Source organism: Metopolophium dirhodum, chromosome 7, assembly GCF_019925205.1.
Source record: "Metopolophium dirhodum isolate CAU chromosome 7, ASM1992520v1, whole genome shotgun sequence".
Taxonomy (NCBI): domain Eukaryota; kingdom Metazoa; phylum Arthropoda; class Insecta; order Hemiptera; family Aphididae; genus Metopolophium; species Metopolophium dirhodum.
Window position 1 is genome coordinate 24157387 of NC_083566.1, and position 144179 is coordinate 24301565.

At 29.3% G+C, this 144179-nt stretch overlaps 9 protein-coding genes, 2 long non-coding RNA genes and 2 pseudogenes across 13 annotated transcripts; 3 read left to right on the forward strand and 10 right to left on the reverse strand.

Moving 5' to 3' along the window:
• Positions 1 to 746: 746 nt before the first annotated feature.
• On the reverse strand, positions 747 to 869 carry LOC132949821 (5S ribosomal RNA; annotated as a pseudogene).
• Positions 870 to 3644: 2775 nt separating this feature from the next.
• LOC132948874 (uncharacterized) lies at positions 3645 to 11167 on the reverse strand. The gene is made up of 5 exons (XM_061019552.1): positions 10878 to 11167; positions 6697 to 7306; positions 6203 to 6271; positions 5958 to 6050; positions 3645 to 4025 (listed from the first exon to the last, which is right to left on the reverse strand). Exons 1-5 carry the CDS (start codon positions 11156 to 11158, stop codon positions 3900 to 3902), a joined length of 1179 nt encoding a protein of 392 aa, XP_060875535.1. The 5' UTR covers positions 11159 to 11167; the 3' UTR covers positions 3645 to 3899.
• A 4621-nt stretch (positions 11168 to 15788) lies between these two features.
• Positions 15789 to 17405, forward strand: LOC132949342 (uncharacterized). The gene is made up of 3 exons (XR_009665089.1): positions 15789 to 16854; positions 16929 to 17000; positions 17181 to 17405. It is a non-coding gene; the product is annotated as an uncharacterized LOC132949342 (long non-coding RNA).
• Positions 17406 to 18004: 599 nt separating this feature from the next.
• On the reverse strand, positions 18005 to 20797 carry LOC132949341 (uncharacterized). The gene is made up of 4 exons (XM_061020192.1): positions 20167 to 20797; positions 19812 to 19880; positions 19581 to 19673; positions 18005 to 18281 (listed from the first exon to the last, which is right to left on the reverse strand). Exons 1-4 carry the CDS (start codon positions 20413 to 20415, stop codon positions 18162 to 18164), a joined length of 531 nt encoding a protein of 176 aa, XP_060876175.1. The 5' UTR covers positions 20416 to 20797; the 3' UTR covers positions 18005 to 18161.
• Positions 20798 to 27952: 7155 nt separating this feature from the next.
• Positions 27953 to 31414, reverse strand: LOC132948711 (uncharacterized). Its single transcript, XR_009665039.1, has 2 exons — positions 31228 to 31414; positions 27953 to 28517 (listed from the first exon to the last, which is right to left on the reverse strand). It is a non-coding gene; the product is annotated as an uncharacterized LOC132948711 (long non-coding RNA).
• Positions 31415 to 33359: 1945 nt separating this feature from the next.
• Positions 33360 to 44817, reverse strand: LOC132948582 (carboxypeptidase B-like). The gene is made up of 8 exons (XM_061019110.1): positions 44096 to 44817; positions 39248 to 39504; positions 39047 to 39155; positions 38474 to 38635; positions 37589 to 37793; positions 37343 to 37529; positions 36822 to 37005; positions 33360 to 34848 (listed from the first exon to the last, which is right to left on the reverse strand). The coding sequence occupies exons 1-8, from the start codon at positions 44337 to 44339 to the stop codon at positions 34643 to 34645; spliced, it is 1554 nt and encodes a 517-aa protein (XP_060875093.1). The 5' UTR covers positions 44340 to 44817; the 3' UTR covers positions 33360 to 34642.
• An 11906-nt stretch (positions 44818 to 56723) lies between these two features.
• Positions 56724 to 80674, reverse strand: LOC132949203 (MOXD1 homolog 1-like). Its single transcript, XM_061019967.1, has 10 exons — positions 80314 to 80674; positions 71051 to 71206; positions 62023 to 62199; positions 61842 to 61928; positions 61213 to 61498; positions 60312 to 60592; positions 59655 to 59780; positions 59206 to 59390; positions 58547 to 58874; positions 56724 to 57055 (listed from the first exon to the last, which is right to left on the reverse strand). The coding sequence occupies exons 1-10, from the start codon at positions 80641 to 80643 to the stop codon at positions 56876 to 56878; spliced, it is 2136 nt and encodes a 711-aa protein (XP_060875950.1). The 5' UTR covers positions 80644 to 80674; the 3' UTR covers positions 56724 to 56875.
• LOC132949204 (uncharacterized) lies at positions 64974 to 67570 on the forward strand. Its single transcript, XM_061019968.1, has 2 exons — positions 64974 to 65310; positions 67076 to 67570. Exons 1-2 carry the CDS (start codon positions 65054 to 65056, stop codon positions 67515 to 67517), a joined length of 699 nt encoding a protein of 232 aa, XP_060875951.1. The 5' UTR covers positions 64974 to 65053; the 3' UTR covers positions 67518 to 67570.
• Positions 80675 to 84949: 4275 nt separating the features above from the next.
• On the reverse strand, positions 84950 to 99300 carry LOC132948784 (neuropeptide CCHamide-1 receptor-like). Its single transcript, XM_061019430.1, has 5 exons — positions 99167 to 99300; positions 97996 to 98047; positions 89440 to 89754; positions 87870 to 88325; positions 84950 to 87589 (listed from the first exon to the last, which is right to left on the reverse strand). The coding sequence occupies exons 3-5, from the start codon at positions 89719 to 89721 to the stop codon at positions 87092 to 87094; spliced, it is 1236 nt and encodes a 411-aa protein (XP_060875413.1). The 5' UTR covers positions 89722 to 89754; positions 97996 to 98047; positions 99167 to 99300; the 3' UTR covers positions 84950 to 87091.
• Positions 99301 to 105624: 6324 nt separating this feature from the next.
• LOC132949614 (tigger transposable element-derived protein 6-like) lies at positions 105625 to 107072 on the reverse strand (annotated as a pseudogene).
• Positions 107073 to 108174: 1102 nt separating this feature from the next.
• Positions 108175 to 117954, reverse strand: LOC132949390 (uncharacterized). 2 transcript variants are annotated; one of them, XM_061020255.1, is made up of 17 exons: positions 117744 to 117954; positions 117497 to 117644; positions 117010 to 117355; positions 116018 to 116231; positions 115646 to 115932; positions 115431 to 115575; positions 114565 to 114692; positions 114341 to 114487; positions 114117 to 114241; positions 113795 to 114040; positions 113626 to 113734; positions 113319 to 113545; positions 111695 to 111857; positions 110855 to 111121; positions 110462 to 110800; positions 109543 to 109648; positions 108175 to 109475 (listed from the first exon to the last, which is right to left on the reverse strand). In XM_061020255.1, the coding sequence occupies exons 2-17, from the start codon at positions 117586 to 117588 to the stop codon at positions 109276 to 109278; spliced, it is 3141 nt and encodes a 1046-aa protein (XP_060876238.1). In that variant the 5' UTR covers positions 117589 to 117644; positions 117744 to 117954; the 3' UTR covers positions 108175 to 109275. The 2 variants fall into 2 exon arrangements, with proteins under 2 accessions (XP_060876238.1, XP_060876237.1); XM_061020254.1 differs by lacking the exon at positions 117744 to 117954 and having other exon boundaries at positions 117497 to 117709.
• An 8539-nt stretch (positions 117955 to 126493) lies between these two features.
• LOC132949260 (transient receptor potential cation channel protein painless) lies at positions 126494 to 132343 on the reverse strand. Of its 2 annotated transcripts, none has more exons than XM_061020051.1 (4): positions 132211 to 132343; positions 130384 to 130476; positions 129741 to 130305; positions 126494 to 129685 (listed from the first exon to the last, which is right to left on the reverse strand). In XM_061020051.1, the coding sequence occupies exons 3-4, from the start codon at positions 130292 to 130294 to the stop codon at positions 127405 to 127407; spliced, it is 2835 nt and encodes a 944-aa protein (XP_060876034.1). In that variant the 5' UTR covers positions 130295 to 130305; positions 130384 to 130476; positions 132211 to 132343; the 3' UTR covers positions 126494 to 127404. The 2 variants fall into 2 exon arrangements, with proteins under 2 accessions (XP_060876034.1, XP_060876035.1); XM_061020052.1 differs by lacking the exon at positions 132211 to 132343 and adding an exon at positions 132028 to 132171.
• Positions 132344 to 138488: 6145 nt separating this feature from the next.
• Positions 138489 to 140732, forward strand: LOC132948519 (uncharacterized). The gene is made up of 8 exons (XM_061019023.1): positions 138489 to 138581; positions 138669 to 138771; positions 138842 to 138974; positions 139039 to 139188; positions 139284 to 139509; positions 139942 to 140218; positions 140287 to 140423; positions 140541 to 140732. Exons 1-8 carry the CDS (start codon positions 138489 to 138491, stop codon positions 140730 to 140732), a joined length of 1311 nt encoding a protein of 436 aa, XP_060875006.1.
• Positions 140733 to 144179: the final 3447 nt, after the last annotated feature.

A 144179-nucleotide genomic window follows, 5' to 3' on the forward strand; every position in this document is an offset into this window, starting at 1 on the left:
AGTCCAATCAGTCTAAAATTAATTTTTATGCCTATTAAAAATTATCAGTGTTTAAACTTATTTAAATATTGGTGTTAAATTAAAATAATAATATTCAAAAGTAAACGTTTAATTTAACTTGTGGTTAAATTATTTTTGTCTATATATTTAAAATAGATATTATTTTAGATTCTGAGCGAAGCGATGAATGTATTGATTTTACAATGATGTGTGTTTTTTTTTTTTTAATTTTTTTTTGTGCCTGTCATCGATTCGAGTTATCGAGATTTCACTGCATATGCAAAGAGCAAAGGAAAACGACGACTAAATTGAGTATTGACACATAAAATCGAATGGCATTTATTTTGACATACAAAACGTTTATAGCGATAACAACAAAATAATATAATGACTTGTAAAGGTGCGTAGGTATACAATTAATACATAATACATTAATCAATAATAACAGGCATATTATATTCTATATGATTATGTTTCAGTACAGAATAAGACAAGTAGGTATATTAATTGGCTAGAATGCTTTGGCGAACTAAACAAAATTAAATTAAGAAAGTTATGAATTGTTAATGATTGTAAACGCGATGGAAATTATTTATATTGACAAAACAAGGGTGTAGGGACTAAGGGAATTTGGAGTGAATGGCACGTAAGTTTAAATCATTTGTATGAACTGAAATCGACAAATTTTACTTAAATTTTTTTCTTTTAATAAATAAAGAAGTAACGTTTATAAAAAAAGCAAAAAATACCAACGGCACGTAGTGTTCCCACCCAAGCGGTCACCCATCCAAGTACTAACTACGCCCGACGTTGCTAAACTTCAGTGATCGGACGTGAACTGGTGTATTCAACGTGGTATGGTCGTTGGCGAATTCAAGTGGAAAAATTATAATATTTAAATAAACTATCTAACAAAATGTTATTCATGTTTTTATATTATATTACAATAATATAAGTTAATTATAAGTAAATAATGGATTATTAGGTTTAAAATAGGATTCTAATATGTTCTAAAAAATCCAAAAATATTCTCTTAATAATTCTTAAACTATAGTAATATATAATATATTGCTTTACTGCTCTAGTTATATGCTTTTTTTCTTCAAATAGTATAAATATAATATATTATAATATCAATAACTGAATTACCAGTTATAACAGTGCCGCAACAACCGCAGGGGCAGCCGGGGCAATGCCCCTGTAGAGGGCTGCTAATCGTTGGCTCAAGGGGCCCCGACGGCGCACAGCATCTACTTTAAATTTTTAAATAATTGCATTGTAATCTAATGTTTAAATCAAATAAAATATATTAAATAAAAATATCTATTTTTATAATTTATCATGCTATCTAATTTGTTGTCGAAGAACAAGGGCCCCCTATTTATCCATAATAATACCTATATTTATCTTTAAAATTATATTTTTATAGTGTTTTATTGTTTTATTGTTATTGAGTTACTTTTATGTGTGGAAAGCTTTAATTAATATTTATAATAAAAAAAAGAACACTAAAAGTGTAGTTATATTTTAATAACAATACACTGGTCAGTGGGCCTTCACATAAAATTTTTTAGGTTTTTAAAAAAAAAATCACCATCATTATTTATTTTTGTATAGGTAACCTATAAACAAATATTGTATACATATACCTCAGGGTCCAATACATTGACTTTGTCCGGGACCCCAAGAATCCTAATTGTTTTACTGGCCGTAGACAGGGCCGTATATACTTAACCAAAACTCGTTTGTCAGAATTTAAATAAGAAGGGAGGTCAATTAAAAAAAAATAAAATTTGGAAGTGACTCTGCTAAACAGTAGGGTACAAGTGGGTGACTGTTGTGGATAGTGTTACATTTGAATTCAATGATATAATATCATTGTATACGAAAAACAATTCCAAGTGGAGACGATTTGACAGCCTAGGATATTGTATACTATACTTATATTGATATTATTAAATATTATTAATACCGTAGCCGGTTAAGTTGAGTTATTATTATTTGTTTATTATCATATTTGTATAATAATACATTTTAGACGTTTCAATTACCCACGAATAATATTTTTAAAATAGGTATATAAATTACAAGTTACAACGAATTATGAACGATATTTCAAAAATTAATTGCCGAAAATCATTAGTTTTTAACTGAAAACGACAGAGAAGTCTGAATTTAGCGGTCAGTCTTATTTTTAAGTTATATTATAGCTAATTCAACTTTTTGGTATTTTCATATAATATATCCGGTGTAGTCACTCGCAAACTGCGCTTGCTCGAACAATTAAAATCAAAAACATCCCTCGACTTGTTATGTAAATCCACCATGGGTGGGTGTCAGAATTATTTTTGCATCATCAATTTTAAAACGTTGATTTACCTAGATTAAAAAAAAAATTAATTTGTTATACTTAAGCTCGGTAAACTTTAAGCGTTGTACGGGTGCGTAAAACACCGAAAATCGTGAACTTCGTAAGGCTGTACCATAAATACCAATGGCTTCCCGGTAGTAGAGTTTTGGACAAGTACCTACATAGGTAACTTATAATAATTCATATTGTAAATTAATTAGGTACCAAAAAAATATAACTTCTCAAACACTGTGTCTATTGACACTGCCGGGAGAATGTATTAGAATGTCTATAAACTTACGGACCAGTTCAGGCGCGGACTGGTAAAATAGGGCACGGGATGCTACACAATTTAAAGGGCAAATAACATAAATTGTTGGGGCGAATTTAATACAATATGTAGATTATTTATAAAATATTAATATATTTTATTTTGTTTTGAAAAAATATTGAATATACGTTAAACACGTAAATAAGTACCAAGTTACAAAAAACTTTGAATCAAAGTTGTACAATATTATAGATTACTAGTAATAGTAAGTTGGTAACAATCTGTTGTTCATTAGGTGTCTAGAGTCTTTAAATATATAATAAATAATATTAGGCAAATATATTTTAGGGCAAGGGATGCTGTAGCATCCCAGCATCCCAGCCAGTCCGCGCCTGGATATGGTAGATCGAGGACCCCGACGTGGTGCGTACGTAAGTGTATAACTTAACTCTAAACTTCTAAACTATCAACAAATGTAAAAAATTGGTCCATCGAAACCGTGGTTCAAATTCTGTACTAAAATACACTGGCTTATAATTATTATTATTAAAACCAATAGCAACTGTTTATAAACAAAAATAGTAAATCCATACTAATATTATGAAGCTGAAGAGTTTGTTGGTTCATTGATGCTCCACCTCTATTGGTTGTAGCGTGAAGTTATATATCTTATACTTATAGCCTTCATCGAAAAATGAACTATCCAACCATATGGTTATGTGCATATGGCATCATTGGCGTGCGCACGTAGTGGGGGCCGGATGGTCCGTACCCCCCCCCCCCCCCCCTATGCGGCCACTGGCTTTTTCTTTAAAAAATGCATAGATTTCTATACTATACTAGATAGCGAACATTTTTACATTTTACATGAAAAAAGTGAAGCCAGTTTTAATCTCATAGTAAAGATAGCTAGGTATCTGTGAATAAATGTAATAAAGTTTTTAAAATTTAAAAATGTTTTAAAATAAAGTATATTAACAATAGTCAAAATAATCAAAGTTTTTTAATTAACTGGTTAGATAACAGCCACATATAACTTAGTACTATAATATATTTATAAAATTAATTTAGGAACTTGATGACCTAAAAATCTTGAAATTATAAAAATAATCAAATAATCAAATATGAATTATAATTGTATTATATTATTATCAAAAGTTATGTTAAAAATTAAATGTGCACAATAAATTAATAAGTCAAAACTCAAACTGACAAATTAAAATTACTATCGATAGGTAATAATCAACGATTCCCTCTTATTTGTAATGTATAAGATACTTAATACTTATTAGTTTGCATATTATTATAAACGTTGAGTATCCATGCGTTCTTCAAGTACAACATCCACGGGTGATCTTTCATTTGCAGCATGGTCGAGATCGCAGTAATCAATAATACTAAAATCTGTAATAATATATTAATATAATGTAATCAAGTGAGGTTTTAATTTTTTTATGATTACCTATACACTTTTCCTGACTCAACACCAAACTTAGTCATAGCTGAATATCGTGCTCTATGAATTAGTGCTAGTAAAATTGAAGATAAAGGTTTTTTCAACATAATGGGACAAAATATTACAATATTTTTTATCTTTTTAGGTACAAATAAGGATAACTTGGTTGGGTAATAATATTATGTAGTAAATACTGATTTAGTACCTTAAATTTTAAAAATATTTATTATCTTTTCTGGTGAATATAGGTAGTTGGTTTATAAGGGAAGTTTATATCAAAATCCCCAGTAGTTTTTAAAAGTGACCGAGAAAAAAAATCAAGGAAAAACGGGAATATACACGCAAAACTGTTTTTGACAAAATCGACCTTGGATTATGGTGTATAACTTACCGTAGATACATGACATTATCATTGAATATTTATAATTGCAATTTCAAAGCACCATAAGATTTTCAACATAATGCGACTCTTTTTGACCTATTTATAGGCGTAAGAACATTTTGAATTTTTTAAGTTTTTTTTATTATTGTCTATTTTATGCTAGGTCAAAGTACTTGAAAATGTAACACAATGTTCCTCGTAAGGTTTTCGTTAGTGGCAATAAAAAAGTTGAGCGTAAATCTACAATAATATTCTATGAGCGTCTGAAGTGAATATGTTGACAAAACTCATTAACATACCAAAAATTAGAAAATTATTTTGAGTTCGAAATTTATAATTATTTTTTATTTATATCTAGGCTTTAAAAATTTAATACAAGATTCCCCTTAAGGCGCCCGGTGCCGATGCCATTTAGTCCTCAAAAATACACTCTGCGGGAATAACTTAAGTTTTCCTACATTTAACAAAACAGAAGACTACAGGAAATTCAAATTGAATTTTTATGAGCGTTTGAAGTTTTTTACAATATTAGATATTCACTTGATTTCTCATACAAAGATTTTCTTATTTTGTTGTTATTCAAAAACTAATAACAGTAGATAATTGGAATTTACACTAATTTTTTTTTTCTATTAATATAATTGATACAATATTTTCATTCGTTTAGAGCTTATTACGGCAATTTTTAAATTTTTTCAGTTTTTTTTTCTATAAATAATGTTATTTGTTGTGTTTAATGCGTGACAATTTAATACAAGGTGCCTGATATATTTTTACGATAGCAGTTGTAAAACATTAAAAGCAAATATGCACAGTTTTTTAAGCAAGCATTTAAAGTTCAAATTCTGAAAAAAGGTATAAGATTTAAAATTAAAAAATGCTTTTGTAGTTGAAAACGTGTAAAATGTTCAACTTTTATAGCTCAGGATTGACAATTTAAAACAAAGATTCTCATGAATAGTTCTTAGTGTACCGTAAAATCTAAATATAATATATAAACACAGATATTTTTTACAAACTTTCTAAATTCAAACTTGGACGAAATTATTTATTAAAACTTAGAATAACAACTTTAGTTAATTTTGTTGTAAGTAAAAAATATTATTCGTCAATAAAAGAAACCTAACTATAAAACTATTGTATTTTATACACACAAATGATAATTTTTTGGCAAAAATAAATTTATCTTACTGTAATAGATATTAATGCCTATAATGGCTAATAATAAAATTAATTACTTTAATCACAATAATAACATAAATTATACCTACTTAGTACTTAGTTATGTAATATTATGGATGGCAGACGGTATTAGCTAAGAATTGTTTTTTATTTACAATGATTTTATATTATTGAATTCAAATTTAACACCGTCCATAACAGTGTAGCCTACTGTAACCTACTGTACGGTAGAGCGACACCAACTTACCCGCTCTTTTTAATTGTATAATATAGGTACAAATTATTAATAATCATTTATCATAATATAGGTACTTACTGACATCGTTAATTTTACATCAAAATTGAAGAATCCAAAGGCTGTTATTTCATTTGGTTCATACATTGATATCTGATTCATGAATATTTTAATCTATTATTAATGAACGATGATTGATCCAAAAAGGTTCGTAGTATGTAATCATAAAACAAACAGTCACAAAAATTAGACAACACATATAACTATAAACTATAATTGAAATAAAAATTAGATTAAATATAATTTAGATTTATTTTAGTATTCACTTGTAACTTGGTATGGATAGTCATTTCAGAAATTCGGATCAATCGCAAACATGAAATAATTTTTTTTTTCTGAAAATATATATTGTAACGCTAAATATAAATAAACCTATAATATAATGAATAATATTCTTAAAATCTTATTTTTATTGAAATTACACATAATATTATAATAATAAAAAAATGTATATCTATTATTATTATTATTTTTACTAGGCATTTAGCTATTTAGGTAAGCTAATACCTAGTACATAAATTCATATTATTAATTATAGTCTTAAAAATTAATTGATAAATTATAACTCAAGTGTAATTAACATCAAATTTAACAGATATTAATACCTACAAATAAAATTATAAATCAGTGCAAAAATAAGTCTAGTTCCTTGTGAATATAATTCGTATAATATTAAACATTAAAATAAACGTAGTAAATTTTAAGAAAACTGCGTATATTATGTACTAATCGTTTAGTTATTAAAAAAAATATTTCAAACCTTTTCAATGACCCACGCGGTGATGTAGATGATTGAAATCATGTTAAAAATGTGTTGTAGATAGAAGATGTATGGAAAAATATTATTCCTAAGTGAATCCTTATATATGGTAAATAAAAAAGTTTCTATTAAAGCATGGGCGAATGTAAATGTAAAATATACCAATAAGACTGGCCCGTAACCCAAACTAAACAATCTAAGTAACTCAGAAAGTTCAGCATGTAACAATCGTATACGTTCTACTAATACAGTTATCTCTGAATTTGTCCATCCACCTGGCAAAGCGAGTAATCCAAAAGGTAAACATTTCCATAACCTATTCAATTCACAAAACCGGTACCCCAAGTTACTGAGATAATAAAGCGACGTAATCATTACTATAAAGATAATAATATCTGGTGAATGGAACACGACCGTTGAATAATCAGATAAGTCTTTAATTCTTCTACCAAATTGTAAAATAAGAAAATATTGACAACAAAGAAAATACAAAAAAAAACTAGCAAAAATAACATTCCAAAATGTTTTACTTTTTGAATATAATTTAACAGGGATCGATGAATTAAATAATAATAGTTTGTTGTCGAATTTGATGATGCCATTAATAAACCTGAAATAAAATATAATACAATAATTAATCTATAATAATATGTATAATACATTTGAATGTTTACGGCTGATGAGTGATAAGTATTTAACTGTGTACTTAGATAAATAACATACCATGCTAATATTATAATTTATAACCATGAAATGTTTGAATTTAATTCTAAATTTTCAGTTATATTATTCAATTAACCGTGCCTATATTGATTATAAGAATACGTGATAGTGAACCAACAGGGTGGCCATCATGTACAATAGAAAATATCGCTTTTTAGTCGACGTCGGCACCGAACATGCCGCCTGCCTTGAAACATTGTTTCAACAAAACATAAGAAAACATAATATATATAAAAAAATAAGAAAACATGATATACCTAATAATGATTTTACAAATAAAAATAGAAAAGGAACCTAATAATTGACTTTTTTATTCGGTTGACATATCCTCTAAAGGTAATGGACACAACTTTCGTACAGCTCGAGAAACCATGCCGCCCGCCGTTTGGACTTCCGCGACTCGGATCACACCATCCTTCCCACGCGTTACATTGGAAATAATGCGTCCCATGCGCCATCGTAAAGACGGGAGATTGTCGTAAAACTGCAGAACCAACCGTCACTTTCGGACCTTTTTAACTCGCCCACTTGGATCTTTCTTGTAGTTGCGATAAGTATTCTCTACTCCATCGTTTCCACAAGTTTTAAGAGTATTGAGATACCCGGCGCCACCTGTTCAGACGGTTGATTGGCAACGATGTCTCGTCGGTTTTGAGTATGGCTGTCAGAGAGTATCCTATAAGGAAGTGACTGAGAGTAAGAGGGATTAGATCCTTTGGATCCGACGAAATAGGCGTCAAAGGACGACTATTTAAACAAGTCTCGCGGCACGTGTAAGTATAGTTAATAACTCCTCATAAAATGGGCATCACCTAGGACGCGACGCAATAAGTACTTCATTGATTTTATTCCGGCTTCCCACAAACCACCGAAATGTGGGGAACGCGGAGGAATAAATTTCCACTCAACACATAGGTCTGATAGCATTTCAACAGTCCTTTTGATGTTCGTCGCTTTGTAATAATATATATAATTCTTTCAACTGTCGATTTGCGCCAACAAAAGCATTATCAGAATAGATTTCTTGACTTTTCCCACGTCGATCAAAAAATCGATTTAACGCACGGAGGAAAGCGTCGGTACTTAAATCGCTCACTAGTTCTAAATGCACGGCGCGTGTCGAAAAACAAATAAATAAACAAAAGTAAGCCTTAGTTTTCGGGGAATTTTTTCCTAGTCCGGATTTTAATAAAAAGGACCGGCGTAATCGACACCACACTTGACAAAGGGACGACCTGGTTCAACTCTTTCCTTCGGCAGGTCACCCATTATGCGTTGTACAACGACTGGACGTTGTTTAAAACAGACTACGCATTTACGCACAACGTTTCGCGTAATATTTCTTCCGTTTATCGGCCAATAATCTTCCCGTATAGATGCTAAGACAGCTTGAGGGCCACTATGCATTCGATTTTCGTGTTCTTCGCGTATTAAGTTTAGAGTAAAAATACTTTTAGCTGGTAGCACTGCAGGGTGGCTCCGAAAAGTGCTTATGGATGCAGCATATTTGAGTCTTCCACCCACACGAATTATGCCCACCTCGTCCAGATATGGCATTAATCTATAGAGCAGACTTTTCTTTGATACTTGGCTACCGGCTTTCAGCTGTTGTACTTCTCGAGGAAAATAATAACCTTGCACTATTTTATAATTTTTATTTTCGCCTGATTTATTTTGCGCGGTAATAGAAAACCATTTTTTCTCTGATTAGGACTTAAACAATTACTTTTAAAATGTAAACAATACGCAATAATTCGAGACATTTTTTTTATAGACGACTACTTATGAACAATCGATTCATTTTCGGATGTAATTAAACCACTTACACTCACAACCTTTCGTTCCGGTATGTCTACCAAATCCTTTGATAACTCTTCCGGTTTAATAATCGGCCCGTATTCTTCATCTTTGAGTGAATGATTCGGTGGCACAACATCCACGCGATATGATGTCCGCGGGGTTTTCACTGCCCTTCACGTGAAACCATTCACTCACTAATGTTTTTTCTTGAATTTCGCCAACCTGATACGATAAAAAGGATTTCCAGTTTTTTGAAGTAAACTTTATCCAACATATGGTGACCTTGGAATCGGTCCAATACTGATGTTTTGATAAATTTAGTTGCATTTTTGATATTAATTTATATGCTACTCGTGTCAACAACTGTGCGGCGCATAGCTCTAAACGCGGTAAAGACACCGTCTTCATCGGGGCAACCTTTGACTTCGCACATATCAAATTTGAGAAATTATTTCCGGCACGGTCTGAGAATCTTAAATATAGACGACAACCTTTTCGCTAGCATCCGTGAAACCACGGATTTGTATATCACATATTTCTTCTTTTATTGTAATTGACGTGGTATTTAAGAGCTTTGTTTTATATTCACACCACTCATGTTGTATTTCATCTGGAACAGGTTCACACCATTTTACCTGTGCTTGCCATAGAACTTGCAACATTAATTTCGCTCGAATTACGATCGGTCCTACTAGACCAAGCGGGTCGAAATTTCGTGCAATATCGCGTTATATATCGCGTTTAGTCGTAGGTGTCGACACTTTGTCTTCGACTGGGTGAATTTTAAAATGAAAATTATCTGTACCTGCATTCCAGTACATACCTAGTATTTTCGTAAAGGATTCGTTTATTTTGTGTAAATTTTCATTTTTTGTTTCACTGTGAGTAAAAACGCTTAGAATGCTCGAATCATTAGAAGACCATTTTCCTAGTTCCATTTTCGCAGTAGCCATTATTGTAATCAGATGGTCACGCAATGTAATTGCATCTGCCTTGGTCGCAGCACCACTAAGAAAATCGTCCATATAGAAATCGCGTTAAACTGACGTGGCGATTTTTGTATTATGTTTATATTCCTCTTCAGCTAGTTTCTGTAGACATGCAGTTGCTAAATACAATGCTTGTACTGTATCGTACGTAATCGTATTTAAATTAAATATTTTTATTGGAGAGTTACTATCTTCCAGTCATAAAATAATTTCCATTATAGGTAGAAGTTAAATTTTAATTTGTGGTATATATCCGTAACATATAATATAAAGAAAATAATGATTTTCACAGGTAGGTAATTTATTTTATCTTCAAAAATGTTTATTATGCCAGACTTCTGTATAGTAGAATAAAAATACGAAAAGGAATAAGAAAGTAAGAAGTTAAAAGTTTAGAACAGTGGGGGATAGCACAGAATAAATTTAGAATTAAGAATTTATTCTGTGCGGATAGGGACATTTTCTATTACCGGGAACCGAATAAAAGGGCCCCGAAAATTAAATATTCGCTTCACTCGCAGTATATTTATAAAATAGGTGATAATTTTTACTCTCATATTATTTAATTTAAATATAAAACTACATATGAATATAAAATTATATGTAGCCATAACTTATAAGTACTTATTATTATTTATCATATTTTCTATATCATTTAACTATTCATACTTTATTATCCATTTCTCCGAAATTCTTGCCGTTATGACGATGGCCCAATATTTGATGATATTGAAATCAACGAGTATGTAAAAACATCCCATATTGAAAATTATATGATAAGAAAAAATTAAGTATACAAACATTCGTATACATTCCAGAAAAATATAATATGTTGATTTCGTGTTCCGGTACAATAATCCAGATTCCATGGTACAACAATAATTCATAAGTCCAAATATTTTAGAAGCAGTTATGAAAAGATTTAACGTTTCCATAAAAACACTCGTCATTTTCTGAATTGTACATACAAATAAGCGTCTGCAAGAAACTTCTTGTTTAATTGAAAACGAATACTTTTTATTATTATTTTATTAAAATTATAGGATATTCGAAACGTCGATTTGGCGAAAAAAGTACGACTTTTTGTACCATCGCGCAACAATTGGAGCGAGTCGTGACTTGAGTAAAATATGACAGTTGAGTTTATTATTCATGTATAATTAAATATGAATAATACAAATATGTAGAATATGTAGAATCAAATATCCATACTCAAAATTAAATATTAATACTTTATTAGATTAGATAAATATAGTTGATAATAATTGGGATATTAAAATGTTATTATTATTTATTACATTGATAAATTACCTATATGAAGTTGAATGTAAAGTTGAATATTAAGTGTTTGCGACGATGCTACCTAGCTATAGTCATATCCAGTAGAATATTATATTATATGTATATATTTAAACTTAATAAAATAAATCATGTTAGGTTCTATCTATGGATAAGTTTTCCCAGGTCATTGGCTTGGACAATTTAAGTCGAAAACATCCCTCGGTTTGTTATGTAAAACTGCATTGGGTAGTCTCGAGATAACGACAAACTTCGGAACAAGTCTACCTTACTTAACGTCCCGCGGGAGTAAAAAAATAGAAAAAGTCAACCTGATTAGTGATTTGAGCAGTAAGCACTGTTATATCAAAAACTATGACTTTGTCAAAAACCGATTTTTGCTATTGAAATTCCTATTTTTCCTTAATTTTAATTTTATATTTCCAAGCACAGACAGAAAAAAAAATAAAAATAAAAAACACACACCATTGTAAAATCAATACATTTATCGCTCCGTATGTTTATTGTTTTATTTAGCTCAATTTATTATTGACAATAATATGCTCACTTACTATCTTATGATTAGTATATTATTGTTGTTGTTAAAAAGGTTGATTATAGTTGTTAAGGATTTGAATTATATTTAAATATTATATTTTAAAAAGAAAATTTACTTTTATATGCAATGGACAAAATATAATCATAAATCATGATTATACGTTTATCATTATATTATACTAGCTGAATTAGGAAAAAGCTTGCCAGGAAATTAATTGTGATTGTTCAACTCGCTGTGGAAGAAATGTATTTTTAAGTGTATATCACGACTATAGATAGTATGGTTGCCCATTGACCCATGATTCCCATACTTGAAAAATATCTACCGAAATGAATCTCTATAATCAGTATTAAAGTTCAATTAAACAGCTGGAGACTTAAGCACTAGCGCTTATATGTCATAGTGGCTATCACGGAACTACAATTTACATTTGTAAGGTAATTGCATTTATAGTCACTACAACAAATAAGTGCTAGTGCGTAAGTCTCCGGCTATTTAATACTGATAATGGAGATTCATTTCGGTAGACGCTTTTCTAGATTCGTTGGGCAACCATACTAGCTATGTTTAATCGTGGTGTATAATGTATATTATGATATTATATTTGAATTTATAGCCATCCCGACCGGCGTTGCCTGTGATACTCATTTGTGATTTTGCAAGCAGTTTATTATCAGGTAGATAATCTACTTGTGGTAGAATGCTGACCCCGCTAGATGCGTATGTAAGTGTCTAATAATAAATTTGACTCTATAATCCTGATACAATCCGGTAGTTTTTTAGTCCGGAAAAAAATTATCAATTAATACAAAATCATTTTTTTTACTCTATTTGTATATCTATTATTTTTTAACGATGTTAATAATATTATTGTAGTAAAATTTTTTTAAACACTGATTTGAAACCGGTTAATATACAGCAAAATTACCACCATATACACGTGTATAAACAAAAAAAAAAGACTCCATGACAACACGGCACGCGACTTCTGTCTTTTTGTCCTTATGCTCAGCTCCTTAGATAAATATTCAATAGCCTATATTATAGGGCCTATACAGGATGGCTACTAATTTTAGTTTTGGAGCTGCAAATTTATGAAGCTATTTTGAAGGCAGCTACATTTTTGAGAGATTTTTATAAAATGGATTATAAAATAAAAACACAGATTCCATGGTACAACAATAGTACATTAGCCCAACTATTTTAGAAGCAGTTATAAAAAGATTTAGCGTTTCAATAAAAACACTAGTCATTTTCTGAATTGTACATACAAATAAGCACCTGAAATTAACTTCTTGTTTTATTAAAGCAAATATTTATTTATTATTATTTTATTGAAATTATCGGAGGGTCAGAACGTCGATTTGGCAAATAATTAGAGCGAAACACATTTTGAGTGAAATATGACAGTTGAGTTTATTATTCATGAAATAATTAAATATCAATGATATCAATATGCAGACTATGCGTCGAATCCAATATTTATAATCGAAAATTAAACATTAATATTGCTTTATACTTAATTAGATTTGTAATATATAAATAATAATATACTCTTATATACTTAAATAAACTTATAGAACAAAACGAACATACTTATAAGTATTAAAACTCAAACGCAATTAAAATATATTACGCAATATAAAATAATATTAGGTACATTCCTTAATAATTACATCATCATTTAAAAAAAAACAACTCATCTCCACAATAAGCAATTAACATCACGAGACGGCCACACACTAAAAGTTGCCTATATTTGGGCATAAAGAAATAATAAAAATAAAAGAACGTTACGCAACCGGCTTTCTATAGCATTAAAAAACAGCATATAATATTTACACCTACATATGCACACTGTACGACATTCAGTCCAACAACCAAATATCAGTGCCAAAACTATGCGCAACAAGAAGAATACGATAGCTCCTAACATACGAAACACTTTTCTCGTACCAATATTGCCAAAAACCAACGACAATGTGCAAAATACAATATAAGATGTACGCATTTGCGCATTGATCGACATTCGGTCAAACAACCAGATATCAATGTCAAAACTATGTGCAAAAAGGATAATACGATGACACCTAACATGCGAAACACCTCTATAGTGCAAATAGTGCCAAAAGACCAACGACGATGTGCAAAATACGACGTAAAATGTACACACATTCACACTGTACGACATTCGATCCAACAATCAAATATCAGTGCCAAAACTATGCGCAACAAGAAGAATACGATAGCTCCTAACATACGAAACACTTTTCTCGTACCAATATTGCCAAAAACCAACGACAATGTGCAAAATACAACATAAGATGTACGCATATGCGCATTGATCGATATTCTGTCAAACAACCAGATATTAATGCCAAAACTATGCGCAACCAGAATAATAAGATAGCACCTAACATGCAAAACACCATTATTGTATATTGCCAATACATCATCGACAATGTGGAAAAACACAACATGAAGGTACGCGCTTGCAAAATTCACACAACAAACTTATAACTTCCTTATATCTAAACGCCACGCACAGTGCACACATCTCCCAGACATCAATCAATCATCATCCCGAGACGGTGCCACTCTCAACAACCATACGATGTGCCACGTCGGCGCAGTACGCTGCTGCAATAAACACACATGACGACGTCAACGCCACCATCAGCAAAACTATGTGCTACCGTACAGTTTTTCTTAATCTGAAATTAATCTTTCTCCACGAAGTTAACTTAACTATTGCGTTGGTTCTAACACCAGGTATGAGTTCACTTTTAATATATTCACTCTATACTATCCTACCATAGTACCATGACAAAACTGTTATTTCAATTCTTTATTAACCCAATGATCCTTCAATAACATTAAGCTATGTAGGGAAAGGGAAGGCATCCATACATTCATATCCAAACGCTACGTTCCCGAAGATCTAATCCAAATTATAAATACTACATAAAATACATCTCAACCTATATAAGAATCTACATAAACTCCATTTTAAGTACTGTTTGTTGATTCATTGTATTTCCTAGACGTTGGGTTGCCAAAATATATTTGCAGTTTAGATCTCGAGCAAAGAACCGGACAGACTTATGCGATGTGCCGAAAGTCCTTTTTTCTTAAGTGACTAGACCTCAAATATATAAGTGACTGAAATGTGTGTTGTATAAATATCAATTAAAAACAAATAATAAAATCCATTCCAAGTGCTGCTTGAGTAGTCTGATAAATACCATAATAAATTAATATAATATATAAATCCATGATATTAGTAAATAAATAATTATAAAATTATAAAAACACATATGTGTCAGGAAAATAGTTTCCAAATAACACATATGTAAAAATACTAATCAATATTTTTTTTATTTTTTTTTATTGGGTAATCCGCAGCAACATAGGTCATTGGGTGTGGGGGAGGGCACTGTAGGTTTTTAAATTTGGTGGGTTGGTACACGTGTGTGTTGTGTTTTGGCAGAATTTCTAATGGGGCACCCGTAGGTTTCTGCCGTGCCCGGGGGGGGGGGGGGGGGGTGGCGGCACTTGTTCTCCGGACACCGTGACTGCCCGAAGAAAAATACCGCCCGCGGCCAAGGTATCGAACTCGGGTCGGCTGCGTCGCAACCGACGCCTTAGTCCGCTCGGCCACTCCGTCCCCTCATTAATCAATATTGTAATTCAAAGCACTCGTATAATCTTTACATGCTATCAAATCCATTCTGTCTTTATAATATATCGCAAATACAAAGTGTCGACAGTGCATAAGCAAAATATGAAATTATAACTGGTATAAGATATTGTAATATAAGTCGTAAAATAATAGTAACGTGCATCGATCCACACCAATCAAAGATATATCCATTCTAACAAGGATCAACGAGTACTTTTTACAGGTATACAAGGCAAGTGAACACACATATATTTTACACTCTATGATAAATTATCAACTCCGTACTCAACTAATAATATTCTGTAGTAGAAATAAAAATAATGTAATATAAGTGCCGATAGCGTATAGTGTATACCATCATAATTCTCCATACCCTGCGTAATTTTCCGCCTTACTCCGCACTACCCCGTCTACCCATCTCTCTCGATAATACATTTTTATCGCACTACAGATTGGGCAGGACCGGCTCACGGAAAAATAGTGGACTAGGCAAAATTTGATTTTGCCGCTCTTAAGTCTTAACAATAGAGTATTATCAGTATTTTAAAAATGCCGCCCTCTTACTATCTGATTGAGATGTAGGAGTTTGATATGAGATTGAATATTTTATTATTGGTTGGGTTGCAGGGTAGAGTGATCATGTACATTGAAACTGGCCTTCCATTTTTGGGAATTGCCTTATGTGGATGTTTCAAAGCCTAGCCGGGAAGTTCGGCTTGAATGTCGTTTACTGGGTGTGTTGCTGGGTATTCCTTGGATCCGAGGGATCTGTCCGCTAGTAAAGAGAAAGTGTGGAATGGTATTTTGACCATTTTCACGACGGCTTAAACTTACCTAAAAGGGGCAAAGGAAATAAAAACATGATTTTGGGGGGCAGCATTCATAATTTTTTTGTTAGTTTGTGTGCTTTTAAAAATATTTTGGAAAATATTTCTTGTGGTTGTTTGAAAAATTGTGATTCGGCTTATGAGTTATGGCTATTGGAAACAAGGGATGGACTGCTCGGTTGCATGTAAAACATGCTACGGTGAATGATGCTTAAATGCTCCTACCGACATTCAACCAGATGACCAGTTAGCGATTCCGATTAAGATCACGAAGACGTAACAACAACAAAGCGGAAAAAAGTAAATATAATTAAATTTAGAAAACTGCAAATATAATACTGTATAGAAAGTAGATAATAATTTGTTTTATTCAGTTTCAGTTAAAAATGTATGATTACGAAAAGGAAACGAAAGGGGAAAAAAGAAGAAATACAATTTTAAAATCTGTAAATATTTATCGTGTACCTATAATATTTTTTTTGTTTTATTCTATTTTTCATAAGTAATGTTTTTAAAAACAAAATAATACATTTAATAATATTTTAAAATCATGTTACTTTATTTATCCTATATTCTTATTCAGTATTTACATTATAAATAAAATATTTTACATACCTACTATTCAGTATTTACAAAAGATTAAATTAAGTACTGCAGACAATATCTACAGAGAAGAATGAATATAAAAAAAATAAAAGGTTATATCAATGTTATAAAAAATATCAAAAGAGGTAAGTTATTAATAAAAAAATATTTTAGCAATACTAGGTATTAACAGTATAACACGAAACTAAACATATAATATGTATATTATGTTTTTTGGGCAAGAAGGGACGAAACTTTAGTATTTTTTGCAAGGCAAAACCCCCTATTGACTGGACTACTACATGCATACATTATTATATATATATATACATATATATCAAATAATAAACTATATTTTATATAATAATTTATTGTAAACATATTTTTAATAGAGAACAATGCATGTATAATATGTTAGAGTATATTAAAATAAAAATATTTTGTATTTCGCGTTCAATAGCATAGTATTGCCGTGTATGGTGTATCTATAATATGTATTATGTATATATAGTTTGTATTTATCGTAAAAGCTTTTGATAAGTATACGTATAACTATAATTTATATAAATTTAATCGTCGTTGCGATGCTTATACAACGTCTGTCTGACATCCAATCAACTTCAATATTCATTTAAGTATTCACTTCTGTCGCATTGGCGGATCCACGAGGAGGTCAAAGTGGGCATTTATCGACGTAGTTTTCCTTTGTTTTACACTGTGTTTAGCCAATTTTGAAACTTTTTGTACTTTTCCCCCCCCCCCCATGCTCCTCCCAAAATTAAGCCCTGGATCCGCCACTGTTCTGTCGTGCGCTCGTGCGTACTAATAGGTACACAAACGGATTTTTTTAATAAAGATTGATGCCTAAATACTTGATAAATAGATTAAAACAATTTCATGATACAATTAATATAAAATTTATTCTCAATATTTTTCAGAAGAGTTCAAGAGTTTCGTGATACAAGCTACGTAGGTAGGCACTTAAGACACTGCCTTCCCGGAATCCCTGCCAATCGTATCTATTAATTATTATTTTGCATAAAATCATTGTTGACTGTCCATGCGTTCTTCAAGTACAACATCCACGGGTGATCTTTCATCTGAAGCATGGTCGAGATTGCAGTAATCAATAATACTAAAATCTGTAATAATATGTTAATATGATGTAATCAAGTGAGTTATTAATTTTGTTATTATTACCTATACACTTTTCCTGACTTATCACCTAAACTTAGTCAAAGAACACCATGTGCGCTAGTACTATCAAAGATATTTTAGCATTATAAGATAATATATAACAATATTTTTTATCTTGCTTGGTAAAAATAAATATAACTTATTTATTTTGGTTTGTTAGGAAAGTCAAAATTTATATCAAAATTCCCAGTAGTTTTTAAAAGTGACCGAGAAAAAAAATAAGGAAAAATGGGAATATTTATGCAAAATCGATTATGGTTTATGGTGTAACTCTTACTGTATAAACATGACATTTTCATTGAATATTTAATATTTAATATTTGCAATTTCGATGCACCATACAATTTTCAAAATATTGCAACTCTTTTTGAGCTATTTATTGGAAATTTCATATTTCAATTTTTTTGGTTTTTTTTTTGTATAAATGTCATTATAATGTTTTAACACAACAAATAACATTATAATGACTATAATGTTATTTGTTGTGTTAAAAACCGTGAAAATATAATACGAGACTCCTGATATATTTTTACAATAGCAGTTGTAAAACATCAAAAATACATATGTACAGTTTTTTTTTTATATGCAGTTAAAGTTAAAATTTTGACAACATTTATGAAATTTAAAATTTAAAAACGAATAAAATGTTTAACTTTTATAGCTAAGGATTGAAAATTTAAAACAAAGATAATCATATATAGTTCATACCGTACCATTAAATCTAATAATATATTAATACAGTTATTTTTTACAAAAATTTTAAATTCAAACTTGGATATATAATTATATTATATTAAAACCAAGAGTAACGCTTTTAGTTAATTTTGTTGAGTTTTAAAAAATATTATTCGTGCTATTAAAACTTTTAGAGTATAATATGTATTATTATATTTTTTATACACGCAATCAGATTTAAAATGTATTTTTTTTTTGAAAAATGAATTTAACAAACTGTAGTAGATACTAAAGCCTAATACTAATATTAATTACTTTAAGCACAATAATATCATAAAATATACCTAGGTTTTTATATTATTATAATATTATAGGCTGATAGACAATTTTCACTCAGAATTGTTTTCGTATACAATGATTTTATATCATTTATTTCAAATTTAATACCATTCATTACAGTTCACACCTATTTGTACCCTACTGCACAGCACAGTGACATCCAATTACCCGCTTTTTTAATTGTATAATATACATTGTTAATAATTATTTATCATAATATAGGCACTTACTGACATCGTTAATTTTAAATCGAAATTGAAGAATCCAAAGGCTGTTATTTCATTTGGTTCATACATTGATATCTGCTTCATGAATATTTTAATCTATTATTAATGAGCGATGATTGATCCAAAAATATTCATAGTAGGTAATCGTAAAACGAACAGTTCCAAAGTTAGATAACACATAATATAACTATAATCGAAATAAATATTATAATTTAGATTTATTTTAGTATTCACTTGTAACTTGGTATGGACAGTCATTTCAGAAATTCGGACTAATCGCAAACAAGAAATAATTTTTTTTTTCTGAAAATATATATTGTTAATGCTAAATATAAATAAACATACACAATGAATAAAATCTTATTTGAATTGAAATTATACATTATATAATAGTAATATAAAAAAAGTATATATTATAAGTTATAACAGATATCAATACCTACACTTTATAAAATAGTGTAAAAAGAAGTCTAGTACCTTGTGAATATATTTCGTATAATATTAAACGTTAAAATTAACATAGTACATTATAAGAAAACTGCGTATATTATGTACTAATCGTTTCGTTATTAAAAAAAATATTACAAACCTTTTCAATGACCCACGACGTGACGTAGATGATTGAAATCATGTTAAAAATGTGTTGTAGATAGAAGATGTATGGGAAAATATTATTCTTCAGTGAATCCTTATTCATTGTAATTAAAAAAGTTTCTAATACAGCATGGGCGAATGTAAATGTAAAATATACCAATAAGACTGGCCCGTACCCCAAACTAAACAATCTAAGCAACTCAGAAAGTTCACCATGTAACAATCGTATTCGTTCAACTAACATGGTTATCTCTGTATTTGTCAATCCTCCTGGCAAGGCAAGTAATCCAAAAGGTAAGCATTTCCATAACCTATTCAATTCACAAAACCGATACCCCAATTTACTGAGATAATAAAGCGATGTAATCAATACTACAAAGATAATAATGTCTGGTGAATAGAACAAGACTGTTACATAATGAGATAAGTCTTTAATTATTACCAAACCATTAGGTCTAATAAAAAAATATAGACAACAAAGATAAAATAAAACGAAAATAGCAAAAATAATATTCCAAAATATTTTACTTATTGAATACAATTTAACAGGGAATGATGAATTAAATAAAAACAGTTTGCTGTCGAATTCGATGATGCCATTAATAAACCTGAAATAAAATAAAATACAATTAGTCTATAATATTATGTACAATAAATTCAAATATGTTTACGGCTTATGAGTGATAACTGATAAGTATTTAGCGATATTTATTTTTGAGTGCAACTTAGATAAATAACCATGCTTATATTATAAGCATGAGATGTTTGGATTTAATCCTAAATCTACAGAAATATTATTCAGTAACGTTGGCTGATGTTTATATAATATGATAATATAAAAAATTAACAATTTTTAACTTATTTAATGAAACATAACAAGGCATAAGTTATACATTTAGTAAAACCAATATCAAATTTTTACAAAATTCTCTTTTTATTCTTTTTTTCGGATTTTAGTTTTTTTTATTATTTGTTATTTTTTTATTATTCAATAATATTGAGTATTAAATATTTTATTATCTACTATCTATATATATATATAAATAAGTGTACATTTTGAATAAATTTTATAACTCAATATCCACCAAACCGATTTCGATAAAAATGTCAGGGCATATTAAGATTGATATGTAGATGGTTTCTGTGAAGTTTGTACGCTGTGCAATAAGTGGTTAAAAACAATAACTATATTATAAATGAGAAATGAAAATCTTTGTACAGGGTAACTCTGGAACTACTTATCAGATCTTTATGATTTTTTTTTATACGAACGAGTATATCACGGAGAAGGTTTCTATGAAAGAAAATTTTAGGAAAATCCACCGGTAAAGTTGGAAATTTGGATGTCAAAAATACAACAGTGGCGTCATCTGTACAGAAAAAAATAAACTAAATAATAAAAAATTTAGTTTATTGTTGAAAATTAAAATAATAATAGAGTATTAGATTATATTGGTTTCTATTGGTTAATTGGGCATGTTTGTTGATTTGGATCATTATTTTTTGTCAATATATATATATTTATATATAATTGAATGTTTGTGTGTAGATTAGATCTTTGGGAAGAAGATAGGCTAATTTAAAAATGGTTAAATTTGGTTTTTTTTATTAATCTGATTTTAGTATGGTTAGATTAGAATTTTGTATTAATTGATTATATTAATCCACCATAGGTAGAATATGACAAACTTGGTATAACTTTTATACTTTAGAGTTAAATCATACACTTACGTGCAAACAGCATGGTGTCCGCGATCTACCGCAGGTCGATTGCCTACCTGATAATATGTATACTGCTACGAAGCAGAATTTTTATTCTAGGCAACGGAAAAGTTAAGATTAATTTTGAACACCATACACCGAATATTAAATAACGAATTGAACAAAGTTTGAGTCATATAGAGTTAGTACATTTAACGGGCAACGATGTGCACGGGTTCAGCTAGTATTATTATACACGGTGAAATTTTCAAAATATTTAAATTTGTTCAATCTTTTTATATACACTATTATCTAGCTGATACGTAAATACGTTGGTTTTAATATACCTACCTAGTGCCTAGTAATATTATGATAAATAATATGTACTATATTTTGTATTGGCAACAGTTGGTTTTTAACTTAAAAATAACGACATACAGTTAAGGTATAGAATACAATTTTTCCGCTATACTAGTCGGAGGTTGGGACTCAAGTGAGCGACTTGACAAACGGGTCAATGCTGGAAGTACTCCAACTGGGCGATTGTAAACTCCACCAGAATACCGGTTAGATAAAAAGGTATAGTGAAAAGGTCTAATGTAAAGAGTTGACATTGACATAGTGACAGAGTGTCAGTTTTATTTTCTTACCTGCAATAGGTATATGGAAACTCCACCAGTATTAAGGCCTTCTTTATGTACAACTAAATGATATTTCTCTACTAAGTAAACTCAAAAATTCAAAATGAAAAAAAAATTATTGTGTTAGAGAAAGCTTAATGGTTTGAATAGATGCAAATTGTATCTCATAATTTTAGTTAACAGTTCAAAATATTATAAGTATTATAACATATAATGCCATAATAATATAATATACCTACATATTTTTTGATTATTAGTTATTACGCAATTGTCTATAATTATTTTTTAACTTAATACCGGCCATTGCAATTTGTATGATTTGTTTGTTTTTATTTTTAAGTATTTTTATATTTTTTGGCATATTTAATTGGCATGTTTAATAAGGATAATTATTATTATAAAATTATGATTTTTTTGTTTACTAATAATCTGTATATTATATTAATTGTATAGTGTATACTGTTACTTGATTTTTCTGTATCTTTTTCAACAATCAAAACACAGCTAACGAACTGGTTAAAAACCACCAGAAAATTGTAGTAAACAATGAAGAAATTATAATAAGAAAGCTGATAAACCCGTCTAAAAGAATCACCTTATCTAATGTATACCCCGTTATACCTGATAACTCTATAATCAAAGCTCTACACGAAATAGGAGTTCGTACCACATCAGCAGTATTCCCACTAAAAACCGTTAGCTCTTCAGAATTATTCGCGCACGTCACAAGTTTCAGAAGACAGATCTACATCAACCCCGAAGACCACCACAAACTACCTGGCTCTTTAGTCATAAAACAAGATGAAACTTCGTTCCACATCTTTATCACAGATGACACATTAACATGTTTTGTCTGCAACCAAAATGGTCACATATCCACATCATGCAGATATAATACTGAAAGTAATTTAGAAACCAACAAAACCACCCAATTAGATTCTAACAGCCCTAATACACACTTCATATATCCGCCACACCACACCACACCTATAGAAACCGATATAAACGACCCAACAAAAATGGAAATATCAACAAATCAAAACAACCAAGTAAATCTTAATGAAAAAACCAATCTGCCCATAGTTGAAATAGAAAAACCTATGGACACCGACATATCAGCCCCAATAAACGAGGTAATAGTAACTAACAATAACTCCCAAGATATACCCAACAGCGAAGTCATAAAAGAAACATACAAACGCCCAGCACCCACATCAACATGTCCCTCCTCCTCATCTTCTCCCACTTCACCAAGTCCCACATCCCACAATATCTCTTCTACACCAGAAAACTCACAAATCGAAAAAAACAAAACAAAAGACAACAACAAAAAACCAAAATTAGCGGACAAATTAAAAGATTGTGTATCAACAAAAAATTCAGATTCAATAAATGAACAGTTAGCATCTGTGGAGCCAATTTTTGCAATAAACGATAAAATACCCATGAACTTCACACAGTTCAAGTACATTTTAGAAAACTCCTCCAACAAATGTATTAACATCCAAGACTTGTGCAAAGGGTCTGGCACCGACATAAAGAAACTATCTGAAACAATTGAGTTAATAAGACCTTCACTCGTTGACAGAAGAATGAAGACCAGGATTACCAAACTTGCCAACGTCATTTTCCAAATCATCCCCCTCGATGAAAACCAAACGGATTCATCCCTCTCCCAATTGTCATAGCCTCTCTCACTATCTCATCCCCCCTTCGCTACTAACTTCCTTCATCTCTACTCTCTCTCTCGCTCTTCCCCTTAATCTCTTCTAATCCTTATCTCCAAGCATGAGTTCATTAATCCAATGGAATTGTAATGGTTTATTTCTATGGGTCCCCTCTCACACTGGCATAAATGGCAACGAACTAGCGGACAAGGCAGCCAAACCCATCAACAATGCAACAGGCACTTGGTGAAGAGAACACTAAAAACATATATAATTTTTTCAAAAACATAGACTTAGTAAAATTAATTTAGAAAAATTACTAATAATTAAATAATTAAATGTATATATATCCCACAAAATCCCTATATTGTTAAACGTAATGTATCCCCATAGTTGTAAGACCAATATTCACTTAATATTTTTTTTGTAATTTTCACAGGCTAATAACCTCAGGAGTTGAAGCCTTATTTAAATAAAAAAAAAAATAATAATAAAAATAATAATTTATTATTATTATTATTTATTTTTTTATTTCGGGCAGTGAGTCCAATATAATTTACAAAAATAATAATAACAATAACAATTTTTAAGTTTAATAATGAATTAATGACAGTAATATTTGTAACCAGCTTAATTAGATGATAAAAATAAATTCTGTATATGTGGAAACAGTATTAGCATTGATTATAAATACTAGGTAGTATTTATAATCAATGGTATTAGTAATCTCAATATAAATGCATAGTAAAATATCCATAGAAATACCTATACGTTGACGGTTGACAGAATGATTTATTATTTAATTCAAATTGTACAATCCCATTACAGAAGTATTATTCATATAATCATATTATGTGATGTATACTCAACATCTACTATAGATCAGATAATGCTCTTCACGGATAGCTGATTATTTTATCCCCGAAAAAGTTTAATGTGTCTGACAAATTATGTGTACTAGAATAAAAATACGAAAAGAAGTAAGGAAGTTAGGAGTTAAAAGTTTAGAACAGTGGCGGATAGGTCAATTTTTTGTTACCGGGAACCGAATGAAAGGACCCTGAAAAATTTACTATTTGCTTCGCTCGCAGTTTATTTATAAAATTAGTGTACCTACATTCTTACTCTCAGGACTCATAGTATTTTATTTAAATATAAAAGCTACATATGCATATACAAATAAATTTACCCATAACTTATAAGTACCAATTATTATTTATCATATTTTCTACACATGTTAAATATATATTTTAACTATTCATACTTTATTATCCATTTCTCCGATATTCTTGCTGTTATGACGATGGACCAATATTTGACAACATTGAAATTAATTAGTAAGTAAACAATTCCCATATTGAAAATTGTATGATAAGAAAAAATTAAGTATACAAACATTCGTATACATTCTAGAAAAATATAATACGGTGATTTCGTGTTCCGGTACAATAATCCAGATTCCATAAAAACACTCGCCATTTTCTGAATTGTACATACAAATAAGCGTCTGCAAGAAACTTCTTGTTTAATTGAAAACGAATACTTTTTATTATTATTTTTTGAAACTATCGGAGAATCAGAACGTCGATTTGGCAAAAAAGTACGACTAACAATTAGAGCGAGACACAACTTGAGTAAAATATGACAGTTGAGTTTAATATTCATGAAATAATTAATATAATAGTAATAAGTATTCAGCTATATTTATTTTTGAGTGCGTACTTAGGTAAATAATATACCAAGCTACCTAGTACTTACCTAGTAATGTTATAATAATTACATACTAGATTATAACATATTGTGCTATATTTCGTATCGGCAAAAAAGTATGACTTTTGCAACATTGCGCAACAATTGGAGCGAGTCGTGACTTGAGTAAAATATGACAGTTGAGTTTATTATTCATGTATAATTAAATATTAATATGTAGAATATGTAGAATAGAATATCCATGATAAAAATTAAACATTAATACTAAATATATTATAGTTGATAATTGGAATATTAAAAATGTTATTATTATTTATAACATTGATAAATGACCTATAACCTAAACGTACATTTTGAATTTTGATGGCTACATTCAAATATAACGAAAATTCATTAGCCCAACTATTTTAGAAGCAGTTATGAAAAGATTTAGCGTTTCCATAAAAACACTCATCATTTTCTGAATTGTACATACAAATAAGCGCCTACAAGAAACTTCTTGTTTAATTGAAAACAAATGCTTATTTATTATTCTTTTATTAAAATTATCGGATATTCGGAACGTCGATTTGGAAAAAAAAATATTAACATATTGTGCTATATTTCAAAAAAGTATGACCTTTTGCACCATCGTGCAAAATTGGAGTGAGTCGTGACTTGAGTAAAATAGTAAATCAGTTGAGTTTATTATTCATGTATAATAAAATATGAATAATAACAATATGTAGAATATGTAGAATCAAATATCCATACTCAAAATTAAATATTAATACTTTATTAGATTAGATAAATATAGTTGATAATAATTGGGATATCCAAAATGTTATTATTATTTATTAATTGATAAATTACCTATATGAAGTTGAATGTAAAGTTGAATATTAAGTGTTTGCGACGATGCATCCTATATGAATCATGGATACGATTCACAAATTAAATTTCTTAATAAAATATAGCAAATTTGTAGTTAAATAATGAAGATTGAAAATACAATAATCTAATTATTGTACATTTTATGTACCGGTAGACATGCATACTGTATTTTTAAAATCATTTTTAACGATATCAACAGACGTTTTATTAGATAATATTCCCTACGGACCGCATTACCGACATCTATATCAGCAAATATGTATATATAAAAAAACAATACTAATTTATACTATTTCTATTATAATCTGCAAGTGGCAATCAATGACAACCATTTACCATAAATGTCTTTTATAAAATATTTAAAAAAATAAACATCATTGTAAAAGCAATATGTTCCCGAAATAATATTAAGGTATCAACAAAAAATGAGTGATATCCTAACAAAAACACTCCTAAGTATAAAAAAAAAAAGGCTCTAAAAGTTGTGTTATCATTATATAAGTAGCTATATAAGTCTTTGAACTATAGGTATCATGTTAAAATAATCTGCTAAAAAATTGAAATGAGCCTGGCGATTTAAGATAGGCAAAAATTTAAAAATACTATAGCATAAATGCATAATGAGTACATAATAATATAGCCTACTATCAATGAAATAGTTATTTACTACTTAGTGTATTACTAATCGAGCGTTTTAAAGTCACCAAGTTAAGTTAAATTATTTAGCAGATGATTTTAACATAAATGATACCCATAGTTCTAAGACTTAACTACCTATTTATTATTTTTTAGATGGATTATGGCCGAGTTTTTTTGTAGGTTGTTTATACACTAAAACAAAAAATATTTTGCTAATAATATACCGATCCGAAGAGCTAAGAAACGTTTTTCGTGTGAAACGATTTATCATTGATTCAACTTTGCCACATCCGATTCAACACTGCAATTACCTACGTTCTACACTCGATGGTTTCGATATGCGCACTCGAAACCAGCAACTATTACTTATAGTTAATACTCAATACTGCAGTAGAGCGAATCCTTCGGTTTTCTTATAATTATATTTTCAACCTGTCAGGGATACCTTAAAAACTAATAAATAATGCGACGAATAATATCTTAAAATGTGTATAGTTTTTTCGTGGGACTTGCCGGAGAGATTAGAGGACTTATAACAAGAGCATGAAAATACAAATTATTATTGCCAGTGCGTATATAATAATATTTACAATAATATTATACACTAATTAACTATTTGTGATCATATTAAATAACAATTTAGTCTTCTAGTGTAGCAGCAGCAGGTATGCCGTTTCCTGGCAGCGGCTTGAGCTTTAGGGCGACAACGTAAATGTCGCTAGGCAGTGGTCCCTGCACTCATCGAACGCTTCTCCGCATGATATTTCAGGCGGTGGTAGAGGAGCAGAGGACTTGAAGTAATCTATGCCGATGGATATGCCGTTGGACACGTAGCAAACGAAAGCTAAGGATCCGCAACCGCTGTAGCATACGGCAGAAATGAAGATACTGGTTGGGGTGACGGGTGACATTATCAGCAGCATGACGAACAAGGCCGGTAACACGTTTTTCCGCGCCGACATTATGATATGATTCGTTATTAAAATTGGTAATATATTAACGTATACACGGTTACACGAATATTATACCTAATATAATATTATGGTATTATTGTACGCGATGGACGTTTGTGCAGGATAGGTACTGCAGTGCGCCGTCGTATTATTGTGTATAAGCTGAAAATCAGATAACAAAACAAAACGGCAATATTACCAAAAGTGTATATTATCAATATTATATTGTATTATAATTGGTACTTTATTATACCTATACATCCATGCAGAGACTATACAAACATTACGAATTAAAAATCGGGCAAAGAAAAGTATTTGGAACAACTCTGTGAAAAAAAGTTCAATAGTGTCGTCAGAATTGGAACATAAAAAAGGCCTGTTCTTTTGTATACTTGTATGTTGTATAAGAATTATAGAAGAAGATATTATATATTACCTCCCTACCTATAATTTTTAACTTAAAATTTTATAAAATGGTTTTTATTACACACACAATCATTGTTATTGCAATTTGCTGGTATGACTTCATTGTCGAGAAAAATTACTAGGTAGTTATTATTATAACGAATATAATGTCGATGATCGCGCGAGGGTCTTTAAACTATATTTAATCAATATAATTGATTATAATGTAATATTAATTATTGGTTATTTCGAAATAATTGTTTTCTTTATACCTCTATTATAATTTATAACTTTATCAAGTTGTATAGCTTTTTTAGTTGTACAATAAAATATAATGTGTGTTACATATGTTACGTAACTTTGTATAGGTACGTACTCACGATTGTGTATTCGTAAACTATTGACTGTATATAATATTATAATATAATATAATATCACTTATTAGTTATTAGTAATCATATTATGAATTATTTTAACGACACAACAACCTATTATAATCACAGATATTGAAATATGGCGTATTAGTCGCATGAATCACACAATATTTATTATTGCACGCATGGAATAGTAATAATATGCGTGATCTATGAATAGTATTGTAAAAATTTGTCTGGTACATGTTTTATACTTTAGCTGAATATCTCAATGGGTAATCCTGATAGAATATCTAGAGAGGCTGACATGGTATACCTATGTAAACCTCAACCATGGTCATTATGGTCGTTTTCTCCACTCACGAATTATGATGAAGATATGCGAGATTATGATCGACGACAACTGTAAATTGTGCAAAACCATTGAAACGTTTTTATTTTTATTAATACAAGTCCGATCTAATTAAATGTCTGCCTGTGACAAGTGACAACCACTTCATTACCAAGACATGATCCAATATTATTTTTATATAAATAACTACATTAAGTACTCAACTAGAAACATATTATATGAGTGAAACGCAAGTTATAACTTATTATTAATTCTTACATGTATTATAATTGATAGTATGTGTACAAAGGGATATTGAACTAAGCTGTTTTTGAACTCGGAACTTTATTTAATATAGCAATAAAATAAGTAAATAATATTCACCGTTCATTTATTCTTCAAATACATAAAATTAAATTTGAATCTTAGACTGTTAGAATTTATATAAGGAGTTTAAATTTCTTAATTTAAAATGTATTTATCATTAAAATGTTATTTTACATATGTTAAAAGTAGATGTTAATTTATTTATTTATTCACTACATGGATATAATTCACAACATTTCAGTAATTTTAATATTTTTATAGTTTACTAATAAATCGGAAAAAAATAGTAAAATACATGTATCTTTGTTGAAAATTACATATTAATTTAAACAAATTTAAAAATAAGAAATATTTATTATATTATAGAAAAAGTTAAACATTTATAATATATTTTAGTGTAGGTATAGGTAGTGTAATGTATAATATATTAATGTCTATTATTTATATTACCTTTATAATTTTTCATGTTTCAGAAAATAATATAATGAGTACTATAATCTATTATAACCTCTGTATTTGAACTCACCAACTCCAAACACAAGCTACACTATTGATATATCTATTTCGATATCAAGTATCTTATTATTTGTACATAAGTTTATTGTGAAATATTATTTGATGAATAAATATATTATTATTATAATAATACGACATATTAAAATTAAGAATTTTACATAAGTATCAATGTATATCTAATATCTAATATAGCTAATATCTATATACAAGCAATGTTTGTGTGTGTGTAAGTGATTAACAGCTAAGTCTATCGCACTCATATAGTTCTAAAATTTAGTATACTCAGACATACAGGCAATCCTTTGCCCGAGGATGGCATAGGTATTGTTGAAATTTTTTGAAATTTTGAGTTTTAAAAAGTCTCTCGAAAAATGTAATTGTTTTTGGTTTTTTTTATGATTGCTAATGGTCACATAATGGTCAAATAAAATCGTTATTCAAAGGTCTAAAACGAATGAAATTATGCAAATCCACAGTTTTTGACAGATTTTCCCAAAATGTTCGTCAATAGATTCAGAAAGATACGTAGTGTAAAAGCTCATAGGCTACGTACTTTTTATTACCTATACTTATTTTTTGCTTATTTAAACACATAAATGTTGAATATACTTGGCTCACGAAAAACTATCATTGTTATATTTGTGTATTGTTGCCATTGGACATTGGTGAAAATAACCCAAAAAACTGTGTTAAAAATCTTTGCAGTTTACATATTTTAACGGAGTTTAAGATAAGGTAAATCCACGGACATTCAATTTGTCACGGGCAATACCATAGCAGGATCAGCAAGTAAACTTAACATAAATAAATTTAAACCTAAAAATTGTTTTACAAAGTAAATATATACTTCAAATAGACCAAGAAATAAATTAAGAAGGCTATAATAATTTTTTTAAAGAAAATCAATTCTTTTACTCACTTATATATTTTGATGAAATTACTTTTGATTTTATCCAGAGGTCGGCAATGAATGATAATATGATATCGATTGAAATGTTTTGAGCTAATATTTTATTATGTAATGTTACGCCGTTGCATATAGTTATTATTATAATATGATAATATACAGTCACTGATTTAGTAGGAGGGGATTAACACAATAAATCGTATTTTATCTTAATATCATGTCCATTGTCCATGTATTAATTACAAATAATTAATAAGTTATAATTTATAACTTATTAATATTCTATAGTTATAACTTATAATCTATAACATCATTAAACCAATTATTAATTATTAAAAATCACCGTATATACATGACATTTTCACTGAATGTTTATATTAACATTTTTTATATATATCGTATAATTTTCAAAATAATTTGACTCGTGTTGTGCTATTTATAGACATTACATTTTCGATTTTTATTAGTTTTTTTTTAAATTAATGACTTTAATGCAACTTAAGTGTTGTTAACATACTGCAGCTATAGTGTTCACAAGTACCTATGCATTTGAGTAATAGACGAAAACAAGCTATAATAATTATCGTTAGCTATTTATCAGCCTATGCCCTATAGTATTATATATTACCTATGCACAATAGCGGATTCGACTCGTCTTCTAGGGACAATATCTTTTTAGTCCAAAAATTTTACTTTTAACTATTTACCCACTTAGGCATTTACAGAGGGAAAAACATGTATCCAATAGTAATATGTGTAAGCCGTGATTATAACATATAAACACTCCGAACTTCTATACAGACTTTTGAAAGAAATCCATTATTTATAGGAAGTATTTGAAAATTTTATGAAATTTAAAAAAATGAAATATTTCAGTATTTTAATAAGTTTTGTTTTATTTTTAAATAAGTTTTGTATTTACATATAAGTATAATTGTCATTAACTACCTTCATAATTGTATGGTACCTATATGTATACCTAACCTTTGGTATTATACATTTAAAATGGTATACAATATTTTTATGTTTAAATGATACAAGTAGGTAAACAATCTTATACATGTATATTGTATACCTACTGAATTTTTACATTAGAATTTAGAACACTGACATTAGTACAGCATTATAAACTTATCAATATTTATCATATTATATATTCTACTAATTACTATACATATCTAAATGTCTTATGTATATAATTATAAATATGAATGTGGTATGCAGGCATGCAACAAAGTGTTAATAAGACTATAGTTTTGTTTAATATATTTAAATATCTCATAAGTTATAACATTTAGATAAGAATTACGATAGTAAAGTTGGACAACGTGTTAAATATTATAAATATTATTAAGTTACAATAATAGTACGATCATTGAATCGTCGTCGACGATAAGCCATTTCCTGGGAAAATAACCAAGTTTTGCTATAAATAGTCGAAAACAAGACCAAATATAGTAATATAGTAATATGTCAATTGTCAACCGTAGCACTCGTATTCCGTTAATGTCAATTATTAATTATTATACATAGAACTCTTGGAATATATAAATATATAATTAATAATTAATAAATAACCATCATTAATAGTTGAGTTAAAAAATTTCAATGTTTCACGTTTTTGTGAAATATTTCATACTTCAAACACTATGTTTAGGTAATTTATGATGTCTAGGGAGGCCATGTCCACTATGCCCCCTTCCCCTAAACGGCGCGCCTGTCTATGCACATAATACTGTACCTTCCTATATGAGGTAATATACAGGAAAACCTCGATAACTCGAATCGGTTGAAGGCGAAAAAAAATTCAAGTTATAGAAAAAATTGTGTGTGCTTATTGAAATGCAGGGGTGAAGATATTCCATCGAGTTATTGAAAATTCGACTTATAGACGTTCGAGTTATCGAGGTTTCACTGAAATTATGTTGATAGATAGATACTTTAATATTATTATACTATGTACATATGTGATTTATTTTTATTATATTTATATTTTATAATAAATATTCATTATTGTATATTTATATTATTATTTTATTTTAGTCAAGTATATATAGGTTACTAAAGAGTAAAGATGTACTAAACTACTAAATATAATAAATATATATGTTGAACATTTTAAATTGAAATGACCAAAAACTGTTATTTAGCATAATAAATTGGTCTATCAACCCTCAAAATGACCGAGTGCAGCAGTTAGTATGTAAATAGGTAATTATTTAAGTAAAATAAATTTACATCGCATGTATAAAATTTCTTAAAAACGATTGAAACCAGCACGATTGCCCGAAAATAACCATATATTCTAACAACATTTATTCAACGAAGCGGCAAACTATAGGCTCGTTGTACATTTTCATATCTCTACATGTATAATATAGTCATTTTAATCCAGGTATGAATATATAATTAATATATATATTATATTCTTTTAAAAATATAATTATAATATTATATACAGGATGTCCCGCGAGGATTCACCCATTAAGATATCTCATGAGATAATAGATTTATCATAAATCTGTTTTTTTATTAGACTCACAAAGACCTCGGACTAGGTATATTTTATTTTTAACTCAATTCAATTTTTTGGTAAAAAACTAAAAAAGTTAAAAAAATTAATTTTTAATTTTTAAATTTTTGAAACAATTGAAGAATTTTATAGTTTCATTTTCTAAAAAATCTAGTTTAAAGGTAAAACAGAAAAAAACCGGTTTTTGTCCTGGTGGTGAGTCCCAGTCTACGGCTAATGGGTATTTCCTCCCGGGACACCCTATATATATCTTATATACTTAATATATGTATATTGTACAATGTTCATACATATTAATATAATATATACATAATACAAAGGAGGTATAATATATTAAATACATTTTAAAATCGTTCAAATTGTTCACTATAAATAGTTGTCACCTACTCACCTAGATATATATTTTTGATTGTGTGATATGATCAGTTTTTACGTGACATTTGGATGATCCGGGCAAACTTGAAACTATCTAGTTTTTTGTAGATTCAAGTTTAAAGATATTTTTAAAAATTCAATAGGATGGCTGGGGGTTTTATACTTCTATAGGTATTATGCATGACTACCATGTTATGTTTAATCTGTTTTCGCTCGGAATCGATTATTGCTAGGTCTTGGATAGGTATAAATATAGTTAACTATTTAATAACCTAACCTATAACCTGAACTAATTATTTGCAAATTATAACATAAAATATGAAAAATGGTTAGCCTGTTAATCCATGTATTTTATTTAAGAACAAATCTACCCACACAGTTAAGATAAAGTAAAATAATTTTTAATTTTTTTAACATTTTTAACTGGCCAGTTTATTTCAATTGTTATTAACCATATTTGATTTCAATTGAAAGTCGTTTTCTGGTGAAATTGTATGTAAAGACAAAAGATTTAATATGTCATCCTCTTAATTTAGTTTTCTCCTTCATGCTGTTAATTTTCAATATTGATTTTGCTATCGATTTAATGCCTGTGAATATTTCTTTCCCTGTTGTCACAATCTTCTCAGCTGGCAATAGAAAACCGTACATTCCTTTGTCTGGAAGTTCTATCGTATAGCTGTATTTTATGCCGGCTTTCCCTTTGGCCCAGTCGTCTGAACATCCTAGAACAAATAATGTACCTATACTCAGTTGTTCAATATACATTTACCTATACAAGTTATAAAATATAACATATATTATACGACAGACTAATTGCTTACCTACCTATTTATTCATTACTGCCCATATTCATTTTCACAAAAATATTGCCATCATTGTTACAGACATGGTGATTAAACATTAGAGGTTAGGCTATGTACTAGTGCGTATGTATCATATAATTATATTACGTAGATATTTATAATTTTTTTTCTCTATGAATAATAATTATCAGTTGATTATTTTCTTTTATTAATATATCTACAGATTTTTCCAATGTTTTTTTTATGGAATACATGACTATAAAATAACAAAATAGGTATTGCTCCTGTATTAATTATATACAGAGTCATCCACCAAGCATGCTCACCCCCCCCCCCCCCCCACCCATTTTAACTTTAATAATGTAATTATTCAAATTATTGAGATTTTTTGTCCTATACTTAAGAAGTGTCCTGTGGTAATAGTACAATTAATACAAGCTTCTATTTTTCATATGAGATCCTCTCTTCTTTTACAGTAAATTGTTTAGTGAATAATTATTTTAATGTTATATAATCTTATTTGAATTTTAAAAATCCGAACAAGTATTTTCTCAATTATTAAAATGATTATACTTAGGATAATAGTCCTTAAAAATTATTATACAGTCATTTATACAATTTATAAAGATTAATAGATTAATTACTAACATTTAAAATCACCATAGCCCCCATATCTTACAAACCCATTACCATGGACCTATTATTCTCAGCAAGTACACAAAGTTAAATACCTAAAAACTAATTGTTTGAATTTTTATTTCGATGTCATAATTTTTTTTAAAAATTATCCACTAAGTAATTTACAGTAGAAAGGGAAGGTTCTTATTATACAGATTCTAAAAATTAAATTTAAATAACTGCATTTTTGAAGAAAAAATACTTGGTGAATCACCCTATACATAATATGTTTCCGAAAAAGATGATAATTTAGGAATTGTCGTGATTACCTAGGCAATTTCGGATATTTCTTAGTCTATCAACATTTCCGTATTATATTAACATCTTTATCGGTTATCGGTCTGATTGTGGAATATAGTATGGTCAGAGTTTTATATTATCGTTATTCGTTTTTATTGCTTATAAGTTATAACTCATAATGAAATTGTATTGACAAATGTAAAATTATCGTAGTATATGTATCGTTATGGACACTTCCCGTATGAGACAGTACAGTATACTGTTTGTGCAATGTAATGGTAAATAGCGAAGTGTTAATAATTGTGTTTAATAATCTCTGTTTCAAAATGGATTCATATGAAATGCGCTTAAAATTGGTCAATCACCCAACGTTATTATTAATTAAAAATAAACGTAATGACGATAACTTTTTTTGCAATAATGATGATATTGTATACAAATCGAAGAAATAAAACAATCCAAAATCACGCTGGAAAAAAAGTGTACGAAATTATAGATTAAACTCTCATATTTGTTTTAAGATGTAATTTCTTTATTCGTGGCCATTAACACGACAATTGTATGAATGTTATTACCTCATCTGCCCGAGTACCCAATGGTACCATTTTCAACTAAATATAACCGTTTATAAACAAAAAAGAATTTTTCGTGAACCTCAAAATCGTTATGTGAGCCCCTCTTTAAATGCGAATTTTGAAAAATTCTTTCGTAGTGCATTCTTACTTGATGGTGCGAAGGTATCATGCAAATATCAAGTCTTTAGCCATCATAGCAGTGGATCCAGAGGGGGCAGGGGCCTACTTACTTACAGAAATATTTTAAAATGTGTAATGTATTTATGGCTTAGAAGTAATTTTTTTAGGATGCCCCCCCCCCCCCTAAAATTAAACCCTGGATCCGCCACTGTATCATAGTTTAGGTTCTACGTTAATCAGCCAGGACACGTTGGATTATATTATATAAAGATTATGTACCTGATGTAGTGTAAAGCAGTGATGGAGTTGTACCGAGTTGATAATGTGAACCATGTACTTTTTGAATTGCTTCAGTTGCTTGTCTCGCTAAGTACATCATGTCATCATAATCATCCGCAAGCTTTTTTGTGTGACTCCAAGGTACCAGCCACATTTGTGAGTAAGAATGCAGAGTTAAATATACCTGAAATCATTTATTATTAAGGAACATTTGACTCGAATAGTGCTGTAATTTCTCATATTATGTTTATAATTTTGTAAAAACTAAAACAATTGGAAACTGAAAATTTCCGTACACAGTTCAAAACAAATCAAAATATTTTAAACATTTTGGAAATTTTTTCGTTTTTCAAATGTTAATGCGAATATAAACAACCAGTGACAATTTCATGCATATATGTCAATTGTCATTTGTTTTAGAGTTACACCAAAAACCAAAATCGATTTTATCGAAAACCATTGCTCCGCTCAGAATCTAAAAGTAAACTTGTGAAACATAATATATTTTGTTCAAAAATTACTTGTATTCTATCCCTGTGGTCTAATATAAAATCAGATACTGCTCTAGTTTCTGGTTCCGAAAAAGCATGTGATCCAGCAAACGTGTCAGAACACGGGTCTTGACTAGCGCCAACTCCAGCCCAGTGCCAATCCCAGTTTCTGTTTAAATCAACACCTTCACAACCATATGACATATCCCACAGAGTTCTAAAAAAATATGTATTTTTAACTTAATGTTTCAAAAATGTGCATTTATTATTACTTACCTTCCCGATTTTGTGGCTGCAGTCCTCCTAGATTTTCTCCATAGACGATCGACCGTATGGCTATACTCGTAACCATCTGCGTTTATCATTGGTAGAATATACCAATCGACCTCCGAAATCAATGTTCTGTAAGATTTATTTTCTACTAATTGCCTTAAAATGAATAATGCTACAGCTGGCGATATCCATTCCCTGGCATGAATTCCTATCACCGAAAAAATCAATTAACGTTGTATATAATCCAAGTATAAATTATCAAAAACAAAACTATAATAGCTAAAGTTTTTGATTTTCATTTAATTTTAAAAATATACTAATAGTTACATTATACATTATACACTAAATGTTTGTTTAATGAAAAACGAACACGTTTAAATTTTGATTCAAAATATTTCATTTTTATAATTATTTCCTAAATATTTTCTTTAATTCAACGAACATATTTTGTTTAATAATTTATAACTATATAGGTACGTCAAATCCTACTATTTAAATAGATTTTAATTGCTGCAAATTTGTTGTTTTAAGTCCTTACTCTTTTCAGTCTTGATTTTATTTTAAATCGTTTTTTAAACTGAGAAGTGCGAATTATATAAACGTTTTTTTTAGTTAAATTTATTGTACACGGATATGGTATTAGTAAATCCAGCATATGAAACCATACCTATCGGAAATAATCAGTTTTTTTAAAAAATGGTTAAGTTATATAACTTATGAAAATCAGACACAATTCAAAACCAGTATCACGAGTGTGTAATACTATGTAATATCAAAATCAAACTAGAGGAATAGCTGTACATGATATGTGTTTAAAAATAGCTTAGAACTAAAAAATTAAAACAATATATATTATATATATATAATATATTCTTTAATCCATTTTACCTGCATCAATCCAAATTGCAGGCTTGACAACGTTTTCCCTAGTTTGTCCACTAGATATTTTTACTACTTTTAGTGGTCGGCCTTCCACAGTTTTTCCGATAGGCATCAATTCTACCAAATGAGGATAGTTTTCCGACAAATACATTAAGTAGTCAAGAATATCTGAAAATATTCAGAAATATTCAAATATTCACCAATGTCATAATTAATATTAAAATATATTAATATATTATTCAGTAGCTCTTTGATATAAAATATGTTGAATTTTAAATCAACTTTATTAATTATTGATAGTTACCAGTTTAGGAATAACTTACCTGCTTAAAAAAATTATTTTGTTTGTATAATATAAATATATAATCATCGTAAAAATAAATAAAAATTGTTAACTTAGTCACGTTACTACCTTCAGAAAAAAAATTATAAAATGGTATTATCAGTATTATTATTTTTCATATTGACAATAAATACAGAATAACACAATTTTTTCTACATGTAGGTTGCTCATTCTTAGGTATTAATTATTATTTATTTCTATATGCTTAGATTTTAATTGTTTGATGTCCATTTTACCTTGATAACGATGATATCTAGTCCAAGTCATTACATGACCTTTTGTTGCTTTTAATTCTGATTTCTGATTAATGGACGGTGATTTAGGATTTTGTTTATGAATGCTTCTCTAATAATCATTAAACAATTTATTAAACCATGCCAATCGCTTTTTTAAATAAGTATATAAATTTTACATTTGTAATTAAGTTGTATACATACTTCTAGATCGGAACTGAGTACAATGAAGTTGATTTCTCTTTGTGTTAGAAATCGTTTAACGTCTCTAGCTACACTAGGTGGTAATACGAGATCTGCTGTTTTATTCAACCGTATAGGCATCCAAACTTGCACTCCTGGTTCTTCGGACATTGCTTCTATATCAAGTACTTCGTCCTCGTCAGACGGTAACACTCTGATAATTTGAAATTTCTTGTACGATACACGACTGGGTGTTTGTTTCTTGTTTGATACACCACCTATGATATAACAAGAATTACATTTTGTGAATTCTTATGATTAAACAAGTTATAAAAGTTCACTATCCGACCGTGCTAAAAAACGTATTTTATAATACAACGCAATCAACTATAATTCCATGTAAAAATTTCAAGAATTCGGTAACCTTTATATTTTTGTACCAATGTTTTAAATATTGAAAAAAAAAAGTAGACTCCAGAAAAAAATGTATTGATATTATATAAATATTTTTAAGATGGGCATACATTTTAATGTATATGGGATTCTATTTATTAACCATTTATGTTCATATTTATTGACTAAACGAATTAATTTACCTACCTAGTACCTAGGTACCTAGCCACCTATAGGCTATTAGTATTAAGGGTGCCGGTGCCAGTTCTTCAATTTTTCCACAATTCTATAAAATTTGAAAATTAAATTTTAGATTTTAGTTGCCACTTTAATTATAAGACTTTTCCACTAATCTACTACCTGATACCTATTTAGGGAGGGTTGATAGGGCATATTATATCGAAAAAAATGACTACGGGAATAACTCTTAAGCTAGCTTTGTAGAATTGTCGGATTTTGATGACTATTTTTTTATCTGAAAGAAGAAGATTTCCTACAGCCCGCATCGATCTTTGATTTTGTATTTTATTTCAAATAACTGTGTTAAAAAAATGCTTTTTATCTTGTATTTTTTTAGGCATATTATAAAGCTTAAGAATAAAATATTGAAAAACAGAGATCGATGCGGACTGTAGAATATTTCCCTCTAGCAGTTAAAAAAAAAAAAATTATGAAATTTGGTTGATTCTACAAGGCAGTATCGTTATTCCCACAGAGTGTATTTTTGAGGACAAAATGGCATCGGCACCGGGCGCCTTAAATATTGTGTCTTAGTCAATTAGTTCAGAGATTCTTGGATTTGCGAAATAATGCCACCTAATTCAAAAGGGACGAAATATAAACGCCAACATCACTTATTACTACCTTGATATTAAAAATTTACATTAACACTAATATTATTTGAAATTTAAATAGTTAGGTATTATGTTATGGCAATAACACTTACCTATTACCTTTATAAGTGTACATTGTGTTATAAATAAAGACCAGATTTAATTGCATTAAAAATATGTCAAAATTGCAGTGTAAATATGTTAAAATTGCAATGAAAATTATATTTTTTTTGGTGTTAATTAAATCATAAAATATCCTATAAAATATTATACAATTGTTAATTACTTAGGTACTTAATTAACATGATGGATATTAACAAATTACAGAATTATAAAAAAGTATTTAAAAATTAAAATATATTTTTATTCTAAATTAAAATGTATAATTATATACATTTCTAAACTGTGTTATTGAAAACTGTATCGTATGTTTATATAATGAAAAATTTCATTAAACGTCTACACATATTCTCAGTGTACATTTAAAATAATTTTAAACATTTTGCGTTATATTATCTAAATTAACATTTTGATTTCCTGCCAATATGAAGTTAAATTAATTAATCCAATTCGTGTACATATTCGATCAGATTTATTTTGATTTATCTGATATAAATAAAAAGTTGCAATATCCGATCTTTAGTTATAACTTATAAGTTATAAGCATATTATCATCATTGCCTATTTTTACGTATTAGTAAAGTTGACCATACTATTGTTTTAAACAATCTTATTTGAATGATATAAAGGATAACTTTTGTGCTCATAAGAACATGTTACTGTTTTTATTGCCAATAGTTTAAATTTATTGGTAGGTATCTTAAGTCTTAATTTACCATTTAGCTATTGAAGACCATCAACAATATGCATATCGAATTAATGGGTCAATAAAAATAATTTAGTATTGAGTACAATTGTTATTCATAAAAAATAACAATCTATTACGCTTAAACTTCGAAACTAATTTGAAGTGCTAATTTCATAAAATTAAACAAGTATAGAACTCATATTATATAATAATATTATAAGTAGGTACGCAGTATAATATATTATTCTACTTTTATTTATTTATATTATAAAATATTCTGTAAGGTATAGGCATCATGAGACAAGAATGAAGACCATAAAATATTCATAATGCTTTTCATATTATCATGTTATTCGTTATTACTTATTACAATATAGTTTAGTTTATACAAACAATATGTATACGATGACAGTCTCGGTTTATTATAAATTAAATTGAATAAACATTATTATAGGTACCTTGTTTTATACATTTTTTATATGCCAATTGATTTTAGCAGAAACTCTTAGTAGATTTTGCTCATATTTTTTAATACTAAAATTATTATTTTTTTTCATTTAGTATCCGCAGAAGACTTTAGTAGTGACTGGTGGTTGACATAAAAAAAAATGAATTTATCCTCATAAAAATTACTTTTATACTATTGAAATATTTAAATTAATGCATACATAATATGTAGATGCATTATAAAGATTATAGATATTTAATTTACCGGTTCATAGATTACCTAAAATGTTTAGTATCATTCGCTATCATCAGAAATCATTTAATAATAATAATATATAAAATGTGTTATTTTTGTATTAACTTTAAAGTATTGAAGTGGCAGCGTTTAAAAATTGACAATAATATGTGTTATACTGTTATTATGTTTACAATTATTTTTTACGGATTGTACAAGATTCATACTTGCGATACTGTTATAAACTATAAATATTAAACAAATTAACTTTTTTTTTACATTTTTTTCTATACGCCCTAACTGTATCTACGGTTATTGACGTTTCTAAAAATAGATACATTAAAGGTACATTGTATTAAAGTATTATACAAATTAATTCAAACAATATAACTGTCGAAAGTTACTATGTTAAATTATTGTATTAGAATAAACTTCTGTGAATATTTTTTTATAAGAACTCGAATGTATTTTACAGTTATTAAAATTAAAATTGTTATAGGTAATTATTATTATTATATAAAAAAAATACCAATTAATTAGTATAGTAGTAATAATATAATGGTAATATATAAATCGTTAACTCTATTTTAATTATACTTTCTTCAAGTATAGAACATTCAAGTTACGTCTTCTAACTAACGAATGGACAAATCGACGTAATTGTTGATATTATAATATATAGTTACTAATGATTGATGAGTGAACGTTCAAAATTTAACAAATTGAAAATAGATTGATACAAATACATTATGCTGGCTACAGTACTACCTTATTGGTATTCGTGTTAGTATTAAGAATAATGGTATACGTATAGTTTTCTACAACTATTATCGGTCACACACAGATATTATTCTGTGTTGGGTTTGATTCGTAAGTTTCAATTTCAAATTTATAATTGAATTTAAAAAAATAGAATCCTAATAATATACTGTTATTTAAGGTCTGTAGTATTTTAAAGACAACGTCCGCGGCTTTATTCTTCGAAATGATAGTAAAAACGAAAGTTGCGTGTAAAATATTGAATCAAAATTAAATAAAAAGTTACAAAAAAATATATATAGTATTCTGTTATAGTAGATGTACCTAAGTGTACACATTGGGGGACCAGGCTCGGGACTGTCACTGGTCCTAATTTCTTCAAAGAACATGACGACTTGGGGCTGGGAGAGGGTGTGTAAAAGAGGGTAATAGAAAAATAAAAATTAATAGTTCAAATTAGACATGATACAGAAATCAGGTATTGAACACTCGTCTTGCTTCGACGCAAAATAGTGGTGTGCTGTGATGTTAAATTTGTAACCAACGATAAGCCATTATTATGTACTTACATGCACTACGAGTACAAGAAACTTTTTTCATCACTCAATTTCCTCGGTTTTGTCTTAAATTATTTTCGAAATTGTTATATGAAATTTTATATTTTATTGCTCAACTAGTACCAAATAATACAAACAATTTCATGAAGTACTAAAAATATACATGAACGTTAGTATCGCAGTTAGCCAGTAATCAGTATAGTTATTTACTTTTACGGAGATAAAAATCTGGGAACAGTTCTCTAAACAACCTCTACCACCCCCAATAGGGCCGATTTAATTGGAGGCAATATAGGAAATTCAAACTAAAATTTTAATTCCTTCCACCATTTTTTTAATTTTTAATATTATATCACCATTGCGTTAAATGTTTTATCATTTTTTCCCCATCAACTATGTTTTATAATAAAATCAAAGAAGCTGGCAAATATAATAAATAAACAAAAGTAATTTGTTAGAGAAACACATTTGAAATAATGTAGGATCATATTTTCATTTTTTTTACAAATATTAAAATTCAAATTGCATCCTTTAATTTATACATGTTAACCTATCATTTAAAATTATAGATTATCTAACTAAAACACGACAATTATAGAAAATCTATATTATCATTTAAATTAAATAGAATATAATTTGTATATACCTATTTTATGTTATTGAAAATTACATTTTCAAACGGGACGAAAGGGTCCTCTAGACATTTAGTATTTGTCTGTATTTTAGTTATTCCAAAGTGCATACTGCATATTATGGTCGTGCGCCTGTGCATATAAATTACCTTAACCAGATCCGCGGTTATAGTTCACCCCCCGGTCACCTACAACCATTACTTACCCGTGATCGGTGCTATGACGATGTCGAAAATGTATTCCAGGTAACCGGCCACGGTGTTGTACAGTTGGAGAGCTTTGAACGGGAAAACGCTGCCGCCACCGCCATCGTCGTCATCGTCATCTTCGGCCGTATCGGTGGCGGATGCGGCCGCGGCAGGCGGAGTATCGGCAGTCGGCGAGGCGGCCACCGAAACGACGACGATGACGGCCACTACCGCGAGCCACTGCAGCGGCGACAACTTCATTTCGTCACACTTAACAATATTGTTACAATATTTAATACGCGACCGTATAATATTTATCACTATCAAAAAGTACTGTTATTACTATTAAACGTTATATTATCGTCTTGGACAATTATTTTATATCGCAAAAATCGGTTATTATAATAATATTATATCGGACGGTCAGGATTTTATTTCCTGTCTGGATGCCACAAAAATAAGTCGACCGCGACTGTAGCCTATAAAGTGACGCGTGTATGGCTCGCTAGCTGCCGCCGCCGTCCAAATCCGCTGCACCAACGTCCGACGTCGTCATAGTATTTTATATTATTATACGATATTACTATATAATAGTACCTTACGCTCCTATATTATAGGCACAATATTATATTCCGTGTAGAAAATAATATTATATTATTATAATATTCCAGGTAGACAATAATAATATTATAATCGTGGCGCCTGTGGCGGACGCTCGTGCGGTGCGTCGCGCGCTGAGAGTCGATGTGAACTGACAGCACCGTCGGCCGGCACCGGTGCGATGGCAGTTGTATAGTCGTCACGGGCGATTCATCGCGGGTATCAATATTGTATATTTTAATCACTATGCCGTTTAAATATTATTAATATTAGAAGGCATATGTAGGTATACTAGTAGAGTCGCATCTGATTTTCTTTCTCGTCGTGGACGACCCGGGTTGTAATTTATTCGATTACTCGTGTAATGCACAGCCACATGTGGTTAGGTAATTTATACCTATCGGCTATCCTAGATGCACTCCGACTACTACTGAACTAGTATAATATGATTATTATGATAGTTATATAGTTATACGAATACAGTGCACTGAGATGATGATTTCTGAAGGAACCAGAATCCGGTCGAAAATCGTATGTGGAACCGGGTGTGATCATGATTTTCCTCCAAAAATGAGATAGGTACTATCATTTTTCTCCACTGTAAATTTCCCTCCAAAAAAAAGAAAAAACCGGTAGGTACTTTCCATTTTCCTTTCCTCATTTTTCTTGGACTATAATCATATTATTTATTTTCCTCCACATATTAAAATTACATATTCGTTTTTTTAAAATATAACAATTTGTATAATATTTCTATTGGGTATGTATGAAATGTTGACACAAATTACTTGATCTATATTCTTATATTTCTTATAAACACTCCTAATATTAACAATATGAAGATAATTAAAGTTTTGATGAAAATATGTATATTATATTTTATTTTTTAATTAAGTATTATAAACATATTTTATATATTATCATATTTTATCACAATGATTTATAATTTTAATTTATTTTATATTTGCCTATACATAATAAAAATATATAAAACAATGTTCTTGACCAGACAATTAATAAGTAAATGAGAATTTCTTATTTTGATAATAAACAGAGGAAGAACATTTGGTGGTCTAGATTTGTTATGTGTTTTTTTTTTTTGAGTGATAATGAACAGTGCAGGAAAATGGAGCGCATGGCTATTAAACGGCCACGTAACTGAAACCGTAAACGGTTGAAGTAAACGAAATCATACTTGGCATTTTTTAAAATTAGAACCGATATTTGGGTGGTTGACTTAAGGTCACATTTTGGTTTAAAATATCGACAGTATTTAATGATGTATTATATCAGTAGGTATTTTGTGTACGACTCACATAGTCACATGATTCCTTTTACTATACCTGGTCGTATACATTTATGGCTTACACTGGTTTAGGACACACACTTCATGAGTCATATTTCTCCCAAAATATAATTTATAAGACAGTTAAATAAATGTTGTTTATTTGTAATTTGAAATATTTCCCGATTTTCTACGAAAATCCGATTCGAGTGGATAACAGAGATAACAATTTGTTTTGTGTTAAGATCAAAACATTTATATTTTATAGTAAAATCAAACATTTCACCAAAAAATAGGTTCATAATTTTGCACATGTGAGTTGTCAATTGTCATTATATTATAATCTATAAATGTATATAATACAGTATAACCTATATTTTTAATTTCAATGTGTGCAAACGAATTTTTCCATCTAGGTAGGTATTTATTTATATTTATTATGTAGGTAATAGTAATAGGTACGCTATTGTTCAAATTTAATACAGGATAACTTATGTTTGTCATAGTTTAACGGTTTTTTAATTGTATTAGAAAATATAATTACTAATTAGAATATTGATATTATTCTAAGAAAAAATAATCTTAGTAACATATTAAACGTTATTATGTGTGTAATGTTGAGTGTTGCCAATTGGCAGTTATTTTTTTTCTTATTACGATCTTTACCAAGTATGTACATGTATATAGTATATACCTAGGTACTAATTTTTGAGTCTCGTGGAAATTGTATTTCTATGTAAAATTTACCACTTATTAGTTATTTATCTAATTGATGTAATTAAATAAATATATGAGCAAAAAAAATGTATATATATATACATTAGGTATACATATAATATATTAGATATTTTCAGGAATAGGTAACGCCGTACACTACTTATAATTAATATACATATATATTAGGTATCTATATTATAATATAATAGTGGATAATTTCTTTTTTGTTACAGGTAGATATTTATTTACATCATCAATTATATTATGGCCTATATTTTTTTTGTGCTTTCTATCTGAATTAAATTACGATATAAAATAAGTAAATAAATGTTATTATTAATTTAACAGTTCTGTATGTTTTGTGTAGTTATAATATTTATTGTTTTATGAACTATGAAGTATTGAAGCTACTCTACAAGTTAACCGTTGCAATGTTTTCTTTAAATGTTTTTTTTGAGTATCTACTTGATCTAATAATTATGTAGTATTTGGTACGATTAGTAAATCACTTATTTACTTTAGTATAGTAATTATAGTTATATTCAAATTTTAAGTAGGTATGCATTTTTTTGTCTAAATATTATAACCATTTTGACAATTAAAACAACTGTTCTTTTAAAAATTAGTTGCATACTAAAATAATTGTTACGTTTATTGAACTAATACCGATATGGCTACCTATATAATAGTAAATACCTATAGTAACTACTAATCATATAATAACAATTAATAACTACAAATAGACATATTATAATACATTATCATAATAGTAATATTATAGATTTACTCTAACCTCATGTTATTTTTAGTTTATGTGTTAGATTCTGAGCGGATCGATGAATGTATTGGTTTTACAATGGTGTGGTATTTTTTGATATTTTTTTTTTAGTCTTTGACAAAAAAATGCCTTGGTCTTCAACTTCGAGAGCAGTTGGTGGCAGAAAATTAGATATTAATAAATAAATAATAAAATTTAAATTTCCAGTACTTATAATAGGTATCGAACCTACTTAAAGCGGGTAAATCAAATAATATTATACAACAAGGTTTATCGTAAGGCTGTTTATACACCAATTAAAAAATGTCAACAATACATGGTCATAATTTTTTTTTAAGCATCCAACGACATTTCCAAAATATTCTGATTAGTTTTAAGCTATTTATTATTTATATCATACACCTAATTACTATGTTATACGGTAAGTCAGTAAGCGGTATTGACTCAAAAATAATAATACCATTATAATATTATGATATAAATGTACGCTACCTATTATACTAATTATTAATTAATAATATAGAGGTAATCAATGCGACGTTTACGTCAAAAATTAATAATTCGACCGCACTGTATTACTAGTAGTAAAAAAAAACTATCAAATAATAATATAAATATACCTACCTATATTAAAATATTCTTAGACGTTAGACCTTAGTATCTAATATTGGCTGACGGTCTGTCTCTGCTCGGAATCGTTTTTTGTATACAATGGTTTATCATTAAATTTGAATTTAACACATCCATTACACTATTACAGTGATCTACCTACTGAATGGTTATCTACAAAAAGCTGTCTTGATCCCTACTACACAGCTGCGAGCTTCCCGATTTTTTTTTTTAAATACTTATCATTTAGTTATTCGAATATCATCCATCCCTATAGTTCTTAATTTAATACCTATAACAACTTGACCCAGTTAAAATTAGTTATTGCCATTTAGTTTTTAATCATAATATTTATTAGGTATTCATTAAACTGCGTATACATTTTATATATTCATAATATTTTTAAATTAATATGAACGTTGTTTAATTTTTAATAGACCTCTGCGTGTTTTATTATACCAACAAACCTGTAACCTCAATACGTTTGATGCAAATGACTTATTGTATAGGTATTATTATATTATAATATAATTACACCATAACTCATACATAAAATTCACAAGACAATTATATTAAATAGGTAGGTACTGGAAAGTCAATGATTGTCTAATAATTTGATGTATACACAATGTGCGTATATCTATTAATTCGTTAATCAATACGTTTCTTCAATATTATAAACTGCGCTTATAGTGTCCTTATTATTAGCATCGACCTGATAATACATCTAGAGTTCACGAAAGCAAATCGATTATAATGAGTAATGACCATATCGTATTTACATTGTATTACACAGGTACCTACGAGAGATTTTAATTTCTTCTTCCTGTTGCAGAGCACATCGGTCGTCACTCCTAACTCGTCGTAATGGTTAATTGAAAACCTGGCATAGACAAAACCTATTGTAAAAAGTAGGTAGTAAAGACTATATAATACGTAGGTACATACAATGGTATACTGAATATATCGGTCAGCGATAGAATTATGTTATTTGTCGATTAAGTTTATTATAATATAATTTTAAAATCATTTATTTTTATGTACGTGTACGGTTAAAACTTGAAATAATTATTGTCATTACTTCGATTTATCACAATAAAAATCAATATACAATAAAATATTAAAATAATATATTCTAATTCATATACACAGCCTAATTTCATACGAAATTCAATTAATTATATATGATTGCTTGATTATAGCTTATTTAATGTTAGTACGTTCATCGTACATACAAATTTATATTTATAAAAATATTGTTATGTGCAGCGAGTACCTACGGCATTTTAATTCCAAATTTATCTACCAATATAAAATTGTCTTACACTGCATTGTTATATTACTTATATTATACTGTATAATATGTTATAGGTAGTATCTCAAATTCTCAACATTCTATAATTTAAATCATAGTTAGTTAGTCTCGTGTCAGTCAGCTTAAATTCCTCTTCCTGTCCAGTAATTGAACACTTCGGTGACCGCGTCATTTGGGTTGGAAAAAACGTCCGTCCATTTGCATTGGGTCTCCATCGTTGGGCATTCCAATAAGTGTTTTTCGTCCTAGACGCTTCCACATTCACAGAGGTCATTATCTTCTTTTTCCATTTTACTAAATTTTTCTTGGTTCTGGCATGCGGCTCTCAGCCGATTGATTGTTTTCCATATCTCGTATTTTAGGTTATGTCCTGGTGGTAGGCTTTCTATCGCTCGTGTCCATGTCGGTTCATTGACTCTTGATATATTTCTTTCTTTCCACATATTTTGTCTTTCTTGTTTTGTAATCAGGAAATCTCCTTTTGTACTGTACATGGCACTCTGTCTTTATTTGAGGCGTTTTGCCGTAGCTACGTACCTGTGTAGTGGGTGCCTTGAATCTAAATCATAAAGAACACTGGAATTATACAATTTTAAAAACCTTATAATTATAAAATATTTATCAGTTTCAAAATACATAACAAAAATAATTTTATAATTTATAATAAAATAATTGTTTATTATAGACCACAGTGGCCAATTACCATTGAGTTATTTTTAGTCGTAAGTTAATTTGTTATTAGTTATACCCTAAAACAAACTTATATAGATAGATACTTAATAAATAATAATGTTATTTTAGTTTGTTTAAGAATATTCTAAAACGTTGTTCATTTTTATTTTTAACCGTTATCATCTAACGGTTTACGAAAACATTATGTTAGAAAACATTTTGAAATAATAATATTATCATTAGACCAAAGTAGTATTGTTTGAAAGTGCCAACAATTTGTTTATTTGTCGGCTTAATAAAAAGTACTTCAAAAGTACCTATAATATGGACTGCACAAACATGTCTTATGTCTTATTATTTTCCCTGCCACTATGCTTTCTAGAAGTATTTTTTTGCTGAATAATATTATGAATGTAATTTAAATCATTAGATATTAAAGTCGTAGAGAAAGATAAAGTAGTATACACTATGCATGCGTCACCCTAAATTGCTCTAATACATTGTAAACAGTTGAACTAGATAACATTAAATTAAATAGTAGTACATAAGAAAGTTAATTTACAAAAATCAAAACAAAAATCTAAATTGTACAGGACGGTGTAATAAATTGTGATTAAACTTGAATTTAATGCATACTTATGAAGTTTTTAAAATTGAATGTACCTATCTTTGTTTTCAATAGTTTGAATACTGAATACTCCTGAATATTCGTTTGATATTCTATTAATATTGTTCACTTAAAAAATCTCTAAATAATTTATTTTCAGTAAATTATACCTAATATCTTTGACGATTAAGGAAAGTATGTTAATACTAAAGAACAATTATTATGGTACGGTAATTAATCATATAGTCATGAAAAAGTTTTCCATTAATTTTGTTTTTATTGTTATAAACATATAAGTAAAAATGTACGATGTACCTATAATTATCTAGTTTAGGCCAAGGAACCTACATTATTTTCAATTTTGATTAAAGTGAAGAAAAATTTACTATAAGAACTTTTAACTAATCAAACCTACTAAGATACTTAACAAATTCGCATAAATAAGTTTTTGGTTCTAACATAATCTGTAAACATTTTTAATATATACATTACAGTTTAGGTATGAATATAACCTATATTATATGATTATATACCTACTTATAATAGGTACAATTAACACGTTAAAGAAATGGGTATGAGTGATATTTGTATTGAATGTTTAGTCTTAACTTTTCAAAAATGGTTTAAGTTAACCGTTAGACTTTATTTATATGCTTTGTGTTTGGTAATTAGATAACTATATTAATTATTACGTAGGTACCATAGTACTATAATGGTATAATACTAACTATGAACAAAGTGGATGTAATTTATTATTATTAGAAATTAGGTCAGAATGTGTATTTTTATTTTATTTCAGGCAATACGTGTCTGAAGACCATCGATGGGTTCAATGCATTTGGACCTTCTCAGAAGAAAGGATTTTAACTTGTCATATACAACATGCATGTTAATACAAGGCATCAGCTGCAGCGGTGACGTGGTGTGAAGCAGTAGTTATAAGGTACCTACATAGTACATACACAATATGAAGACGAGTTTTTCAGTCTAAAACCAGAACAATTTAGTTGTCTAACTGGTCCAAATATCCAATATGTTTATCTACTTTTGTCGGAGATGAATTAACATAGTCACGTATACCACCGTTTTTTGTTTCAGTATTTTACTATCAATTATTGGGGTTTCGAAGAATAATTTGTTCAAATTTCACTTTGAATGTTAAATGGATTATGTTCAAAAATGGTTGTTTTAATACACTCTATATTAAATAGTGCTGTGATAGGTTCAACTAGATGTCTAGATCTAAATTTCAGGAGGAGCAATAATTATTCCGACTAATAGGTTATAGACACCCAACTAACCAATTTATTATCATACTGATCACTTTTTAAAAATGTTTAAATTAGATAAAACATTTATTTTGTATCAATAGTATAATACATTTTAATGTAAGTATTTACTTTTTTGGCATATTTTTAGCCGCATACTTATACGAATAACTGAGCTTACATAGATATTATAGAGAACATACCAAAATTTAAGTAATTTTTACAAACTAGGGAAGTCTTCTTTTCGTATAGTATTTTTCAAGCATAATATTATTGAACTATTGTATTTATTATTATTATCAAACTATTCTACAAATCTAAAGTATAATATTTCAAAATATAAATGCTAAAATAATGAATTTGAACAATTGGAAAACACAATATTAATATTGAATATCTATGTTAAAATTAAGAATTATGGCTTAGATTATTAGGCGTGCTAATTTGGAGTCAGGGTTGCTAGAACCTCCATATCCTGATCCCCTCCATTCACGCCTAAGCTGATGTTTTTACGATTTTAAAATGCTTCATTTGTGTAGAATAGTATAATTACCTATTACTATTTTAAAAATATTTTTATATTTTATTGATTTTTATTTGTGCATTTGGCTTAAGATAGTTTTGAATTTAGATACAATATCCAATTATAAATAATGGATACAAATTTTAAAATTGAATTTAGTTTCGCACACTTAAGGCATACATACGGGCGGCGCGTAACCTTTGGGAACAATTATGAAAGTATTTTTTTATAATAGTACATTAATACCTAATACCTATATTATAATATATGTAGGTATACCTATATACTGTTATTATTTAAGTAATACCTAATCATTATTCATCATAAAAAAATAAAATCAAATAATGGATATTTTAATAGCTTTTAAATATAATTAACATCCATCATAAAATATGTATAATATACAGGATGATTCCCCAAGCAAGTTCATCACTTTTTTTTCTTCGATAATGCAGTAATTACAAATCTGATTTTTAAATATACTTAAAGACCATATTTTCTACATACAACAAACTTCTGTTTCTAAAATAGCAATGATTTGACGTATCAAAAATATTATTTGGTTTATCGGAATTAGAAAGTTATTTAAAACACTGACAAATAATAATACCTATGTTGCTTCAACAGTCATTCGTTAGCATATTATTTATATTTTGCTATGTACCTATTTGATACGTATATAATATATATACATATATATAAATAATTCAGTATTTGTTTTGACATTGTGGTTGTCTGGGTGTAAAGAGATTTGATTGCACACTAATATAGTTCTCTGCTCGCAGGTAAATCTTCAGCAGTTAGAAATATTGCCCCGAGTACACTACGAGAAAGCAATCTACCATTATACCATTAGACACCGTATTGAACGAATTTTTCCGAATAGTAATAGACTGTCTCAAGAATAATATACCACTTCCTAAAATCTACTAACCCGCGGGTATTGCCCTTCGTACATCCGCCGGGAAGTCATAGCAGACAGAAAAAGGACCAAAGCAGAAACAGGCAAAAGTACCCATTACATGGACACAATACACTAAATTTCAGACTTAAGTCTAGAAACAGTTTCTTTAAAATGATAAAAACTTTAGAAAAACCTTCAGAAGAAGCACGAAGAAAAAGGTGGGAACCCTCTCTATCCAAAGATGACAGTAAACAAGATATTGAACCAATGGAATCCCTGCCAGCAGGACACGAATTAGACTGGAAAACTTAGAGATCTCTCTATAGACTCGAAAATGGGGTATCATTCAAGTCAACTCCTCAAGATGTGAGTGTGGTATGGAACAAGATATTGAACATCTACTCAGGCCCCCACATCAAATTTTGGCCTCTTACTGAATATTTTTGCGGGCCCTATAAAATATTATCTATATATTATAAAAAAATTGAGCGTGAAAAATGTACGGTACCTCATCAATCGAGAACGGCTGGTCCGATTTGGCTCAAATTTTTTTTAAGATGTTCGTAATTGCCATGAGAAGGTTCTTATGAAAAAAAATTTTAGGAAAAACCACCAGAACAGTAGGAAATCGTGATGTAAAAAATACAATAGTGGCACCATCTGTCCAGAAAAAAATCAATTAAATCGTAAAATAAAAATTCAGTTCATTGTTGCAGATTAAAATAATAATAGTGTATTATAATATATTGGTTGCTATTGGTTTATTATTATTTTTTGTCAATCTATACTAATATATAAAGCTGTAGAGTTTGTATGTTTGAACGCGCTAATCTCAAGAACTACTGGTCCGAATTGAAAAATTATTTTTTGTTGGATAGTCCATCCATCGAGGAAAGCTATAGGCTATATAACATCAAGCTACGACCAATTAATAGTGTTTATAAGTGCTCAAACAGGGATTTTGAGATTTACGATGGAAATATTTGTTCATAAATGGTTGCTATTGGTTTTAGGAGAAATAATTAATAGAAATAGCATTTATTTATTATTGGTTGCTATTGGTTAATCGGACAGATAAGGTACAAGCGTCAAATCGAATTTTCGCACATTGCCTATCAGCCCTGGCTGAGTTGCACTTACTGCAGTGAGTTACACCAAAAAGGAGTTGAACAATTTCAATTTTCTTGTCATTTTTTATGGGCCACGAAGTGCGCAGGATCAGCTGTATTATATATAAATGATCGTTTGTGTGCAGATCGCTGGGAAGAAGATATAGGCTAATTTAAAAAGGGTTGAATTTGGTTTTTTTTATTAATCAGAGTTTACTACGGTTAGGTTAGGTTAGGATTATGTATGAATTTATAATATTAATCCACCGTATTATATAAAAATAATCTTGGTATAACTTTGATACTTTAGAGTTAAATCATACACTTACGTACAAACAGCACTGGGTCCGCTTAGGTACTACCTACCTGATAATTTAATATTGAAAACAATTTTCATTTGATCTGATTAGAATGATTATACCGCACTACTCTACCATGACTGTGGGTACCTAATGAAATATGTAAACATTTAAATCTGGATTATTTTGTTTATTTGATTTAAATACCGCCTTCGACTATTATTAGAGTGGAAAGTTGAGAAATGTTGACACATGTTGACTGTTGAACATGCGTAATTCGTACTATTTAACGACGAATGTGAGTGTATGTCATTTTATTTTGTATACTTTCAAACACAACAGTAGGTGACATCTATGTTGTCTCCGTGACGATAGCGGGATTACATTTTCCACTGAATATACGTATACATTTGTTAATGATTAATAATATTAGGCATTAATATATTTTCATAATGTGATGATTTTATATTCTATGTTACTAATTGGTTCTGAAGTATTAAAAATTAATAGTTAAAATTAACTAACTAATTACATTTTGATATAAGCAATTAAATACATCCAATACACCAGACAAAAGTACACAACAATACAATATATCGTTATTCGTTTGTTATTATGATAATGTTTATGCTTAGTCACATAAATACCTGATACAGTACTTTTAATGTATAACAAAATATTATGATCATAGATTTTACGATTTGTCTATTTTACGCATTGTATATTTATTATTTATATAATAACTTTGTTTTTTTTTCAGATTCTAAATTATATTTTTTAGATTTAGTATATAGAAAACTATTTTATTTTAATAATAGTTTAAAATATATTGTATAATATGTAATGAGTATTAACAAATACTATAATACTATTGTAGTAGTGTAGTGTAGTGTAGTGTATAGAAGTACTTCGATATATCATATAACTATAGTAAAATTTGGCATATCTCGTGATTCCATTTATATGTAATAATACAGGGTGTCCCACTGAGATCTAACAAATGAAATAACTTTTGTTCTAATTAATATTTTCAAAAAATTTCTTTTAAATATAATTCATAGACTATTGCGCTACATTTTCAGTATACATTTTTTATTTTTTATTTTTTAATACTGAAAATAAAAAACTTAAAAACCGATAAAAAAAATTTCCAAAATATCCAAAATAGCCAATTTGTAAATCTGATTTTCAGAAAAATTTATATCGTAAAAACATTTATTTAAGTCAAGTGGCTGATTTTTTACCATTTTTTTAAATATCAATATTCTTGTTAAGTAATATACGATCTAGTTTATGTTAGAAACATTATAATTTCAAAAAATATAAATCATTTTGAAATTATTTTATATGAACTGGTCTGAGTAAGGAATAACACTTTTTTTATTATTTAATTTAAAAAAAAATATTTGTAAGCTGTCATAAATATTATTTATAATAAAATAAGTTACAGTGTACAAATAAGCTATGTAAAAACTACAACCAGAGCCATGCCAAGATTGCCAAGATGGTGGCAAATGAAGCAAGTTCTCTAAGGTGGCAAAAGCTGTAACATTTTAAAGAACGGAAAATATTTAGATAATAATATTATTTGTATGTTTAATAGGGCCGCCAATGAAAGGTAGCATGGCACTATGACTACAACAATTGGTTCATATGTTTGAATAAAATGTTCACCGATTCAATGAAATGTTTATATTTGACTCTTTTGACACCATTTTATGATCCAAACTCTAAACATTTTTAACTTCTAGTTAAATAAGTGATTTGCTAGAGAAGTAACATAGAATTTGAATCTATAGAGATAAAAAAGGCCATGTCAAGAAGAGTTTGTATTTTTAAGTCTGTGAATTGTATTACTATTGAATAGGTACTATTGTGATAGTAGGATTCATTAGTGTATTAGTTAGTAAATTGAATGGATTAGGAGTTGTGGAAACCATTTGATAAATTAACATAATGTTATTTACAAAATTCAAAATGATACGTTTATTAAAAAAAAATTACAAAATATAAATAAAAATGTGACTTTGGTAAAATGTACTTAAATCTATGAGCTGGACCACAACGTGTGTGAGAGGTTTATATAGGTATAGGTAAAATAATAATAATTATTATTTTTGTTCCTTATATAATATATAAATCAGTGCGATACTTAATAAAATCAATACGTAGGAACTTTGTACTGTCAAGGCAGAGTTTTCGAATTTGTTCGATAACGGCACGCATGCGACATTTGAGGTCTTCGGCTCAGTGTAAGCCGTGAAGTTCGGAAACAAGTACGTATTCATCATCTGTAAATAATTAAAATAACAAATCAGTACCAGAAGCCAATAGGTGCATCACGTCATAATAGGTAGGTACTATTAATTGTTTTCAGTGTTGTGCATTACATATCTTGAACTGTTATCTGATTATCTGCAGATAATTAAATAATATTTTTATTAATGTCCCTTGATTTTTTCCGTTTTTCTATAACTTTTAATACTTATATGAAATTTAAAACAAAGCGCTATGTGCCACAATTAGTTCACAAGGCATCATCCGAACTGCGTAATAATTTTGAATGTTATAGTATGTTTAAAGCCAAACAAAATAAATTGTCAATTTTTTAGATTAAATTATCTGCATTGATTATTATGTTTTTTGGCAATAACTTAATTTTGTCAAAAAAGTCGTTATTTCATTAAACAATAAAATTAATTGTCCAGATAATTTAAAATGTCCTATATAATATTGATGAACAATAGAATAATATTATCTGTGCACAACACTGATTTTGTTGATTTGTCTGAACAGTTTTTGTTCAGTCTAGACTTTTAGTGTTCATTATAATAAGTTGTATAGAAACCTACCTACAGCCTACCTACAATCTACCCAGATTGTATACGTAAATAGAAAATTGTATCTAGATCACTATTCACTAAATAAATAAAATAATAATAAGCAGTAAATTTTAATTTAATAGTTCGGTATGTGCTTACTAAGCACATACCGAAGTTAGAAAAGTACATTTTCCAAATTTCTCAGTGGTTTATTTGTTATTTGAGAGTATATTATTTTATACTTTGGAATTTTTAATCAAAATGTATTTCACATACGTGAAAATTAAATAATGATTTCAATACGAGTATCATTATTTATTAGTAAACAATATAATATTATGACCATAAATATGAAATATAATTCTAATTACCACCGTGAGCCGTGAGTGATCTATTAAAACATTTTATGAGTAGAGATTATTAGGTAGTCGAGTATTAGGTGGTACTCTATACTCGTGTGTCGTGGGCCGTGGCTAAGAATATAATTTAATACATGCATATCACGGACATGTCAGTACTCAGTGGGCAGAAGATAATAGCTGGCTGTTATTATAACCTAACCAGTGCAAGAAAAAAAGTATAAGGGGGGGGGGGGGGGGGATGAAACAATGTAAAAAAATGTTCGTAGGTACCTGAAGATTTAAATATCTTATTAATAAGAAAGGCTACCTACACTGAAATATATTTATTTTTTAAAAGGTACTCATCTCCCCTCCCCAATTCAAGTACCTATTGGCTATCGTATAATATATTTTATTATGTGGCATGCGCGACTGCACGAGTTTTCTAGACCGGCCAGACCAGACTCGAGAGATAGGATATATTACCTATATAATAACAATGTAGGTAGGTACTTAGCCAAACCAAGGTTATTTCTTTATTTTTTGCTGACAGGTAGGTACAAACAAACTGTAAATATAGACGGAACACCGCAAAAGCAGCCGTCCAAACGAAACCTACCAAGGCCAACGTGTCGTTATGTAGCCGACAAAACGTCATGTGTTTGCCATTGATCAGTCGCCTTTCGATGGTTTTTGTCAACAGGCTGTCTTCCCACGGCAAGTTTTCCAAATGCTGTTGGAACGTTTTGTTCTGGAATTCGATGGGTTCCATGATTTCCAAATCCCTGAATAGATTTTGTTCGTTGCCATCGTCGATCGTGAACGACGGCGGTTTCATCAAATACGCAATGTGCGCCTGGTTGAGTTCGTCCAACATTTTCGCGTTATTAACCGCGGGCATCGTCGTTGTTGTGGTCGTAGTCGTTTGGGAAGGTGGATTTTTAGTCCTGGACAGAAAAGAATAAGGTTACTCAACATCGTATATATTGTTATTTTTATGTCACCGACAGTGAGCACGTGGGGTTTTGTGTGAAGGGGAAATTGTGATATAAAATGTTGTGGCCAAACACTCCTATAATGCATCTTAAAATAATTTCAAGCTGGAAATTATTATTAATTATAATTTCCCACCCCCTCTGAGCATATCGCTGATGTAGGAAAATTAATAAATTAATCTATAACACAGTTTGTTTATATCATTATGCCAGATGTCCTCGATTGCAACAGGAAACGACGAGAAGCATAAAATATTATGTATGGTAGATGAATCCCGCTTACGTGCTTTCGGCCAGTTTCAAGAAGATTTTCTCCACGCCCTCCATGTTGTAGTCCAAGAACTGTTGGACGCCAAACGTTTCGAAGAAGAACGGTACCGGCGTCATGCTGAAACAGCTTGCCAGTGGCGTACGCGGGTAGTACGTGACAAACGCCAAGCACATCTCTTGTTTGGTCGAATAACCACCCTGTAAAACCATAAATATTTTAGTACAATTGTAATGACATGACGCACTGGGTAAAGTGACCAAAGTATCACCGTGTCGGTTAGGGTGGGTCTCTTGAGTGTCAATTTATAGACAATTTTAATTGTATTTATGTATAGACCACAGCTGAAAGCTGTACTGCTGAAAAACAATACTGTAGCATACGTCGTCTGAATGTCGGGTAGCCATTATAAGGTATTGAACACCTATTAATTAATAATTAATAATATTTTACTCATTACTCACGTGCGTTAGCTGCGGGCGATCAACTGTGTTATAGACGCATTCTGTGATTAGTTCGTCACCTGGAAACACAGTCACTTCTTTAGAAAGTTCTCTCGCTTGCTGGTAATCGTAGTCGTAACGGTCGTCCTTTATATAAAATAATGTATACCTAGTTATTAATTTAATTATAATATATATTGACATATTATTAAGAACGTGCACACAAAGTTAACGAAAACTTCGACAATATTCTCAATTTGCATAATAATAATAAGTATTATATAGTAGGTATAAGATAGGACGGGAGGTAACATCGCATATAAAAGAAAATTATTTTACCAATCGGTAACAAAAAAGTTATAATAAGTGTAAAAAGGCAAACCAATAATTATGAAATTATTATATTCAACATTAATAAATAAAGTTTAATAGATTACGACTATTGTTTATTTTTCAAAATAATTACAATTGGTTTGCAAGTATAGTAAGTATTATAATATAATATAATATTATGTTACTGTTCTGGTTGGTATCCTGATTTGGATACCCGGATACCCACTATCCAGGCATCTCTGATATTCGTATAGTATAGTTACCTACCTAGTACAGTGAATAGTAATACCGTTTACTATAAATTCTATAATCAATGGTAATACCAAAACTACAATGATAAAATACCTGAGCTATGGTAGCCATTTCCTGGTCGTGCCGGACGTGCCGGAGTTTGAGCTGCCTGGACGCCATGTGGGCATGCAAAAGGACGGACGTGATTTTTATGCCCCTTTCCGGGAATATGACGTTTGTGCAATCCTTGTCACACAGACTGGCTGTCCTGTAGGCAAGCTGCTTCGGCGGTACGATGTGCATCGGAGACACAGCCATGCCCACAGCCATGATGCCCGCATCATTGGGGCGCAAAAACTCCGTATAGTACACCCTAACGCCTGAGTTGTCCATTACTAAAATATCATATTATATTATTATAACAGTGACGATAACCGATATTATCATTACAAGGGTAAAATATACGTAATAATACACAATCATGATACACGAATGCTAACGATAGTGCATATTTCTGAGCTTCTATATCAATCTTGTTTCACCTAATATAGATAATAGAATCTAAATATTATATTATATTTCATTATTTATGTTTAGCTTTTCATAGTTTTCCAAAACAATTATTATTACTTTTAAAAACCTTTAAGCATAGTTTGTGTTCGGTTTCGAATTTAAGCGAACGTTACTGAAAAAAAACCTACGTGTCTACGAGTCTATGTTTAATACCTACCACATAGGTTCCCAACCCGGGTGCTGCAAACTTTATTTAGGGTTCCACGAAATTATTTAAAAAATAATATACATCCCTATATATATCGAAGTAGGCTATAGGGTGCCTCCAGATTTTTAGAAAATGACTAAGGGTGCCGTGAGTAAAAAAAGGGAGCCTATGACCTACCAAGTACAAACCTATATGTACGATTTCGGAACGGGAAAATCCACCTTTACCCTGCAAGTAAACCGTTCGAGATTTACACACAGACAATAATAATATAATATTAATGCGTTATTATACCTTTTTTCAGCGTGGGGTTGTCGTAGTGCACCTCCAACATGTAGTACACTTCACGACCATCAATCGGAACGCCAATGTGATCGGGCAAAAATTGCCCGTCCGAGCCCATCGCCCAAGTGACCACCGGCGACACGCACTTGTTCCAGTCGTCTGGCATGCCCTGCCCATAACACTGGGCGCCTTTTAGCGTCACGTACTGTTCCATTGTGGCTGGGCCACCGTAGCACTCGTAGAGGATCATGTGGTGGACAAGTCGCTTAGTGTCGTCGTTCAGCAAAGGCACGAACTGCATAAATGAGCAAAAATCTAATTTCAGAACACTCGTTACATATTATATAATTATTATTTGTTGTATATATTAAAATTCAGTGTTGGGTACTATAACGCACCGAAAGTAACGAGTTACGTTATTTCGTTTGAATTTATTTCATGTAGATAACGAAAATGTAAAGATTACGTTTGATAAAAAAAATTAGAGATCTAACGTGTAGGTTTTTTTGTTACACGAAAAAGTAGTACCTAAGTACCTAAATAGTAAATGGGTATTGAAAAGTAATGTAATTCCATTACTTTTATCCCTAAATAACATCGTATCACTTTAGTATAATTTTATAATATTATAAACTCACCCCAACAATATGGTTTTTCTTAAAGATCTTCGGAGCTTTGAAAATTTTGCACCAGTACAATGTGTCAACGTCGTCTTTTATGCGTAACTAAAATATTTAGTGAAACAAAAAATATACAGTTACACACAATTTTGTCCGTAATACAATATTTAATTAAGTTATATTTTGTTCGTTTAATTACGTTATCCATTGTGACGTCCCATCGCTTGTAGTAATCCGTGTTCGGTTTGAACTTTCGACCTCTCGGATGGAAACTCTGAGTACCCTTCCATGAGCTGCCTAATTTCAATGCATCAGTATATTGTCTGTCGATCGGATCTCGATCACTCATGGTCCAAAACATACGCATGGTGTCAGTCTACAAACATACACACATTTTTATCAATATTTTCTTCCATTTCATTCACTCATAATTAGTTTATTATAAATCGAGCAGCAGTTATGCCCATTAGAACTAGATCAGGAATCAGGTTCTAATAAAATAACTTGATCTTTAACCAATGATTGTGTAGTTAAGTAGTTTAATGATTTATTGCCTATTTGTAAATATAATAGTATAATATATTTTATATTTATACAGTTACAGGTGTGCATCATAATTTATAACAATTTGTTTATATATTTGTATCAATATCTATTACCTACATTATAATTTTATTTATATTATTGAAGTAATTAAATTCATTATTTCTGCAGTAGATATTTGTTACAAATTGTATGTTAAGTGTTCTCTAGAAGATTAATTTAACCTACTGGAGAGTGAAAACTGAATAATATGGTAGTAAAAATGTCTAAAAACTATAATAAATTCTTTTTTTCTGTTTTATCTAATGCATTCATACAAATCATTTCCAAAGTTAACATTTAAGATAGGTAAATAACATTAATGTAAAACACTACCAAAAAAACGTTAATAATTTGAAAATACAAATAAATTAGTATAAAATATTATGTACCAGTACCCACTATACATTTGTTCAGATATTTGCATTTCGATAAGTACCTACACGTGAACAAAATTACAGGGCATCCCTGATTGTTATCTTGGTAAAATTCTTTTATTCCGTATAGTTTACATAGATTTGTTTTAGATAGACGTCAGTGATTTAAACTTAAATATAAACAATTCCCACGATTCTTTGGAATTCATCAGATGAAATATATATATTATGTTTCTTTGTGCATATTTAATGTGGGTATGAACTATACCGAATGGTAGGTACTAGGTACCATTATTATTATTAAACAAAAATGTTTCTTTTAATTGAACAATTATTTTATAAATTATAAATAACAAAATAATTATAGTTGGAAAATTATGTACAACACAATTCATTTAGCTAAAATAGTTGGTGGCCACTATAATAGCTGATGGTTTAGTAAACTGCAGGGATACGCATGTAATATAGTTAATTATTTAATCTAATTAACTGTAATAAAAAAAAGTGTTGTGAAGTTCAGAAATGCATGAGTATATACTATGAAGAACTACAAAACATGCAATGTATTATAAATCATAATAACCATGTGAGGTATTATTTCATATTAATAATTGTTTCTCAGGATTTTAAATTAGACGAAAATTCTCATCTTGTCGACGAGTGTATGTGACGTCCGGTCCGCAACCACTGTGTTAGAGTAATCAACATTATTTCTATGTCCAATGTCCATAATCGGTATAATATAGGATATCATGTGTGGCGACCATATATTATAAAAGTAGGTACCTACTTATTTTAATAGGACGGATGATAAATTTGTATCATAAACGGTTGGGATTAGTGCATTTAAACGTATATAATATAATTTTTATAATATTTAATAATTATGCACAATGCGCCTACTTAATTTTAAATTTTTAACAACTTAGTTGTTGTAAACAGTTTATTATTACATTTATGTTTAAAAAAATTAAACCACAATTTAAGTGTTCAGTGACAACAATTTTACGATAAAAATGTAAACGTACTTTAGTTAATAATATTTTATTATTTTGTTGGCTTATTTTATTTTGTATAAATAACTGAACCTGAAATTCATAATTTAGAATATTATAGATGTTAAGTTGACCTATACATGTAACACGGTATAATATGATATTTTTTTCGTATAAAAAATTGATTAATTGATAATGTGAACGGCCGAAAATGTCAATTTGTCTAATATATCACCGGCTTTACCAGCGCGTGTGCAGTTTTTTGTGTTAAACTTTTGTTTTATTAATTTTTAAATTACAGGTAGAGATTTAGATCATTACCATTATTAATATTATTATTATTTATTAGATCACCTTGTTTTATTGGAAACTACTTACTCTCTAAACTTTTCTGATATCTCTAACAAAATTTGAGATTTTCATCAACATCAATTGAGTAGTTTTCTAATGTATAAACTACAATTAATATACATTTGGTTTAACTTTTAAGATATTCTTTAATTGAGGCTATGTAAACGCGACGATTTGATGCGTGCTTATACCTGATCTGTCAAAGTAACCAAATAAATATGGCAACCATAATTATGAACAACAACAAAAATTTTAACTTCCACTGTGAATCTAAAAATCTCCGTTTGAAAACCTTTTTAAAATACCAATTTTGGAAAATCGTTTCTTAGAGGGCCTCTGCATACTTTTGGCTATAGGTGGATGATGAATTAGTTAATCAGGACAAGTTCTTTTATATACATTTATATATTATATATATATTATGTTTTTAAAGGTGTGGTGACGTTATATACCTTTATCACTATAATGTTATCAAGCAATAAGTATAATAGAATTATGATTATGTTGTACACTTATACCTAACTCTTCTTATGCCTGACTTCTATGTAGATCGAAGGCCGTCGACCGCGTCTATTGTTTTGTAAAGACGTACCGGTCCGAAACGAATAGTATTATTATTAATATTACTTGGTACGAGTTCGTAAAAGGTAAGGTTCGTATATATTAAATTATTATATCATATTATGATGACACTCCTCGTGGTGCATTCGTATCACGTTCGCGCGCGACGACCGTTGCCAAGAAAACGTACCTATCACGTCGTCGTAATGTCCACGTTTGCATATAATACGGTTTGTTCGTTAAAGTATTACTTTATAATATTTATTTACGTTATAGTATTACTATATAGCTTTATGTGTTAGGCGAAAGGAACAAAATATAAATTATTGTCATTCTTCGGCGCCTCCACCGCCACGCCATCAACATGGTCCAAGAAACGTTACTCTTCCTCTTCGCTGCCGCCACCATCATCGTCGGGTTCGCTCGGCCGGACTGCAATACTGGCAATTGTCATCGACTAGAAATGTGCGCAGACAGGCCTTGGGCCGAGTCACGGGGAGAACGCAACGACGATCGAGTGAGAATCGTAGACGCACCTCTGGGCTCGGACATAGTATTCCTGTGCAACTATTGTGGCGAGAGGGATAAAGGCCAGGCCCGGTTTTGGTATACTTCGCACAGGTATAATCTATCATTATTATAACAACATTAGTGCAATTATATACGCAAATAGGAGGGGGGCTGGGGGCTAAGCCCCCTTAGAATTTCTATAGCCCTCCAAAACTAATGATTTCACTACTATAATTTAAAAACATCATAAGAGTAACAAGTATAGACCTCAGCCACAGCCCCCCCCCCCCAAATTTCAAACACTATTTACGCCACTGAGTGCAATAGCTTCAGTTGTTTGCAGATAAAGTGGCGCAATATCTATGTATATATATAAAACACAAAAATGTTTCTATGCCCTTTATGCATTCCTAAACCATTCATCCGATTGCGATAAATATGTTGTACATAGATAGATCAGACATAGGGGAAGAAGATAGGCTACATTTTGTCGCAAAAAAAGTGGTCCAACCCAGGGAAGTTCTCAAACCGGGATTTTGAGATTTACGTTGGAAATAATTATTTATAAATGGTTGCTATTGGTTTTAATAATAATTATTATTGTGGCTTGGCGTGGCGCGTTGGCTGCTACCAGTCGCGGAATGCGACTGGGAGTAAGTAACGGCCACAGTTACTAGCTCCCGGATGGGTGACCACCCGGGTTCATAGTAGTTAAAAACCTTGCCACACATACACGTGTTTGCTACCTACCGTAACAACCGTTAAAACAATCGTAAAATCAACCTACCGTACCAACCTTACCCCTACCACAGTTCATAACCCCTACATCAGCTAATGGCCATAGTCGCCGGGCTTAAGTTCAATAAAAAAAAAAAAAATATTATAATTATTATTATTATTAATGCGATAAGCCTGTGTATTTTAGTACAGAATGTATCGAGTTCGAACCATAGTTTCAGTGGGTCAATTTTTTGCATTATTCGATACTTTAGAGTTAAATTATACACTTAAGTACGTGTATAATTGTTTTACACGTATAAATGTTTTTCCACGTGGGGTTCGCGATCTACGTAGGGTATATAATACTGCTCGCATAATCACAAGCTTATCTCACGGACAATGCCGGACAATCATTTACACTTAAAAAGACATTGTTTCCATAGCGTATTAGTGTCACAACCAAAAGGAATTGAACAATCACAAAAACCTAGCAATAGCAAAGCATTGCCGTGTCAACTAATAAGTTTATATATATACATAATATATATACCAAAACCTGTAGTCGTCTGACCATGCATAAGTCTACGGGTATACTGAACAATATATACGTCAATACGGAGGGCCAAAGATTAGAAATCAAGAAAGTCTTAACGGCAGAAATTATTTTCAGGATCAATATTTTTTAGAAATCATTTTAAGTTTTTTTTAAATATTTGTTTAAGAATAATGGTATACATTTGTTAACTATATGAATCGACGATACTATGACGTATAGGCTATAATATTCGGAAACGTCGTAATCAGGATTCAGGAACCATAAATGTACAACAAAAACGCATTTTGAGTAAGAGTGTCTAATTTTGAGAATGCAGTTGACACGCCTGTCACTGCGCTTCTAAACGCCCGCATAAGTCGCTAAGATTTGTAAAACTAAAATACCCTAACCTAACCGATTTTGATAATTCTTGAATTTGCTTGTGATAATATATTGTTATACTTTCTACCAAATTATTTCCTGAATATATTATAATAATATAATCCCTTAAAAGGTTACGTTTATCTCGTGTTAATGTAAGTTATAGATAATAATTGTCTTAAAAAAATTGTCTTAATGGTAATATGGCTTTTGCCCATGATCGCTACTGCGGCCATATAGAATGCTGCACTCGAAAGACACCGACGCGGGTCGGAAGGAAGTGGTACTGGGTATGTCAGACCCGATGGAGTCAAACCGGGTGTACATGATGCCTGACCATCGCCTGGTAGTCCGGAACTTGACTTCTTCCGACACCGGCCGGTACTCGTGTTCCGGTCTCGAGACTGACGATTACGTCGAATTTGCCCTCGACCTACTACCGGCGAATGTGGGGGGATGGCTCGGTGACGATGTCTCAGTGGTGACTGCTGATTCGATGGCAGGATGGACGCAGTATGAGTCACGGTACTTGACACCGATCACCAAGGCTTTTCCGCGAGTTCGGAAAATAGATGTGGACTGGGATACATGGGGACCGTGCGATGGGTGTGCGGGCAAGCGGTACCGGAGGGCTGCTTGTCGGGTCCTTTTCGACGACGATGTCCGCATGGCTTGCAGGTAATATTATAATATAATATACGAGCATAATACGAAATGTTATCATAGGGCCCGAAGAAGTTGGTTAATCGCTTGTCTACTCTAGCATTAACTAAATTTCCGAACAATTGGTCGCTTTCAGGTCGATCGGGCTACCCGCTGCGGAAATGGCGATTTCGCCGGGTCTAGCCGCCAAGCTGTCCACGGTGCCCGACTTTTTACTATCCGAAACATGTTACGCCTACTGTCAAATCTCGAACAGGCACAGACTTCCCAAGTACAGGAACACGTTTGTGCTAGAAGAAGGGTCCAGCTTGACATTGGTGTGCGCTGAAGCGACCGCCGATAAAAAGGTATACTCCTTTGACTTACGAGCTGGGTTAACAAACCATAGGTATTCTAGACGGTATGCTTATTTGATACTGCAAAGGTGGCGTTATATAGAGGTGGAACTGGTGTCGTAAATTATTATTGCACTGAGGTAGTTTTGATCTTATAGTTTCGTAGTGTATTAGTGTATCGATGAATTGATTTCACTGAATAATGTATTATGTTATAAAAAGCGTGACCATAAGGTTATACCTAATTATTTCTATCTGACACCGTAATAAAGTATTATTTTAGCCAGTGCACTGTCTGTATGACAATATAACATATTTATTCTTTTATTTATCAATTACAATTGTAGGTACCTTTACAAAATTAAAGAATCATATTAAAAATATACGAAAAATAAAAATCCTTGTGAGCTAGTCAAACGGCAGACTCGCAATTTTTACCACAATCTAACTGTTATCAAACAATATCACCGCCGAGCATCCATAATATTATATAATAAATCGCACAATTGTGTGTACCACCCGTAAAGCTTGACATCACGTGATGACAGCTACAATGCAGCCTGTAGGTATCTTATAGTGTAAAAAAAAATCGGATGCATCGGTAGCATTGGATGTTCATAATATCAAATATATGGTCGGTACATTGAAGTTACGGTCAAATATCGTGGTTCACAAATTTTTCAATCTTGACCATTGTTTTCACCAACTTATTTATCGACTTGCTTCTCATTATGGGTCAGGTGACGTGGAGGAAAGATGGACTTCTGTTGACTGTAACCGAGTCGACCGCCGATGACACATCAGGAGCGTTGCTGGACACGTTTGGGACGTTGTACTTGATCAGACTCACTACCGACGACTCCGGTAATTACACGTGTTATGTAGAAGGTAACCGGACGCAAGAAGTCCTATTGTCCGTCAGCAAGTCGTCGTTGCTCACGTCGAAAACCTACGCCCGACACCTAAACTATTTGTACTACGTGTTTGCGATGTATTTCGTCGTTTTCGGCGCTCGGCTCTACTACGCTTTCCTTAACCGCCGCAATTTTTTGAAGATCACCGACAACGACGTCCTTAAACCCGAAATTCCCACCGTTTATCTGGGAAGAAAAATTAGGATCCGTTGATATAGTCCCATTCATACGCTTAGGTAATTAATAATTATATAATATATTAATAATAATATTTGAACGTCTTGAACCTATTGTGGCGTGTCGGACACTGGACTAATAATATAGGTAGGTACACTTTTACGTTTTGTTCATGTCACACATAGTTGTAGGTACCTATATCTTTCCCGAACAGATTTAAAGCCGACATAGACGATAGACTATTAGCTGTCAAGCTTTGTTATTGTTATGTATTGTTGTCTGTTATTGCTGCATAAGTATTTTATTGTAAGTACCTATAACTTATACCGAAGCTTATTAATATTGTATGAGCACTCCATACACTATTATACGATTAAATATATACGTTAGCGGTAAAGTGTATAATATTGGTATTTTATAAAATGCCTAGGAATTATATATAATACCTGGCCATTTTTAAAAAGGTGTTCTTATTATATTTTTTTTTACATAAATTTCCTAAGTATTTTGTATAATAAATAGACATTTCATAAAATGAAAATCTGCAAAATAGGGAAATCACTAGGAAAATCCATTTCCATTTATCATGATAATACTAAACCAAAGACAATTAATTTAATAAGTACAAGAAAACATTTATTACAAAGTACCAATTTAATATTATAGAATATGATGCATTCATAAATAAAAACAAAAAAAAATAATTTTTATGGTATAGTACACAGTTATAACTATTATAATTTATAATTATTGTACTATATTATTACTATTATAGTTCTAGAGAGTCGCTGTTATGGGTGTGTTAAATTGTAAATAAATTAAATAATAAACCAATGCATACGAAAAACGATTCTGAGCGAAGATGGTCATCAGCTTATAATATAATTACTATAAGTATACTTTATTATATTATTGATATTATCTACTTGCTACATTTTGTCAAAGATTGAAATGTGAAAAGACTAGTTATATGACTATAATGATGGTGACGAATTGACGAAATAATTATCGCCTATACCACAGTTGATGCTCCATTAAATTTATCGATATTATAGATTACTAATGGATATTGAATTTATATTAGGCGAAGGAACATTGTCGAATATCAATATCGATGAGATACATTTAATATATTACCTATATACATAGTTTGGAATTTCATATAATGCTTAGGTAATTTAAACAATTTTATAGATTTCCGGCTGCAGTATTTTAGTAGTTCCTAGGCATTTTATAAAAACCAATATTATACACATTACCTCTAATAGTCTAATATATATATATTTAACTCGTATTAGGTACATTTATGTATGCATTACTTTACTAACAAAAATTGAAAAATAAAAATTCTCCAAAATAAATCCTTGTGAATATAGACATATAGTACTAAAAGCTTCTTGGTTCATGTGAAGCAAATAGCTACCTACATAATGACACGGGATTACTTTACCTACCAATATACTTACGGATAATCAGTTCAAAGAATTCAAAATAATCTAAATAAAACCGAAGAGCTCTCGATTTCCAAATCAGCGAACATATAGGTACTAAAACCACGGGAGTTTCCCGAAATGACCCTTTCGTCCAAGAGTCCAAGAGTCAAACCAGACATCTTATTATATATTATAATATAATGTAATGTATACATTACAACTATATAATGATTAATGATTAATGATTATAAATATGTAATAATATTAAAACATTGTTAAAACTTTAAGTACGTAGAAACAATAAATCAAATACAAAAATAAAAATTGTATAGCCAAATAGGTACATTATTAAATAATGTTAAATAAAGAACCCACTGTATTATATATACAGTTATAATCTGTATTCCAAAGGCAATATATACGCATTATAGGTACTTTGCGTTACTTTTTAGGTATACAATTCTTTTAAATGTATTTTTATTAACAAATATTACTATGGGAAATCGTTGGTTTTATTCGATAAGACTATTTAACAAGCCTATTTCGAAAAATTCCCATTATTAGCCTTCATTAAGTAATTTACCGTTTTTACATAATACAACCGGTTTTTATGGCCGTATACACCCTCGACAGACATAAATTATGATTTGACTCGAACGATATCTTAAAAAATACAGGTTTAAGAGTACATACCCCAAATACAACGTCGTCGTGTGCGTCACAGGTGTCCCAAGCCCTTCGGAAGACGACGGATATATGAGAGCCATTTTGGAAGGAAGCCAGTAGCTCGTAGTCCTGGCTCACATCCTTTTCCGGTGTTAGACCTGTTTCAGTTTTGCCATGCATATCCTGTGTAACAAAAAAAACCACATGGTTTCATTAATATTGCGTGACGCATTTAAAAAAATATATAAGTACTATAAATATTTAATTTGACTCCCATATTAATATTATTATTACGATGAAAAAAATACTTTTATATTTTATAAACAATCTATTGCTCCTATACTAAATGTATTATAATTTGCAACCATTTTCAATAGCTTAAGACAATAATAATAATTTTTTATAACAATCACCTACTAGTAAATTACGTTTAAGAGTCTGACTATTAGCTGATACAAGTAGACAAAATCTATTTTAAAATTGAAGAGAACAATAATTTACCTAAATCATGTTAAATTTAAAAAAAGATTTCCTCCAATAAAATATTAATATTTAGTAATTATTACATATATAGGTATGTAAAAAAAAAAATCGAAATTCTTTTCAATAAATGTATATAATTAAAAATACATAATTTTATACTCCGATTATATTATATATTATATGCTACACCTAATGCTAATCGAAAGCATGTTTTAAACTTGAAAACATAAAATAATTGGGGAATACTATATCCCACGCAAGCTACTGAAGGATACAGTATTATTATCTATTTGATATCAAATTAAATATATATTATTATGTAATTTAGAATAATAGGCAAGTACATTATTGTAAAGAAAATTCCAAGATAGTAACAAGTGTTTATAATAAATTTATATGGCGAACATATGTTCATAATTATACTTAATGATATAGGGTGGTACATCACAATACTAGGAATACAATTAGAACAAAACAGGAATTTAAATATTTTGCCGTTCCTACAGCTTACATTCAGAAAACTGTACGGGTAACAAAAAACACAGGTGTACCTAACTTGATGTTTGGCCGTTATACTTAACGGAAAAGTAAAAGCCATGTTGTTTGGTTGAATTATTATATTGCTATAATATTTGGTTTATTTGAATTTTGTTTTGTCAACACATTTTAGTTGGTAAACTTTTACGTTAAAGTGTATTACTTTATTATACTTAACTATGTATTTTATTGAACAATTTTTTTCTACGATTGACTAGGTACTTATGTTTGGTTCTTATGAAATTTTTTTTTTTAGGAAGAAATTTGCTTGTATATATTCCGAAAGTTGGATTTACTTTTTGCATTATTATTGATACCTACAATCTACATTAATGTACTAATTTGTTCTTATTATTAGTATTATTATTATAAACACAAGGCCTCGGCTGCATTGGTTATTGACCGCTATTACACTAATACACTAAAACACTCTGTTTTGTAACATATGGGGTTTAAGTACATTATAGAATATAATATTTTTTTAGTAAGTGAAATTCAAAATTTAATTTAATAGAAATTATGTAAATTTTGATTTTGTTCTCATTATATGGTTTTGTATTAATTGGTACCTATCTTCGATACATTTCAGTAGGTTATAGATGTTTAGAAGTTCATTGTTGAGGGATACGGAGAGGCTATTTGGGATGTTATATTTTGATATTTCTTCATTAAATTGACGACATTCTAGTAGTAGATGTACCATTGTACCAATTTATAATTACAAAGAAATACAAAATATATCAAATATACAATATTGTAGATTTGAATTATTAGTTATTGTTTACAGTCTATAGTAGTATAGTACGTTTTAAATATTAATAACTATTATTCTATAATCTTAATGATGCGTCAACTTGTAGGTATATAATATATTTATTACATATATTAAAACCATATCCCTGTGTAGTAGTTTATTATATTATGTAAAATTATATTGAGATATTTCTGTTTTCAAATAACGAAGTTATGTGAAAAGAAGTATTATCTTCAAGAATGATTGGCTCATGTACCTCAATATATTATATTATATATTATTATGTACCAAATGTAAAGTAATAGTAATAACAATAATAAAAAAATCACCGAATTCATTCGAAATAATAATAAAATAATATAATTTTTCTCATGAGAAAAAAACCCCAGGTATTGTAACGCGATCGACAAATCTCGTGGGAACTGTTGAGTTTAGGATAGGTACACGAAAACCAGTTACATTGAAAGGGATCAATGAATGTTTACTTTGTCAAGCGACGCCGCGTTGGTGTTCGAAGAGAATTCAGTGTATTTAGGTATACATTTTAATCAGATAAAGCTCAAGCTAACATTATCATAAAAAAGACTAGATTAACATGTATTTTAATTCCATAAAAATATGTTTCCTATTTTAAGTTTTCTACACTCAGAAGAAGGTTTGTAAATTAAATAGAATTTTATTTATTAGGTATGTAATCATTAATTTGTTATAAATTATAATACATAATTTACTTTATACTATATTAACATATGTACTAATAGCAAATAGGTTTGCTATCATATAGATCAAGTTTATACAAATACGGTAATACGAAATCCTTATAAGTTACAATAATATAGGTACCTATTTGCATACCTAGGTATAATATAGTATTATAGTCACATTCTTTGAATGCGTTTTATTCTTGTATAGTTATATTAATAACACATTGAAAGCATATAAAAATGAACCAAGCTTATAACACGTTACAAGCAAATGTGTTTTGACCGAAAAAAAGTAGGAATACCGAAGTAGGTACCCGAAAAATTACCGGACGTGATTACATTCACCACCTGCGCATCGGCTATATGTTGATGTTCCACGAGACTGGCGCGTGCCCTTTTCAAAACCGCCATTAATACACCATGACGGAAAAACAAGTGGTTTCTTTTCTCTCACTAATAACAACAATCAGAATAATAATAACAAAAAGAATCGAATATCCTCCGGGCCGATGGAAACTTATTACATGGTGGACATTGTTTATAATACAGTCACCGTATTCACCCTGTATGCGTATTTCTATGCGTATTATATAGGTAGGTGTGCAGTATACGCGGCGTAAAGGTAGGTTGGGCTGCAGATATCGCGTTCATTTCCGGACGGATAACAATCGTATAGGTACCTACAATTATAGTAATATTATTATTTATTATTATTATTATTGTTATTATTTAACAATAGCCGGGGAGACTGACATGGTCTGACACACGTGGTTACGCTTAAATCACGATCGTCATTTTTTTTTTTTTTTGTCAAACAACTATCTCACGAAGCTATAACACAAAGTATATACCTAGCTGCAGACGGGTTATTGCGATAACATACCTACTTAAAATTATTTTGAATATTTTACTATATATTACTCTGGAAAATAACAAAACGCGCATCACTCTATATAGCGATGATTTAAAGTTTAAAAATATCGTAACATGACGCGTGTATAATATACTCTTAATTAAAAACACCAGCATTTTTTTAAATTACAGTTATTACACCCATAGTATCTGTCTACCTACCTATATATAGGTAGGTACATATTGTATATAGTTTATTTTTTAATTCAAACTGAGTTTATTACTATTAGTATTTTTTCCAATCATATTATAATAATATTATGATATTTTCCTACGGTTTATAATTAATTTTAATATTATAACGTGCAGACCGCGCTATATTGTCTGAGTGTATGCGAAGGTGAGTCGGCGACGATAGGACAATTAAATGAGTCTCACGATGACAACGTTTTACGATCGAGCAGGTGCTGAGCATATTGTATAGTTGGGCGGGGGCTGTTTGGATCAAAAGAATGTCTACCGGTATGTGGGAAAGCCACGATATCGCGTGAAACCGCTCGGAGATTGTGTTATATACTGCATAAATGTATAATACTATATTAAATGTGTTAAAAAAAAATCGACGAGCGTAGTGCCAAGCGATGGAATTGAGAACTAAAATAATATATTTCGCAACGTGTTATTTTTTTTAAGCTATGTTAAATGTAAATAGTTTAATATTATATCATTATTTTCGATTAAAGTTTATATGAAATTAATTGTTAGGGGAAAAAAGTATTCTAATAATAAATATATTAAATCGACATGAATAAAATGTATTCGACGAATTTGATTTCATGATATTTATATTTATTAAGTACCTATAGGTATACAGATATAATGAACATATTATTATCATTTGACTCTATCGTAACTTATAAGTTAAAGTTTATATACGTTTAGTCATTTGGTCGGAATATAACTTATTAATATTAATATTTCATATAATATATCTACATAATATACTATTTACGATATAGAAATCAAAATTTTAAACTCAAAAATCATCAAAACTTTATTATAATATATTTCGTTTTTTCGCATAATATACAAGGATTACCTACCTTTGAGAAAATTAATATCTGGGCGGTATATCATATACATTATACACATAAAGATTGTATGATAATGCTCAAAAGTTATTTACACTTAGATACGTATATGCAAATAATGCTCAAAAATTAAAAAAAAATGAATTTCTACTTTTGATTATGTATATTTGAGTAGTCATAGCCACTATACTACTAGGTATGGAATATTTCTACAACAGTTTGCTTTATTTTATTAGTTATATTTCCATCGAACCATCGCGTTTTAAATTTTTTTTTTTAATCACGAGGTTGCAGCGCAAATTATATTGTATCGCACCGTTGAATCAAACCGTCTATCCAAATATATGGTTCACATAGTGGTACTTAAAAGTTATAACTTATAATCAATTTGAAGTAGCGTTACTAGACGCCTCCTTCACTCAAGCCGTCAAGCCTTGTACATTTATATATATATATATATTACTTATTGTACTTGATTATACAGATTGTAAACATCCGTTTTTCTGGATAAAAAAAAAACTTATAATCATTAGCTGTGACCACTGACCAATATTGTTTTCCGTCAAACACAGCCGAACCTCGTATATTATGTTTGTGTAAAATATATTATGTATATTTTATGTAATGTGCGGGTAGGGAGAATTAGTACGATCCTCTGGCTATTGCGTATTTAGGCTGTCGTAAATAAATTATCGTTTTTATAGTTTGTACCTACATAATGTATTCAATTTTAAAATTGTATCTCTATTCTTCACCTTAACCCCGCCAAAAAAAAAAAAAAACCGAGGTCTAAAGACGTACATATGACTGACTGCACGTCCCCGAACCGTTGTGGCGTGTTTATCGTTATTAAACAGCGCACGTTCGTGGGAGCGTAATAAAATTATTATAATATATTGGCATAACGAGTTTAATTCACAAATCACAATAATATAATATGCAGTATGCACACAAGATACAAGTATATATGGTAATAAAATATTATATTTTATAATCTAATATTATAAATGGTATTACATATAGGTACCCCAATTGCTCAATATACTTACAATATATTAATAAATATTATATTGTTTAATGCTTATGAATATTATTCTGTTGGAATCCATAGTGATAAATACAAATAATTATATATAATATTATAATATATATATACAATGATTGGGCAGCTTTACCGTGATATGTTTCATATCATTATACTATTATTGAGGAGTATATTGGTATAACTACAAAATTTAAAATAATATTTGATCGTTTCCTATGCTAATCGAAACCAATATCCAAATCGATAAAGATAATAATATTTTGTCGTTAGTCGTGCTAATCGAAATTGTAAAATCCCATTCAATAAAGATTATATTATATTATCAGTTGTATTGTATGTGTAGTGAATTTATCAAAACCAATAATTCTAAAACGAAGTTAACCGAAATTAAAGACAGTCATACCCATGATCCGGAAACTGAAGAAAGCTTAAACTTACTGGACGTTCAAGGTAGGCGTAAAAGAAAAGCGTGGGAGATTTAACTTTACGATCGAATAAAATAATACGTACAGAGCTTTCCACGTGCAGTACTGCTAAGCATTCTGATATTCATAATATCAGGAAATCTATGTACCGCGAACGTCGAAAAATATCACCCCCAGTTCCAAAATCACTCAACGAAGCAATTGAACAAATTTCTAATTTAGTAATTTTAATAAATAAAAACGAAGAGTTTACATAGGTTTATTGATAATGTAAATAATATTATTAACATTGCATGCAAAATGGGCGCATTTGGGCTATACATTAGGGTATTAAGTTTTTTATTTTGGGCGCAAATGTCCATAATCCTCGTGGCGCAATTGGGCTACAGCCAATTTACTAACCATCCATTTTCACAATACAGATTTTTATTTAAGTTGGACATTTTTTTTTTGGCGTATTGAAAATTTAAGGTAGGTAGTAGATCCCTAATGCACTGCTTTATAGACATACCCAATCGGTAGTCATAATATAAGGGGGGATTGAGATTTTTTTATAATATTATTAACTTGGGTTTCTGGTTTTTACATCGTAATACGTAAGTAGATACAGGTAGTATCTGAACTACATTCATCATATTCATTCATTTCTTTTACAGTATCATAAAAAAATGTCTAGCTAAAGAAACAGGTAAAAAGGAATTTGAAAAATATTTTTTTCCTTATATTCCAATATTCAGTATACACTATAACCGCATGAAATATTAGGTTTTTTTTTCAACAAGAAGTTTGGTCTAATATGGTCTGCAATAATAACAATATATATAGTATAAAATATAATATATAATGCGACTACACGCGATCGTGGTATTGTGGCGGATAATTAACTACCGACCTTTAAAATAGAGATACTTAATCAAAATGATTGTCACGCCAATAATTGCTTTAAGACGCGTTTAACAAGTTGTCATATATTATTATATGAGTGTACGACGTGTTCCAATAGAAGCACGTTTTGGACGTGTATGATATATACGAGGAGCTCCCGTGCATTCCATCAGGTCCATAAAGATATTATGTACCGTGATTTAAAATTCTACGGGAATACACAACATCATAATTCATCGTATATAAACATTTATCTAGAGTATTAGTAGTTTTACTAAACCTACTTTAAGTTTTGTTTGTTATTCTACTCCAAAAGTAAGTGCAATACTTACATTTTAGTTTATATTTTTTTTTTATTTAACAAACTATGCGCGTCATCTGTGGCCATTGGACGTAACAGTATAATATTTTAGATAATGTTTATACATTACATAAAAACTAAAACTGATAATACATAAAATAACATTTTTACGAATAACAAATAATGAAAAAAAAAACAATTTACAATTTATTTATATTTTTTAGTTCATGCTGTTCATTGTTCACATAATATGTTAAGATTTTTATTACCTACGTTATTTATTCGCAGACCAATAAATTACATAATTTTTATTTGTATTACATATATATCTAAATTAATACTATAATTTAGCATTTTTTTACAACCTCAAACGTCATAGGTAGATAATGATAATATAATATAAGTATTTACTATTTAGCATAAATTGTTTTTAATTGATATTTGATATACTAATATGGCTAATTCTTGGCCAATCGCAATTTTTAAAATGTTTAAGATACACTTATACGCAGTTTACAGCTGATACTTTGTGTGGATAACGACAACGCTGTTATTATACTCAACATTATGAATGTATTACATGGTATTACGTGCCGTAAAATAATAACAACATACGGGTGCTCTAAATATCGGATTAACAAAGGTGTGCGTTTACACGGCACGTGTGATATCGGTATATATAGCCTAACGTACTTCCGGATCCGTTTCGGCGCCGACGACAGATCAAAATACCACACGATTCAGTTGCATATTCATGGGGGGGGTCCACGGGGTCCGGATCCTCCCATTGGCTCCATAAATACCTATCTAAATATCTAATATCTATATATTGATAATATTCTCTATTATAGCTGGGCCGCCTGGACCCCCTCCATGAAAAATTCCTAAATACACTGACACGATTTGATGATTGGCATTCGGCGTCATCTATAGAAGGATGAAATGTTAGAACGTGCGTCATTGGTGCCCGGTGTAAAGTGATTGAACATGCGGTAAGTCATAGGACAATTAGTCTCCTCGGAACGCTTTAGGGCCAGTAAGTTGTACCGTCTACGGTTAAACTTCGATTACGCTTAATCAGCTGATAACAGATATTTAACCGGGTAAATTCGGCCGATTAAACTCCGGTTAACTTTAATCGGAGATGGTACAACTGGCCCTTAGTATAGTCACACTTACAAATGTTATTATAATTTATATTATACTATAATAATATATTAATATAGTGTACTGATATGGACATACGATGGGGTACCTAGTGGCTAGTTGTACAAGATTATTATATTCAAGTGACAGTTGTTGTTCTAGTAAAAATGGTTAGGAAATTAATTTCTTTTATAAATATGGAAATTAAATAGTTATTTAATAATATGTATACGATATATCAGTAGTTATATCATATAGTCGAATACAATTGGCGTCATTCGAGTTTTTTTTAAAGAGTAATGGCAACATTTAAGCAGGCCAATTTTTTCCATCATTGTAAATACACGTATTTTATATTTGTATGTATGCACGCAGGGGTTGAAGCCTGTAGAAGAACCCTTATTATACATTTATACCTATTTAAATGTTTAATGAATTAATAAAATTGGAAAGCTGGAAGTTGGAAATAGCTTTTGCATTGCATACCAATAATACACATACCTAAGAAATATACATTTCCTTTACATTTTCCATAGGAATCTACATTCTACATATTATTATAATCTGTGCATTACGGTTTTCATAATACTATATTTTATCTTTTATGCATCGGCCTTTGGTGCGTTTATAAATTGCATGGCAGGCCAATAAGACGTAGAAAAATATAGGGGTGATAAAGTACCCCTCCTCCCCAAATAGTGCCCTTGGGATGTAATATTATTGATACGTACTTGAAGTACTCGAATTTACATCGGCGTAGACTCAACTCTGCAAGAGGGGAATCAATGAATCAATTCTCATGAGCTCTTGCCCATCCCCGCAACCAACCGTAGATCGCGAGTGTGCACCACGCGACTAATAATTTACATTGGCCTCAGCTCGTCTTAAAGTATGTAATTAACCGGACAAATTTCACCTCCCAGCAGGACCCAGCTACCTACCCAGATCGGCCCAAATCACAAATAATCGTCACCGAGCACGACTTACAGCGTACCTATCGATATGACCTTATACAGCCTATACTATGATGTACAACATTGTATGTCCTATTCGAGGACGAAACTCACCATTACGTGTCCGGTGCCGGCGTCGTCGTCGACCCAAGCGAGCAACACGTCCACTGAAGAGGCGAACGGGTCCACGAATCCTAAAGCTACGTAACCGCGGGTTCGGGCTTGCACGCGGAACACCAAACAGTCGGCGTACTCCTGGGCGGCCACGGTGATCTCGTCGCCGGCCAACACCGTTTTTCCATACTTGGTGGCGGCCAGCAGACCGGCCGCCGTCAGGTTGGCCGACCGGAACGACGGCGGTGACACTATAGTGGACGCGGCGGCGGCGTGCGCACAGGCGGCGCACGACAACAACAACGACAACAACATGCACGTCCGGGGCATGGCGACTGCGCGTACATACTGACTAGCCGCCGACTGGTTCGGCGGCGTGGCGGCGGTTGTGGAACCGAACACCTGGCCCCGGTCCACCGCCGTAACCCTTCGCCGTCCACGCCGAAGCCGCAGCCGCCGTATAGCCCCTCGTCGTCGCGCCACCCGCCGAGCAGTCGAAACTCTCCCCTCTCCCCGCCGCCGGTATGGCAGAAGTCTCGAGAGCACATGGTCTCTTGCCGGCTTCCGAACAATGATAACAATATAAACAAAACCGGAACAAGCGGGTCGAGGGGCCAATAGCTGCTGCCGTGTCGTTGCTCGCGGTGCGGCGTGCGCGTATAATCGGCAACGGTTTTCATCCCGTAACCTATACACCCGTGTTTAGAGGACGATTTTTTTCCACTAGGTTTTTAAAATTTTTTTAATCCCCTCGCTGGTGGTTTTCGAATGCGTAAATTTATCGTTCATCACCCCCCTCAGACGCATGCGACGAGGGTCATCGGGCAACCGTAACGTTGACTATTATAGTATATGGCGTTATAATTTTATTTTGCGTACGAGTGCAGAAACGGCCGTGTGTACTCTTCCAGGTGAATCGCGTTTGTTGCCCCGTAATGCGCTGATGGATAATAATATCAAATTATAGTATAATATTATACATCACAAGTCCGTTTGCGGATAACCGGAAGTGGCGAAAGACAACAATTTATAATGCTGCAGCAATCAACGCAGTATTTATTGTCATTCTATTTTTTTTAGTACTATCTAAACAATATAATATAAATAAATATCAAGTGGTTATCTTAAGAAATGATCCCACAAATAGACACTTGGCGTCTATGAAATGCTCTTACGAATCTGGAAACACGCGAATTAAAAAAATGCATGATTGGCGAGCGGGGCGTAGATGAAGTAGATAAATAATATTTTCAAGATAAAAGTGTTTTTAGTCGGACAGATTTTATTACTCAAAAGTTTTCGATAGTCACATACGTTCCATTGATCGTTACCTATAATATTGTAAAAATTCAGATTGTCTACGTATACACAAATATAATGTATCGTTTAACTATATGAGTGATATGTAAAGGAAAACATATTTCAAATACTGTGAGAATACATAATTAATCATACCTTCATACCCAAAAATATAAATAAAAAGTAAAATCAAAATAGACTACATTTTGACGCTGGTAAGTGGTAAGATGTAATGCTTTGAAGATGAAATTGTCGACCAAGTATGAGAAATTAGATTACCTAACGATATCAATTTTATATTTATGATCATTATTATAATCATCAATCTTTTAGGATTTATTTATTCACTTATATCGTTTTAGGGTTCTATTTTAATCAATACCCGTTTTTTAAAATTAGCATACAGTCTATTAATGCATATTCTTTAGGTATTCCAAATGGGTATCTCGATCTCAGTAATTAATAGAAAATAACGAGTAGGTAACTTGTCTTCGTTGTTATGAAAATAGCCAATTATTTAATTTAAGAATGTAAAACATTAATGAGTGTATAGATATTAAATATTTAAATCGTGGATAATAAAAAATATGTTTTTTTTACAGTTGAGTCACATTGCACCGTCTTATATATTATGTTCAGTTGCAGCTGCCTCTTCGGAGGGAATGTGATGACTGTTTGTCGAAAGAAAAGATGAATTGTTGGCGCATAATGGCATGCGCTAACTTGCCGATGGAATGTTTTACTTTTCACACACAGAATTACAGCAGTGCACCAGTGCTGTTCAGTACCTAATATATTTTTGAATTTTTTTTAAATATAGTTTTAAGTGCCAGTTTTCCAACGTTCATCGCGTAATTAAATTATTTTTTTAAATAAAGGAGATAACATAAAAAATTAAAAGGGAATTGACGGATGTACAATGTACTTAACTATTATAGGTTACTGACCATTATTTTAACTGTTTTGAGCAAAAAAATTTTACAAAGCTCTGCCAAATGAAAACAGGTATATAGTTTTGTAATTTAAATATGAAGGACAGTTTTTGTTTTTAATAAGCCAGTTTGTTTTACAAATGATTTAGGCAACATACCAATATTAAAATAAGCTGTAAATTATTATTTTAGTTTAATGTTTTTAAAAGATATATTATATATATATAGTATCGTTATGTTCAATATGTTAATTATAAATTATAATGAATTTGATACACCTATAATACAATCGTTTATTCGTTTAAGATGTTTATTATTTTATGAAATTCCAAAACATTAAGCATTAATGCATTATGTATTTAAGTCGAATACAATAGGTACAGATTAATCTGAAAATAAAGATACAGATGATATATATTAGCAAACCAGTAACCAAATGTGAAATTGTATACTATAAAATAATATAAGTATACCTATAATAATAACATAATTTACCTTAAATTGTAGAAGTTTTTGCAATTTTCTTGAATAGTACTGATTAAAGAGTGTTTATAAAAGTTATCAGTCAGTATACAATCATAATTGCTTATAAATTATTATTCAATCTGTATTATATTATTTTGTATCAAACTCGTATTCTATATACAGTTGTAGAGCACGGTTATATAATACCGCCGAATACCAAGGAGTATTTGCCGTTCTGCAAAAACCACATAGAGTGTAAGAAACACACTAACCTCATTTTGTTAAACATTTAGGATATTATGAAAAACTAAGTCCTATTCAAAACTCAATTTAAAACGATAGATCTTAAATAAAGTTTTGTGCAGACATTTGCCCCCTCTCTCGCTAAAAGAGTTGGATTAAATTTGAAAGGCTTTAATATTGGTATATAGTAATTAGTAATATTGACAATGAATTAATTATAACTTAAAACCCTATAGTGTATTTAAAAAAGCTAAGTTACATTGGTGTACTTACTGGAAATAGTGGAATAAGAAGACTTACCAATATAGTACATTGTCATGAATTATTCCAGCACATTACACATTACACATCTGTAGGTACCTACTATATACATATTCGGTTACTTAATATTATGCATTTGTGTCCAACAACCATATTATACCAAAAGACTAGCTATTCACGTAGGTACAAGGAATAAAAATATAATACAATTAAAATTGCAAATATAGCTACTGCGGTGACTGAACTTACACTTTTGCATTAAGTATGTGTAAGCTCCAGTTTATACAGGTTTTAATATATTCTATACATTTGATGTATTATCAATACAAAATTACAAAAGAACTCAATCAAATTAAATAATGTATTTTTAATTTAAAAGCTTTATCGCAATGTTAATTAAATATACCAATTATTACCAAATTAGCTTACAAAAAAAACAATTAAAATCGCAGTATTATATTCATGTGCTGCGTTTTCAAAATCATAAAAAGTTGTGAAAGAAGATTGGATTTTTTTACTGACCTTTTTTCGTGGTAGTTAATTTCATACTATGTAAATACGAACAAATATAAAAACTCAATTTAATGTCAAAGGAAACCATATTATTACGCATTCAATATACTTGGTCATTTGATTTACACAACTTACGAATCCAACATAAATTAATTATATATATATTTACTGTTAAATAATTAACATTCATTCAAACATGTATGATATATGTCAGCGTACATTTAAAAAAAAATATGGTATTTATAAATCGAATACGATAAATTACTATAGCTGTTGTAATATTATAATATCTTATATTATATACAATGTAAAATAAACTGATAGACTAAAGAATATTTAAACATATTACGTAGGTAGGTAATCGATATTATATAGGTATCATTATTTATAAAAATTGATATTATACTTATACTACTTTTTACTTATTTTTTACTTATACTTAGTTGTATTTGAATATAAATAATATACATACCTAATATAGTATAGTAGGTAAATATATAGTATAATATTAATATATATTACAGCCTACAGGTATCCAAACAAAATGTTTTCAATCTTAAGTTATAAAACTTTTAAATTGTATTTAACTATGAATGATTGAAACTTAAACAACTATATATTTTAGTACTAACTACCTATAATTATTGTCTTAAGAAATAAATGGTGAAAATCAGAATAACACTATATAAATATTCTTAAATATTATAGTATTTTTAAAAATAGTCAAGCACTCCAACAGCTTAAGTACAGGTGTACAACTATTTTATTTTGATATAGATTGCTTTAAATAACCAAATTATACATTATTCACTAGAGAACCAAGTCATTACTTATTTAATTTATCTAATATAATCTGTAAAATGTTAAAGAACAAAGTATAATTATATAAGCGTTTAGCTTATTACAAATTAATTACATGAAAAATTCAAGTTGTATTACAAATATTTTATGTGGTCGTATAAGAAAATGTACGTATTACACAATATTAAATAATAGAATACAGAAATTCCTATTTTATTCGTTAAAAATAATACTGTCCTTAAAATCTATATTCATATTCATTCTATAATAATAGTATACTGTGTAGAATAAGTAAATTGTATAACATTAATTATAAAATATATACGACATAGCTAGTTCAGCTCGAAAAATGAGCCCACAACAGGATCGCCTGAATATGAGCTATTATGTGAATTATAACCTAACACAATCTTAACATAGAAAATGCTTAAAATAATTTATGAAACTGTGATGGTTTTGGGCTTTTTGAGTTCATAGGTTGTTTTAATATAATCTGGTATAGTAATTATTACAAAAGTTTTTCAAAATGCTGAAATTATTAGGATTTTTATTATAATATATACCTAATAGGTACCTATATTATCTTATTTATATTCATGTGAATATGGAATACCATACACTTTTATTATACAATAGAATAAACTTCTTACAGGTCACACGATCACGACAATTATATCAAAATTACTGAATGTTTATTGTCTGCATGTATGATATATCTATATCTCAGTCGTTGGTATACGATACTACCTACGTTACGAATTATGATATCGTGATTTTAAAAACAGAATCGAATAATTTTGATTTTTTGTGTTCCTTTGTTAAATATTTATAAATGTTCACATTTCTATAAAATGTTGTGGTAAATTAAAAGATTAAATTTTCATGCATACACAATGAGTAATTGGATATCGTTAATAAGAATTGAATAAAAGCATCATTAATCAAAATCATAATAAATTACCTTATTAATTGTAATAGGTATCATATTATATAGTTTATGAAATTGTGAACTTAAATTTAATTGTTTTTAATTTTAAAATTCAGAACTGTACATTATTTGAGTTTGAAGTTTCTAATATACTTATATACCTACGTCCTACATAACATATGTCTACGTATTAATATAAATTATAATAGGATACTAAACGTAGTATTGTTTGAAGATTTCCATTATATTCCACTTATTCAAAATTGTTAAATTATTATCATAATTATATATTCTATAGTCGAGAACCTGATAACATTTCGAGGGTGCTTATAAATTATCAATTTAAACTAAAATATTCTATAGATTATAAAATAAATACACATGTATAAACAATTTTAGTCATATTTTTTAAACTTTTAATTAGGTATCTAGATATCTAAATAATATATACCTTATAAAATTACAATAATATTTCTTATGTATTATTTTGGATTTATGATCCTGAATAATATTTCTTATTTTCTAATTAACTTATAATAATTAAGAATACCTATATCAAATATTAGAGGTATGTAGGACATAATATAGAAAGTTAGGTCTTACTGTTTTAGGTACATACAATATCTAGTATGTACATTATACTTATCAGTTATAGGTACACACAAATATTCCATAGTATAATACAATAAATCCAATCTACAAATAATTATTTAGTAATTATTGAGGAATCATCTGTTTGGCGCAGTGCTTTGTAGGGTTACTATAGGTACGTGTCTTTGTGACGGATACACTAATTATACGGCATAACCATACCCCAAACGAAACCCCCTTTGATGTTCGACAGATAATACCGAAAACGTACGAATTGGCTGTGTCACGAACCAATTAATAAAGAAACATCTGACACACTTGTGCATTACATTACACCCAAATGCGCATAATAATGTGTCAATTTGTAATAATTGGTAAACGAACCGGTGATATAGGTCGAAACGGCCTTTGTCCATAATAATATGTTATAATTTTTCATTACACCTATTATATTATATTATTATCCTAGGATAACCACGGCGGTAAAACCGTTTGGTCTCGACGGCGAAAATACCGCAGTGTGGCCAGACTCTAATATAATATGTATTATAAAGGTATACAAACAAAAAAAAAAATCATTATGATCATAAAAAAATAATTCAATTAAACCAATAATTGTAAAACTAATATTATCGGAATTATGATAAATTGATAACACATTATATTTTATTTAATTCTATACCTTTATAAGGTATATATTATTCATATATATTAAAATAATCATGGAAATATGTTTATAAACACATTATATAGAGGGTGGCATCCACCCTTTTTTCACCCCTTGTTGGGTGCCCTTGATATTTTGACCTTCAATATTCGTGATCATAGTAAAAGTCTTATTACTTCGATTTTTGTTTGTAACTGTGTGCATCGATATGGACTCTGTAGTTTTTATGTCTCGACTCACGATTCCGTTTTTTTTTATCACGAACAAGTTGGATTCCGTGGTGGCCGTCGAGGGTTCTATGCACCACCAGAACAACTGCTTGTCGAAATGTTTGCGAAAAGTACCGCTCACCAAATACAGGGCAATAGGGTTGATACAAGAGTTTATGAAACTTAGACAAAATCCAGCAATTCGTAATACATGCCAGAAAGTGTTGTACTCTTCCGTTGACTTGGGGTAGTTGTAAAACCACAGCATGAAAATGTGATGAGGTAGAAAGCAAATGGCAAACATCAACACAAAGGCGAGCACAGCTTTAGCAACTTTTTTTCGAGCTCGAACTTGACGTATTTGTCCCTAAAATGTAAAAATATATCAACGCTTATTGCTTATAACTTTCATTGTGTACCTATAAAACCTATAATAATTATATGAAAATATTTTAAGATTAAATGTAAAAACGGCATATTAATTCGTAATATTATACTTTTAATAGGTACCTAATTATTATAATATATTATATGCATAGGTAAACGACCTGATTTCGTGTAATAACAATATATAGGTATTATTTAAAATTTAAATAATGTAATACTTATGATATTATACTTATTATTATAATATTATATAACCACACCTGAAGTTCGCCAGGCATGTTGTTGGTGGTGTGCACCAGGTACCGAGCGATGAGCACGTAGAAGCACGCGATGACAGCGAGCGGGACGGCGTAGTAGACGAGGAACTTCACGATCACCATGACCTTGGGATAGGTGGGCCCGAGGTGCTCGGAGAACGGGTAACAGGCCTCGAACAGCGTAACGTTGTGCACGCGGAACTGGCGGACGTACGAGAACCGGGCGGCGGGCACAGCGCACACCACGGCCGCCGCCCAGATGGCCGCGGCCACGGACAGCGTGAACCGGGTGGCGAACCGTCCTCCGGTGGACGCGTGCAGCTTGCGCATCGGATTCACGATGGCAAAATAACGGTCGGCGCTAAGCGCGGTCAACGTGAACACGGAAACGCCGATCGAAACGTCCTTGGCCGTCTCCGACACTTTACACACGGCCAGCCCGTAAGGCCACGAAGGGAACTGTGTTGGGCAAACGAACAATATTATTATTACGGACGAGTGCTTACACGGTCGTGAAGTTCACTATCTAACTTAGTGCCATTGATCGATGTAAACGAAAAAGTATAGTTATTATTGATTTATACCAATATAATATAGTTTTCTTACTAAAAAAAAATGTGATACCAATGCCGCAAGAATGTCTCGCGCCTGACGCAAATTCTTATTGCAACCTTCTATATCCAAATAATTAATAAATCCAATTTGTTACCCGAAACCACATTATAAGTTGAAAATTCGTGCATTTTTTCTGCTCCAACAGGTGATGACAGAAACTAAACAAAACACACATTGTAAAACCAATAGGCAAGTACATATTCATCGCTCAGCTCGGATGTATTTAACCAAATACTGGGAATTGTTGACCCCTCAAGTACACACTACATCAACAATTCCAACAGAAACTGAATGGAAAACATCCATGGCTTTAGTAATGTATTTAAATTTCGCCTATGTATATTTTAAGGATAAAATGCGAATGAGCGTCATGCTCAGTGTTTGGATTAAATAAGTAGTTTTTTATCTAGATAAAGATAAAGATATTGCAACTCTAATGTATGTAGATAGATATAAAAGATAACTTAACTCATATTCATCTAGATAAAGATAAAGATAAATACTTTTTTATCTAGATAAAAAAAGATACAATTTTTTTTTAAATGGGTTTTAAATTTAGGTATATTTTAATTGGGCACTAGGAACATAATAATAATAATAATGATATAATAAAAATAATTACATTATTTATAAACCATAAAGTTGGTTTGAGAATCTGTATAAATATTTAAATGCGTTTGTACAATTTCGCGTATCTAGATAAATCCATTTAGATGAGTAAAAAAATTATCTAAGATAAACGTTTAGATACCTTGTAACTATATTTATCTAGATAAGATAAAAGATGAACAAATAATTATCTAGATATTCATCTAGATAAATTTATCTAGATAATTCTGAACACTGGTCATGCTTGGTTAATCACCTCGGATAAAATATATGACAATATTATGTATGTCGTACAATATTATATTACAATAATTGCTTACGGTTCAAACTCAGAATTTTTAGTTCTTACCGTATATACGGTGGACGTAAACGGCACGCAGCTGATGATCACTAACAAATCACCTAGTGCTAGGTTGATTATGTAAATATTGGGCACGTTCCTCATCTGCTTGTTCCGAACAAATATCAACACCAACGTGACGTTACCGATCATGCCGATGACGAATATGATGGCGAACAATGCGGGAACGATGTATGTCTCTGGTCTGTCGGCGTAATCGTAATAATCGTTTATTGGCAGAGTGTTGTTGTTGGTGCTTATGTTGTTTGCCATGTCGGCGGCGCGTTTCATTCGTGGGCTGCGAACCTAGTGGATGGTTACACACTGAAAATTTTGATTTATCTACATCAACATAATAATTATTATCTCCATATAAGGACATTGGATTTGTAAAAAATTAATGTTTGCTTTGCTTATTGCAAGAGTACATATAATAATAATATATACTTTCAGCTTGGCACAGATCAAATCATGACGTTGGTATCATCGTAGGTAGGTACTTCAATTTGGACTTTTTTTTTATCAATAAGTATCAAACCGTTTATGATTTTGTAAAAGAATACTAATGTAGGAAAATAATAATAACAAAGAGTAAAATAACTACATTCATACATAAATAACAACTACGTTCGTATGCATTATTTTAGTCGCGTTAGGTATTATTTTTATCCCTATAGCCTATGCCACCGCTTATTTAGTTCTCTGTGTATTATAAAATCGATAGTTTAAGTAATTTTTGTAAAATTTATAATATGAAAAACATCTTTACACTGGGTAATGGGTATTATATGTAACTAAACTTTTGCTGTAGCCTGTTGTAGCTAGAAATATTTACATAAATATAGGTTAGTTAAATTATAATAATATAAGCAAAAAGTTTGAGAATTGGTAGTAAGTACTTGCTTTATTATATAATAATGTTTTAAAAATCTATTGTACCTATTATGGTTATTAAAAAAAAAAACGTAAAATACGTTTGCAATAACTAATATATTAGATTCTGAGCGAAGCGATGAATGTATTGATTTTACAATGATGTGTGATTTTTTTTAAAATTTTTTTCATCACCTTTTAAGACAGTAAAAGTGCTTGGATTTTCTTCAACAGTAACTTTTCTGATAGGAAAGTTAATCTAGTTGGTAATTTGGGGGGTCAAAAGTAAAAATTTCTAAGTAGTTTTCAAACGTGACGTGAAAAACAAAAGAAAAATTAAGGAAAAAATGGGAATTTTTACACAAAATCTGTTTTCGAGAAAATCGATTTTGGTTTTTGGTGTAACTCTAAAACAAATTACCGTAGGTACATGCAATTTTGACTGAATGTTTATACTACCATTTTCTATACACCATCAAATTTTGAAAATGTAATATAAGATTACTCATAAGTTTGTCTACCTTTATCAAAAAAAAAATGTCTACAAGAAACTTAAATTAAATTTTTATGAGCGTCTGAAATTTATATTTTTACAACATTTGATATTCACTTGATTTCTCATGTAACAATTTTCTTATTTTATTGTAATTGAAAAACGAATGACTGTAGATACTTGAAAATTTCACTGAATGTTTATATTTTCATTTTCTATACACCATACAATTTTGAAAATATTTTGACTCTTTTTGAGTGGTTTACGAACATTGTCAGTTTTCAATTTTTTTAGTTATTTTTTCTATAAATATCAATAAAAATTTTTTGTTGGGTAAAAAAGCGTGAAAATTATTATAAGGCTCCTGATATATCGTTCTAATAGCAGTTGAAAAATATTAAAAATACATAGGCACAATTTTTTTTAAAAGCATTTAAAGTTCAAATTTTGACAATATTTATCAAATTTATAATTTATTAATTATTTTGTAGTTAAAAATGTATAAAATGTTTAACTTTTATGGCTAAGGATTGAAAATTTAAAACAAGGCTCCACGTAAATAGGTTATATATAAATTACTTTATTCACAATAAGATCATCAAATATACTTGGAAAAATCATAGGCTGACTGACCGTTTTCGCTCAGAATCGTTTTTCTTATACAATGTTATTATAATAACATTGAATTCAAATTTAACACCATCCATTACACTGATCCACTTGTAACCTACTGTACAGCAGAGCAACATCCACTTACCCACCTTTTTTTTTTTTTGTATGGCTAAATAAGAATGATTAAATATATATTAAAAACCCATTTAATGTTGGTTCAGTAAGTACTCGGTTGTTATTAGTGATTTTTTTCAATAATGTACTTAACCTAAGACTAAAATAACAATGTATTTGTTAACAATGAACTATTCAAAACCATGAATGGAGATTATAAATCTTTAGAGTTTATAGCGAATGCCAAATTGTAAGAAGCATACTTGATAATATACCTACTGCTGCGAACCAGAATTTTTATTCCGGGCAACGGAAAAGTTAAGTTAAGTTTTGAACACCATACGCCGAATATTAAATAACGAATTTAACAAAGTCTGAGTCATATTATAGAGTTGGTACATTTAACGGGCATCGATGTGCACGGGATTAGCTAGTATATTATATATATGTTTGGAACGCACAATGGTTTAATTTATTATTATTATCGTAATAAATTAAAATAAATTTCTTATATTATTAATTCTTTGTGTGAGTAACTAACTCATAACTCATAATTCAAAGGTTATTAGTTTATTACTAGTATTACCTTTTAAAACTTGGTTAAACAATTTTCAAGTTACCTAATCATTTGTGTAGAGAAAATACTCTTTATTTTTGCCAATAATGTTGAATCCATAGAAATAAAATATAGATTTTTCTCAAACGCCCGCGTTGTGTTTAAAAAGTAAACATGAAAATCAAAAAATGTATTTTCAAAAGTAAGGTGAATAACCCTAAAAAAAACACTAACTTTATGAAGAGGAAGTGTTAATATCATTTTTCCCGTGCGTGAAATTCTAATTGCTCGTAAATTATGACGTATGATACTTGGTTAAATTTAAATTTAATTTACAACTAAAGAACGGTCATGGTATCCATTATGATATGACCAAAGCCCATTAGTCCATTATTATTATACTAAAATCCATGATATATTTTGTAAGTAGTAGTCGGCAGAGAAGATATAAACTGAAACCAACTTACTGAAAAATAATAATATTACTGTCTGCAAAAATACTGTATAATAATATACTAATATGATTTATTCATTAAACGTTTGAAATATCTTACGTGAATATGAATTTATGTAGTAAGCTGTTGCAAAAACTTAACCCAATTTCAACGATCTTAAATGAAATCGGTCAATCGTCAATATCATCGCAAGATTATTAATCATTGCGGACAGGCGTATCGTGGGTACCTATACGTTGCGCGAAAGTACGATTTTGTTTGTATGAAAATATGAAATATTGAGTCTCATTTTCACATTAAGCGTTTTATGTTTTATTGATGTTCTTTCTCTATTTCTCTCGGGGTTTTACTCGCAACCCATATACAATAGCCAATATAGACAGGGAGCTACTGACGGTTTGACCTCACCCATTTTAGCTTCCTTGAAATTTTTATGGCTAATAGAATCAGGTGTGCTGAATACGATAGAAAATCGGCTGATTAGTAGAGTGTCTCAGAGGGGAGGAGGTGTCTCCAAAATTGGAACAAAAATCAACCGACCTTAGCTCATCAGCCACCAACGCCAAATTATTTGAAATAATGAATGTTATAAACAAATCGAAGTCTTGGTGGGGGGGGGGGGGGAAGTGTCTCCAAATTGTGACAAAAATCAACAAATTGTCAGCAACATTTTGGATAGTATACATGCTTCGATTTTTGGGATCAGCATCTTTTCTGATAGAAAAGTGAACCTAGTTTGTACATTTGGGAGGTAGAAATTTAAAATTCCAAGTAGTTTTAAAAAGCGTAAGGACAAACAAAACAAAAGTGAAAGAAAAGTGATAATTTTTACGCAAAACCGATTTTTGAGGAAATCGATTTTATTTTTTTGGTGTTCCTCAAAAATTAATAACCATAGGCCATTGAAATTTTCACCAAATATGTATATTAGCATTTCACATAAGTGGCAACATTTTAATAATATTTTGACTTTTTTTGTGATACTTATAGCCTTGATAAATTTTTAGAAATTTGTAGATTTTTTTTAAACTATTCTCGATAAAAACTTTTTCACGTAGTGAAAAAGCTTGAAAATTTAATACAAGATTCCTTATAAGTGTCATAAATGTTAGTTAAAAAAAATCCGAAACACACGATTTCTTTTTTATATACAATTGAAGTTCAAATTTTAACAAAAATCAACAAAATATCAAAAATTTTTCAGTTAGAAATTCATAAATGGTTTACTTTTTAAAGCTTACATTATAAATGTTGAAAGAAGACCCCTTCCAAATTTACCTATCTTAATCAAAAAAAAAAGTTTACCGAAAAGCAATATTAATTTTTTACGAGTGTTTGAATTTAAATTTTTACAATATTTTATTTTCATAGGTAAATTAAAGAATTTCCATCAATCAGTTTTTGATATTTTGTTGTATCGAACTTAAAAACGAATGAACCTACTTGACTTTTTTACCAAAATTAAAACGACCATTATCCATGTACGGTAATATTTTCAAACACTTTTGAAACTTTTTCAGTTATAAATATTTCCACACTTTAAAAAAATGGATTCAACCAAAATTTGTAGTTCAAATACCAAATCTTATTTTTGCATATTTCATGGGTTAGGGCGCATATAAATGCATGTTTTAATATTTTTTTTGGCTTAAAATGCTTTTTTCGTAATATTTACATTTTTTCGGCCAATCTGTCAAAAATGTATTTGTATAAACTATGACTTTTATAGTTTTACGGAAATTATTCTATTTTTACTCGGGTATTTAACGTTTAATTATATTTAATTATATTATTTATATAATTTATATATATTTTATAGATATTGTATACAACGAAGACCAAGACTAGTGAAGATCAATAACTCATACCAAGAAGTAACAATACTGATATTTAAACTAAAATTAATAAAAAATTATACTTAATGAAAAAAATAAAAATAAAAGTTAAATTTTTGTGGTTTTTTTTGCATATTTTAAGAATTTTTGGAGAATATTTTTATGCATATTTTGTCAGATTTTAGTGCATATATGCATGCATATTTAATGGTTTTTAAGTGCATTAAATTCATAGCCTTAGTTATAACTTTATAAGTATTTAAAGTTTTGATGTGTTGAGTGGTGAGGTACAAGGGCACTCCGCAAAATGTTGACCATCAAAACTCATGAAAACTTTAATAAATACGTAATAAACTAACAAGTAACAACTAATAAAGTCCTAAAGTCCCCACACACTGCAGCCGTGGCGGTGGTGTTAAATTCTATTGTCTTTGCTTTACCGCCACGGTGAGCGGTGAAATGTGTCCTGCAGCAATTCGCCGCCACCGCCACCGCTGAAGTGTGTGGGGGGTGGGGGACCTTATGGGTGAGTTATAGTTACATTATATTTCTAGGTAACTTATGTTTATAAATGGTTGCTTACAGTATATACCTACTATACCTATTATAATATGTTAGGTATATCTATATCACATTTTAAATGATTAATAGTTTGGCACTAATCATAAAAGGTAAGTATAGTTATTTATATGTAAATAAGTTTTATAGGTACCTTTGATAATTTTATTGGCAACAATATAATATTCAAGGAAATGAGACACCCCAATTAATACACACTGATTAATTGATTCAGAATTTAAATCAATTAAATATGCATATTCAATTATAATGAAATACAAAGAATAGCCTACTTACTCTAATAGTTCATCAGGAAATCTAATTATTTAAACTGTACCAAACCAATTATAGATGATAATATAACGGTAAAACATTATTTGATCCGATGTGGATCCTCGTAGACTCTAAATTAAAAAGTTTCTAGACTCAAAACTTATATGAAGCATTGAAACAATTATAACTAAACGAAATGTAAAATAAATATTTATTTAGGTATAAAATATTAATTATTGACAGATTTGTACAGTCTAATTATTTAGTTAAGCAATAAACAATAATTTTTAACATTCATGCAAATTCATATTAGGAATATAATAGGTATATACCTAATATAATATAATAATAACAATATAATATTATAATACAATTTATTATATATTTTATATTGTATTTACATATTATAATACGTATTAAATAATAGCAGTACAGATTGAAAATCTGACATAAATGTAAATTTAAAACATAGGAAAATGTTACTCTGCTGTATATTAATATAATATCTGTCGAATACTACGTTTTTGAGTAGGTACCCATTTTCTAGGTAATTGAAATGGATGCTTTGAATTTGAATGCAATAATACACCATTCAACCATTGTATACCCAAAACGATTCTAAACGGAAACACGGTGAGGAAGGGACCATCCACTATTTCTACTTTCTAGGGATTATTTATATTTTATTCTCCTGTTGGCAATTTATTTTCTTGACGGTACTTATGTTGAACTAATTTTTGTCAAAATATAGAACATATATCAATTATTATAATATTATATCATACATAATTGATATTAACTTACATGTTATAAATGATAAGTCAATAGTAAATACTGAGTATACCACGAAATTATAGAAACGTGTGAATAGGTTCGTGGTATAAAAGCTTAAAATTAAATATTTTAAATTATTCATTGTGTATAAAATATTATAATTTAAGTAGGTACTTAGACTAACAGAATGTTTAAAGCATCTACGGTTACTAAACATTTTAGGCTTTAATCCATTAACACAATTATTACGTTGCATTGGTATAAAGTTCTCAAAGTTAGCGTATAGATATTCTAATTTTTGAACTTGAAAAAAAATAATTGTTTATTACAATCTAGTAAAACGATGGAATATATATACCACTACTATATTTAGGCTATATAGTTAAAGTTATATTACACAAATATATATTACAAATACTATCTTATTGTACTCATACTTAATTATTTTAAATTAAATCCTTCATATTTTGAAATACCTACATTGTATTCAATTAATTTTACAGGTTACCACTAACCATGATATTATTAATGTAATTAAATTGTGTAGGCAATCTATATGTCAAGCTTCACTGGGTATTTGTAACTATTTTGTATATTCTTTGTTTTTCGAATTTATTAAGAAAATATGTACTGGACATTTTAAGAAACATTTTAAGAAACATTTTACTGGACATCTGATAGAAAAGTGAATCTAGTTGGTACTTTGGGGGGGGGGGGGGGGCAAGAGTAAAAAATTCCTAATAGTTTTTTAAAGTGCCGGAAAAAACAACATAACAATTAAAAAAAAACGGAAATTTTTACGCAAAATCGGTTTTCGACAAAATCGATTTTGGTTTTTGGTGTAACTTTACAACAAATGACCGTATTTATATGAAATTGTCATTAGTAGTTTATATTCACACTTTTTATACATGCCACAATTTTCAAAATATTTTGATTTGTTTTGAACTATGTATACGGAAATTTTCAGTTTTCAATTGTATTAGTTTTTTTTTTCTATGAATGTCAACAAAATTTTTTTTGTTTTGTAAAAAAGTTTGAATATTTAATATAAAGATCCTACACTATTGTTACAGTGACAAATAAAAAATATTAAAAATCTATAGTCACAATTTTTTTTTATAAACATTTAAAGTTCAAATCTTGACAAAATACGTAAAAATTACGAAAATGGGAAAATTATTTTGAGTTAGAAATTCATTAAAATTTTTATTTTAAAATCTAAGATTTTAAAATGTAATACAAGATTCCTTGTAAGTTTGTATACCTTTATCAAAAATAAAATGTCAACAATAAAGTCAAATTAAATTTTTATGAGCGTTTGAATTTCATATTTTTACAATATTGAATATTCACTTAATTTTTCATGTAGCGATTTCCCTATTTGTTGCAATTCAAAAACGAAAAACCGTAGACATTTGAAATGTATATCATATGTTTGTTTTATCGATTCCTATACTTGATAAAATACTACTTTAAACTACTTATTCGCCGTATAATTTTACTGAACATTTTGCCTTATCAGAATTAAAATTCGAATAAGTAGTTTTTAAGTTATGTTTACCTACTAAATTATTAATTACCTACCTAATAACAATGATTAGTCTATTTTATATATTTATTTATTTATTTTTATTTGAGCCTATTTGAAGATTAATTAATAAATTCGCAATTTTAAACTTATATAAAATGGCAATATAACTTAAATAGTTGAATCATAATTATCAACACTGTTATAAGTTTATTAACTTTTCAATTTATTTCTCTTAGTAATCCAACAATAAACCTTTTTGAAATTCCAATAGCATCAGCATAATGACCTGTATAGGTCATACAAATAAAAAATAAAAAATCTTAGTTTTATTTATATTTTGGTGTTTAAAATTTGAATAATTAAAAATGTTTAAATGATAAGTTAACAATTTTATTTCCACTAGAAATACAACAATTTATAACAGTGGTATAATTATATATAAAATAGTATATTATAATATAATATGTATAAAATATATTATTACTTACCGAGTTTACTTAAATTGTAATATGTGAACAATTGATAATCCCGATTGAACGACTGAAAAATAATCGAAATTCAGTGGTTTTATTAACTGGCAATAGTATAATACTGTTCGAGTTATATAGGATAACTGGTAGAGCAAAAACGAGAATTATTGCGCCCAGACCTTTGGCCGAAAGCTCCCGAACACTTCCGGTAGGAATCGAACACTACAATTGAATTACGACTGTTATTTTCACATATTTTATCAACATTATAAAACATTCGTATCAAATATAAATGTCGTTATTCATCGTTTATTAAAAAATTTTGGAAAAATTGTTTTCAATATTATTTTCAAAAATGTTAATGTATAATATACCTGGTACTATTATAGCGGTAACTGCAGTAAGTATATACTATACTAGATTATATTGGTACTATATACCAATATAATATAAAATGTTCTTTATATTATTTCCGTTAGTTTTACGAGTTAAAAAATAAGTAATTTTAGAGTGTCATTATAGTTTTGGAAATAAATGTAGGTATATACTACTATGGTAAGGTATATTTAGTATACCTACATATATATAATATATATAAATATAACTTTACTACCTATACTTATTGTAATATTATTATAACTAAGTAAAAAACATTTTATAATACCAAAATAAAAGTAGATAAATACGAAATAAAATGTGATGGGTATAATATAAACTTTTTAATATTTTTTAAGTTCTAAAGCAGTAATACATCTCTATTGCTTATACGTTACGGACACGACACATATATTATTAAGTAAAAATAAAAACAACTAGACCGGATACAGCGATCGGATGTTGGATATTGTATACTATTTTCTTCCTTCGCTTACCTCGGTGAATAATACTGGCTTATAATAAGTATACATTAGAAGTATATTATGCTAAATATTGCTAAATCAATAATTATTAGATTGAAAAAACGATGTCGTTTACTACCGAATTTATAAGTTATAACAAAGTTTTAAACATTTCAAACAAAACTAGTAGAAAAGATTTTATAAATTAGGTACCAAAATATATTATTATAATTATTGAAAATAATTGATAAACACTTAATATTAATACTTATGCAATACGACTATACGAGTAGGTAAAGCCGTAAAGGTAATCTAACATCTTGCAATCGATTTAAAGGTATAATACATACCTCAATGTTAAAACTCACTAAAAATTGTAGAAATTAGTATTTTATGTTAAATTTGAATTCAATTATACCTACATTATAACATATGAAAAACGATTTGATTGAAGGTTACGATATCATCGTAATAGGTATATTACCAAGTAGGTACCTACATTTTATAATACTGCAGTACTCAACGATAAAGGTAACACGAAATATTTCAAACGCACGACTCTGAATTTAATTTGGTGTTTTTTACTGTATAATAAATTAGGGCTAGGATTTATATGCAATAAAGAATTGTAAAATATGCATTTTACTTACCAAGAAATGCAAAAATATGCAAAATCGAGTTTTTAATTTACTATTTTACCATCTGATTTAAAAACGTCACTGGAAAATTCTTCAACAAAATGACGTAACTTGGCACTTTCACTTTGAACTTTTGGCATTTTATAAAACTTAAATTATTAAGTATTAATGTCCGCACATTTAAGCAACACACGACTACTAATGAAATAATGTTGTGCTGTCTCACTGTATAACAATGTGTATAAGTAATTCTATCAGTCGTCCGATCAAAATAAGATTAGATAGGTAGTATTTATACTATATACTTACGACAATTCAACGGATAAACCAAAACTATCGATTTCATGAAATAAACACCATTTAAAATTCACAATAACTTATAATAATTTAAAAATTTGAGTAAAAAAAAATGAAAAATCCATGAATATGCAATTATATGCACTATGTTAAAAATATGCAAAAATATGCAGAAAAAAATTTGTTCTATTTAAACGAGAATAAGCCAAATCGTGGACAAATCCGGCAACCAATCAATTTGGACTTAAGGAAAAAAACATGCAAATGCATATAAATCCTAGCCCTAATAATAATTAATAGGCTTATATTACACCTATTTTTTAAAACTTAACGTCTCTCCCTTTTTGAATTCAAATTCGAATTACTTTAATTTATTTAAGCCATTTTGAGTTGTTATGTTTATATCTTAAAAATTGACTTATTGAGAGTGAGGTAAAGTTTCGATTTGTGCATGTTGTATAATATACTTGTATTCGTATAGGTATTATTATTAACCAAAATACATTTTATTAGGTACTCACTATACATTTTAGTTAATAATATTATGAAAATAATGTAAATGTGCTTTACTTGAGTTACGACACATGTTTTCCAACACGGAACATTGTAGAATTGTTCTAGACTGTTTAAAAACATAAAATAAATAAAACATGATGCATAAATTGAAACTTAACCTTACTCTCAATAATTCAACTTTTAAGATAGAAAAAAACTTAATCATCCATGTTACTTTAAAACATTCAAGTAATTCAAATTCAAAAGAGAAAAATAAAGGAATACAATTTTAAAAAGGTGAGCAAGTAGGTGTTGCTCCGCTGTACAGTAGGATACAAGCGGGCACTGTAATGGATGGTGTTAAGTTTGAATTCAATTATATATATAATATCATTGTATAAGAAAAACGATTCTGAGCGAAGACGGTCAGTAACCCTATGATATTACTAAGTATATTTGATGATATTATTGTGAATAAAGTAATTTATATAATGTAACCTATTTACTCGGAATCTTGTTTTAAATTTTCAATTCTTAACTATAAAAGTTGAACATTTTATAAATTTTTAATTACAAAATAAATATTAAATTTTAAATTTGATACAATTTGTCAAAATTCAAACTTTAAATTCTTAAAAAAAAATGGTATTTTTAATATTTTTCAACTGCTAAAATAACAATATATCAGGAGCCTTGTATTGGTTTTTCAAACTTTTTGACCCAACAAATACAATTTTATTGACATTTAGAGAAAAAAAACTAAAAAATTACAAATTGAAAATGTTCGTAAACAGCTTGAAAACAGTAAAAATATTTTGAAAATGTTATAAAGTATAGGAATTGATCAAATAATTATATGATATAAATTTCAAGTGTCTACGGTTATTCGTTTTTGAATTATAATATAAAATGAGAAAATCGCTACTTGAGAAATCGAGTGAAAAACAAAAAGTAGTAATTTGTACTCAAAACAAATTTTGAAAAAATCGATTTAGTGTAACTCAGAAACTATCAACCGTTTACACCATGTATTTATTAGTACTTTCCATAAACGGTAACGTTTTCGAAATATTTTGATATTTTTGAGCTAGTTAGCATATTCTGCGAGCCGCGTTCACCAGACACTTCCAGATAAATTGCCTCGACCTCTTCCACGCGGATTTTCTACGATCGGACCGCGGTGCAGGTGTCTGTAGGAGTTCCGGTGAGACGGTCTTCGATTAGAAGACATACAGAGGCGGGACGACCGGATCGGTTCTCGTCGCAAGTTCGCAACTACGGAAGTCCGACAGCCGCGGATATCCTCCAACTGTCGACTACCAGGTCCAGATCGTGAATCGGACATGACGTGGAGGTCGCAGCGAGTCAGGCATGGCGGCATCTTGCATCTCCACACGACTATTTGATTTAGTGGTTGATGCGGCTATCATCGATACCTTGCAGTACACGGGCGAGTCCATAATATTCATCCCCGGAGACGATTTAAACAGTTCTCCGGGTCCATGTGGTAATGGCAGGCCCGGCTCAAGGGGTGGGCAACATAAGCCCACGCCTAGGGCGGCACTTAAGCAGCACTTAAGTAAGAGGGTGGCATTTTCAAAATACAGATAATATTATATTGTTAGAGGCGGCAAAATTTGATTTTGCCTAGTTCACTATTTTCTCTTAAGCCAGCCCTGGGTAATAGTAACCTGAAAGGCGCCGTGATCCTTCAATCGACGGCTAAATCGAGCACGTCGATCACGGAGCGAAGTTCGGTAAAACGTTCGTACGACTGACGGCTTGAAACTTCCATCACGTTTATGTCCATTTACAACTATTGACAAACAAAACGGCGGCGTAGAAAAATTGAGAGGTGGCAATCCAAAACGTACTATTGCCAAAATTTACAAAATCGAGTTAGGTAGGTATCGATTCTTATGGAAAAAATATCGATACATCGATTAGCGTCGTCAGAATAAATCAAAACGTACTATTTCCTGGTCAAATCTGCGATTTAAAATGACTGGTTAATCCAAAAACAAAACTTTTCCATACATAAAAATGATATTTAGAAAATCAAAACGTACTTTTTCCAGTTTTACGCCAAAACATTAACTATATCAAAACGAACTATTTCCAAAGTTTTTTTTTATGTAATGCTAAAAGCGTACTTTTACCCGTGTTGTACGTATACCCATATATTATATAGGGCAGTAAAAATGTTATATTGTTATTCCAAAACGTACTAAAATTTTAATTAAGTTATAAATTAAATTAAAAATATAACTCTAGAATATTTAACACATTTGAATCGTTTTAAATATAAATAATATATTTTTAAATAATTTAAAAAAAACCTTTTTTTTCAAAATGATTTGTTTTTATTGGAAATGTTAAGATGATACAAAAAATCGCTCTTCCTGAAAAAAAATAGTATTTTGGCAGTAGTACGTTTTGGATTTCCATGCCTAAATTGTCGAAACGGGTTTTTGCAGGAATGTTTGAGAGACTTGTCTTGTGGACCAGCGCTAAACAGTTAATGTTAGGTTTTCAACAAATTATTGGTTACCCACAATCGATAAACAATAGTAGTGTTATTTTTCTGGTTTACATTGTGGCCAGTATATACTATAATATAGTTGGCTTTCAGTCAGCTTGGAAATAGCAAATAGTCACAATCAAATCATAATTTAACAATCATTTTTATAAACATAAACCTACCAATAATATAATGTCCTTACATATAACCAAGAATAACGATTTTTGTTATTCAGTTGTAATTTTATAGTATTAATTCAACTTACCGGCTACCATATTAATAATAAGTATGTATAATAACAATATGTTTAAACATAAACTATATCCATATTGACAAACCGTCTCCGCTCAGAATCGTTTTTCGTATACAACGGTATTATATCATTGATTATATCATTATATACATTACAGTGACCCACATGTAACCTATTGTACAGCAGAACGACATCCACTGGCCCACCTTTTTTATTTTATTTTATACATCAAACGGGCTTGCGCCCAGGTAAAGGATACATTATAGTACCTACATACAACATAATAATTTTACAATATACAATATGACAGATTTAAATAATAAGTATTTAGTATATTATGTTAAGCGAATTTATATATTAAGGAAAGAGGGGTTCTCATTTGCTACTTTGCTAGCTTCATTAAACGATTAATCGGTTAATTTGACATATTATAATTGAGCAGTGAGGAATATGAAAATGGGTTTACTTGCGAGTACACACAACGTGAAGGCATTTTAAAATTAACTAGTGAGAGAAGAGATGGAGCATCAATATCCGAAGAGATAAGTTTTGTGAGGTAGGAAATATTATGAGATTGTCGAAGGTCTCCAAATGTAGATAGGTATTGAGTTTAGATAGGACGGGGTAACAGTCATGAGGTGGGCACTGCATTTTCAAAGCGTAACTGAGGAATTTCCTTTAGAAGCCTTCAAAACCACTGAACCATACTCGAGAATTGGTCTGACGAGAGCGCAGTGAAAGGATTTAAGTGAACTTGCCAAGTTTAAATTCACTTGAAATTTTTCAAATGTAATTTATAAGCTTTGCATATAATGCTATTTACGTGTGAGCCGGAGAAAGGGAGGGTGTAAACATAAAGGCTAAGTCACGTATAGTGTCAACTTAATAATAGACTCCGCAGTTCCATAATCCATTAAGTAGGTAGGTAGGTAGCAGTTATTGGAGACCGACCTCTGGTTAAGGGCATCATCGAACGACTATATTTCACTATTATGTACTGCAGAAAATCAAATATGAACATATTTTGTTGAACATTTTAAGTACCTATCGATACAGTTACTCATTTTTGAGTTACGCCAAAAGTACAATATCGATTTCGTCATAACGGGTTTTGATTAAAAATTAGTAATTTCCAATTTATTTTCCTTATTTTTAATTTATTTATCACAGTCATTTTTTAATTGTTAATTGTTGGGCATTTTTTACTTTTACCCCCTCAAAATACAAACTAGAAACAATTTGCTACCAGAAATCTCTCTCTAAGTTGAAAATCAAACAATGTTTACAGTTTACTGCTCCAAAAGGTAAACACTGCAGACAAATAAAACACATCATTGTAAAATCAATATGACATTATATTATACATTCATAATCAGCTCCGCTCATCATCTAAAATCAAAGCAAAAGGTTGCTGGTGCCTGGTAGGTTAGGTTAGGTCTTATAATAAAATTGTTGTAAGATTAGTAAACGTTCTATATTATCTTAATAAACTAATATTATATTACCATACCTGTTTAAATATTTTAATTTAAACGGTTGCTGGGTTGCCTTGGATGTATTTTTTTTATAAGATGGAAGATTCGGATTCTTTTTAATTTGTATGCTTTACGCGAAAAAAAATATTATGAAAATTAATTGTGTTACTGACCTACTAAATGCAAAAGTGGAGACTAACAGAACTTCTGAAATTTAAGTTATACATTTTTTATTATCAATGTTTTTTTCTACCTATTAACCTGGAAATTACGTGATTATAATATTGAAGATTTTGAAATGATATCATTTTCGTACCGTCTTCCTGTATAGCTTGAAATGATGTTGACATTATTTTTCTTATTCCTAGCTAAAAAAAATAAATTTAGTGTCGTTTTACACCCTAGAATTACTAATATAAAATATACCTTATAAAAACCTGTTGTTTCAAGTCACCAGTTCTTGAAGCTTGAAATAAATAAATATAAAAAAACCATCCATATAGTTGCATTGTTACAAGTCACATTCCATTTTTATTTTATTGCAACAGATGATCTTAAATTTAAAATAGCGTTTTAATACTTATACTGAATTAATATTTTTTCGAACTAAGTTCTATCAAAAATATAAAACCTGATAATTTAACATTATTCGTAACACTTGATGGTGATTACAAAATGGCTAAAATGTTGATATTAGACTTTTTATTTTATTTTTCGATTTTATAAGAAAAATCACCTGATTGATGAGAATATATTTTAGTACCTATCACTAATACACAGAGTATTTTAATCTAAGAATGGTTTAGTTATTGGCTATTGTTAAATATCGGAAGTACAGTAGAAATCGGTTATAACGAGTTTCAAGGGCCAGCTAGTTTTTCTCGTTATAACCGGTAGCTCGTTATATGCGGTTGGGACGAGTATTCGTTGTAATCGATTAAAAGCGGGAAATACAAAAATAAAACCGATGACTTTCTTTTTGTTTTACTTATAATCGAAATTAATACTGAATTTATACAATATCTATGTACATATATTATTTATACATTAATACATACATTTATTATTAATTATTATAATTGGAGATTTAATACATACTTTATTTATCAATAGGTACATATTACTTAAACATAATTATAAAACACTTAAATTTAATTTCTTAAAATAATTTTTGATTGAACTTTGCTTCGTGTATTTAGTGTTGATCGATGTTTCTAATAAAGATAATAACGTTTTTCTTTCAGCATCTGTACCTTCATATTTTGTGTAATAAAATCTTTCTAGTGTCCATTGAGCTCAATGCAGCACGAGCTTCAGATATTGACGGCACAGTTTCAAACTCATCATCAAGCTCATCGATATCAGTATTATTATCTGGCTTAACTTGTTGGCTGGCTATGACATTGTTGACTATAACTTCATCCGTTCGAATTTCTGACGTTATGAGGCCGTCATCAATCTGTACGTAGTCCTCATCGGTGTCATTAATCAATCCACTGTTTGCTTGTAGCTGTGTAGTATCGGTCGAAACGTCACAAAAACCTACATGCCGAAAGCAATTAGAAATCCAGTCGATGTTACATTACGCCAAGTTTTATCCATCATTATTATGAAATCCAAAACAGTTGTTTTTGATTCTATTTGATTCTCAATATCCTTAATCATTTTCAGTACCAACTGATTCCGGTAATGAGCTTTAATGTTCCTTATAACTGTTATAACGCCTCGGTCCATCGGTTGAAGTACAGCAGTAGTGTTGGCGGGAAAAAAGACGAGTTTAATACATTTCAAATGCATTGATGGGTGTGCTGGACAGTTGTCCACCAACAGTAGAATTTTTTTTTCTTACGGCGTAACTCATCATCCCAATAATTAAGAGTTTTTTCAAAAATTGCCGAGATCATCCGAGCCTTGGTGTTATTTTCATAAAATACTGAAAATGATGAAACTCCTTTAAAACACCGAGGGCTTTTCGACTTTCCAATAACAAGGCATTTTCTTTTATTAGTTCCGGTCATGTTGGCTGCCACTAAAACTGTTATTCTGTCTTTGGATAATTTTCCACCCGAGCATTTTTCCCCCTTGAAGCGAAGAGTTCTATCAGGAGTTAATTTGAAAAAAAAGATTTGCTTCATCGGCATTATAAATTTCATCGTCACAGTAACCTGCTCGAAGGGATGGCCAAACGTTAGCCATCCAATTAGAACAGATATCAGTATTAACTGAAGATGACTCACCTGAGATCTTGCCGAAACCAATGTTGTGCCGCTGTCGGAAACGCTGAATCCAAGATGCAGAGCATTGAAATTTTCTATTTTCATTTTTTCTGCCAGTTGGTGAGTTTGAACCATACTAGTACAGCTTCTTCAAGGTGACATGCTGTGCAGTGCGCAGTCGTTTTGCTTTAAGTGACGTGGTTTGAAACATATTTGTCAACGTATCCCGATTCTTCCATATGGTTGAAATTGTCGACGAAGAAGTGCCAAATTCTTTTGTGATTACGCTGTTTTTCTCACCATTTTCTAAACGCCCGATTATTCCGATTTTTTCGTCCAACGTAAACTGACGACGCTACATGGTGGAACGTCTTCACACAACTGACGCTATTTGTAATTTTGTAATTTTAAAAGACCAGAATTTGTAAGAAATAAGAATAATGTTTATTATTAATAAGTAATCCATATCTACACTCTACAGTGTAGACATTCTACACAACTAAAGATAATGTATGTCAATGATTAATCGACCTAAATCACGGACTAAGATATACGGAACTGGACACGAGATGAATATTGTGGTTACGAAATGTAGTATAACAGGCGCTGTTTGGGGGGATATTTTCCTTTTAGCATTACTAGCGCTGTCTTAGTGGATACTTATGGAAAAAAGTATTGGACCTCCAACCTTGTCGTGTCCAGACCTGTATATCTTAGTCGGGATTGGGGTACTTGTCCCGAAATTTCATGTCCATGTCACTCCATGACCTAAATAATAACCAATAGTTCTCATCTTGCCGGTACCTGTTCTTAGTAACCGGAAGGTCGTTAGCCAAGTTAGCTTTATTTTACTTTTTATAGCCGATAACTTGTAATAACCATACTCGTTGTAGACGTATATTAATTTAACCACGAAGAATAAAGATATCTCTATTCTTCTTCATGATTTTAAGTTTTTAACATACAATCATATGGGCTCGTACCGGGACCTAACATTTTGCTTGTTCTAAGCAGTATCTCTAAGCGATGCTCGTTATAGTGATTTCTACTGTATATTATTGTTATTTTAATACCTATATTGTTTAGATTAAAAAAAATTTGCATGTTATAAAGTGAGTCAAATAAATGTTGCTATCACAAACACAAAAATTGTTTGTATTTACTATTTTCCATCTACTACCAATACTAAGTACATTTAATAATATGATATATCTCCAATTTCCAAATAGGGGATAACATTTTGGTGACTAGGTGAGTGTCCACTATTTAGAGATTTTTAGAGTTTCTCATAATAGTTTTAGAACAACCAAGGTGAAACTCAATTTTTAATTTTACTTTGAAGTATAACTGTCAGCAGAAATAACCATTTTTAATTTTTTTTAATTTAAATATATTCAATCTATTTACAAAATTAAAACAATAAGTAATAAGGATAACATAGACAAGTATATACTATATACAAACATGAATTGCGTAAAGAAGAGACCGTTCACTAAAAGAACCCCAGACATTTTTTCCTCCCCTATTTAAGGAGATCTCTAGACCAGTTTGTTTTTAATCGACAGGGAATTTGTGGTAATGTAAGAGAAGACATGTATTTAATGAAGGGGTTTATGTGATTTGATAATTTTGAATGGAAACTTTTATAGTGGCTTTTTTCAAGCTCGTTTACTATTTGTATTTTTAGGTCATTATGGAGTGCTGTATTTGTTATGTACCATGGAGCACCGGTGATAAGTCTAAAGGTAATTGACTGGAGGGCTTGAATAGGGCAAATGTTTACGGGTTTTGCAGAGCCCCAAATTTAGATGCCGTATGACCATACTGGCATGATGATTGCTATGTATAGGAGTAGTTTGTTTTTGAGTTAGATTTTAATAGCGGTCTAAGTAGATGGAGAGAGAGCAAGTTGTTTTCGTTTTTGCTTGGTGTGGTTTGACCAGGTTAATATTTCATCTAGAGCGATACATAGGTATTTGGTTGACTGGTGAAGTAGAATTGGTTTGTTATTGAACCATTCTTAATTATAAAGTTTTTATTTGTAATTTTATGATAACAACATAATAAAAAAATAATAATAAAAATAAAACAAAATAACAAAAATAATTAAAATTAACGAATGGTGTATATATAGATGTTATTACGATACAAATGTGTAGTTAACAAAACAATCTTTAATAAATTAATGTCAATGTAAAAATAGATTTTAATTATTAGGTAGGTTATTATAATATTATATGTAAATGGCAAATAAAGTTTTATCAAATAATAATAATAAAAAATTATTAGTTTAAAATTGGAAATCTTAAATAGGCACATTATCAATAAAGAAAAGTTGAATTTCAAAATTAAGTGCATGTTAAAATACTCAGTAATGAGCATTATTTAAAGAAAGTCAACCAACCAAAATGTTCACATTTTTTATGGTTATGAAAAAAAAATAAAAACTTTACTAGTACATTTAAATATTTAATGTTAACTGAATCATTTGATTGATGCTGAAATTAGTTTTCATAGATTGAAAGCTTATGCGCTAAAGCATTAAAAATTTTTTTTTTGCAAATTTATTTAAAATTAAGTGAAGCTAAAAGTTGTTGACCAGTAGCCATGACCATTGATTTAATTTGATTTGCTTGGTTGATTTTTTGGCAAGTAATTACATATGTTTGATACTCATCATGCCCTATATTTGTTGAACTTTCTTCTGGTAGTACACTACAAAAGTCCTCAACACACATATTATGTGACAAATATTCCAACATATCTAAAAACAAAATGTATGTAACATTAAATAAATACAAGAGCAAAAATAAGTGTGTTGAATTGTTTACCATGTAAAACTTCATGATATTTAGATTGATTATCTACATCCGATTTTGATTTTTTTTCTAATAAACTTGTTATATGTTTCCATTCGGATGTTGACTTTAAACAATCCTGGAAATAAAATTGTTGATCATAGGTAGCTAGTTGTGATCAGTAACCAGTGAAGTCCAGAGGGGGGAGGAGGCAGGTGATGCAATGCATCAACTGAGAAAATATTTTTTAATAATTTGGACTTTTCAAATAAATAATAAAATATAAAAATTCTTTCTTTGTTAATGTATTTCTATGATTCTGGCCAAAATGGTAAAATTTTTAGAAACTGATACAGGTACAGTCATGAAAGGACAGAAATACCAATCAATAGGGATTTTAATGTTACTAACTTTGACATAATAAATTAGATAATCGTGATATGTGATAATTATATATATTATTATTATTCTACTCTACTTTGTACATTATGTTTGAATTTGAATGGTTGTATTTTGTAACAGTGTTTACACAATGCTTCAGTGCCGTGCTAATTTACATAGGCACCCCAAGGCAATAATATTTTGAGCCCCTATTCGAAATTACATATTTAAGCAACCTCAAAAATAGCTCGCTGTGCTTTGGCTCCCTAAGATGCTTTATTCAATTCCTCCCCCCTCACGCGTTTGTGATTAATAAATTAGTGATCAGTGTAATTTTTAACTAACCAAAATTAGAAATGGTTTAAACTTATTACTTAGTTCTATTATATTAATCATTGATGTGTAAAGGTTTTATATAAATGTAGTGCTAAAAGGTGTGGACAAGGTCGCTCTGGCTTGTATTGACACCAAACGTATTTTGAACCAAGTGAACTAATTATGTGCGGGTGTCACTGTCAGTAACATTTTATATAATTACAAATTATAATATTATAATGCACCTAATACTTACAATAGAGTATTTTAGAACCGCTTGAGGACACTTCTCTATAATTATTTCAATTGTTTTCATAGTATTTTCAGAGGCCATGATCTCCAGACTTAATGATGGTTTGCTCAATAATGGAAGAACTTGTTTTATGTCTTCTTTGAAATCTTTAGTTAGCCAGTTAGTGTAAAACAGACTCTGAAGTTTTATTAGATTTTCATTGTTGTTATTATAGCATGGTAGCATTTGTATGTAACCTGGTATTTGTGAATTGTAAATATTTTTCCAGTCTCTGGCATTAGTTTGTGTACCATTTTCTGAAATTGGTTTTGTGAGATCTGTCAAGTATTGCCTAAATAGAATCTAAAAACAAATTAGGTATTAATATTACAATAGATATTGAAAAAAATATTTTACCTTCATGGCATCACAGACATATTTCTTGTTGAGATCTGGTGTTTTGTCATGTCCATAAGAACGAGAAAAATGTAATTCGAGAAATCGTTTGAAGACTTCTGTAACATTTGTAGAATACATATGAGATCCAATGTATTTTTGAAATGCTTGAATGACTTTTCGTAGTTTAATAGGTTGACCAGATGAAATTATTTCTGCGAAACCATGAGCAATTAAAGTTGGAGTTTCTTGCATCAAGACTAGCGAGAATTCAGAAAATGAAGAATCCTGTAATCAATAATGATTGTATATATAAATATACATTGAAGTTTAAATTAATTAATATACTATATTATATTAAAAGTTAATTATAAATATGAAAAAAAACAGAGGAGACATGAAACTATTATCCTGAAATTGCATTTATTATATTGTAAATAACTTTAAAATTATAAGGTAGTTTTCATTAATAATGTGGAACTTAAACATTCAATATAATAATATAATATATAATATATATGGAATGATTCCTTTATCAAGTAATATTCCTTATTTCAAAAACTATAAATTATATTTTTGAAAATATTAATTTTCCATAAATGTAAGTGTTGTTAAAACCCATTTTTTTAAGGTTTTACCATTTTGAATGACAACATATATTTTTAATTAAATATTTTAAAGTAGAATTCTTTAGAGTACTCGATATAAAAAAAATTGGGACGTAAAGTTTATGAGTTAGAGATGGAATGTTGATGACTTTAGAATTTTTTTCCTTTTTTATCCTATAAAATGCTATCTTGCTCCATCTTAGATAAAAATATGTTTTTTATCAAATTTAATTTAGACTACAACTGTACTCACTTGTTCTATCAATAAATTTGAGTATGTTTTGCAAAATTGCACAAATGATTTATTTGAAACTTCATCAGCTTCATTATATATATCTGAGACATCTTTGGTTTCAATATTGGACAATGAGTAGAGGAATAGTAATGTAAATGTTAAAGCTCCTTTCCATTCATAACTAGATAAAAATATAAAATAAAAGTGTTCATTGTGTGGCATTGATAATTGTCTTTAGTAATGATTAACTCATAGTTTTTTTTCTGTGCCACCACATTTATTTACTATACATTATTTTATGTTTAGATTGTAAAAAAAGTGTATAAAAAATACAAAAAATATTCAAGTCAATATTTAAACTTGATAAGATTGTAATATGTAACTCTACTCTATTCAGAGTAAAAAAGGTACCGGCAGGGCGACTTTGTTCCGAATTCCAAACACAGTGGTTGATTTGGTGGGAGAAAGATCCGTCCGCCACTGGACAAAAACCAGGGGCCAGTTACAATTATCCCAAGTATTTATGCATAATAATGTATTAATGTAATATAACAAGTTACATTTCAGATCGTTATTGACTACCTATTGAGAATATCAAATTAAATTTACTAGGGGACCCACTGGCTACCACCCACCCCTCTATTTAAGGAAAATTTCAGAGGCCTTGGCTGGAAATAGAATATTATATCGACAGTAGAAAGGAAAAACGGTGTAAGCGACATTTTATACATTTTACAGGAGAGCCAAACAACAGTTTTTTCTGCTTTTTTTAAATTTTTAAGCCGTTTAAAATAATTTTATTGAATTTTCACATAAACAATTTTTTTAGATAATTATATTCTAAATAAGTTGGTAACATAATAAATTAAGAATTGTTATTTTTTTTACTTGTAATGTTAATTTATATAGTTTTTTGGTGCTTAGACCTTATTTTTGTTATTCATCTGAATTTTGGTGGTTACAACCAGCATAATAGTAATAACTAGAACATCATATACCGAATATTAAATAACGCATTGAACAAGTTTGAGTCATAATATACAGTTTGTACATTTAACAGGTAACGAAGTGCACGGGATCAGCTAGTAGTAATAAAAATTAATTATTAAATAATTATTATAATTTAATTTTACTCTGTTTATTTAAAAATGAACAAAACAAAATGTATAGATATTATCAATAACTATAATAACCAACAATTAATTAAAACCTATGAAAAATATTTAAAAATAATATTAAAAATTATTATAAACAGCTCAAAAATATTGTTTTGTCGCTTAAGCCTGTTATTTGGTGTTTACTCTTTAATTTGATAGACAGAATTTATGCCTTGCAACTATCGATTATTTTATTATCGTATACAACTTCGTCAATAATCAACATGTCGATAATCGGGTGAGCACAATCAATGTAGAATTATATCGTTTACGCCTTAATTAAAAAATTTTTTTTCTTCAAAAACATTGTGTACCCCCTTTTTCCTTTCCACCGTCGATATATATATAATTTTTTTCATACAAGAGGGTAAATTGTTTGCACAAAATTTGTCCCAAATGTAACGATATTAAATCACATCAAAAAAGTATTCTTTTATTTGTGTTACAATAATTAATAATACTGTAATAACATTTATTTTAAGTACCTGGCTTCTAAATTTTTTTTAATGTGTTTAATAGCATTATCGAGTGGTAGTTTTCTTACAGACTTTTCCGATAATACAAGCTCAGCAATATATAATAAATCACAACTTCTATCAGCTATTTTAATTCCATATATAAATGTTTTAAAATCAATTTGGTCAGTATGATCATGTATCCATGAAGAAATATAAAATTTCAATGCAGGAATAGTATTCACTGGGCGTTTCACCTGAAAGTAATAAAATATAGTTTTAGTAAAAATCATAATATATTTAATATTTAGAAGAAAATAAAATCATTTTTACTTACCCGTTTGTACATATCTTCAACTTGTTTCATTCTTATAAATACATCCATTGGCAGCAAATTGGCTATTTCATAAAGTTTGTAAGACCATTCCCATCCATCTTTTTTAAATCTTAAATATAAATATTTCAATATTAGTTTAAAATTATGTTTATCAATTTATTGAACTTACAAAAAGTAATGGTCAGCTACAAGGCAACAAAACTTTTTGAAATCATTGTTTCCTAAACGAGCAGTACCACAACCACAATATGTATAATTTTCTACAATATCTGATATATTCAAAGCTTCTTTCATCAAATGAATATACTTATTTGGGGTTTTGAATCTAGAAATCCTTGCTTTGAATGTAAGAACTTTACATATACTACTAGGAGAAGGCAGCATTAACATGTAAAGTGTCCAACTATTGTTTACCCTAGTAGTAAGTCAATAATAAGTCACAATGTTAATGTCTGAATAATAAATACATAGTTGTATTTATTTATTTTTACTTATTATCTTGATTTGGATTAGCAGAAGTGAAAATAATCAATTTGTTTTCTAAAAGTACCATGTCGACAATACCCAAAAATGGTTTATGACCAATTAGTGTCACACGTTCAGATAAAATATGTGACTAAAAAAAAAAGTAAATTGTTAACTATTAAAATATAAAAATGTTAATATTTATACTATAATTAAATACAATTGTAATATTAATATGAATCATATATACCGGAGAAGGACTTGAAGAAGGAAATAATCTAATTGTGTACGTTTCTAAGCTAGCAGTAGTCAATACATGCAGTACAGAACGATCCATAAAAATGTTAACAACTGGTGACATGAAATTATAAACAGTAATGCATTGTGCGGGAGTCATCTAAAATCAAATAAATTCACAGTAACGTAGGTACATTATATAAAAGTATAACATTAAGCTTTGATACAAATACATACCTCTACTTCATTTTTTTCGTGTCTAACAAGAGAATGAAAAACAAATGCTTCTTCTTTTAAACTTATTAAGCAGTTAACACACATTAAGTGATTGTATGTTTCAGTGCGGAAACGAGGAAAATTCCATTCTAAAATATAAAAGCATTTTATAAATTATTTGACTGCTCACTCAAGTTTCTAATATAATAGAAACAGGTATTACAATGATAACATTCATACAGTGTCAATACATGATATATATGGGTTTGGAAGCAGTGAATTTCCAACACACGCAAAACATAGGAATGTAGAAGTGTTTTCATTTCAACGTACCAAATTATTTAATAAAGCGATAAGAATTCTATAAATAGATTTTAATTTGTAGTCTTTTTGAGATTGTTTTTCCAACATTTTTGATTTTATCTTCTAAATCCTAAAAAAAGAACTATTATAATTCAATTTTTGGAGAAATTAAAATCAAAAATGTGGGAAATAGATCTTAAGTAGACTTGACGACAAATTCAAATCTGTTTTCAGATTTCTGATCGCTTTACTAGATCAATCGGTACATTGGAATGAAAATATATCTAAATTCCCATGTCCACGTGTGTTTGACCAAAGACAGAAAATCACCACCTCCAATACCCTTAACTAAATTACTATTTTTGATGGTTTTTTGGCCAAAATAAATGTAAATAGATATTGATAAAAACATTTTTTTTAATAATAAAATTAATTCTAATCATTAAATAAAGTTACAGGGAATATCTTAAAAAAATTAGAAAATGTTATGATTATCAGAAATAGTTCTTAATAAAATTGTAGAATTTGTATACATTATATTGAGTTTTTTGTATATATTTTATTACTTAACACATCAGCGTTACCTAACACTTTAGATGTTTGATGTCGCTTATAAACCAAGTGTAACAGCACAGATTTTATACATTCATTTGTAACATGACATCTGCTCATATTTAATTCAAGTTGCAACAGTATTTTAACTGTCCAGTTGATAGGTTCACTCCAAGGCTAAAAATAAAATAATATATACATATAGGTATTACATTTTAGTAATGTTTAAAAAAAAATTATTTCATACATCAATTGCTTCTGTTTCATTTATAGTGATAGGTAGAGTAGCAATATTAAATGGAGCATTTTCTTCTTGTTCAACCAATGCGGTATCATCAAAACCAGGAGTCATCACCATAATTGGGAAACATTTTGGGTTAACATGTTGCCTGAGGTAAGTATCAGTTTTTGATTTCATTAATTGATTTAAATCAATAGGCCCATGAGCAATTCCAGATTGCTCAATGTTTTCTTGAGTAGAGTTGGTTTTTGTAGAATTAGTCGTAGAACTCCAATCAGATATTTTTTTAGTATCTAAAATTAAAAAAAAAGTATGAACATAAATAATTTTATAACTACATAATATTAATATATTCTACTAATTATTAACCATAGGTACCTTTAAGAATCTGAAATACTTCAACTTTTCTTTCTCCAAAAACAGCTACAATGTCTTGTTCAATTTGTAAATCACAGACATTAAACTTGAGGTTCATTATCATTGGCCATGTATCAAAATCTAAGAACCGTAGTCGAGATATGTCATGTGTTTTTATTACCATTCTAAAAATACTAAGTATACATTTAGATGCAATCACAATGTTTCCTGTTTCCTGTAAGTTATATATATTAATAATTTTAATTAAAAAATATTTGTCAATGTTTACAAATGTACAGCATAAAGTTTGAAGATTTAATTTTAAGTATGATACACTCTTGAATAAAATGTTGGATGAACTTTGTAGATATTAAGTTTAATTGCAGTGAGGTTAGCTATAGTGTGAAATATTGAGTAGGAACGTTAAAGTTAAAAAGTATAGGTAATACAATTCATATACCTCCTATTCACATTTCAACTTTAATTTTTTTTTCTATATTTTTCTATCTTATGAGAGTACATATTAAAATTGTGAGAGAACTTTTGTAAATGGTAATCTAGTAATTATCATGATGTTACAAGATAGTTCATATAAATAAGCCTAACAATGAGGGACATTCAGACATGATTTGTAGTAAACATCTCTATGATAGTTCATATTGTGAACTTTGTACTAGATTCTAAAAAATTTTATTTGAAGTGTTTTAATATTTTATTCAATGACCACATTTGTCTTTTTTTCAAAAATGTTATTAATAACTATGATACCCATAGAACATGAGAAATAATAATATAATAACCTAAATATTGTCACCTTTTCACAAGTATAATAAATTATAATTGTTTAAGAGACTGCAATAGAAATAATCTAGTGAATACCTACATATAATTTGAGATAAAAAGTGTACTCGACAACTAATAAAATATTCATTATCAAAAAATGTGTGATACATATAGAATGATATAATTTATATAAATTGCAAAAACCATCTTATGATATTTTTATGCCTTACTTGACAACAGGCAAATGAATTTATTGTTGTAAACTTGACAGGGATCTCAATCATATCCAATGCATTGTCGCCAATTTGTGACCCAGTAGGTGTCACACGTCCAGCTATCCTGGCTCTTAATGGTGGAGTTCCTTTACTGCATTGCTCCCAGTTGCAATAAACTCTCAGATACAGTGCATCATCTCCGGACCTCTTTTGCTTCGTTTCTAGAGTGGCGATATAATTTCCAGATGCGCAATAAGATAACTGCATTACTTGATCAACAGTAGGGATTGCATAGGTAGGCTTAGCCTCATCAGATAAATCTCGAACCTCAATAGCATGATGAGCCAATGCAATCAACAACCTAAACCATACACACAAATACACAATGTATTTTTGCATAAATATTTGACCAGTAAATATACAATGATTGCCTAATAGTTCACACATATAGTACCTAACAATGTACTACTGTGGTTACAGAAGTTTCGGGAATCATATTTACCTATTCGGAGGAGCTGACGTGAAAGCGACTGGGTCGGCACAGGTATCTACTTTTTGGCCTTCGAAGTTATAGGCCGTTATAACACGAACCATTGTACAACATTAATATTTAATATGGTATTCGGTAAACGAAATTAAAACTTTAATACCTAAACAATAAGGTATTACTGTATTAGATTATTATTGTTTTTTGACATTTTCTTCAATAGTTCAATCAATTAAATCCAAATAACCTTATCAATACTAACTTTATCAGATAAGACGGAACGGCCACCGGTAGTTCATTGTTTTGACACCGGCGAATATCAACTATGGTAGGTCGGAGTCGGTCGAATCCGTTTATAGCAACTTACTAAAAACCACGAATTATAATAAAATAATATGCCTCAATTTGGTATTTATTTATCATTTAAATAATTTCTCAATTCTTGCTATGTACTATACTAGCTAGTAGGTTAGGTACATATCCTGCAAAATATTGATCCACTTCTACTGTAAGTCGAATAATTCGTTATAGGTAGGTATGTCAAACTACTTGAAAATGTAATACCTACCTATAAGGTTTCTCATAAGTTTTTGTAACAGTACACGAAAATTTGCAAACTATTTTGTAGGTTTTATATTTATAAGATATTCAATTTTTATAGCTAATGCCTAAGAATTGAAAATGTAAGCGAAAGTTTCCCATAAGTAGCTCACACATAAAATATATATAAACACATTTATATATTGTTTATTATAATATACTTTAATTTCAAATTGGGAAGGAATTATATATTTTAATAAAGAATAACAACTGTGGTAAAATTTTAAAATTCCCAATATTTTTCAAATGCGTCAAAAACAAAAAAAAATTAAGGAAAAACCGGAATTTTTACGCAAAATTGGTTTCTGACAACATTTTATTTGTTGGGTCAAAACACGTGAAAATTTAATACAAGGCTCCTGATATAATGTTGCAATAGCAGAAAAATATTAAAAATATAAAGGCACAATTTTTTATTAATCATTTCGTATAAATAAAGTTCAAATTTTGACAACATTTATCAAAGTGAAAATTAAAAATGTATAAAATGTTCAACATTTGTAGCTAAGGAATAAGGATTGAAAACTCGAAACAAGGTTCAAGTAAGTAGGTTAATTTTTAACTAAAAAATATAAAAACACCGTTTTTTTGTAGTTATTTTATGCTCAAATTTGAACGAAATTAATTATTAAATAGCCAAGAATAACGAGTTTAGTTATTTTTTTGTAATTTTTTAATATTAATTTAACTTACCGGCTACCGTATTAATAATAAGTATAATAATAATATAAATAAAATATAAAATATCCTAGACTGACAAACTGTCTCCGCTCAGAATCGTTTTTCATAGACAATGAATATAATATCATTGAATTCAAATTTAATATCATCATCCATTACAGTGACCCACTTATAAGTTATAACTGTATAGCAGAGTGACATCTACAACTTACCCGCTTTTTTTACTTTTGCTCGCTGGATGCCAAAATAATAATGTAGATTGTATTACTGTACTATTGTAGGTATTGCTGACATCTTAAATTTCTTAAATTTACTATAGTTTCTGAAAGTTACCTTTTTTCAATCAGCAAATTAAATATCATAAATAAACCACATTTAATTATTTATTTAATAGCTTAAGATGACGCTACACCCGTATTCGTCTTACAAATGTACAACATAGCAAAAACTGTTTTGCGCGGGAAATAACCGAAAAGGCTACAGTCATAACTAAGAAACGAGATTTTCACCACATAAAAAGGAGAGCTTTGGCTGTGCAGTGTTGTTTTTATTTTTTTGATATCATTTATATGAAAAAAAATTTTCAAGTTTGAAAAACACCAACAATAATGGTTTTTGAAACAGTAAGAACTTTTTTCATATTATAAGTGATATCAAAAAAATAAAAACAACGTTGCACGGCCAAAGTTCTTCTTTTTATGTGGTGCAAATCTCGTTTCTTAGTAATGACTGTAGCCTTCTCGGTTCTTTCCTGCACAAAAAGTTTTTGCTATGTTGTACACTAATTGTAAGACGGAGACAACACATGCGTCCTCTTAACACCAGCAAAGGCCAAAAGTTAAAGATACAACCACGGATGTATATCATGTATAGTAGTTATAATAAGTTTATTAATAGGCATAGGTCAGTGTTTGGCAAGTTTCTTATAAAAAGGAATTCGTTCCTTTGGAAAATGAAGGAGTTCCTTTTTTAGTTCCAAACAAAATAAAAATTCTTATTTAATCACTTATGTTTTTTTTTCATATGCATACTTCTTTAATTTTTAATTATAATATATAACTACAAGTATAGGTAGGTACATATTTTATGATTCTATTTTGAGATTTTCTTCAAAATTAAATTGTTGGCTTACGTATGCCGATTGTCTTAACGTCGATACTCCATAACGATCAATAATTAGTAATATACATTTTACACATTAAAAAAAATCTTAATTTAAATTATTTACATAATTATCTGTGTAAATTATTGGAACTAGAAAGGAATGAACAATTTTGTTATTTTTCCTTGAAAAAAAGAACTAGTTCAATTCCTCGTTCTTTTTTTATAAAAAGGAATTTGTTCATCGTGCCGTTCTTTAAAAAGGAATTCGTTCCAGGAATCCGTTTCTTTTGGAACTCGTTCCTTCCAAACACTGGTATAGGTACACATTAACAGACAAGCGTTTAATTATTTAAATTCATTTTAACATATTATTATACATTTTTAATTTAGAAACTGCAACACAATTATATTCAAAATTCTTTAATTTATTACCAACAAGATTTGGGTAATCGACATATTATTAGGTACCTAATTATAATGACAAAATTGATTAAGTAGGTAGGTAATAAAGCCTGGATAAAACATTTCATTACATTCCTATTTCCTAAAAACTATTGTAAATTTGTAACTATACAAACACGGATCTTGAACTTCGCACCTTCACATTAAAATTGTACATTGTCTGGTCTAATATTTACATTGATAACATATACCTACCCTATCTATAAGGTACAATTCAAGGTATAGGTAGGTAGTAGGTACATAATATATGTTTATAGTTTTGTATTAATATCTCCAAATCAATACGTACTTATTTGTATTTAAACTATTGATATAATAAAAGAAAGCTAAAACACATATTATAAATTATATAGGCAAACTATAATAAATTAATAAATATTAATAATTATTGTAGTTCAAAGTTAAAACACATTAAACTATCAAATGTATAATATGAATTACAATAAAATATTGTTAATGTAATATTAAGACATTTAAAACAATATCTATAACACATTTTCACATAGGTACCTACTGCAGTATTCATTAGAATTATTATATTATGTGGTAAATAATAAGTAATACGATGTATAAATGTTGACTTTTATCGAAAATTCTAAAACTTACCGCTCCGAAAACTTGTAGAATGATTTCATATAAGTACCTACTTTTAATTTCTGTTTGGATGAGTAAGTCAATTATCATGAAGTACTTTTTTCTTATTCATAATAGTTATTGCTTCAGAATATATTAGACATTTTTATTACGATCATAAGTTTTCGTTATTTGACCATGACAACTGTATATATAATTGATAATTTGCATACCTATGTATACTGCAATAGTGCAGTCTCTGAATAAAATTAGTATTTAGTGTTTACCCAGGTGTGTATTGCCCTACTTGTATATTTACTTACCACTTATAGCAGTATTTTTACAGTATTTACATTGGATTCTACTCTTATAGAATATAGGGTACCTACCTAGTACCTACAATCTACATGTTTGTTATCGCCCAGCCACCACGATGTATTTATCACCCTGCCGCCGGGTATTATTGTATGTTATAGGTACTCGGAAATTATATAGATATAAGATATACATATACCTATACCATTACACAACCTTCAAATAAAAGTTAATAATACTATTATATTGTTTTCAACTAATAGAGTCATACCAAGTTAATAATTAATATTCGGACTGTTATATTATTACAACTTACAAGTAAATAAACTCAATAAAATAGGGCAAATTCCCAATCTTAAAGATACCTAAATATCACGGTTTTTAGATGTTTTAAGTTTTAACAATATATTTTTGTTGTAAAAATTGAATTCCAATGTTGAACATTCATTTTTAAGAATACTTTATAATATGTTATGATTGTAAGATTGGTAGACCGTAGACGTAAACACTTAAAATTCTACATAGATAGGTAGATACAATAAGCGAAAAGTAGAAAATACACTAACAAGTAACATGGTTATAACTTATAATAGGTAGGTACAATTTCAAATACCTTGGTATTATAAGAAGTATTTACAATTTTTCTATAAAAATATCACATAGGTATTATAGATTAACCTACACGGTTAAACGTAAGAGATTGAGTTACAGAGAAATATCGATCATGAATATTTATTTTTTAGATTAAAGACCGTAGCTGACAATTAGGTCACCTGGTGGATGGGCGATTTATAGTATAATATATTGTGTGGCAAGGGCAGGAAGTGAGCAAATTCAGTCACGAGTCGTAGGTGAGGGCTGCAATGCCCCCAAGACTAAAATATTGCTTTTCCGCACGAACCACACTTTTTTTTTTTTATCACGCCTATGTTTCATGTAGAACAGCATCTGAGTAACCCTGCACTTACCAGCTATAGTATCCAGCTGAATGTATTTTTAATCTAATTTGGACAAATCTCATTTGCGTAGTGGGTATTTCCGCTACATTCTGGGATTTCCACTTTAAATCCGCTTGACGAAAAGAGGTAATTTTCGGTGCAGGTGTGACAAAAAATTCTATGCGGCTCAGTGACAGGTCGATAATAAATATGAGTACCGAATATACTAGGTGGACATTTTATCTTTATGTTTAGAAAATAAATGTAGGTATAATATTATGTTATACAATTATATTAATAAGTTTTACCAGTGGCGTACATAGGGGGTGGGCAAGTGGGCTGCAGACCCCCCCCCACCCCGAAATTACAGTCTTTTTAAATAGAACACACCAATATATTTGATTAGGTACTATTATAAGTTATAATAATTCATAGCCTGTTGAAAAATAACAAATACGAATATATTTATAGAAACTGTTAAATATTTAGTAGACATTATCCTCTAGGTAATAGATCAATTGCTAGTTTCTATCTACTATAGCCCACCCCAAAAATTATTTCTATATACGCCACTGCGTTTTACAGTAGACAAATTATAACTGGATTTGTGTATGTGCGATGTGCATTAGTGCATTACAGCGTATAATTTATGTGGTTTACCATTATTATACCATTGACAACGTCAAGTATGTATTATACATTTATCTTATAAATTAAAAATGGTTTGAAAATATATTTATTAGATTTTTTTTATGTCAATTACCTATGTTTGTGGTTAATATTTTTCACATTATTATGAAGATACGCTACGAATTACCTATGAGTTTCTTTTGTTATACGTACCGTTGTACCGACTACGGTTGACGAAAATTACACATCATATATATTTAAGTACGAAATTCTCATTGTGAATATTTTAAAAACTCTTTTAAATCTTTTCTGATAGGAAAGTTAATCTAGTTGGTACTTTGGGGGGGGGGGGGGAGTATGGTATGGTATTTTTAAAAATTGCCAAGGTACGATATTTTCGGCAAATACCATATTACCGGTAAATACCATATTACCGGTAATACCATAGATACCTGTATCAAAATTTGAAATACCGCCAACTCTAACCTATACACGAACAATATTAGATTCTTAGCGAAACGATGAATGTGTTGATTTTACAATGATGTGTGTTTTTTTTTTTTGTGTCTGTCATCACCTTTTAGGACAGTGAAAGTGCTTGGATTTTCTTCAACAATAACTTTTCTGATAGGAAAGTGAATCTAGTTGGTACTTTGGCAGGTCAAAAGTAAAAAATTCCCAGTAGTTTTCAAAAGCGACGTGAAAAACAAAAGAAAAATTAAGAAAAAACGGGAATTTTTACGCAAAATCTGTTTTCGAGAAAATCGATGTGGTTTTTGGTGCTACTCTTAAACAAATGACCGTAAGTACATCAAACTTTGACTGAATGTTTATATTAGCATTTTCTATACACCATAACATTTTCCAAATATTTTGACTTATTTTGAGCTGTTTACGGACATTTTTCATTTTTTTTGGTTTTTTTTCTATAAATATCAATAAAATTTTATTTGTTGGTTAAAAAAGCTTGCAAATTTAATAAAAGTTTTCTAGTATATTGTTTCAAAGGCAGATGAAAAGTATTAAAAATTCATAGTCACAATTTTTTTTTATAAGCATTTAAAGTTAAAATATTAACAAAATACGTAAAAATGACGAAAATTTGCTAATTATTTTAAACTAGAGATTCATAAAAATTTTTATTTTTAAATCTAAGATTTTAAAATGTAATACAAAATTCCTCCTAAGTTTGTCTACCTTTATAAAAAAAAAAACTTTTAGAAGAAAGTCAAATTAAATTTTCATGAGCTTTTGAAGTTCATATTTTTACAATATTGGATATTCACTCGATTTCTCATTTAGCGGTTTTGTTATTTTATTGTTATTCAAAAACGAATAACTGTAGATACATGAAAATTTTACTGAATGTTTATATTTTCATTTTCTATACACCATAAAATGTTGAAAATATTTTGACTCTTTTTGAACAGTTTACGGACATTGTCGTTTTTCAATTTTTTTAGTTTTTTTTTCTATAAATACCAATAAAATTTTATTTGTTGGGTAGAAAAGCGTGAACATTTAATGTAAGGCTCCTGATATAATATTATTACAATGGCAGTTGAAAAATATTAAAAATGCATTAAATCAAAATTTGAATAAAATATGTAAATAGGCAATAAATAGCGTAATTATTTAAAGCTAATAACCACGGTTGTTAAAGCTAGCTAAATATATATAATGATCCAATAAAAACAATTGTAAAATAAATAATGAAAATAATGTAAATTGTATATCATTAATTTTATTGATGATGATATAATTCAAAATTATTTATTTATTATTTTTATAGGGTGTATGGGGTATTATTATGTTTAATTATATTAGTAGAATATAACAAAACCCCTAAATTGATTAATGATGATATAATTTTCAAATGTATAGTAATAATTATTAACATTGATTATTTAAATACAATTTAGCCAAGAGAACATTGAATCTAAAATATAGGTACCTAGAACGGGGTACCACAACGATTAAGTAGTTTAGGGTTGATTAGTATTGACACGTTATCAGTACTAAATGATTTTGTTAACTCAAACAGGAGAATCAATTTGATATTGTAGACTGTAGTTACCCATTAATTAATAATGAATATATATATAAATTAATATATAGGTTAATAATTTTATTTTAAGGTGGAGAGGGTGTGGGGGATTTTGTTTTGTAAAAATATTAAGCACCTGTCAATATAATACCCTATTTGCGTCTATGGAGACTTTAAGCTATATTTATCTAAATCGTAATTACTTCCTTGGATTTTAATTTCTATAGTATGTATATTACTATATTAGTGATATAAGAATATTAATACATTTAAAGATAAATGACGGAGCTCCCGTTTCTGCTTAGCAGACATCTTGATTTTAAAAATATGGTATTCTTTTTTAATCTCCCTGCTGTACGTTAAATAGAGTTCATACATAAAAAAGTTTTTCTTGGAATGTGAGAAGTTCACTCCATTATTATATTCTAACTTTTAATTTATAACAATATAGCTACATTAAATAACGACAAAGTTCCTATAACAAGTTATTCTGAAGCTCGAAAAACTTAATTAGGTAACTATTATGTGTACAAGTACAACACTGCATGAAAATTAAAAACAACAATAGGTATTTCGTTTTAACACATAATTTATAATCATTCAAGTTTAGCAAACTGTTAAATGGAAAACTTTAATTGAAAGTTCGTAGGTTTTTACCTACATTTTGATTTTATATTTAAAGCGATTTAAAGATACCTAATTATAATAATTATTATGTAACATTTTCTTTAGACATTAACCATTTACACTTTTTTTTTTTTTATTTGGGTTAAGGCTTCGACTACTTAGGTCATTAGCCTGTGGTACTGTAGGGGGGGGGGGGTACTGTAGATTTGTTTACTCGTGATTTGTTTTGGCAGAATTTTTAATTTGGGCACCCGTAGGTATCTGCCATGCCCGGGTGGGGGATGGCGGCACTTGTTCTCCGGACACCGTGACTTGCCCGAAGAAAAATGCCACCCACGACCAAGGCATCGAACTTGGGTCGGCTGCGTCGCATCCGACGCCTTAGTCCGCTCGGCCACTCCATCCCCCTCATTTACACTTTGTGCGATAAAAATGTACCTATGTTGAACGTAGGTAGTATTTTGATTTTAAACATGCCTGTGAAAAACCGTCATTATGCCATACACCATATACATTATATAATTTATTAAAGGTACATCGGGTTACCAGAACTATAATGTATTATGACATATTATAATCATACTATAGCTGTCACTTCCGGCGTTGCCCATGCAAAATATTGTTTTTTTTAAAACTAGTTGAACCTACCGTATTAGATAGGTAGGTACTATATAAAAAAATAAATTACTAAACATAGACCATAGTAATAATAATTATCAATATAAAAAATTTGTAATAAAATTTCCTTAGAGTATAAATTTGAATTTAAATTTAATACATGTTTACTCAATGACAAGGGACACTAGACATCTACAACAATTTACTTACTTCCCCAGTTGTTTTTTCTTTGGTTAAATGTTATCATTCACCAAACTTTTAAAAATGTTATTAAAATAAATAGGTAAATAAGAATCAATCTTTAAATTACATTTTTTTAGATACGCCAACTATATACCATAATATGTCAAGAATTAAAAATACAATTTTGTTATAAATAATCTGAAAACATATTTAAATTGCATTTATTTATTTAATTTATTTGTATTAATAATTGAAAATGTAAGTTAGTATAGGTGTATAGGTACTTACACTACTTGATAGTATTTTTTTTAAAGTTTTATATTAAACACATAATAATTAAATCAAAATATAAAAACTAAAGTTTAAACCAATATAAAATATAAATAATAAAGTTAAAGCCTAACTTAATCCATTTTTGGAATTAAATATTATAATTTACCTGCATTCTTAACATTTTATAATTTTTATTATTATCGAGTAAACGTGATACCTACATAATGTGGTATAATTCTTGAAAAACAAAATATAAACAATAATAAGATAGGTAACATCAACTTTAAACATTTTAAATTGCATTTAGTGCTAAAATAATAACATATAATATTGTGTTTAATTTTAAGAGTCTAATAACAATAAATTATAAAGAAAGTATATATTATGAAACAATTAATAAATATATTATAAATCAGTTAACAATATTAATCACAGTTTTAGATAACTACTTACTTAAAAGTATTAAAAAACAATGTTTTTTGCTCTAATAAAAATGTATAAAAAGGTAATAATTATTATTGTATGTTTAAAGTTAAATTATTTAACAAAATGATTAAGGCATTATGATAGTTAAGATTAATATTATTACAAAATAGATAAAAAATTAAAATAACAAAACTTATTGTCATCAAAATTATAAATATGATAATATATGAAATATTGTTTTACAATAATCTTACATTAGAATAATTATTGTATTATTGTTTTAAAGTAAAGTTTTTAAATGTTTAAAATGTATGCATAATATTGGTTTTATGTTCAATGTGTTTCGAGAAATTGTATACCTACTACCTACATTAAAATGTGAACTAGGTATTACTATTTTGGCTGACCATAAACAATAAAATAAGAATCATTAAAAATCATATTTTTTAGCTTTTGTATGATCCATTTAACACATGGAAATTACTAGACGAAGATATCGAATCTATTTCACTTCTTGTGTTCATTGCATTTAACATTTTTTTAATTTCTTCTACTGACTTTTCTACGGTTTTAAATTTCTCAATAAATACATCAAGAATTTCCATACAATTTTTGTCTGCTCCCTCTGAATTCAGTTTAATTATTGACTTAGCTTCATTGACAATTTCTTTCTCAAGATAATATCCTTGACAATTCGCAATACACCCTATTTGACTTTTTTTTGTAGATGACCCAAAGTCGACAAAATTTCTCTGATTAGTTAAAATTTTAATTTCCGAATCTTGTAGAGCATCTGGAAATAGCCTTATTTTCAGATAAAATCGTCTTGTACATACTGAAGGGATACTGTATCCAAAATTATTATTTTTGTGGTTTTGAGTTTTACGAGTCCACGCAAACGGGTCACCTAGAGCCATTTTTTCAAAGTAATGTATGAGTTTAACCCGGGACACGTGAGCGACGATTTCCGCATCAGCTCTAATTGCTTGAGTGTCACTCACAGCAAGACCATTTAGAAGATTTACTAAGACAATGGCGATAAGGAATATAAATAAAAGAAATAATGCATGACTAACTATTGGATGCAAACTAAAAGGCAGTGAACCAAATGTATCGAATTCCCCGGTCAACATAACGATAGTTTTGAATGTCGCTGAGCTGGGATCGTTAAATTTGTTATCGGTGTCTGCGTCATTTCTAAATAACATGTAAAAACTTAGGGCAAATGCTATTATTAATATTGAATACCATACTAGAAATTGTAAAAAGTTTTTGGTAACGCGCTTAAACATCTCTAGGTGGGTTGCAAGCGCTGGATGTCTACCAACGAGAAGTATAAGTTCACCCCAAGATAGTAGAATGACAATGGCAGATATTTGGTTTCTATTTGATATACAAGACATTTCACACAATAATAAGAATGAAGTTAAAACTATGAGACTTATTTCCAACCAATTTTCTAAGCTCATTATGTACGTAAATGGAGATGAGATCAACTGGAATAATTCACGAAATATCAAAGCAATAAGGAATCCCAATACCATAACCCACAAATAAACAGCTGTATCACTACTAAATGGCACACTGTTCGTGGAGAATTCTGTAATATTATCTTGTGTAAGTGACAAATTGCTATTTTGAACACCTATTTTAAAAGTCAACAGCGTGTAAATGGTTAAAAGTGCCCAGAATCCTATATAAAACGCTAAATTCACTTTATAATATCTTTTTATTGCAAACCATTTTAAATGGAGGAAGCTAGTTAATACAGGATGTTTTAGAAGAGGCCTGAGTTCTGGAACTTCACTTATATATAACAATGGATCGGTTTCAGGGATATTTTCGGGAATGTACTCTAGGCCTTCTAATTGTGATTGATGATTATCAATATCTTTCTGTTTGTAAACCTTTGGGGGGCATAAAAAATTGTATGAACATATAATCTCGTAATTAATATCTTTTGGAGATTTCCCGTTTGATTTTATGCACTTATTTAAATGAGTTTCTAATATATTAGGACTGATATCAGCAAGTGGAGGATCTCCAAGTACGTTTCTTTTCCCTATATAAGCACCTTCTTCTAACAAAGATAGTATAGAATCTCGATCGCCTATTTTTGCTGCGTAATGAAGACAAGTATTACCTTTATCATCTGATTGATTAATATTAAGTTCAAGAGGACTGGTTTCACTTTTTCTTAATAACATTTTAAATGACCTATCATGATCACATAAATCAGTATTTACATCTAATGAGTTATGGTCTTCATCAGAACCTTTGATTACTTCAAGGAGTGCTGTGCTGTTACTTGTTTGATAACATATACATTTTCTACTACTCAAAAACAATTGTATGATATCTGCAAAACCTCTGAACGAAGCAATAAAAATTGCATATTTAGTATTAGATGGACATACACCATTTGGATCTACATCAAGATTGAGTAAAACTTGAACAACTTTTGGTAAGCCAAAATCACACGCATATTGGAGATAAGTGTGCTTTCCATCATGATTGTTAAGGTCAAGTTGTTTTGTGGAAGTTATATATGAAATAAATCCTTCTACGTCATTTGAGTAGAGGTATACAAACGGGTTATCGCAGTGGTGAGTAATATTTCGTGTACCTTCTGGTGGCATTTCTTCCGAAAGATGTGGATATTTTTCATCTATCACGCTTCTTAACGATTTATCCCAAATGAACATATCCAAGTCAACTTTTGGACACCTAAAAAAAAAAACACTAAAATAAGTTATTTAGAGTTTATTTTTTACGTACTTACCTAATAAATGCCATCATTAGGTCATCATTTTTTTTCTTTGAAGTAGCTGCCAAGTATGCTGGAGTAAAGCCTTTCCTATTCAATTGATTTGCTTTTATATTATTGGAATTTAATAGCAATTCTGAACATTCAACATTTACAGATTTTGCTGCAAGGTGTAAAGCCGAATTCCCATCACTATCTAATAAATTTATATTGGTTGGAGGATGTTCCAATAATACTTCTAACGCGTCTTTACATCCATTTGCAGCCGCTAAATGTATCGGAGCCTTTTTCCGATTTTTATTAATAACGTTTACGTCTACTCCTACCGATAATAGTATTCTGGCAAAGTCTGATCTACCCGTCGATATACAACATATATCTAATATTGTGCCATGATAAGGTTCGTCAAATATACTATCCAAGTCTATAGATGAATTTCCCAACCCTATTTCTAGGAGTTTTTTGAATAAATCTAAATCTTTTGATTGAACGGCTTTGAGAAGTTGATCGTTTGATCCAATTGAACACACGTTGTTTAATTCGACGTATTCCATTTTGAAGTTTGACATTTTTTTCAGACCTAGATATAAATAGGAACAATTTTTTATTAATGTATTATTTTTAATTTTCTTTTACCGAAAAAATCGCTTAAATATACCTGTTTTAATGTGACCTGATAGTTATTACTCAAATGATTATTGTCAGGGCAGTCAATGTGGTAGGTACATGACACCATAGGTAAACTCGTAAACTATAAATGAATATTAAATTATTTAGGTTAGTAGTGAGTACAAACAAATATCAATTTATATTTCATGATATAATGGTAAAATGAACCTAAATACACCAATTTTATTTTATTTGTATACAAATTATTAGGCGACAGTCAAATGAATATAATTGCCCTCGGGTCTCAATTATAGTCATATGACATAATGACAATCATTTCATTTCCCATTTGTATCCATGGAAATGCATTCCATTGCCACAACGGACACAATAAACTTATAATCGATTTATTATAATATATTACCATTTACCAATAATGATAACATTGAACTAAATTAAAATATTGTATGTATACCTCTACCAGTCTACCTATAAAATATATATTTGAATGAAAACGTAAACGTTTTCGTTCAAATATATATTTTATAGTTTTAATTTTATCGAGATACAAATTTATTATTATTTATTATTTTTAAAATGTCTAATGTTTGTTTGTTGTTTTTTAGTAGTAGTCTTAATAATTATAAAAAAATCAGTATAAGTGATGTAATGAAACGCTATTTATAAATTACTACAGACGCATTCGGATTAGGCATACATTACGTCAGAAAATAAAGATTGTATATTATATTATTTTTTTAACAGTTTGCTGTAACTTTAGTCTATGACTTATTATTTTTATTTAGCTATTACATTTTAACTCCAAAATTATGATACTACAACTACATATTATTATTTTAAAACATAATAGTCTTCATATTTGATGTAAGTGTTATGAAATAATTTGAATAAAAAAATTAAATATATATTATAACCAGTAAGCTTTCTGTAATAAATTCAATTACAAATTATAAACAATATTGACGATCATTATAAATTAAAAGTTGAACAATATTTATATTGGTTCTAAAATAACTAATATCGTATATTTTATTAAGTTTATGAAGTGTTTCATTCTTATGAAACGTTAAATATACAGTTATAATTATTTATTAGTTGGCACTGTTAGTAGGTAGTCCAAACATTTAATTAGATGCTTAAAATATATAAGATAATTAATTTAATTTAGCGTTAAACAGATAAAATAATAATAACCTGCTAATCTATGTGTAAAACAAAATAAGTGACTACTTAAAATAACATATTATATATACTCTATAAAAAACTGAATAATTAGTATCATAAATAAATTACAGGTAGGTACTAGCTTGTATGTACAAATGTATACCTAGGTACCTATAAGGTACCTACTATTATTTATAATTTTGATCATGCAAAGTAGTTTTAACTTAAACTAATAGCGTAATAATAATATTTAAATTGGTTGATTTTACGAAACATTTCTATGTAGGTAGGTTTAATAACGATGTGTACGATTATTAGTGTGTTTAGGTAACTCGTACCTAACTATTAACTGTGCAATTTTACTCAATTTTTCGTTTTATGAGTTTATGACCTATGCCCTTTCTACTCGTATACACTGAATAATTTGTTTCTAACTACTTAAGTAAACTAACTTTTTCAAACAGTGCTAAATCAATATTATAATAATTAAAAAAATAAAATGTTTTACCTATATTAATTGATTTTAGGTTTTACAAATATTTTGAACGTTTTCGCACACTATGATTCCGTCACATAGTACATATTATAATATTTCATACTAATATTATATTTACATAGTATAATAAAAATCCGCGACTATTGTACGCCCAGACTTGGTTTATTTAGGTGTAGAAAATTGAGTTGTACTTACTGTAGGCGTTTCAGAATGAGCACATCGAACACGCTCACACACACACACACACGCCACGCACACGCACACAATAACGGTATCACGTACACCGTACACGGTACACCCAGCACGACTGAAACGAACGTCGGCGGTGGGCACTAAACAAGTCGCTATTGATACAGGCCGATGGTACCCCACCAACGAAAATAATAATAATAAAAAAAACACATAATAATAATAGTAATATTATAACAATCGGACAACATTCTAAACCGTCTCCTACGCGCCGTCGCTTTTTCCGTACGCGTAAACATAATTTATACACAGTGCGTATACGCCGCCGTAGTCGAACGTAGTTCGGATACTGTACGGGGGACCACTTCGTACAAAAAATAACGTCGTGTAAAACTAAAATTGTAGATTCTTTATAATATGTCTTTCATTCGCACCTAAGTTTTTATTTTGTCAATCATAAAATATATTTAAAATGAAAAAAATATCATATTATTGAGACTATTTAAATATTATATAATATAGGTAATATTATCACTGTCAATGATCCGTTAGTCGCGAACATTATCTATATAACATTATAGTCGATTTTTTTGTACGCGTAGACATACATTGTGCCTACACCGTAGTTTAGATGCTCTATCGTGGACCACTTCGTAAAAAAAAATCATTTTGTTCAATGCCGCGGACGATGCAGTCAGCGCAATTCGTGATAGTAAACCACTGCCTGGATTCGTTTCAGTGATTTACGTGTCCACACTCCTCATGTAAAAAAAAAAACAAACTCATTCTTTGCTATAGGTTCATCCGTCATCGTATTACACTTATGCAAGGCTGGGCAAGATAATGATTTTTTTTAACTATGTTAAGTTAAGTTAATATGCACCAATAACAAAAAGTTAAAAGTTAATTTAACTATAGGTTAACTCAGTTAAGTTAAAAGTTAATACACACTTTTTGTTAACTTTTTATAAAGTTAAAAAAAAAATTAATTTGTATATACAACGCTAGCGCACTTCATTTTTTCCAACCCAAAACTATAAATTATAGGATATAGTGTTAATACTTCATACAGTATTTCCATATAAGTTAGATTCGAATGATAAATTTTTAACTTTAAACAATTTACGATATATATTTTTTGACATGAAAACAAAGTAGACTGAAATAGTGAAATATTATAAAATTAAAAACAAAATAAATTAACTTAACTTACTTCTTAAAATGAAAAATTAACTCGTTAATTTCACGTTAATTAAGAAATAAATTTAGTAAGTTAACAGTTAATGAAAAGCTATATAAGTAACTAGTTAAATTAAAAAGTTAAAATAAAATAAACTTTTTAACTCGTTAATGCCCAGCCTTGCACTTATGTGTAGAATTTTGAATCCATATTATTAGTTATTATAATACATAATATTATTACAGCTGCAGCAGGCACTCTTGTTGGTATTTCACCAATTTATTTCCATTACGATATGTGTAGTGTTTTTATTTAAACAATTTATTATAACATACAAATATGATCAATTATATTATTGACTAGGTACCTAATGATATGAATATATTTTATTATATTATCATTGTATATGATCCGTTGTATATAGGTATCCGTTTGTCGAGAACAGTTGTACATCTTTAAGATTATAATTTATAAGTACTAATGCATCATAGTGTTATGGACCGGGATTTTTCACAACAGTCGTTTGCATAATGCTTTTTATAATATTAAAGTTATTAGGTGAGTACTCTTTATTATGATATTGATGAATATGTTCAGTACCAACAATTATTGATTATTGTAAAACTACATCTTTTATAAACATTTTAATATCAATAAATAAATAAATATTGGTTTAAAATGGTACATGAAAGGTCTGGCTGATTCAATTATGAAATCATGATTTGATTTTATTCTTATACATTTGATGCTATTTTCTACTTTATATGAATTTAGTTGCATGTAGAGGGAAATGTCACGACCAATTCGTATAGAAAATATTACGATGACATTTTAGAAGAAAGAATACAAAAGGAACGAGCAACTACTGTATATAACATAATCATGAATGAATCTAATGACTTTTCTAAAGAACTCTGCGTCTTCGAAAGTGAAAAATGTCGAAAACATTGCACTGTAGAAATTACTTGAAATGTTTTAATCGTAATAATTGCTGTTATGTTTAATAGATTTTGTAACTGGTGAAGTACCAAAACGTGAAAATATAATAACAGATTCTCCATATGGCATCAAGACCTATATTATTTTGTTCTGGTTAGTTGAGAAATATACATGAACAACATTCAAATTGAAAGATTTTTTGAAAATATTTAGAAATAATAAAAATTATTTATATCTACTCATATTTTAGATTCTGAAAGTAGCGAATGAATTTATTGTATTTCCAATGGTTTCTATCATCAAGATTTTGAAATTTTTTTCATCATTATTTGATTATTTAAATAAGTATGTATGCTAGGAAGACACAACGGCTCCAATCTAAATCGTTTTTCGTATGCAATGATTTATCACTGAATTAAAATATAACACATCCGACATCCTTTACAATTACTGAATTATACGTCATACTCCACAACTGCTATACTAGAGCAGTACCCAATTTTCCACCTTTTAGATTCTGAGCGGAGCGAATAATGTGTGTTTTTTTTTAAATTTTAAAATTTTTGTGTTTGTGTACATGATTAATAGTCAAAATAATGCTTCGATTTTCAACTACAGTTCGACGGGAAGTGAATCCAGTTGGTACTTTTGGGAGGTCAAAATTTAAAATTCTCAATAGTGTTAAAAAGCACTGTTAAAACAACATAAAAATCAAGGAAAAAAAGGAATTTTGGTTTTTGGTGTAAATCTAAAACAAATGAACGTATATACATGCATTTCTTACTGGTTGTTTATATTCGCATTTTCTATACACGATAATATTTTAAAAATATTTTGATTTGTTTTAAACTGTTAAGGAACATTTTCAGTTTCCAATTTTTAAGTCTTTTTTTCTATGAATGTCAACAAAACTTTATTTGTTGGGTAAAAAAGCTTGAAAATATAATACAAGGCTCCTAGTGTATTGTTACAATGACGTTTGAAAAATATTAAAAATCCTTAGTCACAGTTTCTTTTTATAAGCATTTAAAGTATAATCTTGACAAAATACGGAAAAATCACGAAAATTAGCAAATTATTTTGAGTTGAGAATTCATAAAAATTTTTCTTTTTAAATCCAAGATTTGAAAATGTAATACAAGATTATTCATAAGTTTGTCTACTTCAATAAAAAAAAAAAAATGAAAAATGTCTACAAGCAAATCAAATTAAATTTTTATGAGCGTTTGAAGTTCATAATTTTACAATATTGGATATTCACTCGATTTCTCATGCAGCGGTTTTGTTATTTTATTGTTATTCAAAAACGAATAAATGTAGATACATGAAAATTTTACTGAATGTTTATATTTTCATTTTCTATGCACCATAACATTTTGAAAATATTTTGACTGTTTAAGCTGTTTATGGACATTGTCAGTTTTCAATTTTAATAGTTTTTTTTTCTATAAATTTCAGTAAAGTTTTATTTGTTGGGTAAAAAAGCGTGAAAATTCAATGCAAGGCTCCTGATATATTGTTAGAATAGCAGTTGAAAAATATTAAAAATTCATATGCACAATTTTTTTATAAGCATTTAAAGTCCAAATTTTTGACAAAATTTTTCAATTTTAAAATTTAATAATTATTTTGTAGTTAAAAATTTACAAAATGTTCATCTTTTATAGCTAAGTATTGAAAATTTAAAACAAGGTTCCACGTGAATAGCTAAATATATAAATTACTTTTCACAATAATACCATCAATTAATATTATATACTTAGTTATATACTAATATCATAGGCTGACTGACCGTTTTCGCTCAGAATCGTTTTTCTTATACAATAATATTATATCATTGAATTCAAATTTAACACCATCCATTACAGTGACCCACTTGTAACCTTCTGTACAGCAGAGCGACCCCCACTTGCCCAACTTTTTAATAATGTATTCTTTAAAACTATTTAATTTAGACGAATATCGTAAATTATTTTCAAAATCACATAAATAATGATTTCGATTTTAATAATATCAAAAGAATGAGACGATGAACTCTTAAAAAATTGGAAATTCTAACAAAAATACCCTATATTAACATGGGAAAAAAAAACTATTTTATAATGTGAATTATATTTTTACTAAAAATTAAGAAATATTTAAATAACAAAACTAATTATGTTCCAAAAAAACGGGTTTTTAATAGATTATTACTAAATAGATCCAACAATACATCATTTAGATACATTATTTACAAAATGTCCAATAGATAGTTTGTTTAAAAACAAAAACATGATATGTTGTTGTAAAAAAAAGAAATAGAAGAAAATAAAGTAAACAAGAATTATTATAACACAGTATAATTTTATCATATCATATAGTATTAAGTAATAGAGCCAGGCCGGGAGGTGGAGCAAGGCCTGGGGCATTTTTTTTTTGTATATCAGAATCTAATTTTTGACCAAATTGGCATTAAAATGCTTAAGGCCGAGGCATTGGCTGAGCGATGGTACCTACCTAAGGCCAGCTCTAAGAATAGTATCATGTTAACTAAGTTGCACTGTCTTGGATTATGTTGTTTTGTAGTTACATCGGAAGTTCCAAATGTTATTATTTAGTAATAAGGATGTTCTTAACGAAAATATATCAAAGACTACAACGATGTCACAAATAATGAGAAAGTCATAACTCATATCTGAAAATGACAAACATTTTGTCCATAACTGAACCATTTATTTTCCAAATTAAAAAAATATAAAATCTAATCATAACGAATTTGAAACTGTCATTCTGAGTAGGTATTATAGGTATCGCTAGATGGCAGATGTAACAAGTTTTAGTGATTAAAATTCATATTATAGCCAATATTTAAGTTTAACCAATCTAATTCATTTTTAAAAGATTGAATTTAAATATAACAAAGAATCAGATTCATTAAGTTAATATATAAAGGTAACTATGAATAATATAACTTAAAATATAAAGGTTACATACAAAAGTTTCTTTACAAAGTCTTCAATAAAGGCATAATACAAATTTATTTTAGTGGATTACCCGTTAATTATAAAATTGTTCATTATATTAAATAATATATTTTCACGTATAATAATAAATCTATAGTTATATTATATTTAAGTAAGTATCGTGGTTATTTACAGTTTTATTTTTACGAATCATTGAAGTGTTGTATTTTTGTTGTTGTATGAATCGATTTAATGTTCTCAATTTCTAGCGCGTTTATAATAAATGTTAACAAAGTGTATACATTCGGTTTTTTAATAATGCGTACTTACTTTTATGATACAGTTTTGTTTGATTGCTGTATATTTTTTAATAACTAAGCTAATTCTAACGTATATAATTGCAAATTACGCGGATTGTGTAACTTCCGCGATATTGATTCAAGCATATTAGTGAATGCAAATTATAAAACGCTTATATAATATCTCTAGTTAAAAATAGCTCACAAGTCACATTATGTACCATCTATAGTAAAGGTGATTTTTTTTTAAACGTTTGATTATAGTTATAGTTCATATTTTATATTTAAACTTTAATACAATATTAGATTGTGATGTGACGTGGTAAGTGTTTCGTAATATTATTTCCTCAAACAATTATAGCTTGGACTAATTTTGAAATATCATTAATATTGATACTAACATATCTAATGTAAAATTCGGATTTATGGTAGGTTGGGGAGGATTGGTAAAAAAATATGTTTCGCTTTGTCTGTGGCTTAGTTTTAATGTGTATTAACTTCTATTTTAAACTGATGTCTATTTCATGAATTTTTATTATTATAAAGTATTTCAAGTAGGTACATATTGTATTATTTGTAATTTCATTTAATTTTTTACATAAATATGTTTTTGGGCTGGATACACGATAGAATGTTTCTGACTGATTTTTCGTAAGGTTTTTGCTGTCATGGTTACTTATTTGTTATTAACAAAAACATATTTATGATTCATAGATTTTCATTGTAGTGGAAAAATATCGTGCTGTGGTTTTTTTACATTATGTATTGACTAAAAATATTTAATTTATTTGAAGTAATCTTTTGATAATCTGAATAATATCTTTTTAGATTCTGTTTAGTATGGATTATTAATGTTCTACAATAGTTGAAAATCGCTTAGTAACATACGTATTTCATGAGCTGAAATCTTTAAGTTTTTAAAATATGAAACCATTTAGTATAGATGAAACATATATTCGAAATTCGAATTATTCACAGTTACAAGGAAAATGCTTAGAACCAGATGCAGTTACATATGTGAGTTTTCTTTAAAAGTTCCTTTTTTTATTGGTATAATATATTAAATATATTTTTAAACTTTAAATACTATACATATTATTATAGTGTTCTCCTAATTATGTTCCAATGGTTCAGAAGAAAACATTCAACGACCCATTACTACCCAAACACTTAGATAAAAATACAATTTATGGTATCATAACAAAGAGTATGAACAATTAATTTTTTTATAAATACCTAATGATTTGTTATAATTTGTGTAATTGTTTTTATTGAAGCTAAATTGTCTGCCGGTGATGTGATTTTTCCGAATAATTCACCAGGTGAAAATGGTATTGAAGACAAAAAAGAAACAGAATTATATAAAATTTCCCATCATACGTATGGAATTGGCGAACAGTTAAATCGAAAGTTAGCGCTTAACAGATTTTGTCTTAGTTTGCTAGTTTGTTTGTTTATTTATAGAAATATTTAGGTATACAAACAATTTTAATCCAGATTATCGGTATGGCAAATCTTTAAAACGGTTACCAGCAGGTGTATGGTTTAAAAGTAATGTTCAACCTAAATCGTTAAATGAAGATAAAAACACGATCACTGATTATGTTAGTAAATTATTAGAAAGGTATGATACATAAGTAAATTATTTTAATAAGAATGTGCAGTAATTTTAAATACTTACTTCACTTCAAAACACATTATCAACAAACATTAACACAGCAAAGAGAACACACGATGTCGTTATCCGTACATCGACCACCGACAAGGAAAGTTCATAGGCAGATCGTTTTTAAGAGCACAAGACATTTTAACCAGAAACGAACCAGACAAAAAATACTTTGAACTAATCGATTATTCAACAGCAGTCAGTAGATTGAAACATTATATCAAAGAAAAGAAATGCGATTTAAGGGAATTGCATGAAACGTTCAAACTGTTTGATAAGGTATAAAAGCTGCAATACACTTTTATAGTTGTTTTTATTATTTAAATTTGATTCAATTATATAAAATACAACAATAACAAACGAGGGTAAATTTATACATTATTTTTTTTAAATGTAAAGGACGACGACTGCAGTGTAAATTTAAACAATTAAAACGCTAATAATACTTCTGTAAATTCCGAGGTCATGGCTTACTCGCTTACGCACATAACAAATAACACAGTAATACGTACACCATCCAAGTTTAAATATATTAAGCTTTTATATTACACTGAACCGGATTAATTACTATCTAGTATCTAGGAATATGGTGTTAAGTTTTATATATTTATTCGTTAAAATAATAGCTACGCTTTATTTTGGTAAAATAATAAGAAATGCATTTTACGAAGCTTGGGAAGACGTGTTGTACAACAAATTCGATATGCTTAGGAATTCACGGGGTGGCTGCCATTGGAACAATTGTATAAAATATGTTACCAACACAAAATTAAGCCTGAGAAGAAATTGTTCGATCTTGCCTTACAGTCTATTAACGCCATTAATAACAATAAAGTCAGCTATAATTTATTTCTGGATTTACTCGATCCAAACGTTAAGTTTTCGACTGGTTTTAAGAAAAATAACCGAACAGATATCGACAGATTCATTCCAACATATAAAAACGATTATGGCAATACATTGTCTCGTACCATTCAATTAAATAAAGGTATTGTATAAATAATACGCACGGTGTAGGAAACATTTGTAAGTGATTTTATACAATTTTGTTTTCAGACCGCAATGATTATATGCCTGTTAAACCAATGGTCTTAGCTTATCTGGATTGTTTTGGGTCCGAAACGGACGTAAAAACATTATTGAATCCGACAATATTTTCAAACTATGGATTGACTTACAGAGACTTTTACATAGTAATAATTATCACTATAACAATGACATAATTATTGTGGTTAACAATACGGAGTTGGGAGTTGGAATTAATCGTATTTTTTTTCATGTATTATCATTGTTCAATGTACATATTTTAGGGACGTAGTAAACACGTAATGAAGAAACTGTTCCAAGACTTAGGAGTGATCTTACCAAATGACATTTTCAATATTATCTGGGATAATGCGTACCAATGTGATGGTGTCGACGACAAAGTGAGCGTAGAAGTTTTTAGACAGGCTCTCCAAGAGCTGGCGAATAGAATGCTCGACCAACATGGCGAAGAATAGATCAAATAGTTAAATAATATTATACTGCAGACCACAGATTAAACAAAAATTCAGATTCAAGAAATTCAAAACCTTTATTTTAAAACATTAAGCTATAGATGGGCATCAGCTTTATTTATGTAGACACTTCGAGAAAAGGTCTTATTTTGTATAAGTAAGAACTACATAACTGCAGTGTTTTGGAATGTAAAGGGTTAACGAGAAAATTAACAAGCCGATGGCAATATGCAATTTATGAAACATTTATAAACATTTTAGGTACAGTAACAGGTAATATATAATATACCTACCCAATAAAATATTTTATATATTTAAAAATTGCATTGTTGCATTGTTAAAAATATTTAAAAATATTTAAATTTAAATCAAATGAGACTAGCCAAGCCATGGTACGTAAATCCTTGATATCGTTAATGTTATTTATTTAGTATCAATTAGGTATACGATAAGTGTCAATAACACGGTTATCGTTAATTTGTAGACCACGCAAATAATATCTATGTTTTGTTGTCTAGACAGTGTTTACAAACCTTACCTTTGATCAATTACAAAGGGCAAATATACTATTTTTGTCATCTAACTATCAAAGTCCAGTGTACAATAATTTAGTTTTATTTATAACAAACAATTTATATTTTTTTTTTTTCCATTTGTTGTACGTATTTTACTTATTTTCCCTCGTGTTCTTTAGAAACTATACCAAGACGATGTGTACATTACTCTCAAGCGCACGCCTTTATCCATAACTGGACCAAAATAAATTATTTTAAAATTAAAAAGTAAAAACTATTTTATTGAAAATCATCACCTACACAAAATGTTTTTATTGGATTCTGAGAAGAGCAATGAATGTATTGGTTTTAGTATTTTACATTTACAATGATGTGTGTTTTTGGTTTTATTTTAATCTTTTATTATTTGGTGTTTGTCATCACCATTTGGGTCAGTAAAAATGCTTCGATTTTCTACTTCAGCATCTTTTCTGATAGGAAAGTGATTCTAGTTGGTACTATGGGGATCGAAAATAAACAACACTCCTAAAAAAATTAAGGAAAAACGGGGATTTTTTGACAAAATCGAATTTGTTTTTTTTCTGTGTGACTTAAAACTTATAACTGCAGTTGATACTTCAAACTTCAACAGATGTTTATATAAAAACTCGCCATTAATGATAACATTTTCATAATATTTCAATTCATTTTGAGCTACTTATAGCCATGAGTGTGATTTTTGATATTTTTAAGTTTTTTAAAATTATTGTCGGGTTTCCGGCGTGAAGCCTTGTGGTGTCGTGGGGTCTAATAGCCTAATATTATAATATAATAAAATGATTTATTTATCTCTTTTATTTGTTTACAAGACTTTTTTGACTGTTTTGAATACTAATAATTAATAATTAATTATCGAGGTTTAAATTAAAATAACTGTGTTAGTTTTAAAAGTTCTTAAAATAACTAAAATGTAAATTTTTAACGTTTAGAAACATTTGTTACCTATTATTATTATTGTTATAACTATCTGGGTTGAAAACGTGACTATGCATGGTAGTCAATTCATGTGCAAATTGTTGTACCTTTTTTAGTTATTGGAAAGATTAAATGATAAAATCTAAAAATGACATTGGTATATTACATATATTATGTATTAAACTGTTTTTAAATATTTAAAATTATTTTTTTGTATAGCTATAATAAAACACGTTTGATACGGTCATCACGATATCTACAGGATATCATGTAAGTCACGAATTTGTATAATTTCTTTGAAATTCTCAATGTTAAATCGATGAAGACATCGATACCTATATGTTATTTTGCATTTTAGGTGATGACTAATGACTAAAATGGGCAAAGAGTTATTATAGAAAAACTTTCAACACACCTTGCGATAAAAATATATAATATCATTATATATCATTAATAAATAATAATCATAAATATAATATACTAATTGTCTTGCGAAATAAATTTACAATACGATAGGTACCTAATTCATGTCATGTACACCTAGCTATTGCTATTATTATTAAACTCTAAAGTATTAATATAATTTCGTTTTTCTATGAAGCAAAAATAATTCGAAAATATTACGAATTCTATAAATTATAGCCTTATATAGGTGAATGATAAGAATGATAATCATTATTATCCAATAAATTAAAATGTTCTATTTTCGATATTTAAACGTACCTTTATTATATCTTTATTATAAATTAAAATTAATTTTATTCCCAATGTACTTTTAATGCACGATACACTTAAAACCGTTCACCACAAATATATGGATTCTCAATACCGTTAAGATTTTACTGTATTAGTTGCATCCAATTTATACATTTCTTTACATACAAATACGTATGAGCCGCTAGGAATAATATATTAGCACAGAGATTAGGATCTAACTACTACTGTTAATATTTTATGAATGCGTTATAGTTTATAACATATCCCGATTGGGATATTTACGGAAAGGCAATGTAATCAAAAATAATGCAATGTCAACTGTCTACTTAATATGGGAATGGGTCGCGCGAGCATTGCCCAAAACTTGTGTGAAACAACTAAATGTGTTTGTAAAAAATTGCGATGGAAAATTAATTTCTTCGATTATAATAATAAAACGAAATGTGTAATTTTAATACGAACACAAACGTTGCTAACGCTATTAATTATTAGTCTCATAACTCATTTTAAAATATAATACTAATGCATATGATACCATAATAATAAAAATTAACAAGTGGTTCGCAAATTATATTTGGGAGTTAGGTACCTATAATAATATGCTGTCTGGCGAATTTTCAAACATAATAATATGGACTATCAAAACCGGTACGGTATAGTTAGAACTCAGTTCAAAAACAGCTTTTCTCATTGTATGTACTACATAATATTATATAATCATGTTGTTCTTGTACTTTCCTAATATATAATATAATAAAGACAAGATGAAATATATTTTTTTATTAAACACGTAGGCCTTTGAGTAAATGGCCAATATTTAATGATACATATTCAAATAGTTTTTACATTTTTTATTGAATTATCAGTTATGTAATAATTAAGGTTTGAATGCAAAATGTATTATTTTTGTCAAGTCCTAGACAATGCTTATTAATTACAAAAATCATTTGATACATCGGAGAATGAAAGCTTAAACTTATATTTTGCATTTTTTTTTTATAAATTTTAGATTATTTTCCTAACTGTTTGTGCATATTTATACATTATATGAATTTTTAGATTTAACTTAATTGGTAATTCAAAATATTGGCCCAAGCAAATTTGTTCTGACCATTTATCTTTCGTCGATCGTTCTAAATTACATAATTTTAAAATTATATTATAGCGTCTTTTTCTATTTACAGAAAAATTATGAATGGGTGTTGTGTGTTTGAAACTTAAACCAGTAACAAACTTGTAAAAACTGACCAACCTAACTAATAAT

What these genes read in the sequence shown, in the direction of transcription:
- LOC132949203 (XM_061019967.1), bottom strand. Translation starts at nt 80,643, where the DNA reads ATGCCCCGGACGTGCATGTTGTTGTCGTTGTTGTTGTCGTGCGCCGCC. An exon ending in ACGACGACGTTGTATTTGGG is followed by an intron (nt 62,200 to 71,050) that starts GTATGTACTCTT and finishes GTATGTTTGTAG; the next exon opens with ACTGACACCATGCGTATGTT. An exon ending in AGAAAAACCATATTGTTGGG is followed by an intron (nt 61,499 to 61,841) that starts GTGAGTTTATAA and finishes TCATTTATGCAG; the next exon opens with TTCGTGCCTTTGCTGAACGA.
- LOC132948519 (XM_061019023.1), top strand. Translation starts at nt 138,489, where the DNA reads ATGAAACCATTTAGTATAGATGAAACATATATTCGAAATTCGAATTAT. An exon ending in GTTAGTAAATTATTAGAAAG is followed by an intron (nt 139,189 to 139,283) that starts GTATGATACATA and finishes ACATTAACACAG; the next exon opens with CAAAGAGAACACACGATGTC. An exon ending in TACCATTCAATTAAATAAAG is followed by an intron (nt 140,219 to 140,286) that starts GTATTGTATAAA and finishes TTTTGTTTTCAG; the next exon opens with ACCGCAATGATTATATGCCT.
- LOC132949260 (XM_061020051.1), bottom strand. Translation starts at nt 130,294, where the DNA reads ATGTCAAACTTCAAAATGGAATACGTCGAATTAAACAACGTGTGTTCA. An exon ending in CTAATGATGGCATTTATTAG is followed by an intron (nt 129,686 to 129,740) that starts GTAAGTACGTAA and finishes TTTTTTTTTTAG; the next exon opens with GTGTCCAAAAGTTGACTTGG.
- LOC132948874 (XM_061019552.1), bottom strand. Translation starts at nt 11,158, where the DNA reads ATGACGAGTGTTTTTATGGAAACGTTAAATCTTTTCATAACTGCTTCT. An exon ending in CCGCGTGGGTCATTGAAAAG is followed by an intron (nt 6,272 to 6,696) that starts GTTTGAAATATT and finishes ATATATTTTCAG; the next exon opens with AAAAAAAAAATTATTTCATG. An exon ending in ATGTAAAATTAACGATGTCA is followed by an intron (nt 4,026 to 5,957) that starts GTAAGTACCTAT and finishes ATATTATTACAG; the next exon opens with ATTTTAGTATTATTGATTAC.
- LOC132949390 (XM_061020255.1), bottom strand. Translation starts at nt 117,588, where the DNA reads ATGGTTCGTGTTATAACGGCCTATAACTTCGAAGGCCAAAAAGTAGAT. An exon ending in AGTATTTCAGATTCTTAAAG is followed by an intron (nt 115,933 to 116,017) that starts GTACCTATGGTT and finishes TTTTAATTTTAG; the next exon opens with ATACTAAAAAAATATCTGAT. An exon ending in GTAGCTGACCATTACTTTTT is followed by an intron (nt 113,735 to 113,794) that starts GTAAGTTCAATA and finishes TTTATATTTAAG; the next exon opens with ATTTAAAAAAGATGGATGGG.
- LOC132948582 (XM_061019110.1), bottom strand. Translation starts at nt 44,339, where the DNA reads ATGAAGTTGTCGCCGCTGCAGTGGCTCGCGGTAGTGGCCGTCATCGTC. An exon ending in CGTCATAGCACCGATCACGG is followed by an intron (nt 39,505 to 44,095) that starts GTAAGTAATGGT and finishes GTTATATCATAG; the next exon opens with GTGGTGTATCAAACAAGAAA. An exon ending in ACCACAGGGATAGAATACAA is followed by an intron (nt 37,006 to 37,342) that starts GTAATTTTTGAA and finishes AAATGATTTCAG; the next exon opens with GTATATTTAACTCTGCATTC.
- LOC132949204 (XM_061019968.1), top strand. Translation starts at nt 65,054, where the DNA reads ATGGTCCAAGAAACGTTACTCTTCCTCTTCGCTGCCGCCACCATCATC. An exon ending in TTTTGGTATACTTCGCACAG is followed by an intron (nt 65,311 to 67,075) that starts GTATAATCTATC and finishes GCGGCCATATAG; the next exon opens with AATGCTGCACTCGAAAGACA.
- LOC132948784 (XM_061019430.1), bottom strand. Translation starts at nt 89,721, where the DNA reads ATGAAACGCGCCGCCGACATGGCAAACAACATAAGCACCAACAACAAC. An exon ending in TTACGTCCACCGTATATACG is followed by an intron (nt 88,326 to 89,439) that starts GTAAGAACTAAA and finishes TGCCCAACACAG; the next exon opens with TTCCCTTCGTGGCCTTACGG. An exon ending in ACATGCCTGGCGAACTTCAG is followed by an intron (nt 87,590 to 87,869) that starts GTGTGGTTATAT and finishes TTTACATTTTAG; the next exon opens with GGACAAATACGTCAAGTTCG.
- LOC132949341 (XM_061020192.1), bottom strand. Translation starts at nt 20,415, where the DNA reads ATGTTAGTTGAACGAATACGATTGTTACATGGTGAACTTTCTGAGTTG. An exon ending in CGTCGTGGGTCATTGAAAAG is followed by an intron (nt 19,881 to 20,166) that starts GTTTGTAATATT and finishes ATATATTTTCAG; the next exon opens with AAAAAAAAAATTATTTCTTG. An exon ending in ATTTAAAATTAACGATGTCA is followed by an intron (nt 18,282 to 19,580) that starts GTAAGTGCCTAT and finishes ATATTATTACAG; the next exon opens with ATTTTAGTATTATTGATTAC.